Source organism: Catharus ustulatus, chromosome 1 (assembly GCF_009819885.2).
Source record: "Catharus ustulatus isolate bCatUst1 chromosome 1, bCatUst1.pri.v2, whole genome shotgun sequence".
In the NCBI taxonomy this organism is placed as follows: Eukaryota; Metazoa; Chordata; class Aves; order Passeriformes; family Turdidae; genus Catharus; species Catharus ustulatus.
The window spans coordinates 88,806,326-88,950,504 of record NC_046221.1 but is presented as its reverse complement, the minus strand read 5'-3'; the positions used below and the strand labels follow the sequence as shown (position 1 = coordinate 88,950,504).

The window sequence follows — 144,179 nt, the reverse complement described above, 5'->3', positions numbered from 1 at the left end:
TTTTGAAAAAAATGAAGTGAAAAACTGTCTCAAGTATAAAGAAAACGAATGTTTGAGAGTTGGAATTCATCTGTGGGTGGGAAGATTTGTAGGGTGAAATGGCTGTCTGCAAGTGAAATGTGTATGCACGTGAAAGAGCATTTAAACGTACTTTCTCATGATATAGCATGCAATGCCATTGAAGATACTGAGAAAGTAAATCCAGAAGTTCTGCAGTGTCTTCATTCGGTAACTGTATTGCTTTCACTTTTTCTAGTTCTTTTAAAATAAACAGTTCAAGAGCTCCATCTTCGGGTTTAAGGTGCTATTGTAAAAAAAATATTTCTTTTTGCATGAAGTAGTACCTAAACCTCCCACAAGTTATGTAATGTACAACTTCTCATACCTTGTCAGTTTGCACTGCTTAACATTTCTAGATAAGTTTATTCCATTGGATTTTTATAAACTTTGAATACTCTCTTTTTGATATAATTGTTTTCAGGTTTTCTTTCATTATCTTACTTGGTTTTGGTGGATTATGATACATAAATCAATTTGACAGTTCATAAAACATTTATGGACCATGACAGAAAATAATGGCAGATGGAATTTTAAAACAGGCTATTTTTCAGGTAGGCTTTGTTATTTGTTAGAAATTAGTAAGCTTTTATTAAAATGAGAACATATGCTGATTTTTGTCAATGGGGAATCTTTTCATGTTCTTTTGGGAGTAGAATTTTAATGAAACATTAATTTTGTTTCTGCCAGTGCAGCAGAGTTCTAAAAGACTTAAATATTACTGTGAAAAAAAAAATTAATCCATTATATTTTTCAATAAAAAGCCTCTAATTATTCCAGGAAGTCTTTGGGGAAGATACAGTTATTTGAAAAATTTTGCTCCTCAAACAAAGTTGTGAAAGTGGTACACAACAAAAAATATTGTGAAGTAAATTAAACTGCTAATCACAGAAATCCACCACTTATGAGATTGTCTTACCACTCTTCCCAGTATCTTCTCTTCTTCTGTCTCTTGTTTTTTTCTTTCCTTCTGAAGTGTTTTTCTTCCTACTTTCCAAACATCTCCAGTGGCATACTCTGTTGACATTCTAAGAACTACAGACAGTCCTTTTAACTCACCCTGATTGTCTTGTCCTTAGAGAATTTTTCTTGCTTCTGTTTTCCATAATGCTGTAGAGAAGTACAATTGCAATTTTTGTAATAGAAGGGGTGACTTGATGATTACCCATTTTTGCTTAAATTATTGTTTAAATTGAGAGAAATCAGACCCAAGTTGTGATTTCTTCTTGTTCACAGCAAATATCTCTATCTATAACCAGTTCATGTCACTGTTTTTTGTTGCTTTTAGTTTTTGAATACTGAATATAATTTAGCAACAAACTCCCATCTGGTGTCACAAAACTACTTAGCCTGCCTTCATAAAATAATTGTTAATGATGATATGTTCAGTATTTTATTGTTGCCCTTTGTATTTGAGAGTTTTTCATCCATTGTTATTTACTTCCTTTCACAGATTTCTCCAAATGAATTAGAAATCACAATGCCTTAACTCCCTGTTACTCACATTCTATCCAAGCAGAAGGTGGAGACAAAGAACACAAAATGCTGAGATGCTGAAAGCTGTCCTTATCTTCCTGCTGGCTTCAGTTCTGTACCTCAGAATACTCTGTCAGAGAACCTCAGATCTGACTTTATTAGAAGGCCACCTGAATGAAACTTCAGTTTTCTTTTGGAAGCTTTGAACATCTTGCATATCTCTGCAATCTTTATGGATGTTTTTAATTTCTATTCAAAATAAACGCAAGTTATAGCAGAAATAAAATACCTTATATTTCATCTCATGAAGAAATTAAGAAGGTCACAGTCGTGACAAAAACCAAGATCATTGCTTCAGTGATGGTTGATGTATGTATGGATTGACCTGCTGACTGAGGTAACAAGGCACCTGGATTTTATCCATATTTTGGACAGTACTTATTCCCCTTTTCCTCATTATGGGAAGTTTAAAATGTGACAGGTCTTTTTTGAAACATGAATATATTTAAAACTAAATTTAAACTTAAGTGCTATTTAGAATAATGTTGGTTTTTTGATATTAGGCCTTTGGCATTGTTATTTGTTGCCATAATGAATCAAGGTTGTGAAGATATTAAGCAGGTATTAACTGAATACCCATTGAATAAAACAACTATTAAAGAGTGTAGAGTAACCTAAAGTATACTGATTGTTTTTTGTGATAAATTAAGTAGTTGTGCAAATGTCATTGTTCTGTTGTCCAAGTTGAACTCTAAAAGAGTTTTTAAGTGTGGCACCAAAACAAAACAACTTAAAAATAGAGGATATGTTTTATTTCCACTGGTTTTCTTTAAATATAAAGCAACAAATTCAGTGAAAATATTTTTTAAAGAAAAGGCTTTTCTTTATCAAATTCCATGTTACCGAGTGGTTTTAAATTGTTTTAAGTGTTTTGATTAATTATAATTTTGGACTGACTGATATATACTTATCAGGTCATCCCAGAGAATTTTGAATTATTTTTAATGTTTCTATGGATTCTTGCTCATAATTTTATTGAAACCAAGATAATGATTTTCTGCAATTGTTGTAACAATAACAACGTTCTCTGTACTCTTCCACTTTTTCGTAGGACTGTTTTCTTAAAAATATTGCTTTCTTCTACTGTAGATATTCCAACTTCATCTAACTTGTTATATTCACAGAATCTGAAGTTTGAGGTTTGTGTTATATTCTACCAAAAAAAAAAAAAAAAAGGAAGAGTTAAGAATGTATTGCCTTCTAAGATGCATGTATCTAACTTCAGAATACAAAGTTGCCACTTTATTTTCTCATTAAACAAATCAATTACCAGAAAATCTGAGAGTTAAACTTTTCTCTAAAGGTGAAACAATTCTGGGAAATAAAGATTTCTTTTATTATTTTGTAATATTATTTCATGTTCAAGAATGACTGTGGTAATGACTGTATAAAGGTTCATCTTACTAGTGTATTTTTGCTCTCTTCTGATTCTGATACCTGTAAACATGACTACAGTAATTTCACGACCATAAGGCGCACCGGACTACAAGGCGCACCCCCCTGGAGTCGGCAAAATTCGCAACTCTGTAGATCAGATAAGGTGCACCGGACTATAAGGCGCACTTTTTTTTTGCAGCGAGGCTCCACCCCCAGCTCACCCCACGCAGTTGCTGGCCGAGGCCCCGCCTCAACCCGGCAGGGGCAGTGCCGCAAGCCGCCGGGCCCCCCTGGACCCGGCAGCCATGGGTTCCCGGGACTGCCTGGACCCAGGAGCCAGGGTGTCGCGGGCCCCCTAGCCCACATTCACGCGGTAGCCATGGGCCCCCGGGACTGCCTGGACCTGATAGGGGCTGTGCCGCGGGCCCCCTGGCCCGCCTCTACCCGGCAGGGGCGATGCCGTGGGCCTCCGGGCCCACCCCCAGCTGGCTGCCGTGGCACTTCTGGCTTCCCCCACGGCTCACAGCTCACACTTCCGGTTTGGCAAATTTCGCAACTTTGTACATCAGATAAGGTGCACCAGACTATAAGGTGCACTTCCGGGTTCGAGGGAAAATTTTAGTCAAAAGGGTGCACGTTATAGTCTTGAAATTACTGTACTACTTGAATGACTCAGTGAAATTTGAAAGTTAAAATGCAAGATTTAAATGTTTTATCCCAGCTCTGTTTCTAAATAATTTAGTATTAAGAAAGAATATTTTCATTATATCTGAGACAGACCATTGTGAGTATAATAGGCTTGGCTTTAGCGTTCTTTTGAGATGCAGGGCAGTATCTTTATTTTAATGTGTGTTTTTCCTTTTTCCTCACAAAAATTTGGTTAAATACAATCTTCACTTTTTAAATCCTGCAGTTTTAAAATACCTGACATTCATGTTCTTTTTTTGGAACACTATCTAATTGAAGCTAATTATTTTTGTTATGAAGGAAGTATGAACAAATAAGAACAATAGCAAAGAAATATACAGTAATTTCACGACTATAAGGCACACCCTTTTGACTAAAATTTTCCCCCGAACCCGGAAGTCCACCTTATAGTCCGGTGTGCCTTATATAATGTAAAAAGTTGCGGAATTTGCCAACCTGGAAGTGTGAGCCGCAATGTGGGGGGGTGCTGCGGGAGCGCCGAGTCCTGAGGGGGTGCAGGAGCGGGAGGCCGCAGCCAGCAGGAGCTGCGCAGGGAGGGAGGGAGCTGCCACCAGCCCCGGCCCGGGCGTGGGGGGAAGAAGAAGCTGTGTTGCGCCAGTCAGCACCGGGTGGGAGTGCCTGGGCCCGCAGCAGCTGCGGCCACTGGGCAGGGGAAGCCGGGACTCACAGCCGCGCAGTGGTAGCCAGGAGCTGCGAGCTGCGCCAGCTGTTGCCGGAGGTGGGCGGGAGTGCCGGGGTCCGTGGCACGAGGAGGGCACCTGGGGTTGCATTTAAAGGCTATGCCAATCTGTGAAAAATGTTTGCAAATTGAACACCTGCCAGTAATTCGCTACTTTGTTGGACACAGTGCAGCTCCTCGCTGCAGAAAATAAGTGCAAGCCATGAGCTGAGCCGCGAGGGGGGACAGGAGCGGGCAGCCCCCGGCCAGCAGCAACCCCACAGGGAGAGAGGGAGCAGGCAGTGCCGTGTCGCCCTGAGCCGCGGACGGTCCCGAGCTGCGGCTGCCCCAAGCCCCGCCTCACCAGCCGGGGGCAGGCGGGAGTACCGGGCCCTGCGCACAGGGAGGGTGCTTGGGGCTGCATTTAAAGGCTACACCAATCTGTGAAAAATGTTTCCAAATTGTGTACCTGCCAGTAAACTCCACAATCGCGGGATTCTGTTACTAATTTGTTACTTTGTTGGGCGCGGCACGGATCTTCGCGGCAAAAAAAAGTGCGCCTTATAGTCCGGTGCACCTTATGGTCATGGAATTACTGTAATTAAAGAAGAAGACTATTTTGAAAGGAAAAAGAAAAGGTTTCAGATTTCTTTGCAGCCTTCATTTTCTATCAGATGCCCTTCTGTATCCTGTGATACATGCTTGCAAAATCGTCATGGAAATTTACAGTGGTATGATAGAATTTGCCACCTTGGCAGATTACAATGATAATAACACAATAATTTTGCTACTTATGGATACATAGGGTTTTTTCTTATTGCTCTAAGAGAGAGCAAAGTGACTTTGAGGAAATAAAAAAAATGTGAAGAGATGAAGAGGGAAACAGGTGCAACACATAAAATTTAGCCCCATTAAATTACTAATAAACCTGCTGTTTGGTAAACTTTGAGAAAAAGTATTAAAGATTTGCAATGGAAAATGGCTAATCAGATTAGAAAATGCATTAACATGTAGAATTCATATTAATTTGCATGCTTCAAGGTTAAAAACTGAAACCTGTAAATGCTTTTTTCCCCATGATATTGTATTGTATTGTATTGTACAACTGAAAATGTACAGTCTGCATTATACAGTATGGCAAAAAATCTGAGTATTAGCTAGGATGGCTGATTGAACTTAAGAGTATCAAAAGTCTTTTTCAGAAAGCCGTTTCTAATGATTCATTACCTGAATATTCTAGCATGGCACAAAAACCCCCTATCATTGTTTTACATGGAATATGTTGGGCTACTTACAGATAAGGATTTCTTAAATATAAGGGTTGCTTAGAAAACATGACTGGTTCATCAACCATGTCTTTTGAAGTCTGAGCAGGGAACTCAAGTTCTGCTTATTTCCTTCTGTGAATGTCTCAATTACCCTTTGGTGTAATTTCATTTTTAAAAGAAGTGTTATGATTAAATTATAAGCCTGTTTAATCTCTTATTAATTTTACAATTTGACTGTGAACCAGTCATCCCTTTACGAGGCAAATCTTATCCTATTTGCCTTCCTCTTTGTCTATACTAGCATCTATCAGAACTCTGTCCTTGCTCTGATATTTTCCTATTACACAATCTGAAATATCATTTATATCATAGTGGTTCTTCATTCTTAATCCCTTCATGGTAGGGCATCTCTCATTGATGTGATTTTTATCTAATACTGCCCTGTGTCTTGCTCTCAATCTGATGATGGACTTTGCCCTCTGAATTTTTAGCAATCTTTGCCTCAAAGTGTTTTTTTTTCTGTTCGAGGCTATGGGCAATGTCCTTGTGGTTTAAGCTGCTAATCTCTCTTTGAATGTATATATTCTGGTTATCTGAGTGCCCTGAACTGTAACTGATACATTTTGATGCCCAGTCTGTGAAGCATGACAGACAGAGCACCAGGAGTGTTGCCATGTATCTAAGTACTGAGCATAATCTGATTTGGGAGAAGAAAACCACTGATTCACAATTAACAAGAATTGCTGGTTTCACTCCTCTGGCTTCTGTTTACTCAAACTGCAGTTTCATCTGTGTAGAACAGAAACCATGGAGACCTCAGACTTCTTCCAGTTGACAGGGTTAAATCCCTTAGGGCTCACTTGATTGGTATCCCAAGTTGCTATGCCAACCTTGGTTCAGTAGCAAAAACCCCTATGGTAGTAGGGATTCTTGGCTCTGTGGCAACTTCAGGTGTACTGCAATCAGCGGCAGGAGGGCAAAAACCCTTTCAGTAAGAGAAGAAAACTTATGATTCCCTGATTTACCTTTGTATAGAGACGAGTTAGGTTTGGGAAAAAGAATTTTTTAAAAATGTTAATCAAAGGACTTCACCCACCACAGCTTGTTAAATACCACAGAGACACTCCTTATTTTAGAGCTGTGGTACTTTTTTCTTTTTTTCATTCAAATAAAATATAAACAGACAATAAGATGTTTAAAGTTTTTCTAGCTCGTTAAATGTTTGTTGTGTGAAAAGAAGAATTTGATCATTTGGCCTCCTTTAACAATGGATGTAATCCTCTGTACACAGTTAAAAATATCTGGGTTTTTGTGTGACTGCTGAGTCTTCTAATATCTGTCAGAGCAAGTCTCCATTACAGTGGGAAATTAAGATTCATAAACTTTGCTTGATGCATCATTTCATTTTCAGTGTAGTTTGTAGGAAAGTAAAAAAAGGAAATGATGAATTGTGAATCAAGTTTTACAAAAGACTAATAAAATACCTCTTTTTGGGATGCTTTCAAATAAATAAATGCAATTGTTTAAGCATAACATCTGCAGGAAAAGAGTCTTATCTTTCATTGCACTATCTGTCAGAATTAGAAAAACCAGATTCTCTTTCAGACACATTAGCTCTTGACACATACACTCCCTTAGAAGGTGTTATGTGCCCCAAAAGTCTGTCTAGCTACATGAATTCAGACATCATGACTACAGCAAAAGCCACAAAGTGCAATTAGCACTTTCCTTTCTGTATCATTAAAACCCAGTTGTTTTTTGAACAAGCAGCTTTGTTCACAGATTGTTCCAGTCTATATATAGGGTAATGAAAAATTAAATACTGCACAAAATTTAATTTAAAATCACTACAACTTCAAAATTAGCCAGCCATTTTTCTTCAGTTGGCATAGTGGCTCTTTTGTACTGAGATCTGGAAACTGTACTTTTAAGTTTTTGAACAGCTGTTGGGCTGGCTAAGAATAAGAGGTTTTTAAAATATACTTTGAATGGAAGAAAAAACTCTTCAAAATAATTGCTTCTTAAGTTCAGGATCTTAGACTTTAACAGCATTAACCAGAATTTTTGATGTTCTAAGCAGTCAAACAAAACAGAAAAAAAACCAAACAAAAAACCAAACCAAACAAAAAAAACCCAACAAAACAAAACAAAGCAAAAAAAAGATAATGTTTCAATTTTTATTTTCAAATGCAGACATTGGAAAAGGACTGTTCCAATTGGATGAAAATGAACATAGGAGTTAAGATTTACAGGAAAGTAACTGCTTTTCATACACATCACCTAATATGCATAGAAAGAATATATGTGTGGAAAATTGTTTGTCGTTTCACACTGAAAAAAGAGCATCCTAGAGTTTTGTAAAACAAAGCAACTGAGCAACTGAGAAATTAAATACTTGCACTCAGCCTCTCAAGTACAAGTTAAACCCCAGATATTATAAAACCTTCTGTTAGTATATAAAACAGTTCTTCTGTTGGATAGAAAACAAAAGAGAATCAGAAGAAATATAAAACATGTGTCTATCTGTGTATTCATTTTATCCTTATAATTGGTACAGGAGTTATTTCCTGATAAGACTGTCAGAGTCCTCCTACAAAATGGAGTATGTTTCATTCTTAAGAAGCTTTTCAGTTAACTCAAGTTTATTATATATGTACATATATACATAGATATACATATGTTTTGTATGTACATATATAACTATATATGTTACCTTTTATTTTGTAATTAATCACTGACTTTCCTTACTTGAACATCTTTATATATTACTTATTTAAATTTGAGCATACCCGGTAGTTTAATCTGAATTTCTGGTTTCGAATGATAGCTGTTTCTAAATGTCTGACAATTCTGTTTCTGAAAAGCCCCTCAGTATGATACCATTGTCATTTGATTTTGTTCTTATTGTATAATTTCAAAATACAGAAGTTGATCTACTGTAGAACTGGTCTGAATAAGAGGGCAAAAGGATGGGGAATAACTTCAGTTTTTCACACAGAAAGAACTGGAAGAAGAATTGAACTGTTGTTTTTAAATTTAGTAAACAGATGAACACTAGCTTTAAATAAAATTATACAGAGTTAAGGGATTCATAAACCTTTCTTGATACATCATTCACACTTTTTCATTGGGATTTAGAATCCGTAACATACTTTTCACAGAAATAGCTCTGCTTTGCATCCTTCTAATTCCAGAGAGTCCTGGAAAATGGTCTAGCTCCCTCTCTCATCATTAATTTAAAAAGAATTTCAGTTTTAAAATATGCCAATTTCCACTGACTCTAGGGAACCTCTGGATTTGTTTTTAGTTGATGGTGCATATGAAAAGTATTCTGTGTAACAGAGCCACATTCACAGAATCACAGAATAATGTGAGTTGGAAGGGACCCTCAAGGATCACTGAGTCCAGCTCCTGGGTGTGCACAGGACCATCCCCAGGAATCACACCGCGTTCCTGAGAGCACTGTCCAAATGTTTCTTGAGCTTTGTCATGCCTGGTGCTGTGACTATTTCCCTGGGGAGCCTGTGCCAGTGCCTGACCATTCCCCAGGTGAAGAACCTTTTCCTGATATCTACAGCAAATGAGAGGCTACGTGTAATCCCAAAATCCACCAGACAGGTTTACCTAAGAGAACTGCCAGAGGTTCTGTTCTGTTTTGTTTTGTTCTTCTGTCTCTTACAGTAGCATATAAAGGATTGCTAGGGGAAAAATATAACAAAAATGGACCAAAAATGGAATAAAGTTTTCATGGTGTTGACTCTTGCTCTTGGCAGTCTGTAGCTTAGAGACACCCTGAACTGCACCTCTGACATTATAATGTTTAACTCTTTAAAAACAAAAACAAAACCACAAAAAAAACAAACAACAAAAAACAAACTAACAAAACAACCACCCCACCATTCAAGTATGTATAATATTAAAAAACAGCAGGTTTGTCTTGCTTTAAACTTGTTTACTTTTCAATGCGTACCCCTATTTTCTATAGCACAACGAGTCTTGAAAAATTGTTTCCTTAACTCTCTTCCTCATTTGTTTTTCCAACTCACAGCTTCACAGAATCACAGAACAAGCTCAGTTGGAACTGACCCTCAAGGATCATCAAGTCCAACTCCAGGCACTGCACTCCATACCCAGGAGTCACACCATGTTCCTGAGAGCATTGTCCAAATGCTTCTTGAACTCTGTCAGGCTGATGCTGTGACCACTTCCCTGGGGAGCCTGCTCTAGTGGCCAAACACCCTCTGGGTGAGAAACTTTTTCTTAATATCCAGCTTAAACCTCCCCTGATGCAGCTTCAGCCCATTCCCTCAGGTCCTGTCACTGTCACCACAGAGCAGAGATCAGTGCCTGCCTCTCCCCCTCACAGGAAGGTGTAACTGCAGTGAGGTCTCACCTCAGGTTCCTCCAGGCTGAACAGATCAAGTGACCTCAGCTGCTGCTCATTCAGCTTCCCCTCAAGGCTCTTCACCATCTTCCTTGGCATCCTCTGGATGCTCTCTAACAGCTTAATGTCTTTTTTATATTGTGTCACCCAAACCTGCCCCCAACACTGGAGGTGAGGCTGCCCCAGCTCAGAGCAGAGCAGGACAATAACCCTCCCTTGCCCAGCTGTGATGCTGTGCCTGATGCCCCCCAGGACAGGGCTGGCCATCCTGGCTTCCAGGACACTGCTGGCTCAGGGCCAATTTGCCATCAAACATATTGATTAATATATAATGTGATTCACACCACAAATCTGCTCACTTGTCTTACTAAACCTGCTGCAGAGAAGTAACATTAAAAAAATGTTATATTTCAGGGAAGGGTGGATACCTTAGTAATTTAAAAAAATTTGCTTTGAAAATAACTCTCTGTATATGAAACCAAATTCAGCTGAGTAGGCAGGATTCATTCAGATAATCCCATAGAGCAAGGCATTTTTAAATTTGGTTACTATTGCAGAACTGGGGTGAAAAAGCCACATTAACCAACAATAGAACAAGCTCATGATTACACGATCTGAAAGGAGATTCCTTACACTCAGAAATACCATTGAAATTCTGATCTTTTCTGGTTTATGAAGCATTTGCTGTTCCAGGTAGGGTAAAAATTCTGTAAGAAAGTCAGTGTCTCAGTCCATCAGAAGAATACTTTTCCATTGCTGCTGATGTACTTTGAGAAAATATTTCTGATCAGATCCCTTCACTGGATTTCCAAGCTTTGGTTTTTTTGCAGAATTCTTGCCATTTTTGCAGTTCAGTAACATATGTTATATATATAGCAAAACTGTCCTTCATAGACCTTAAAGGTGCTCCAGGTATCAGTCAGCTCACAGTGTTCTTGTTTTTGGCCCACACAGGACAGTTGCACATGTCAAAGACCAGAATTACATGTAGTTCTTAAAACTACGCAGTTTTTTCTGATGATGTTAAACTGTCTATTAGCTGTTGCAGCACACAGGAGAAAAAGACACCTAGTTCATAGACAGGAACCAAACCATCATCCAAAAAATGAAGGACAGTGTGCCATTATTGTAAGAGTCCAGGCAAATATGAAATCCCAAAGCATTCTTGCCAAAGAATTTGCATTTTCTTTTCAGTAGTGCTCCTTCTCACTAACACTTCATTTTTTAAAAAAACACAGTCATATATATATATATTAAAAAACTAATTGAAAGCTTAAATATTTTCTTGTGGAACAAAGTTGTCCTATGTCTTCCTACAAAGTATGTTAAGAGAGGCACTTCATTTGTGTTATTTTTATTCCTCAGTATCTTTCTTAATATCACAAACCAAGTAAGCCAGCAGGTGTCTACAGCAACGTGTTGCTTTGAATAGGGGTGTGACTTTGAAGTGAATTGCTTGATTGTACCCACTTACCACATTTTGTTTGGATCTTTGTCTTGTTTCTTGAGTGCACAAATTGGATTCATTTTGGATGAAACTTACTGGAGAGGTTTGCTTCAAGAAGTGTGTACTCAGCCTGTAAAACCACATTAGGACTGGTCTGAAGTAAAAGCCCTAAGCTGTGTGTAATGCACATATTTCATTGATATTTTTTTTTAAGGAGAAAAATATGCTGCTTTTGCACCACACTAATTGTCTAAGCTTGTATTGTCTACATAAAAGGTCTGAACTATTTAGATTGTTAAAAGTCTTGGGCTTTTTTTGACCTGAAAATGGAAACAAAATATTTTTTCTCAAAATATTTTATCCAAGTGAGAATTTTACCTTGAAATCTATTACAGTTGACTCTAATATAGTCTAATATAGGCTTTTTTCAACAGTAAGAAGGACTGTATATCATTATTATTAAACCCTTTCCTGCTACTGCCTGAAGACTTTTGAGGAAAGGACCCATCAACTGTCATCAAGTGACCCAGAATACATGGAATGACTCTTTGGCTCATGGTGCTCAACCCAGACCTTTAGCAGTGCTTCTTTTTCTGTTTAAAAACATAGTTTAAGAACCATGCTCATGATCTGTCCTTTGAAGCAGAGCCTACTTCCCTTCTGCCCTGAGCTAAGGGGTTGTGTTAAGACTTTGGCTACAGTGACAATGTGTAACTTTCCCTCCAGAAGGATTATTTTACAGTATTAAACATGTTTCTTATTTTGGCGTAGAAATATAATTTTTGAAGGTCCATTGTGCCGTACTTGCTTAAGATAAACTTCCTGTCTTGCTTACTTTGAGGTTTACTGCATGTTAAACATCACCAAGCAGCGAGCTCATGAAACAGTTCTGAAGACCAAAAGGTTGTTAATCACTTTGACTATATAGCATTATAAAAAGAGATTATTTAAGCACTTTGTCCTTTTTTCCAGTAATATTTTTGAGTGGAGTCTGCATTTTTTCCTGTTATTTATAAACTAACATCAGTGAAACCTGATAGAACCCTCATAATAATCTACTTTCTAATATTGAGTTATCAGTCCAGGTAAGTGGGGTGGAATTGCCTTGAAGAAGTTCTGCTTTTTAAAATATATCTTGCTAGTTTTAAATAAATGGATTTATTTAGAATTTAATCTGCAGAGATAAGAACATTCTGTTTCTCTGGGAAAGAATTTTTAATATTAGTCACTACCAGGCAGTTCATTTAATGCCATTTACAGAGCCATAAGTGAAACTCAGTGACTGACTGAGAAACTTACGACACAGTCCTTGGCTAAAAAAGAAAAATAAAACATAAAATGTAACAAATGGGATAGGCAGTAATCCTTAATAACATTAAATGCTATAATTTTAAACAGTTATTCTTTAGGAGATTAATTTTAGCGCAGCCATATGAATTTATTTCACACATGTTAATGCTTTGATTGTTATCTGATTGTGTTTTTAAAGAATATATAATTTAATGATGTAATACTTGTAGCTTATTTTTTTCCTGCTCTGATTACATTTTCTTCTATCAGAAGATAAAAAGTCTTTGGTAAACTGAAAGACCATAAAGGCGACATTATTTTTTAATTTTTAGCTCTTCGTCTTTTAAGGCTATTGTGTTCTTGGGGAGATGTAAGCAAGAGTTCCTATTGCCCTCAGAAGAACTACATCTATTCTTGAATTTACAATGCATATCAATGCTCATATAGAAACACAGCCCAATAACTTTTGTTAACCTCTGAGGAAGTTAAAAATTTGGCCATGTAGCCTTCATTCAGAATAATCATGACTTTTAGCATCTGGCTTGCCTGACAGAACAGGAAAGGAAAAGGTTTCTTTGAAACATTTTTGACAGAAAATTTGCAGTTTACATACATACAAAAAAAATTTCTGAAATATGCAGCAGCATATTTCAGATAGAGGTTCTGATAAACTGTCTTAATTTGGTATTTTTTGTGTTCTCTTTCTCCTTTTAGGTGATTTGGTTTTTGTTCCTTCTTTCTTCCTTGCCACCCCTTCTCATTTTTGTAATTGCACTCGCAACATGTTACCTCTGCCTCATTTCTTTATTCCTATTTTCTATTTAACATTGTGCTCTGTCGATCTTCAGCTTTGGATAAGTAGAGTGGTTATCATGAAGTAACTAGAAACATGTACATGGTACATTGGATTATTTGTAAAAGATACTCAGCTGTGTATTTAGCTTCACAGTAAATGGGAAACAGCCTATCCATTCATAAAAGTAAATTTCTTTTCTATACAGAAACTCTTTCAGCTGCTTCTGCTCACAGAGATGGAATTCCTGTTCATCTGTTAGTTCATCTAGTAGCTCATCTTCTTGATCTCTGGGGAAGAGGATTCAATTTTTATGCCCTTGAAAATATTTTTGTGATACTTTACTAAAAATATGTAGTATAACTGGCCAAAATATATGAGATGAAATATTGTGCCACATACTAAAGCATATTTTGTATTCCTCTTAACTCTAGAGTTCATATTCCTGATTATCTTACTGTAATCTTCTGTTAGTTAAAAAGCTATAAAATAATAAAGAGTGAGACTTACTTATGGATGTAAATAAGAATCTTGAAGTGTAAAAAAATCTCTTCAGTGTTTCCAACTGGCCCAGCATATACTATTTTATCATTTAAAATTCTGCATGGGTGGAAAACAAGTTTTGTTTAGACATTGAGGATTTAAGCTGGAAATTTTATTTTCAAATATGCTGGTACTTTTCTTCTTTTGGTTTTATACTTGTTCCTCATCATCTTCCACCTTTTTTCTTGAAGCTCATTCTGATTCTAAAGATTACCATGAGTTCATAGCCTGGTATCAAACAGCCCCCTGCAATAATTCCCGTAACACTTTTGAGGAAGTATTGCTTCTGATACTAAGGAAAGTAGTTTCTGAACTTTTTGAGTGGCCATTAAAGTCAACTTGCCATCATGAAAAAAAGCAGAGAGGAGGTCTACAGAATTTTACACATTCAGGCAAAAATATTCCTTGTTTTAAAAGCATGATCAGAATTTTTATTTTTACAGTATTTACTGCTTACATGCAGGAAATATTGTAAAGATTTAATAATGAAGTTTCTCGATTGTAAAAGCACTTCCAAGTATTGAATATGACACTCATGTCAATAGCAAAAGGGTAGTTGATGTACTCAAAAGTCTATGTTCGACATTATTTCAAATACCTTTAGAACTTTTTATAGCTGTGGATAGATCAAGATGTTTTTAATTTTGTATCATAAACCATTATAATGTCCCTTGTTGCACAGTAACACAGGAAGGAAAGGGATAAAATGCATTCTTAAACTTCCCCGATAACCTTCATTCAGCCATGTACAGCAGATATATAAATCACTCCATGGATGTGCCTTGGTCTTTATAAATAACTTCCAAATGACAGACTAAGGCTGGATGTCTGATTTTCAAGAACCAAAGTTGAATGAGATTAATCTAAATATTTTTCCTTCTTTAAGTAGCAATAGTTAAAGAGAGATTTTATGATTTTGCATTTCTTTAAAACAAAAGGAGCCTAAAGGAGACTTTGGTAAAACTGAGTTGTCAGAAATATTGAGTTGGTTTGATTTACAGCAAGCAATTAGGTGCCTTGGGAAGTTGTCACCAAATTACAGGATTTTAAGGATTCTTACTGTGATTGTATACTGTAATAATTATAAAACTTTACATCTGATATCCAGGTATTTAGGTGTTTGAATATAAATGAGTTTATATATAAAGGAAAGTCCTTTAGGTGTCTTAGTTACTCCTGCTCTTTTGGAAAAGTTGTTAAAAATACATTTTTGCTTCAAGATGAATTTATTTTTATAAAATATTTTCACTATCTGATTTTCTCTAAAGGCATTAAGTGTAGAAGTCAGAAATCTCAGTGCCATGTCAATTCAAAAGAGAATTTTTTCCTGAGATTTGTCCTTAAACCCTTCATTCTGAACACTGAAGCCAAATGAAAAAAAGATTAATTTGTGCTGAGTTCTGAAGGAGCCCATAAGAGTTCCAATATACAATCAGTTCCTTGAAGTGCTTTGTATTAAAAGAGATATCTAAACCCCAAAGAGGTGCTACTTATAATAGTTGATCTGAACATACATAAGAACATCTGCAGTATTTTCTTGGATTTACCATTTCTAATTGTTTCAGTTCTAAAAAGGACATTGTTTCCCTATGTAATTTGAAAAGATCCCTTTATGAACAAAGTATACCAATTATCCTTTTTTTTTTTTTTTTTTTTTTAATTAAAGTAATGAAATCTTTCATCTGCTGTGTTTCTCTGGAAACTGTATTTGTAGTGGATGGCACTGATGTACCCTAAAAATCCATTTCCCCTCATATGTAATTAGTTAAGGTTATAATTCTAAGGTTATTGAAACTACATAAATGGGACTTGGACAATGAAGAATATTGGAATATTAGTAGTAGAAATTCTTCACTGTGAGATTTTGATGAATGTAAAGTTTGATACCAGCCAGTTGTAAACCGCATGGTTGTAAGTAGCTTCAAGTCTTAGAAAGTACATTTTGATTTCTACATAACATTTGGTGTTTCAGAAAAACTTCCATGACAGAGGTAGATGAAGCTTGTAATATTAAGAGTTAAATTTAAATGCCAACAGTTTATTTCATTCTTAATATGGCAGCTTACTCTAATGCCAGTCTAGAGAGCAGTCCAGCAGCTTAGTTACTAATTCCCAAAGTCTTGGGACATGTTGGTAGTAGTCAGTTAATGAGGAGTGTGGACCCATGCAAATGGATTACTAAAATGTAATTATGCTTATTCTTCAGTCTGTGCTTGAAATATCCCTTTGTTCCTATGTATCAGAGACATTCCAGGAAGAATGTAAAGTGTTGAGTGCAGGAGGCTCAAGAACTGATATGTTTGTGTAGGAGCTGGAGCAGTTAAAGTGTTTAAAAGCATTAGATATTAACCTGATTGATTGTTCTTGAGGGAACACTCGAGTCCATAACTGAAACAGCCAGGAGCTGAAACAGTTATGGTTCCTGTATGACTGTTTCATAAAGCTGAATCTTCATAAAACCACAACAGCAGGGAAATTGAGAGGGAGTAGCTTATTTTTTCAAGCAATTCTGGTAACACAAATCCTGGAAGTGTCCAGAATTATACAGTTTCTTGCCATTAGAATTCGCAAATAAATGACAGTTCCCATGAAAAATTTAAGCATACTGAAAATTAGGCGTAGATATGTGATATTTATTAGAGGGATAAATTTCCTAAATACTTGCATCAAGGCTGAATAGAATCTTAAACAAGAAAATTAAAAAATAAATTATTTCATTGACTTTGTTCTTCTATAATCAGATTATGTTTTGTTATAGTTTCTTTCCTTAGAGAAAAAAATCAGCAGAGTGCTTGTGATGCACCTCAGAGACTATGCAAGGCACTGCAGATGGAAGAATAAAACAGCACCTAATATAATAAGCTACTCTCACAATAAAGAATAACAGCACTAAAAAAAATGAAACTTACGTTGTTTAGTAAATGAAAAAATCGATAGAAAAGGCCTAGTGGATACAGAATTTTATCAGTTACAACTGCTAATATTCTATTGCCATTATGGGTAAGGCAGATCACACTATCAATCTATATTAAGAGTACGAAATGTGGCAAACCAACCAAGAAACTTTGAATATGTGCTGTCTTATAAATCACCAACACACTTCAAAGTGATTTTATTAGTGGTTGGGCAGAATTTTAGCTGCTTGAAGGCATTTGGATGCTGCACTCAAGAACTGGAAGCAAGAGTCCTGCTTACCAAATTAACTGCTAATTCAAAGATTCTTAGAGGGGAAAGGACAAAGGGGAAGGGAAGTATGGGGGAATACCAAGAAAGAAGTATACTTTTGCATACCTATTGTGCTTTGGGATTACCAACAGAGGGGTGAGGGAGTCCAAATTAACATTTTAGTCATTAAGTAGTTTCCACTTCCTCCTCTGAAAAAAGTCTAAATTTGTAGGGAAAACTCGTGACCAAAGTGCATCTTTTTGATACAAAGGGATGAAGTTAAGAGAGCATGAATAAATTTGGTTTTGCCAATTTGTGTGTGTACTGAACCTTGTAAGCACTATAAAGACTTTTTTTTCCTCTTAGCTTTCTCTATATGTAACTAGAGCCTTGATACAAAGAAAGCACTGTGGGATGTGAAGTACTGAAAACTTTTTATGTTATATTTTGTCAGATACCTAATTAGTTTGTTCTGTATTCCATTTTAGCCATTTATAAGTCACATCTTCAAATTTAACTATGACTTTAAACCTTTAATATTGAAATGGAAAATAGTATATAAAAATAGTTCAAAATTAATGATTTTTTTAAAAACAAGCACTGTCTTTGGCTAGGGAGATGGAATAGATGTGATTGAATAGAGTTCCTTTGCATCCTAACATTTCTGTGATTCTATGCTGCAGATTCTACTCTGATTGAAATTAATGTTTTTCCTACCAAGGACCGTATTTGTATAAATATTTTTGAGTAAGGGTAATAGTCTTCCATGATTATATTTGATTGATTAGCCCTTATCATCATCATCATCATCATCATCATCATCATCATCATCATCATCATCATCATCATTATTCTCATTTAATTTTGCTTCAAGAGATTTTTAGCACTTTCTCTTTATTGAACAGAAATAGCTGATAAAGATGAAAAGTATTTCCGAAATGTAAGTGGACATAAACAATAGTATTTATGCAGATGGGAAAGCTGCACGCCTACTGAGGGTGGGCTACAGCTGCCTAATGTAGGCAAAGTTGCCATGGATTAGCTTTGAGAGTTCTATTTGTATAATCATGAACACTTTCAAAGACATTGAACTGATTAAGGTTTATCTAAACTAAACCAAACATATCCAATTATATCACTTGTCCTGTTTCCATTTAGCTACAGCCCAAAGATTCAGTGGTATATCCTTTACATGTTAGTCCTAACTGATACCAGAAGTTTTTGTCTTTTCTTATTCTGACCTCTTTAAATCAAAGATTCTGAAAAATCTGTTCACGTCAATTTAGGCAAAACACTGGTATGGAGATTTTTTCATTGTGGAACTGCCTGAAGTCAGAAGGGAAAGTCCTGATGTATTCCCTGTAATACACCACACTGAAGGTAGTCTGCAAGTGGTGAGTTGATTGTTACTGTCCCAGGAGTATCCAGGGAATACCCATGGAGTGAATGCTCTAATATAGTCATGCTGTTGTCTTAAGGGCCAAACTAATTTATCATATGAAGTACTAAATACTGCAATGCTTTTTGCTCTGGTTAGGCTCAGTACTTTGATATTTAACTTCGTAAGATTATTATGCCAGATTATTTTGGGTCAAGTCTGTCAAGGTAACAAGCACTAGATCAAGTTAGTACTTAGGTAGAACTTTAATAAGACCTTGTTGAGTTAGATTTCAAGCTAGTCCCTAAATTTCTACGGCCTGACTAAAATTAAAACCAATCAGATTGAGTTCAGACCTCAAAGCATCAATGGTGGTTTTTCTGCAATTATGACATAAAATCTGTAATCTGAAAAGGTATGTTTCAAGAGCTCTTTTACAGTGAGACAAACAAGATAATTATTTTTGTTTTTAAATTGATAAAGGGGGTCATGATAATGCAATGCTTTCATCTAATTACGAATGCTCCATTCCAAATCTAAGTATAGTAAGGATAATAGGTACAATAATTACTCTGCATAAATTTGCAAAATAAATCGAAATTTGAAATCAAGTTGAGAAAAGCAGCGTTTTTTAGGATCACTTGTTTTGCATGGGCTGCAGTTTTGTTTTGGGTTTTCCCTCGGAATATTTTACTCGAGACTAAACTAATTTGTATTTCTTTTTCCTTTGAAACACAATTTTTATATTAACTCTGGTGTTTGTTTAACATAAGTAGCAAAAAATAATACTGTTTTCTTAGTTTCCATGCTCCATTGCCTCCTGTTCTAGACAGAAATGTTACACAGCCCTACTCCAGCACCAGCCCAAGGAGCTGATCCCTGTTCAGGGATTGCAACAGACACATCTTTGGCAGAGGCTTTGGCAGGCTTTCACATCTGAAGAACCCAAAAATCTGAAACTTGACTGCTATTAGTTCCCATTGTTGAGGGTGTCCCATAGTTTGAGTTGTCAGCATGCTCAAAAATACACTAGTTTCCCTGGTGGGCCTCTGGGTAAAATTAGGAATTTCCTTTTCCACAATCCAAATCACATTGCTTATCATCCTCTGCTTATCATTGTACCTCAAAGTAAGATATGAGCTTCAGTTATACATGAGAGATGTATCCTCCATAAGCTTTAAAAACCCCAGAAGGCTACACAGACTCCCAAAGAAACAAAATTCAGTACTGCACATCCTCACCGTTGGAAAGCAAACCTGTATCCTACATGTCATGTTTAATTTTAATATCCTTACACAGGGGTCACTAAATTATAACATAGTATTTCATATGAGCTCTTACCAGTACCTTTTACATAATTAGTTCTTCTCTCTTGGTCCAAAGAACCTCTTTTGCAAAAGATGTCACAGCACACACTTCCCCTTTCCATTGTGACTGTGCTCACAGTCCTTTTTAACCAAACAAATATACAGGCCACTCTTATTCTTCTGTTTCTTCATGACGATTTACACATTATCTTTATTCATGTCTTCTCACACTTTTATTGTCAGCATTGTCCATGGGGACTTCTTCTGATAATCTTGTTAGTGGAAATACTTAGCAAGTCTGGTAAAATGCAAGCTCCTGAGTAACCCCTTTAGCAATTTCTCTCTAACTCTCATTTCCCTTTTAGGATCATTCATTCTAAACATTGTCTTCTTTTAGTTAATCGCATTTGTATGTGGTGCCATATCAGGTGCCTTCAGATTGCATGTTCATCTTAATTTAAAAAACACGTCAGATTGTACTGCTTTACACTTACCTGCATGGTTTTCAGCATTTATTCATGAAGTCTTTACATATTATACAAGTCTGATCAGCTGGCTTGTGATTTCTTGGATTATTTTTCCCTTTTCTGAAAAGTTTATAGTACATTTCTTACCAGTCATAGGCTATTACCACAGACTCATGGAAAACCTCATATTATAATCTGTGGGTCAGTTATATTTTGGAATATGCAAACAGATGTCACTCAGACTTTTTAAAGTACATTAAACTTTGAATAGTGCATCTGTTTCTAGTCTCCATGTCTTGATAAGGACATGACAGAACGAAAGATGTTATAGAGTAGGCCCAAGAGCATGGAAAAATTAAAAAAACTATGTTTAGTCTCTGCAGGTTTCATAACCAAGGCTGTTCTATTTTTACTTCTTAATACAGCAAAATAGCTTGATGTTCAGTTACACCTGTTCTCTTTCCTCTATTATTTTTAGAATATCTCTTTCCACGTGGTGTTTCAGTAGTTCTGCTCCTGCACACTGCTGTGCAGTGCTCTGTTGTGCAATGCAACATTTATTTCACACTGCCATCACACAACCTCTGCACTAAGCATAAACCCCTTTCACTTACTGCATCATCTACCAATGTAAATCTTGGTATCAGAACTTGCATTCACCTTCTTCTCCACATGTGAGTCTCATGCTCTTCAGTGTCTCTATTAATATGGCAGGAAACATAGAAGTCTCAACTTCTACTCCTGTTTTCTAGTCTAAATCTCTTTCTGAATTAGTTAAATGTATTATCCTGATTAGTCATTGTGTGCTGTACCTATCTATTGAGAAATCCTTTTGGCAGAAAAACACAGGTGGTAAAACATATCAAAGTTTTGTTCATCCAGTACTGGATACGCCTCAGGCTTTACTGAGCAATTTTGCAGAGGCAAAATAAAAAGACAGAGAGTTAAAGACATAGAGTTAATGATGATTAATAATTCCATTTAGTCTTATGCTTCTGTAAAGCAGTCTTGAATTAACAGAATTGATAAGCACAAACATCTGAGAAATAATTTCACATAATTTTGTATTAATTTTAATGCTTTTCTGCTTTTAAAATCCTGTTTTATGTTAAATAAAGAATGTTATTTCAGAATAAGTTAATTAAATATTTTGACAACGTGTTTGATCCACTATTAAATTTTACTTAACATGAGCAATGGAGTCACTTTCATGTCATCAAAACTTTTAAATATAATTTGTATGCTTTATAAATATATATATATATAGATCATATGCAGCTGAGAGATTAATATAGTACAAAATGTCGTATGTTTCTTAGGCCTTCTCTGGAGAGACAATTTAATATGAGATGCTTACGTTGAAACTTCATGAAATATTTTTATTCTGCAGAGCTTGATTTCTGTGGTATTTTTAGTAGACGAGATACTGAATAGTCATTTCTAATTTAGTTTTCTTCAGCCCTTTCTCATATAGTGATTATTTATATTGCCGAAATATAGTAACTTGAACTTTCAAAAGGCAAAGCATTATTCAAAGAAAATTGAAACACTCCTAAAGTCAGAAGAAAGTGCAAACTACCATTAGCTTATAGGATAGAAGCACAAATTAGCTCATGTCCATTTTGGTTTGTGAGGTGTGATATGGCAAGTATGTAAAATACTCTGTAAATAGTACTTTGTTATGATTTTTATGCTTTCAAAGTAAATATAGAGAAATAGGAGTTTTCCATTAATGAAAAGATTGAAACAATTTAACAGTTAGAGAAAGTTTCCAGTAGCTGGCTAAGTATGCTACTGGTCCTTATTTCAGATTCCTTTGTGCTTTTCATGCTTTCTGATAGACAGCAAGTAGATGACAGTTCTGAGAAATAAAGTTTTTATCCAATTGTAAGAAAAGTCCTCCTTCCTACAATTAAACTGAAAATTCCGAAGGATTTCCTAGAAATGTATCTATAATCTTCAATAAAAAGAGAAGAATTATTCCTCTGGTGCACAAGATGATGGATTTTCCAGACAGAAAGTTTGGAAAATACCTTTAGTTACCTGTAAAGATTTCTCTTTCCAATCAAACCATCTTGGTCTGCCTGTACTAATGTAGAGTAAAAGGAAAGGTTCTGATATCACCTGCAGAAGACTCCTTCTCTCTTACATTTCATAACCTCCAAAACCCCTTCCATCAACAGCAATGGCAAAAAAATGCTTGCTGAGTCGATAACAGCCAGTGGGGATCCAGGGAATCCTGCCAGCCTCAACAAACAAAGATAAACCAAACCAAATACTGAAAATCCTGCCGGAGGTTTGTGCAGCAGTGACTGTGATGTCAACATTGAGACAGGCAGAGCCCAGTAACAAGGGAAACTCTGCAAAAGGGAAGAAGGTCTTAATTGTCTTTGCATACTGAATACTAATGCTGTCAATTAAAGGGCTACCATTGCCAAATTGAGGTATGATTCAGGACAGTTAAAACCAAGTAGCTCAAATCCTGCTTTTTTCTGCCAAGAGAACAGTGCTGTGTTAGTCTCTACAGTGAAGTCATTCTGCAGGTGACTGTGCAGACTTTGTCAAATGGTGTAACATGAGCCAACAGGAGAAAAAGATTTCATTCAGAACACTTGTTCTGCATCATACATTGATTTCTGGTTTGATGTATTATTTTTGCACTACTTCTTAATAATTGCTGGAGCATAAATTCTAACTTTATTTTGTCATGTATTACTTATTCAAAGAGAGATAGAAGTGTATTTAAAATATTACTGTATTTAGGCCATGTTAAAATGCAATTGATGGACCTATCACCCATATGTTAATGGAGTAAAAAGTGAAAAAAAGGTATGGTTTAAGAAATGGATGATGTATAAAATAAATACAATTTTTTCATCATCACCTCAGAATGCTGAAGAAACCTATTTCAAATAAAAATGAGTTCTGAACATTTTGAATGTAAGTATTATTTATTAATGCCACTGAAATTCCACTTTTTTTTTTTGGTCATAGCTATATGCAGTAATGAGATTCACTGTCTTCAGTGTGATGGTGGTTTGACTTATGGGCAACAAAACTAACATCTGAGGGATTTTCACTCTTGCACTAGGTCTTTCGTATGCTAATATAGTAATATGAATATATTAAAAATGTGTACAGTTTGTTTTGTTCTCATAATAGAATACATATGTTTTTAAGAAATACTGATTTATCATCGTCTTGGTAAAATCTTTTAGGTCATACCACTTAGGACTACTTAATTTTTAAGACCTTTAGAGTTTCTGCTAGGTTAATACTATTAGATAAATATTTGACTCACAAAGCCATTGGAATACAAAAGCAGAGCTTGTATTTTGCATACTTAGTCCTTTGCTGATAGATCTCAGTTCTCTCCACATGGGTTGATGTAAGGGGTCTGTAGTGCAGTTTTCAGCTCCCTGCCCATTCAGTCCATGGTGGGGAGGATTAAAGTGAGCAGCTCATAGTGTACGTGAAAGGTCATGAATGCAGCCTCCAATACAAAAACATCCTAAAGTCTTTCTTTCAGGATTAGTTATATTATCACTACTGATCTAGTGGTAACTTCTTCCCAAAGGATGCAATGTATCCACTTGGGTCAGTCATCTGTCCATCTCTAAGGGACTGTGTTGAGCACAACACTTTTGCTCTTACCTGAAGAAAACAAACAGCTACCTGAAGTACCATGATACTTTTCTTGATACTCATCTTCTTTACTTCTGTAAGACTGCTCAGCATTACTAAGCAGTGGACTCAATGCATTCCTTGTCATAATCATTCACCAAGCACCTTTTTAAAGCTGGTATTCACTAGTGGACGTCCGTTGAAAATCCTGTGTGTTTTGTATTTGCAAATTGTTTCGTTTTTAATAAATACAACAGAATTTATAATCTTCTTCCACTTCTTTTCCATCTAGTTCATGTATAACAGTCAGCTAGATGTGAAAGTCATTTGTGCTGGTTTTCGCTGGGGTAGAATTAATGCTTTTCACAGTGGCTGTTATGGGCCTGTGTTTTAGATTTGTGCTGAAGGGTTGATAATAAAGGGATATTTTTGTAATTGATGAGTAGGGCTTACACAGAGCCAAGGACCTTTTCTGCTTCTCACACTGCCACGCTGGTGAGAAAGTTGGGGGTGCCTGGGAGGTCGCAAGGAGACGCAGGCAGGACAGGCGACACCAACTGATCAAAGGGGTCAAAAATCCCAGATTATTGGACATCATGCTCAGTATATAAAGATGAGGGAAAGAAGGAAGAAGTGGCAACATCTGGAATGAGGGTGTTTGCCTTTCCAAGTAACGTTTATGTGTGATGGGGCCGTGCTCTCCTGAAGATGGCTGAACACCTGCCTGTCCATGGGAAGCAGTGAATCAATTCCTTGCTTTGCCTTGCTTGTGCGTGTGGCTTTCGCTTTCCCTATTAAACTGTCTTTATCTCAACCCATGTGTTTTCCAGCTTTTACACTTCTGATTCCCTCCCTGATCCTGCTGGTGGGGCAGTGAGCAAGTGGCTGTACAGACCTTGGTTGCCAGCTGGGGTGAAACCATGGCATCATTTTCACCTCTTTGTCATATCTGGAAAATGAGATTTGCAGGTACTTGTTTTTTCAAGCACAAATATGGACCACAGAGATAAATAGGCATCTTCAGAAAGTGTATTCTGAAAAAAAGGACTAGTAAGAAATACTGTCGTACATCTAAGAAATAAGTTCTCAATATGATGTATTATCTTTAGATACTATACTGCAAGATTCCCAGTAATATCTTGATGTGACAGAGTCAGAGGGTCCAAGTTGATTTGAAGGACACCAAAATTTAAAACAGTACATATGAAAGTAACTACTAAGTCTGTGTTACTTGCCTTTCCGGTCTGAATCAAGCATATATAAAATTTTTTTGTATAAAACATATGCAAGTAAGGCACTCAGAAGAAAATGGAAAGCAAGCATTTTTAGTATTCTACAGTTACATTGTTAACTGCTCAGATATTAGTATAAATGGCATAACTAGCACAATATATAAAATAGCTCTTTTTATGAAATGCCATTTGAAAATAAGTAGCTGGGAAAGAACCTTACAAACCATCTGGCAGTAAAGAAATTGAACTTTTACTGTAACCCTTAAAGGCCATCTATTCCTTATTCTCTTGTGGTAACCAGAATTGAACAAACCACTGGGTTGTTACACTGGGCAGAAGCACTGTATGTCTGTGCTATCTCCACGATTTCTGACTCCCAACAGTACTAAATTAGTTAGTATTAATTTCAGGTAGCAGTGGTTAACGAGAGCATAGTATCCAGTATTGCTTACACAGACTTTGGTTTTGTTAAATGAAACTGTACCAAGTTATACAGCACGTGGACCTTACTGAGGTATGGATAGCAAGCTAATTCTAGAGTTACCCTCTGAAATGGTTGCATATATTTAAGGAAATAGACATCTAGGTGAACAGAACTTTGACATTTTTATAATCTGCCTTCCTTTATATCAGAAATGGGAAGCTCTTGTTGGCAGACGATTTCATCAATTAAAGGCATGTATAGATTTGCATCTATACTTTGAGAGACAACAATAAAACTGATTCATTTTTCACAGGGGTATTATATACACCAGAATACTGAATTTCTTCTCCGAGCACCCATTTATGGATTTTAGCAGAGTACAGGAATAATGGGATTTGATTGTCCTGATAGGTGAAATTCACTTTCTTTCACAAAGTTTTGACAGCCTTTAGGACTTACTGGAAAAAGCAAAGTAAATGATTATAAAGGTTTGTCTTTAATTTTGCCTACTATGAACAAAGGTACTTTACACCAGAATTTGTGAGTGATCACTTTCATTCATTGAATGTAGTACTATTTCCACCTGTGGAAGAAATCCTGATCTCAGCTAACAGTGTTAACCTTGGCTTCTGAAATACTCTCGTTTTATGATGATTTAGCTGAGAAAATATTTTTTTCTTATTACTGATAATTTAATATTCCATATTATTATTTCCACTTCTCTGTAACTACTGAGTGACACACTAGTTTGGAGTTTTCCTGTATTTCTTTCACGGGCATATTAAATAAAGAAATAAATAGATAAATAAATAAATACTAGATTGTGTTTATTTTTTGCCTGCTATGGAAGTTGTTTTATGTGAAATTTCAAGAGACTGCAGATTTTCATTTTCAGTATGGTTGAGCCTAAATTATTTTCAAAGGAAGGAGGATTTGGGGAAGGAGCGGCTGTCATCTCAAAACTGAACAAGTTATGTACTTTCTAAAGTGTACTTGCATTATCCGAAAAGTGATGAAAAATTTGAATTCTTGGATAGTCAGGAAAATAGCCTGTGATATTCAGTTCAGTGCTGTCTCCCCACTTTGAGTTTAGTTTTTAATGTAGCAGAAGTTGAATATTTGCAGAGAGAGAAAACCCATGTTAATACAGGCTGTGAAGAAAACTCATTGCCTGAAAAGGGGAATAAATAGAGCATTTAATTGGATTACATTAGATTCTTAAATACAGTAGTTTCACGAATACAAGCCGCACGGATTATAAGCCGCACCCCCGGTGCCTCGACAATGTTGCTGTCTTTGTCAATAGATAAGCCGCACCCCGAATATTAGCCGCACTTTCGTTCGTCGCGAGAATCCGTGCGCAGCTTTCACAAATTGGCCAATTAGTAACAGGATCGCGGCATAGCGGGCTTTACTGGCTCGGGGCGGGGCCAGGCAGGCTCGGCCCGCTCATGGTTGCCGACGGGGCCGGGTGGCTCAGCTCAGCGCCACGGCTCGGCGGGGCTGGCCGGGTGGTGCTGCCGCCGCCGCCGGGCTCGCTGGCCCCCCTCTCCCGTCAGCACCGCCCCGCTGCCGCGTTTGCTCGCCCAGCTGGCAGGGCTGCCGCCGCCGGGCTCGCCGCCCGCCCCGCTGCCGCTTTCGCGAGCGCCGCTTTCGCGAGCGCCGCTTTCGCGAGCGCCGCTTTCGCTCGCCCCTCCGGCAGGGCTGCCGCCGCCGCCACCAGGCTCGCCGGCCGCCCCCTCCCGTCTGCACCGCCGCCGCGTTTCCTCGCCCTGGCCGGCACTGCAGGCCCCCGCACCGCCGGGCTCCCCCACGCTGCTGGCCCCGATTCTGCTGGGCTTCCCCCGCTGCCAGGCAGCCCCACCCGCCGGCCTTCCTGCTTCTGCCATGCTCCCCTGCACTGCTAGCCCCAGTTCTCCCGGGCTCCCCCGCCATGCTGGCCCAGGCTCTGCCGCCCTCCCTGCCCCGCCCTGCTGGCTCAGGCTCTGCCGCCCGCCCCCCACACTGCTGGCCCCGCCTCTGCCAGGCTTTCCCACCTCTGCCGGGGCCGGCCGGGCTCCAGCTTGGCTTGGGGCTGCCGCGGGCTCTCACTTCCGTGTTGGCAGCTTTTAGAATTTTGTTAATAGATTAGCCGCCCCGGAATATTAGCCGCACTTCCGGGTTTCCACCAAAATTTTGGTCAAATTGGTGCGGCTTGTATTCGTGAAATTACTGTAATGTGTGCCTTTAAAAGCCTCCTATGTATCACAGAGCTATGATAACTTGGGTATTAAAGTTATTGTCAAAAGAAACATCAAATATTTTACAAACATGACATTACAGTTCCCCACATAGAAACACAATAGCTGTTTTCCAAAGTGAGGGAACCTTTCATCATATCTTTTTCTTTCTTGTATGTATGAAAGACTTTAATTCAATGTCATTAGAACTTGTTTTTTAATTTTACACCTCTGGAGATGATCCCATGAAATATCTTGCTGAATACAAGTTCAGGTACAGCAGGCTGCTCAGGGCCATGCCCAGTTGGAATTTGGCCATCCAAAAAGACAGAGACTCCAAAACATCTCTGGACAGCATCCTCCAGTGTACATTCACCTTCACTGTATGATTTTTTTTTCAACTGACAACTAGAATTTCCTGTATTTTAATCTGTTCTCAAATACTTTTCTCATTTACTTTTCACATAATATTCTTTGGAAAACTATACTTTTCTCTTTTGTTGAACATTTATGTTGTAATGCTCAGCTTATCTGTCATATTTCCTGTTTTTCCCCTTTTGCCTTTTGAAGCCCACATAATATTTAAGTGAATATCAGCTCTTCCATTTTTGTGGCTTAAATGAGTAGTATAGAGAGAATCCTACTGCACACTAACTGTGCAATTTTATAATCACCTGAAACCATCTAGAATGTAATCTCTTCAGGTACCTGCTTACACAGGTTGGAAGACAAAATCATGCATAATGCACTTCTACAGAAATGGATTGTCTTGATTTCAACTGGGAAATAAGCAGAAGCAAGTGAAGCAGAAGCAGAAATCTCATATTCATGCCAATGCAGCTACACAAGAACATCTGGAAGAATATTCATTATCCAAGCAACAGACCTGCAAATACAAAATTATTCATGAGGTATCAGTGTGTCTGGAAATACAGCTTTAATAGACACAACCCACCTGCAAAGCTGAAGAACTCCCCACACGCAGGATTTTGCACTCTTTGCACTGAAGCAAAAAGCAGCTGAGTACCTAGGCTTCAGCAGGATAGACAATATTCTCTGGAGTTTAGCTCGCTGGAAATGATGCAGATGGCTTTTCTCTTCTTTTTTAATGTTACATGCAACAGGTATATTGCATAACCAAAGTGTAACATTTAGATTGGTACACGTGGCCACCACAGGAGTTCTAGGGTTGTTTTTTTATTATGTCGAGATTAAATTAGTTTAAAGGCAAATGGTTCCCAAATGCATTCCATAATGGCTAACTTTAAATGTTACTTTCCCTGTTTTCATTATCAGCACCAATAACAAAATTTTAAGCCTGTCTGCCTGAAGTGACATTACACATCAAGCTGCAAATCTCAGCTCCCCAACTCTGCTGCCAAATGCCCATGTGCTGCTGCTTGGCACAGTCACTGGTTGGCGTCTGGCTTCTGGGGTCTTCTGGTGTGTTTGCCTCTGTGCCTGTGCGGGGTGGCTGGTGGAATCACCACATGCTGGGATGGAGTTACTCTCCATAATAGGCAGTAGGGCGCTGTGGTTTAGACTTGTGACCAAAGCAAAGCTGAAACATCTGAATGTTTTAGCTATCGCTGAACAGGGAGTGCACAGTGCCAAGGTCTTTTCTGCTTCTCACTCATCCCCTGCGAATAGAACAGGGTGTGTAAGAGCTTGGGAGGGGCTCACAACCAGCAGGTGACCTGAACTAAGCAACCAAAGAGATGTTCCATTGCATATAGTGCTCTGCTCAGAAGTAAAATGAAGGGGAGTGAGGCTGAGGTATAGTCAGCTATCTTTTGCTTGGGAACTGGCTGTCCACTGGCCTGCCCATGGAAGGTGGTGTGTGATGGTCATTGCCATACTTTTTTTGTTTCATTTTTCTTTTTTCCCTTCTCTTTTTATTGAATTGTTTTCACCTTGACTCATGAGTTCTCTGGTTTTTACTCTTCCTTTCTTTTCACCCATTCCACTTGGGTGGGCAGTTGGGCAGTGAGTGGTGATGTGGTGCTTAGTTCCCTACACAACCCACTGTGTGCCAGCTGGGCAAGACTGGTGAGATCTGCCCAGAAAGAGTTGTTCAGCCCATTTCCCCACCTCAGGATAACCAAAGAGCTCTCATGTGGTAATATTACAGGCCAAAGCTGGATGTGACCAGTGATCCAAGCATAAAGATGGTCAAAAACTCAGTATAACTTCTACATCATTTCATAAAAAGAAAATAATCCAAAAACACCTGCAATTAGCTGCTAAAAAAAAATTATATAACTCAAAACCCCTCACAATGCTGGATGTGAAGATGAACACCCTGGCAAATTTCACATGCAACTGAAAGGACCATCCTACTACTACAGTAAAAATCCCATTAATATGTTGGTACCAGAACTGAAAGACAGAAAAGTATTTTGAAAAAATGTGCAATAGAAAATATTTATAAAAGCTACGCTAGAAACTAGTCCTGTAACTTTGTACTCAGTACTTCAGCAAGGAGAACTGCCTAAAAGAACAGAAATTTGCCCAGGAAATGGTATAAGGTTTAACAAGAACCTTCAATGAAGAAGAAGTAAGTGTGAGTAGTCTGAGGTGAGACTTCCAAAAACTCACTCATTATGGTCATACATTGAAAGAGACAAATAGTGAGTTTCTCACAGTTCACTGAAAACACTTGGGTCTCTTAGAGACACCAAACAGCCTACTTGGAAAGACAATCCCATGCAGAGTTGCAAGTTCACTTTCTCTGCTCAAGTTTCACGGCTGTTTTCTACACAGGTACTTCCACTTGTCCTGAGAAGTCATGCATTGAAGACCACTGGCACTCATGGCACTCTCTCAGAGCTGTGCAGACACTTGATTTCAGTAAGCAGAAGCTCACATAGCCATGAGGCATGGGTCTGACTATTTTAGGAGTTAGTTTTCTGTCATATGACCACTGATTCTTATGAAATGGATTGGTATACTTCATCACAAGTTTTAGACAAAACACACATCCTTTACTCCCAAATAACTCACAGTGATAGAAATATGCTCAAAATAAGGGCATGGGGTGATAACTGGGATCCGCTGAAGTCACTGGCAAAAATCCCTTAGTGTTCAGAAGCAGAAAAAAGTCATACTTCGTATGGATGCAAAGATGGTAACTAGGTTACACCACAGGAAAAAATAGCAAAGAGTAAATGGGAATTTAAGCAATAGTCTTCTGATTTCAGGTGTTTATTCATCAAATCTTACCTCCAGCAAAAACCTAAAAGTAAATCCATATTTCTTGAGCCATTGCCTTAACAGGTATCCAAAGCAGACATACTGCTGGACTTGGTGACAAACTAAACTAAAACTGAAATGAATTTTACCAAGGCTGTTGTGGCTGAAGCAGGGAGATGTAATTCACCTCCCATGCAGTCAGGGTCAGATTATGTGCCAGAAATCCTCAGATGGATTCAAAGATGGAGTTTTAAACTTTTCACTTAAATATAGACAGATTGTAACAGATCCTGTACAAACAAAATGTTGAACTAAGTTCCAACAAGGTGGCAAGAGCAGGGTCTAGGGAATGACGCAGGTCCTAACCAGGCCTCCTCCTCACAATTTGGTAATGTGGAGCCACGTCAGTGAAGGTTTGTTTGGCTGCTGTAGCCCCTCCAAGCTGCACTTTTCCATATCCATTATGCATCACATCAATGATGCTCTGTAGTTATTTACCATCACTACGACCAGCTTGTAATGCCGTATTATGTCACAGAGATATTTGTCCTGCTGATAAATTTTATGTCTGAAATTAATATTAAGAATTGAATTCATCTGGATAAGTTTTTAGAGCAGCAGCTGTGAGAGACCAGTTTTGAATTACTCACTGCTCCAAGTCATGTTGGCTGTGGAGCAGGAGACAGAAGCAAAAGTGAAACTAAGATATGGAGCTGACCCATCTCTACATTACAGTCCATTTATGTTCATAAATGAACACATGTTCTCTGAAAGTCTATTCTTCTCCTCTTTTTTTTGTTCCAAAATTTAGAATGTCAAAGTTTTGTCATGTGCTATCTCTTGCCTGCCCCAATAAACACAAAATAAGCAACAGCAAAAAAAATCCCAAACCCAAAACAAAACCAAAAAGCACACAAGAAAACCCTCATCTAGTGAAAGTGGAACAGAAATGTAATGTTTTAGCACATGTATACAAGAAGAGAGGCAATGATACAATACTTCGATCTGTATTGTCTATATAAAACATTTATTTTTAAGCTCTATAATGGTATTATAGAAATACATAGAATATTTTATAGTGTATTTTAGTGTACTCACTGTGAAAATAACACATTTAAGACAGGTATTCTTATGTCCAAATATATGCACTTCTTTGCCTTGCAGTATTATGTTACTTTGAAAAACAAAATACCAGTATTTTATTCCTTGCTCCTTGCCAGAATCTTCTCATTCAGATTTCCCTGGGTCATCTCAGATGCTGACTGCAGTGGGATATTTTATAAAAACCACGAAAAATCCGTAGATTTGTAGATTTCCTAGATTTGCTTGCATTCATGTCTAGTGCACATGGCTTGCCGTTCAATCCTCCAAGTGCCTTCTTCATAAGTACAGTGACATATAGTGCATTCATCAGTTTTCACCTCCCGGCCTGCTGGAATGACAAGGGTTTCTGCAAAGCAGTTTGGGCCTGAAAGAAGCAGAGAGTTCATTATGTGACACCATCATCACACTGCAACCCAGCCCAGCACAGTCCTAGGCCTGGGCACGGAAAATCTGTTGCAAAGCGAGTAACGCTGGGCACATTAAACAAACATGGGCATTGTGCACAAGGCATAAAAGCAGCAAAGAACGCAAGGACCCTGCTCACCAAAGTGGTTGGATGTTTTGGATATGGACTGTCCCTACTCTCTGTGAAGGAAGTTGCAATAAAACCTTTCTGTGCAACCTGCGAATATGACAGAGACCTGGGCACACCCTGATGGCACAGATGAACACAGACTGAAGCTAGAGAAAATGCCAGCTGTTGATAATTCAACAGTGCTACTGTAAGCTACTAGAGAGTCACTTTCACATTTTATTACTTTTTTCCCACTGGAAGCAAGCATTTTAGTTTCTGTAGTAATCATACTATCACATTAGTTTATCTTCCCTTTCATGAGAAAATAGTCTATTTCCAGCAGAGGGAAATAGCTTCAGCCTCTTCTGGATGAGGACACTTTTCATGTATAGAATAAAATATTCCATTTTATGTAAGTTGGTAAGTCTACAAACACCTCTTTTCATAGTACACTGAAATAACTTCATTTCCAAGGATGAAGCAGGAGAAAAACCCATCGGCACAACATTCAGAAGACCAATCTGGTTCTTTCAAAAAGCAGAACACTATGAGGTCTGTATTATCTATATTTCTGCATTGAAAAAAGAAGTCTATTTCTGCCTTAAAAACCCACATGCACTTGCAGAGCAGCATTAAACCTTCCAACCATGTATCTATTCACTGTCATGCCCCTAGTGGAACTTGTCCCTTCCATTCAATGAGCACACACAGCAGCTGCTCAGGCACAACCTGGCCATCTCAGAGCACTTTGGCGTGACTGTCACCAGGGTAGGATTTGTAGGAGGGGCCAGGATACACTGATCTGATACTGCTGAAGTTCTTGAAGGCTATGGATGCACTAAACACTTGTTGAGTGCCTGCCTGTTTGCCATACAAGTAAATACATCCCAGATGGGCTCAGTCTTCCATTGCTGAGGGTTTGCTCAAAGACCTGCACCAAAGAGCATGACTTCTTCTTCTACAGAAATGCAGCCTACCTCATGGGCTGTGCATTTTAAAGCACAAACCAAATTAGTGCACAGGTCAGTTTTAACAGCTACCTCATTGAAACTGGTTATGTCTTTGCCTGCACACAACAGCCTGAGAATTAGATGCCAATTTGGCCATAAAGAAAGTCTTTCCTCACTGAAGAGTTACCTCTAGAAGAGACCTGTAAGACCTGCAGAAATTTGCTTCCCCAAATTGTACTCCTTCCTAATGCGCTGAGTATTTAAGCCTATACTTTGTTTTCATGGAATCACAGACTGTAGAATCATTAAAGTTGGAAAAGTCCTCTGAGGACACTGAGTCCAACTGTGTTCACCACTAAATCACATCCTCAAGTGCCACATCCACATACCTTTTGAACACTTCCAAGGATAGTGATTTCACCTTTTCCCTGGGCATCTTATTCCAGTTTTAGAACTGACTGTTGATAATGATCTCCAATATGTGTCTTCTTCCACAATTTTGGGTGACTTCCTGCCCATTTGGATGCAGAAAGTGCAGTAAAATATGGCATATCTCATCTCAAATCGCCTGCTTTACTATTCCAATGCTACAGTGATATTTCTGTGTTTTCAGTCCCTCTGTCTGTCCACACAAAATATTTCTGAGCTGGAAACACTGGAAGGAGACTTTTGGGGTGGAAGTAATGCTCCTGGATCCCTACTGCACACTGGGAGGTGCCCTGGGTTTCAACCAAGGTAAAGTAGAGTTAACCATACTGTTCTCAGTGGGACTTTGTTTAAAATATTTGAATGATGATCTTTATAATTCTGTTTCTGTGAAATACAGTATTCTTCTTGCACCTAATAAAGATTCATCCCAAAATGAGTTCACCCGCACATTAGGTAAAGATACCTCAATGTTTTGCATGCTGGACTGTAACAGCCCCATGATTTACAATGCTACATGATATAAAGAGTTAAAATATTAAAAGCAGAATCTGCTTTCCATGGAGAATTTGTATGAAATTTAAACACTATTTAAAAGGCACCATAGGAAAAATGTGATGTCAATGCCCTGTACAGGATTTATTTTATTCTGGAAAAGCAAATGTTATAGGTTATACTTGGTTAGAAAATCCAGTTGGGGAATGAAGTAAAAAGGGTGCAACACACATAATTCACTCGGATTCAGAATGTAAATGCCTCCAGTCACAATTAGCAACACTTTAATGTCATGGGTGATGAGTCCTTTATAAGTAAAAACCAAGTTATTTAATATAAAGATTCAACAAGTTAGATCTCAACTATTAAACTATTTTATATGGAGGAAAGTCATTGCTTTGATAAATCTATGGAAGAGCAATAACCATCTAGCTGAGATAGGGACCTGGAAAAAAAAAAGGCAGAAACAAATGTTGTTTTAGTACCATGGAACTTTTCCTTAGAAAACTGCCCATTTTCTGGGTCTTCATTTGCACCCATCATTACCGTAAGTGCAAATCTTACATGGTACTTAAGCTGACAACATTCAGCTGGCATCCTTGCCCTCACCTTTTTCTCTGCAATACCACACACACAACATTGTGGGTAATGTTACAGAAAAGGTCACTAATGAAAAGGCTGAATTGACTGGATTACTGCAACATCATGCACATAAATGTCAGTGCAATACAGTCTCCAAACAATAATTCCAAAACTCTCCTGTTATTGTTTCTCCAAGCTCTCAGATTTCTAGGGAAAATAACTCTGAGCTTCACCCCAAACTCCCATCCGATTTTGAAGTTACAGTAGTTTCACGAATACAAGCCGCACGGATTATAAGCCGCACCCCCGGTGCCTCGACAATGTTGCTGTCTTTGTCAATAGATAAGCCGCACCCCGAATATTAGCCGCACTTTCGTTCGTCGCGAGAATCCGTGCGCAGCTTTCACAAATTGGCCAATTAGTAACAGGATCGCGGCATAGCGGGCTTTACTGGCTCGGGGCGGGGCCAGGCAGGCTCGGCCCGCTCATGGTTGCCGACGGGGCCGGGTGGCCCAGCTCAGCGCCACGGCTCGGCGGGGCTGGCCGGGTGGTGCTGCCGCCGCCGCCGGGCTCGCTGGCCCCCCTCTCCCGTCAGCACCGCCCCGCTGCCGCGTTCGCTCGCCCGGCTGGCAGGGCTGCCGCCGCCGGGCTCGCCGCCCGCCCCGCTGCCGCGTTCGCTCGCCCGGCTGGCAGGGCTGCCGCCGCCGCCGCCGGGCTCGCCGCTCACCCCGCGCCGCGTTCGCCCCGCGCCGCGCCGCGTTCGCTCGCGCCGTGTTCGCTCGCCCTGCGCAGCGCCTCGCTCGTGCCGCGTTCGCTCGCGCCGCTTTCGCGAGCGCCGCTTTCGCGAGCGCCGCGTTCGCGAGCGCCGCGTTCGCGAGCGCCGCGCCGCTTTCGCGAACGCCGCGTTCGCGAGCGCCGCTTTCGCTCACGCCGCGCCCACCCCGCGCCGCGCCCGCCCCGCGCCGCTTTCGCGAGCGCCGCTTTCGCGAGCGCCGCGTTCGGGAGCGCCACGCCGCTTTCGCGAGCGCCGCTTTTGCGAGCGCCGCTTTCGCGAGCGCCACGTTCGCTCGCCCCGCCGGCAGGGCTGCCGCCGCCGCCACCAGGCTCGCCGGTCATCCCCTCCCGTCTGCACCGCCGCCGCGTTTCCTCGCCCTGACCGGCACTGCAGGCCCCCGCACCGCCGGGCTCCCCCACGCTGCTGGCCCCGATTCTGCTGGGCTTCCCCCGCTGCCAGGCAGCCCCACCCGCCGGCCTTCCTGCTTCTGCCATGCTCCCCTGCACTGCTAGCCCCAGTTCTCCCGGGCTCCCCCGCCCTGCTGGCCCGGGCTCTGCCGCCCCCCCCTGCCCCGCCCTGCTGGCTCAGGCTCTGTCGCCCGCCCCCACACTGCTGGCCCCGCCTCTGCCAGGCTTTCCCACCTCTGCCGGGGCCGGCCGGGCTCCAGCTTGGCTTGGGGCTGCCGCGGGCTCTCACTTCCGTGTTGGCAGCTTTTAGAATTTTGTTAATGTATTAGCCGCCCCGGAATATTGGCCGCACTTGTGGGTTTCCACCAAAATTTTGGTCAAATTGGTGCGGCTTGTATTCGTGAAATTACTGTATATGAGCTTGTCCTGGCTCTTGGTGTGCTGTGGCTCCCTTCCCTCCAAGCAGGAATGCTTGTCCGTTTTCCTCTGAGGAGCAGACACAGAACACAGACTGCCTGCAGTGATGGGGTATACGTGGGATAGCACTGGTGGGACTCTTGGTGAAAGGCTGCTCTGGCTGCCCCTGTGCCTCCAGCAGCCCTTCCCTGGCCCCTGCCTGTCGCACAATCACAGAATATTTATTCTAAATTGGAAGAGACCCACAAGGATCATCAAGTCCAGCTGGAAGGACAGTGGTGGTGAAGCCACTAATGCTTCTCTGTCTGTCTAAAAGGACAGTAGGGAAAGTGAGGAATTGAAGATTTTGAACAGACCATGGTAAGGCCAGGAGGCACGGCAGGTACACAAAAGCTGGTTTTAAAAGCTTAAGAGTGCCTTTTCCTCGGTCTCCCTTTGAAGAGGGAGATCCTCCACATTCAGAGTGGACCAGCTGCCCCAATGACAAGGCACTTGCTGAAACTACTGCTTTACTTAAAACTGAGCAATTTATATTGATTTAGCAAGATTTTCAAAAGATAAGCCATTTTTGAGTTTTTAAGTTTGCGAAATTACAGTAATTTAACGAATACAATCCGCACCGTTTTGACTAAAATTTTGCTCTCAAACCGGAAATGTGGCCAATATTCAGGAGCGGCTAATATGTGAATAATTTTCTGACATTTACAACCCCAGAAGTGCCAGCCAGGGTGCCGAGCCGAGTGTCTGCCAGTAAAACCCAGGATTTCGCGATTGTTACAAATTGGTTAATGTGTTGCGCGGTGGGTGGGGCCAGCTCAGCGCCGGCAGCGTGGGGGGAGGGAGGGAGGCAGGGGAGTTCCCTACTTCAGGCGGGGGCTCTGTGCTGACATCCCCACGGCTCGGGGAGGAGGCGGGGGGTCCGCCCCCGCTCTCCGCCGCTGCCCGCCGCCGCCGCGCCGGGAGCGGGCTCCGCGGGCTCCGCGCTTGCCCACCACTGCTGCCGCCGTGCCGGGAGCGGGCTCCGTGGGCTCCGCGCTCGCCCGCCGCCGCCGCGCTGGGAGTGGGGGCCGGGGCGAGGGACCCCAGAGGCGGTGGCCAGCCCCGAGAGGCCCCGCCGAGTGGCCCCACCGAGCTGGGCCACCCGGCCCCATCAGCAGCCCCGAGCGGGCCCAGCCTGCACAGCCCAAGCCGAGCCAGTAAACCCTGCCCTGCTGCAGTTCCGTTACTATTTGGCAACTTTGTTGCACGCGGGTCCTCGCTGCGAACGACAGAGCGGCTTATATTCAGGTGCGGCTTATTTATGGACAAAAAATGAAATATTTGCCAACACCCAGAGATGCGGCTTGTACTCAGTGTGGCTTGTATTCGTGAAATCACTGTACCCGACTTAGCACATGAAAAGCATTTCCAAGTACAGTAATTTCACGACTATAAGGCGCACCCTTTTGACTAAAATTTTTCCCCGAACTGGGAAGTGCGCCTTATAGTCCGGTGCGCCTTATATGATCTACAAAGTTCGGAAATTTGCAAACCCGGAAGTGAGAGCTGCGAGCTGCAGGGGAAGCCAGCAGGGCCACGGCTGCCAGGTGGAGGCAGGGCTGCGCCCCGGCAGGCAGAGCCCGGCCCCATGGAGGGGAAACGGAGGGGCGGGCGGCAGAGCCTGGCCCCGTGGAGGGGGCATGCAGGGACGGTAGGCATAGCCCGGCCCCATGGAGGGGACACGGAGGGGCGGCAGGCATAGCCCGGCCCCGGGGAGGGGGCACGGAGGGGCGGGTGGCAGAGTCCGGCCCCGTGCAGGTGGGGAGGAGCCCTGGCAGGCAGAGCCCGGCCCCGTGGAGGCAGGGAGGAGCCCCAGAAGGTATGTCCCAGCCTCGTGAAGGTGGGGCTGCGCCCTGGCAGGTATAGCCCGGCCCCGTGGAGGGGACACAGAGGGGCGGCGGGCATGCCCCGGCCCTGCTGGGTACAGGCGGGCCTGGGGGCCCATGGCTGCCAGGTTGAGGCGGGGCCTCGGCCAGCAACCGCGTGGGGGGAGCTGGGGGCGGAGCCTCGCTGCAAAAAAAAAAGTGCGCCTTATAGTCCGGTGCGCCTTATCTGATCTACAAAGTTGCAAATTTTGCTGACTCCCGGGGGGTGTGCCTTATAGTCGTGAAATGACTGTAAATTGGGGCTGTTCCAACCCCACAGCAGCAGCAGGCTTTCTCACTAGATGTTGCTGCTGCAGGAACAGTGAGTTTGTTCTCCTTGGCCTACACAAAGGAGGTTGCCTGCTTTCTGAGCGCCTTCTTGGCTGCATCACTACTCTGCCCAACTTCAGCACCTGGTACTTGCTCAGTGCAGCACTGTCTGGTTTGCTCTGCAGTACAAAACCTCCTGGGCCACATGTGTGCACTTACATACCCCTAAGGCACAGCCAGTGGTGCTGCACTTCTTCACAGCAAATGAAGATCTTGCCATATCACTCTTAAATCTGGCAGAAAATTCATTATGACATATTGTATCAATTCTGAGTGCAGCCTGAAATCTAGCAGGACACTGTTTGTTTTCCTGAAGTACACAACTGGTGCTGTCAGACTCCACTCGAGCCATACCATGCTGGTGTCAGCACAGATTTTTTTCCCAGGGCTAAGGCACAGTTGCTGCCACTGCAGCAATGTCTCAAAGCAGCAAGTTCAGCGCAAATCCTCATTTCTCACACTGAGCACCAGACTGCCAAGCAGCTCTTGGCTTCCCTGCATCTGAAACAGTGAATCCCAGCTTCCAAAAGCAACATTTTTACTGACATCTAAAGAACTAAGAAGGCAGGTCCGGGCGGTTGATTCATTGAGCGATTTTAAAGAGATTCCCATCTCGGAAACACTTAAAAAAGTTTCAAAACATTATTGGGGTAAATGCATCATTTTACCAGTCCTGTGGAAAGTTTCCAATTACTTATACGCTATGCTTCAGTGTTAAAAAAGGCAACAATCTAATTAAAATGCAAATTTTTTTATCTCAGAAAGAAACAGCTGATGCAAATTCTCAGCAGAGAATGCCCAAGCCACTCACCTACAGAAGTACCTGTAACCTTGACAACCTCAGAAGTGCCTCTCTGAAACTACTCCTCCCTCCTTCCACAAAACCACAGCTGTATTTTACAGAGCTGTTCCTGTTTCCTCTTCCTCCTGCCCTTGCTTTTGTATGGGTACATGTTCCAATCAGTTAAAAAATTTGAGAAAGAGCAATTTGGTAAATCATGATTTAATCAACTGTTTTCATCATGTGTTAAACCAAATCACGGACAAGGAAATCTGTTCAACTGCAAGTTAATGTGCTTGCCTGGAGAATAAGTCACAGTGGATTTTGGCCAAATAAAACTACAGTGACAACCTCTGTAATACAACACTTTGATGTGAGACTGCTCTGGGCTCTGGTTTGTACTGAACTTCCTCACAGCTGCCTCTCTAATAGCTCCTTGCAGCAGTCAAGCAGGCCAATTCCAAGGCACCTGACAGCAGTCCCATCTACCCTGACGGTTTTCTGGCATTCATCACTGGCATCATTCATTCTGGCATCATTCATGTGCCATATCAGAGCCCTTTGTAAATTACGCAACCTCAATATTTAACTTACCCCCACAGAGACAGTTCCAATGTGGAAAGAGAGGTCTGGTACTTTGCCCTGGAAATGTTGAGAACCATGATAGTATACAAGAAGGAGCTGTGCTGGGTGAGAACAAAGGTCCACCTGCACCAGCCAGAAGATGCATGGGGAAGAATACAGGGACAGAGTTAAGCACACATATCCAGCTTCCAGCACTGTTTGAATTGGAGATTTGGTAAATGGTTCCTCCTTGCTAATGGACTTAAGGGATGGAATTAAAAGGTTACTTTATGACCAACCTCTCAAATACACTGCTGAACTCAGACAAACAGAATTTGGTCGTAAAGAGGTCCACAGCTATTGTGCACAGGGAGAACAGTTTTCTTTTTCTGTTCACCCACTACCTAAACTTGGTATTTCAAAATCCTCATAGTGGGAGAGGTAGTAACAACCATCCCCACCTCTCACGCTGTTCATGATCTTACTGACCTGTATCATGCTTCCCTACCATCCCATGACCTCACTCCCAGGTTGAGGAGGCCAGTTCTGCACCCTCACTGCCCCTGCTGACTTCCCTAGACCTCCCCCAGTTCTGCTACCTCTTTTTGGGGCTGCAAGGATCAGACCTGTGTACCACACACAAACTGTAGAAACATCACGGACCTGTACAGTAGCACAGTGCTATTCCCTGTTTGGTTTCCTATTTTCCTCCTACTTCCTGACATTCGCCTTTCTCTTGTGACCACTGATGACAAAGTTGAGCTGGCATTTTCATTACACTTACGAAATTTACATCACATAGAAATCTTACAGAAACAAATATATCATTGCACTCAAATAAAATCTGCCACTGCCTATGTTACATAAAAGTTTCGCTGTCCAGAAATGCTACTTGACAGTCTTCCATGTAAGGCAAGAGTGTTTTCGTTCCCCAGTAATTTCAGGAACATGCTGGAGAAAGCGAAGCCTTCCCTCCCATCTCTCAGATCTTTCTTCTTTCAGACATTTTGAGTCCTTCTCTATTGCAGATGCCAGGGAGACAAATGAAACACTGAGCTGGAAAATGTAGCCAACCACCTGCCTGCATTTCAAGCTGTCTATGGCTGCAGATGACCTGTGAAGACACAATACAAAGCCAAGGACGTTTTGGAAGTTACACTGGGGAGCTAGCACAACTGAGGACCAAACCACAGGCCGGTGCTGGCTGTGCCTGCCTCCCAGTGCACAGGGACACCAAGTCCTCTCTCACCTGCTCAGATATTTGAGATGGGTTTTAAAATGTGCTAATGTGGCATGGTGAGACATCAAAATAAGGCTGCTGTGCCACGTAGCACCACAACAGAAAGATATCTGATACTTGGGCATTATCTCCCTCATCCCTCTCAAACCTAATCACTTTCTCCAGAGATGGTATCAGTACCTACTTTGTGTCCTTCCCATCTCTAATCTCTTTTAAGGGGTCTGTAACTCCCTGACTTGATTTTGTTTCCCTCTCACGTGGATGTGTGTGTATATATATAATACATCTATCTCTTGTAAAATGTCAGCTCAGAAGATAAGGCACGAAAAGTAGCTGGCAAAAGGAGTCTGTGACCAGGATTATAGCAGACTCTCATTCTCTCACAAAAATAAGTTCATCACCCCTGCTACTGTCATGATTCTGACTTCTCCCAATCCATCGAAGTCTTGTACTTGCCTCAGTACCTCTGGACACAACTGAACCAAGTCCAAAAGAGTTTTCAATTACAGAAGGATTCAGATAAACCCGATTTTAAAAGCAATTTGAGACCCTGAAAACTCATGTATTATTTCCATATTTTATCAATGCTTTAAGATACTGGCAGCCAAAGAACCATGGTAGATATCCTAACAGACATCCTGTAAATGTGTGTATTTATATTCATAACAAGGAAAAGCAAAATAAAAGCATATCCATTTTGTGATATTTACTAGCTACTATGGGAAGTAACAAAAAAGCAGTGGGTGCAATATGCAACCTTACATGAAAGCATCATTTTTTTCATGCTAGACAGAGCTTTGGTGATTTTAAGAATAATAAAACCCCTCCTTCTGTTAGGGCCATATTTTGTTAGATGCATAGGGACATGACAGATTGGAAGAAACAAAATAAAATTTTGCCAACTAATTTAGAAGGATGTGTGCAGCAGTGTCTGCTGTGAGCGGACAGACAGAAGAGAGCCCAAGGAAGCTCTTCTGTAACTAAGCAGGGTGACCACGTTATCAGTGGCACTGCTGTGACAAAGTGGGTATCAAAGCCCTGGCACTTGCTGTAGCCTATGTGTGCCTGTGTGTGTGTATGTGTTTTAATCCAGAACACAAACAGCTGTAAAACAGCTATAATCTACTAAAGAGTTGGGTTTTAATGTTCTGCTGATGAGACTTGAAAGCTCTGTTTATGACCTTGTTTTACTTTTTCATTTATCATGTGTGACAGCATTATTGATGAACATTTTACTCTAGCTACAGTCCTAGAAATTGCAGTACTGCCAAAAAAGACCCACAGAACATGAAACAATGCCACCACAGCCACTGGACTGATCCTTTTCACCACTGCTTCTTCCCAGCTCTGATTCTCCATCACCTTGCAGTTGGTGGTGATGTCAGCATCCCTGGAATGACAAGGCCAAATACTACCAAAACCACTGACAATAGTAGCACTACCAAAAAGGGCTGCACAGATAGACAGTTTTGCACAGATAGGAAGGGAACAGCCTGCATCATGCCACTGCTGCTGTCTCCTTAGATTTTCAGGTGTATCCAGTGAACAGCATTTCATCTGCTTTTTGTGTACTGAATACAAAGAAGCAAAGGAGCATTGAACACCACAAAATCCAATACCACATGAGCCAAATAGAAAGCCTTGAAGCATAAAAGGGCCCAATTAAACATGTGGCTTGGCTGCCATAAAAATAAACTGCATGAAACAACTTCCTTCTATCAGAGAAAATGCAGAAAGACTCAAATAGGCTACTTAAAATGATTTTCAAAGGTGCTATGACTTGTAAAAGGACATTGTATTCCACCCAGGAACAGCACCAATTAGACATGAGCTGAACATTGTGGGTATCTCACAGAAAATTACATAAACACTTAGAAGACATCAAGCTTGTATTGATTTTAGGCTCAGCTTTCTTGCAGGTCTGTCACAACCCAGATGATTAGGAAATTAAAGACACTGGGCTTGAACGTATGAATAAAAATCATGTCAGATTCTCGAGATAAAAAAGGATCACAGAAATGCTTATGTTGGAAAAGATCTCTAAGATCATTGCGTCCATATGTTAACCTAGCACTGCCAGGTCTACCACTAAACCATGTCCCCAAGTGCCACATCCACATGCCTACTGAATCCTTCCAGGCATGGTGACTCCAGTGTTTCCCTGGGTAGCCTGTTCCAATGCCTCACAACCCTTTCTATAAAGAATTTTATTTTAATATCCAGTGTAAATCTCCCCTAACACAACTTTAGGCCACTTTCTCTCATCCTGTCACTTGTTACTTGGGAGAAGGGACCTACACCTGGCTGCAACCTCCTTTCAGTTTCAGAGAGCAATAAGATCTCCCCTTAGCCTCTTTTCCCCCAGGCTAAACAGCCCCAGCTCCCTCAGTTGGTCTTCACAGGACATGCACTCCCTACATCAGTTCCATTGTCCTGCTCTCGACATGCTCCAGCACATCAGTGTCCTTGTAGTGAGGGACCTAGAACTGGAGACAGGATCCAAGGTGTGGCTCCAGTGCTGAGCCCTGGGAACACCAGTAGTGACCACCTGCTAGCTGGATGCAACTCTATTCACCACCACTCACTGGGTCTGGTTGTTCAGCTGTATTTTTACCAAGTGAACAGTGAACCAAGCCATGGTCCAAGCCATGAGCAGCCAATTTCTCCAAGAGAATACTGCGCGAGAAACAGCAACTCATGGAGGTTGGGACTCCTTATCCTGCTTACCACTGTCCCTGGTTGCTGGAGCTGCAACTCAGCTCAGCCTGCACTCCCCTCAGCTCTCTCTCTGCTTCTCCCTGCACCATCCAGACTGGATTGTGAACCAGCCTGTGCTGAAATCAGCCTGGAATAGAGGAAGGTGGTCTGGTCTGGAACAAAATCTGTGGTGCAGCATTCTGCAGAGATGATTGCAATGGAGTGGAGCCCAGGGAGTGCGTGGGAGTAGCACTGGCTACTTAGAAATTACTTCTGAAGCCCAGAGAGGGCAGTCATGTCTAGGAAAACAAACCGAATAATTGTTATTTTTTCCCTCTGTTACAGAAACTGCAGAAGCATTGCCAGGCACTGCAGGGACTGGCAACAGTGATGGGGTAGTCTGTGGGCTGCAGTGGGGTAAAATGTTTGTCTGCCCCAGCAATTTTAGCATGGGAGCTTAAAAACCCTGCTGCTGAAGTTAACAGGGCTAATCCTTCCCTCTCTTAAGCTGTTTATTCATCCCAGTGACCCTGCTGGGCTTGGCAGGATAACTGGGGGCCTGTTGAAAGACCTGCTCAGCATTAAGACATGTTCTTTGCACTGGGAAACATCAGCTTACCCTTCAGATCAAGCAATGTGAAATGCCTTTGTTGAAAGATCCTCAACAAGTTATCCTAAAAACTGTTATGCAATTTAAAAAATATTCTGGTCTTCCAAAAGCACGTGATACAGGCCTCAGAGATCTGCTGCAAACACTGTAACTAAAAGCACATTATAATTAGCCAAAACACTGCAGCACTGGTGGGCTGTAGTGCCTATCAGTTAGGTTAGTTAGGTCGCTGAGAAGTGGTCAGTAACTTAGGCAAAAATAACATACAATCAAGATTTTGTATGTCCTGAAACATGGGCTAAATGCAGGATACTAATGAAGGACAAGATTTAGAGAACTATTTTGGGAAAATCCCTGAAGATTTCAACTAAATCAAAAGCTAAAGTGGTACCAAAATACAGTATAATTCTGCTTTCGCAATGAAGAAGAATCTAAATCAGAGTATTTTTCCAGTCACTATAAATCATTGGGTATTGAGAAAACAGTATGTGAAGATGGTCAGTGGCTACCTACTACTACAAGGAATTATTCAATCAAACCAGCAAAACATCCTCAGTCAAGCATCATCCATTTTTTCAGCACATTTTAGAATAAACACATTGAATACAGTTAAACCAGAGGTTATCTTTCTTACTGAGAATGATTTATACCAAAATCCTAAGTGCAGCATCATTCAAGACCTGACAGACTGTCACAGCAGAGTGACAACTCTCCCAATTACAGTCTCCCTGTAAGTTTAGGTATTTTATAAAGGCTTGGTTTGGCTTTTTTTGTTGTTATTTTGTGTTTTGTGTCATCACTACTGATCCTTTGAGGTTTTTTGTTTTAGTTATCATCTTAGGGTCTTGCATACACAGATTTCTAGGCACTCTTCACTAGAGTCGATTTGTTCTGGTTGTAGGGGTACAGATGTCCCTAACATGCCCCTCTCTAGGTAATCTGCTGCTGAAGTGATACACACCAATGAGAAAAAGGTGTCATTGCTGAAAGAGGTGCAGTTTGGGATCTCAGACACCTGTGTAACCCTCTCATAGAGACAAGCTGTGAGCAAAGCTGACAGCTGCAGAAAGAGGAAACAGAGGTTAAGACTCTTAAAAGGAATAAAGTTTGTGCAGCAACAGAAGTAAGTGGTCTGTCACGTCTTAACTGCTCAGCTTTTTACTTGGAGACTTTGTGATGTGCTTATTTCATCCATTTTCTTTGAGTTACAAAAGGCAAGTACCCAGCCAAGACCAATACCAGCACAACTGTTATTTAAAACATTTAAAAAACCCCAAACAGTTCCACAAAGGACATTCTTCAATATATACTGAAGACTGACCACATTATTTCTCTCTTCTACCTTTCTCATTTAGAATGTTTCCAATAATTTTCCTCTTAAAACCAGAAAAATAGTATCCCTTCTTACAGGAATAGAAGTGTCAGGGATCTGTGCCAAAGAATGAATTACAACTGTCAGCATGTCATGCATCGTTTTAAAATACAATGAATTCTAACAACGTCCTTTGCTGTGCATTGTTAGCTTCACTGACTGAAATAAAAAGCTGTCCTTGTGAAAAACAGGTGTAATGCATGGGAACCAGAACAAGGAAATGAAGAACCTGTTAAGTCACCAGTCTTAACATATTACTTCTATAGTGTGAAAATCTACAAAATATACAGTTGTAATTGCTAATTGATTTAGTGTAATACTATTATTATGTGAATATACCTCTAAAAAACTGAGTTGTTAAATTTTCCTAAAGAAAAAATTCCTTATCAGCTAGCTTTAAGATGTACCTAGGTTACTCCACAACTGAGAAAAATCACAGTATTTTTATGAGCAAAAGAGAGGTTATGCTTTGCCCTCCATGCTACTCAATCAATAATTCCAGCTTTTTATCTCCTTTAACGATTTTCCCCTGGTGGTTATGAAACACAGCCCTGACACAGCTTGCTTTGGAAAGACTGCATTTTGTACCCGTGGAGAAAGCTGAATTTAAAATCAGAGGAAAATGTCTCTGTGAGAGCATGCTCTTCCTGCCTCTGGTACCTCAAACAAGGCTCTCTGAGCAGCCCTGTTCCCACAGCTGGCCAGGATTCAGTCTGGGAAACGTTTGGCATCAATCCCTGTTCCAGCACACTGCTTCTGGACAGACACAGTTCTGGGGATAGGTACCTAGCTTTGCCCCCTAAAAACAAGGGATCTGGTCCAAACCAGACACCTACGGACTCTGTATATGGAGGGAAAGGAAGAGGCACCTCTGGGGACAAGTTCTCGTACATCCTGCAGACAGCTGCTGCCACAGCTGCTCACTAGTCTGGTCTGCAGGTTGAGCCTTTCACCAGCACACTGGCATGCTCCTCACATTTCTGCCCCATTTCTCACATGGGCTCCTTGTATCACTCTCTGACCTCATCCTGGTCTTGCACAGAATACTGAGTGAGATGCTAAAACAGCGCCATTTGGATGAAAGAAATACTCAGGATAGGAAGGGGTGCATCAAATACTAGCTCTGTTAAATACAAATACAAATTCTGTTGATGAGAAACTGTTGACAAGTCAGAGCTAAAATTTTGAGACTGTTTCTGACAAGACTTCACACACTCCCCTTGGGACCATGTCTAAAACCAGCTTTTAAGAATTACAACCAGTATTATGCAAATCTAAGTATATTAAGTTGCAGCATGAAAATCCATCACTACCTGAAGGTAATTTCCTCTGCTTTCCATTTGCATCACCCTCACACAACTCATGAATCAAAAACTAGCTAACAGGGATGCTTTGGAGTAGGAAGGGTTATTCATAACAAAAGCAAAAGATTAGGAAGCCACTGGTGCTGAAGAAACCAAATTAGTGTGATTTCATGCAGGAAGGAAAAAGGAAGAAAACAGGCAGGGTGAGTGGCAAAATTATTTTAAGGGATCACCTTTTTGTTGAGATGGAAAGACAGATAGTTTGAAGTGAGAGACATGAATCACGAAAGAGATGAGAACCAACTTTTTTAAATGTAAGGACTGCCTGTGAGTTACACAAATCCTTTCATCCAAGAGAAGTGCAGCAGCACAGAAATTGCATGTCACTCACAGGGGCACACATAAAAGGACACACACTACCCAAAAAAATCTTCCACATAACATCGTTCAACTTCTTCACTTTTAGAGTCTTAAGCAGCACTTATTCGTGTGCTGCAAAGCCAAGAGCACCATTTGATAGCGCAGTGCTCTTCTCCCGTGATGCTGTTAGTGCAGGCTCTTTCTTTCCATTACAGAGGTAAGAAATTGGGCAGAGCCCAGCAGAGAGCACAACCCCCTTGGAGCAGACAGACCTTTGGCTTCCTGGACATATGCCAGCTGGGCCAGGGGCTAGTGAAAGAAACACAGAGTGAGATGATCAACTCAGTGTTTCCTTCAACTTTCCCATGACAACTTACGGGGTATCAACGGATTGAGTCTGCATATTCAGCCACCAACACTAACATCACAGAGTGGGCTATTTCGGCTAGGAAAATTCAACAGTTCATCCCAGTCACACAGCAGGATATAGACACCTTCAAAAAACAGGGTTCGTGTAGAGCCCTCTAGTTTTAGCCAATGCAAACTCACAATCTAAGAAGCCAAAAGTCATATAATGGAGATTGCAAAGATGTCTGCTCTTCTAAGGAGAGACAAGATATTCCCAGCGAGGGACTGAACTATTTACAGTAATTTCAAGAATATAAGCCGCACTGATTATAAGCCGTATCTCCGGGTGTCGGCAACATTTCATTCTTTGTCCATACATAAGCCTCACCTGATTATAAGCCGCTCTGTCGTTCGCAGCGAGGACTCGCGTGCAACAAAGTTGCCAAATAGCAACAGAATCGTGGGATGGTGGGGTTTACTGGCTTGGCTTGGGCCCTGAGGGCTTGGCCCGAGCTGCCAACGGGGCCAGGTGGCCCAGCTTGGTGGGGCCACTCAGTGGGGCCGCTTGGGGCTGGCTGCCGCTGCCGCCGGGCTCGCTCGCCCCGGCCCGGCGCTGCTTCACGGTGGCAGGTGGGGACGGATCCCGCCGGCACCCACGGCAGTGGCGGCAGGCGGGACAGGAGCACCCCCGCTCCCGCGGCGGCGGCTGCAGGAGGGGACGGAGCCTGCCTGCTCCTGCAGTGGCGGCGGCAGGTAGGGGCTCCCTGGGCCGCAGGGATGGCAGCACGGAGCCCCGTGCCTTACCCCCGGGCTGTGCTGCCTGAAGGAGGGAGCCCCCACGTCCCCACCCCCGCGCTGCCAGCACGGAGCCCGCCTCTACCCACTGCGCAACACAGTAACCAATTTGTAACAATCACACAGTCCCGGGTTTTACTGGCAGGTGCTGGGCTTGGCACCTCGGCTGCACTTCCGGGGTTGGAAATTTCAGAACATTTTTCACATATTAGCCGCTCCTGAATGTAAGCTGCATTTCCGGGGTGGGAGCAAAATTTCAGTCAAAATGGTGCGGCTTATAATCGTGAAATTACTGTAAATGCCCGACCAACAACTCAAGGCACTAAGCCCAAGAGAAGGCAAGCACTACTAATAGTACTGGAGTTTCTGTTCACAGAAGTTAGCCATCAAACTCCTGCAAAGATGCTCAGGGAAAAGTAAAGCATCGGATCAGGCCTTTCATTAAATTAATAGTCCAGAAAAGTCTGAAAAAAAATCAAATTAGATTCCAGAAATGGCCCCCAAGATGGCCAAGTTGGCACTGGGAAGCAGGGCTGCTTCCTAGAACATCCTTTTCCTTTTTTTCCCCCTAACATTTAAGACCTCCAGAGCAGTTATTGAAGCATGAAAACCAGTCTTTGTATTTACAGTAACAGAATTATTGTAAACCTATTCTCAAATATTTCCACATATTATATGCTTCTTCTTGTAAAATTATCTCCAAAGGCAACTATTATGGAAATAAAAGTTCTGGAGGAAAACAGCTGGTGTTTTTATGTTTATCTGAAAGCTATGTTTGTTTTTTTCCTAGGCAAAACCAAAGCATTATGAAACTGTAAATGATTCCCAAGACATTTTGAACCGATTTTTTTGTAACTCAGATTAGTGCACTAGAAAGAGAGTGATGAAATAATATGAAAGTGGTAAAACTAAAAATTAAATATTACTTTTCTAATGAAGTTATTACTCCAGAATGTCCTGCAACCAACAATTAAACACTTGGTGTACGATTACAGTGATAGCTACTCAATCTGTCTTGGGGGTATTCTTCTACTCTCTGGTGATAAAAATGATCATTGCTCACCTGCTGCATACAAAGCACAAGTGAAAAGAAGGCTTGAGAAGTTTGTGTTAAGTAGAAGTTATTATTTTCAAGAACCTTCCTAGAAGACAAAACTAAATTAAAATTAAAAACTCTTAATAACAGAGTAGATGGGAATGTTGTAAAACAAGTGAGATTCAGAGATGTGGAAAGGAGATGCTTCCTGCAGAAGAACTGGTGTCCCAGTAAAGGGGGGAAATCAGCCCAAGTGGAAGAAACCAGCAAATCTTCTAATTCACTCCCTTTGCAAGGTGAGGCTCATTCCTGTCTTGCTCTAGGGTTTAATTTGCAATTACTCCCTTTGCACTTGATATCATAACCATTAATAGCACAATATGTACTTGCAAAGTCTAAAACCATTACTGGATTAGTAATTAATTTTCTGATTCCTTATTCCAACTCTATATGTAATTTATGCATGTGCAATTGTAATCCATCTATTAACATGCATAAAAATGAATTCTGTAAGGAATCTTTGTGGAACAAAAGCTGTGGATGGGTTTTCAAGAGAGGAGAGCAAATTGGTCAGAACAGAAGGAAAATCAGAAACAAACCTCCAAACCAAAAACCAAAACCAAAATTCTGTAACAGTTTTTAAGGGAAATCTTGATCACAACACTGTGAATAAGATCATGTAAAAGCTTTAAAATAGACTAAATGGGAATGGAAACTTTTATATAGAATATGCATCATTCCAGGCACATTACACCAAGGAATAAAATACATCAAGGAGTCTCTCCTCAAGCATGACTGTCAGTTGATTTCTACTGTATTAGGAACACTGTTCCAGGTAAAAGCATCTAGTAGCAGGGCAAAAATAATAGTTGCAAACATGAGATTCCATGAGGGAATCGTATGCAAACACATCTCTTTTAAACACCTCTTCAAAATGCCAGCAATAAAAACTATGGTTAAACACATCTTCATCTTTGGGTAGTGCTACAAACACCAGAACCTACAAAGAATACTGAAACAAAGTCAAAACCCTAATCATGGTTAAATAATCAGATTGATAAATTTAGATTTCATATTTTAAGCCTTCTTGGCACACTATGTCTTGTTTTTCCTCAGGGCATAAAGTCTTATCAAATAAAACACCTTTATACCTGCAATTATGACATTGATGTTTCAGTTAATTATGGCATATTTATTCTTACTGAATAAAATCATGCTGTCAAGAAATGACTGAATATAGATGCTGACAAGCCAGAAAGGGGAAAACTCTTAAAATAGGATAAAATGGTAGCTATAATGGAAGGCAGGAAGAAAACCTTTGCTTTGGGCACTTCCCCTCCTTAACTTTCACTTCTTTTCCAAGTGGAACTCCTAAAAGCAACACTCAGTCATTTATTTTTTCCCCAGTAACTAACCTGTCGTGGATTCTTCCTGCAGATGACATTGCTTTTAAAAAATCATTTCTAACACAGGTTTCTGGGTAAAAGACAGATTCCACTTGCAGGTTGTTAAAAAGTGAGAAAAAATGTCTAAAGGAGAGGGCTAGCCTGCCTAGCCATATTTGACCATATTTGATTCCCATTATGGACAGAATGCCTATGGCTTTGTTTCTTATTCATTTGCTTAGTGTTTAGAGAAAGATTTTAAGAAAAGCTTCAACCCTCACCACATTTATTTTTTTCCTTTAACATATAGTCCCACCCTGTGCTCAGTTTACACATGTCACCTGTGTGAAAGGATTGTAGAAAAATTGTATGGGGCATTAAAGCATATAGACTTAGGAGAAGAGAGCATCTTGGCCATACTGCAGTAGAGAGTAATGGGGATGATTAAAAAATCGTGGAAAAATAAGAAAGTAAGGAAATGAAAGAATCTGCAAGGTAGCCATGCAGAAATGTGCAAGTCTTTATGTTAAGGAAACAAGGCTCAAGGCACTAAAATGATTTCAAAAGAGGTCATGCAATATAAATAAAACTTAAAAGCACTTTCTCTTCCTCCAGCTATCATGGCATGAGTAGCTCACATCTAAACAAGTTTTCTCAAATGTACCCCACTTCCAAGCCTTTAAGTGCTGCTGCCCCCAGCATCACCCTTAGCACAGTACTTTTCTTAGTACCTAAGTCCCTCAGCTGCCATGTACACACAAGTACAATCTGTAAGTAATCTTCCTACCTTTTAATAAAATTTAAAGTTGATAAAATTATGGTACACAAAGATATCCAAGTTCTCATTCCATTTATCTTTCTGTCTTCACCTTTAGTCTTTCCTTCTGCTCCAGTCAGATTTATCTTGCTTCCTTTCTTGCCCTTAACTCCTCCTGATTTCTGAGACATCTGCTGTGCAGTAGCACCACTTCATGCTGCCAGCTCAAGCACAGACAGCAGACCTGGCCAGAAAGGTGCATGGCATCACATTCTCACACACAGGAACCACAAGTATTCCCAGCTGCACATTCACTTCAGAAATACCACACCCTGGTGAGGGATTTGCTTTCTCGTCATGAATACTACAGCTTTCATTACAGTAGTGCCACGTTGCACAAATTCACCCACGTATCTCCTGAACTCCTGCAGAACAAGGATAAAAAAGCTGGTCCTGACATCTTGGCTGTCCCTAACGTTCTGAGATATATTCAAGGCAGATCAAAAATACTGCAACCACTCTGGTGCTTTTGAACAGCTACTGTAAGTTTGCACCTCTCAGAGGGGCACTTTTTGGACTTTTTTCCCCAGCAGAAATCAAAGAGCCTTATTAAGATCCTAGCAGAAATCTAGAAAAATAATTGCTTCTTGTTTTTCTTTTTATGACAGATTCAGGTTTATGAAAATTTCTATGTTTCTAATACAGGATAGTCATTGGCTTATCTGATAGCACTGGGGTAATACAGACCTTTCATATAATTTCTTTTCAGTCAGTAACATTTTCTTTTAAAGATTTACCCAATATGTGGCATATCGAATACCTTAATAAAGATTAAATTGTTTCTTTTTGTCCTTCCAATATGCTGTTTCACTTCACAGTTGCGGGGGTCCCTTGCTGTATGACTTTTTGCCCTATAGTTATTACATAGATTGAGCTGCTTATTTAGGCACGGAATTCTGCTGACCATTCACATTTTTGCTCATTTTTTTCCTCTGCATTTTGATAGATTTTTCTAAACCATCCAAAACCTAAAGATTCCCTACAGGTTTTAAGAAAAAAAAGTTCCATATGCAACTCCAACCCAAAACTCTGATGTCACATTGCTGGAAACTTTTGTCCTCATACACATGTTCACACACACATGAACTATTTATTCCAAAGTGGTTCAGAGAATTGAGGAGGACTCAAATCTCCTTCCCAAAAAAGAAAGAAACTGAGGAAACAAAGTGAATAATTATGGGCACTTTTAATCTATGCTTTTAGAATACTATAGAAATATTTATTTGGATGTTCCTTCATGCATTTGGAATAATGGTACTTGCAGAAATTACAGCCAAGCAGACTGCAAAGCACCTTTCAGAGCATTAATAGCAGCCTGTGAACTTTCAAGGAGGAGACAAACAGACACCTCTCATCTTCTAATAGATATACTTCAAGATTATTTTGGTATAGATTTATTGCACGTAAGAAATCAAAATATATGATCAGTCAGAGCCCCAAGACCTTGCAGCTAAAGCAGTCTGTGTTTCTGCAGACACTTGATGCAGGAGGGGCAGTGCTGATCCTTCCAAAGAGCAAAGGAGATGTCATAATTAGAATGAATCTACACATTCAGCCAAGTAAGACCCAGAACAAAGAGGGAAGGTATTTCTTTTAAACAACTTGGGAAGAAGGTGAAAACAGAACAAACTGGCTTCCCAAACTCACGCCATGAAAATTTTTTACTTCACAAAAATGTTATATATAGCTATGATGATTCAAAACCTGATCAATTTCAAATAGGAACACACACTTGTGCTTGTTATGATAATTTCTTTATGAAACTTTCATTTGCAAAGGACATACCAAGTCAATAAAATTCTACCAAGGCTTTGTAGAGTAAGAATATATTGGAGTTACAATTAAAAGTGCCACTTTGAAGAAAGACTGCTCTCTTCCTTCCCAATATCTATTCAATAAATAGATTAGTCTTAGATAATACACATGACTTCTGTTGTTGATTCTATATTTGGGTGGCACACATGCAGACACACACACTCAAAATTACTATGAAATTTAGTGTTACCTGTCTGTGCAATATGAAATGAAGCACCTGTGCACATATGCATAAACAGAGAACCACCATGGAAGGCAACTGAAGCAATTGAAGAGCAAGAATAATTGCTTAAATGAAAATTATGTAGAATAATAATACATAATGCTCCAGCAGAGATCCTAATCATGATACAATGTACTACTGTATAATAAAACTTGTTCTGCTATAATTCACATTGAAGCAAGAAAAAACAGATGAGGGAAGGAATATTTTCATCCTCATAATTTTAAACATAAGAAAGTTCTAAAATATTTTTTTCAAGGTCATAAGGAAATTCTCTGGCAAAGCAAAGGTTTGTATGAATATGTTTAGTGGTGTTCACAGCATGTGAAAAATGAGCCAGATCCACGGCTGTTACACACCTGACCACTTCCATGGGGTTTGAAGTATGAGCTTGAATGACTTGTATCAACAGGCCCTTGCTGACAATACAGACCAGTGCTATTTTGCTGTAAAGTTGTTAACTATGATCATGAGTGAGAGTGAGAATTTAAGCATTTTCTTTTTGAAGGCAAGACTAATATTTCAGCATATAGCCAACACTTTTGCAAATTGAAATGAAGCTTTCTGTGTCCAGCCTGAGGGAGATAAACCTACTAGGTGCAGTGACGCCTAACTGGTACAGGGAGTGCAGCACAGACACACAGCCTGGCACAGCGGGAAATGTCCAGTGCAGAGAGACTCTTTTGTACTGTAACTTGGGGAGAACAATTGGATGAGCCTTTGCAATGGAGCAGGGTAAGACACATGGTGGCCAGTTCTGTGATTAAAAACATTTCTGGAACATCTTCTGAAACCGACTCAAACATAAGTCTGCACCAGACCCAGCTTGCAAGCTCTTCAGAGATCCATGTGTGCCAAGAATGTCCTCAAGTTGTTCCCAGTGACCAGTGCTCCCAAAAGGGAAGAGACAGAGCGGGACTCACAGTAGGCAAACAGCAAGAACTAAACCATGGAAACACACAGGGGCCCCAGAGAGCTCCCCCAGAGTAAAGAGGTGGTTGATGACACAGGGACTACACAATAGACCAGCTTCTGCACCCTATCATCTTTCTGCATAGCCCAGAAGAACAGAGCAGGATAAGCACCAAGCCTTCCAAACCATCCCAGTGTTGGGGAAGCTTTTGGACAATTTGGAGCACCCACAGAAATGAGTATTGCTTGCAGGCTAACTAACCTCAGCTCTGTCCTCAGCAGCTGCACAAAGGATTATCAGATAATTCTTCTAACATCTACAGCTGACAATTTTCATCTGAGATTTTTGTCTTACTAGTACATATATTTCAAAATAGTAAACCTCCGAGGCCCTGGTTTTAGTATTAGAATAATTTTCTGCAAATCCTCCAAATATGTACCATTTGATTTTTTAAGAAACTTCCCCAAAAATTACTCCCCCCATCCCATTAAAGCTTTACACTGTCTGCAGAAATTACATTAATTCTATAAAGATAGACAAGAGTTTAGTAGAAAAGCAGTCATCATTCAGAACTCATCATTGGCCATGTTGGATGTGCATTTGTCTCTCAGCTCCTGCTCCCTGATGTTAAAAGGCGCAGATGCCAAATCATTTTAGCTACTGACAATAAAAAAAAAAGGATTTTGAAAATATGTTTGTTTGAAGGATTAAAAGAGAAAGATTATTTTAAGGATTACAAGACAAATAGTAGGAAGTCTGAAACAGTGTCACATACAGTAAGCTGCATGAATCCAGGTACAGGCCAGGGACTTTTAAAACTTGTGGGAAATTTTACCCAGCTAGAGGTGTAATTAAACACAGCTGGAGAGCACACTTAAAAAGTGCCTCAAGGACTGATCATGGATTTATGAGTTTTGTCCATCTTGCTCACAAGATGGAACTTGTCCAAGCACTTTCAGGAAGACACAACCAGGGATCACTCTGCTCCTCAGGCCCAGCTGGTACTCTTTGGTCTCCACAATGTGCCAGCTTGTAACTCCTCGAATTGCTTCTCTGTGCTGATCATGCTCTCAAAACAACAATAGACAGAATGAAGTTCCTTGCAACGGAAAAAAATTGTACTGAGAGCCAGCGTCCTTCAGCGTCATGATGTTCTTTTACTGATAGCTAGGGACTTGGCTAAAAAGGAAGATTTTGTGCCATGAAGTAAAAAGAAAAAAAGGCTGCTTGAAGTATATCACATACTATTCCACAGCTACATTCCCAACAAAGTTTTCCAAACATGGGGCACTACAAGTCACACTATAGCAGACCCAAGTTTCAGCTCATCAAAGGACATAACTTCATGGAATATTCTTAAGTGAGTTGTACAGATCTGTATCCAAAGTGCAACTTCAGGCCCTGACAATACTTTGAATTAAAGTGAGATACTAGTGAATAAGACTGCTGATATCACTTTGGGAATTTACACAGATATACCACGGGTTTTGGGCTGTCAAAGAACGTGTGGAAGACTGCTGTGGGACATGTTGTGCTGAACAATCCCAGATCACAGATGCATGTTGGTCCTATATTTAATATCTGAAAAGATCTGAGATATTGATTGTCATTACTGTTATTATTTCTTCTTATTATTTTGCTTTTTTAATTTCAGTTAATAAACTCTTTTAATCTCAACCTACAGGTTTTACTTTTTTTCCTATTCACCTCCCCATCCCACAGGGGGCAGGGAGGGAAGGAAGTCAGTGAGCAGCTGCATGGTACTTGCTACCAGCTGGGGTTAAACCACAACAGAAGCAAACAGCTGCAGCTTACAGTAAGAGAGGTCAAAAACTATCATCTCATCAACCTTTGAAGGCTCATGAACCTGTGGGTCAAGGAAAATTAGCTCAAGTTATCTAACAACACAAAGAAGCTGCAAAAAAAGTTTCTCCACATCTTTGATGAGTTCTTCTTCCAGCTAACCAAAGACCAAAAAAATCCTTCTCAAAAACCCTCTATACCACAAATTACTTTGCTTATGCTTCATCTGAAATCTAACAGACCCAGTGCAGTCCCCATATTAGTGCACAAAATGCTTAGGTTCTTTGGTGATTTAAAATGTCCAGGCTACCAGAAATTTGGAACATGTAACATAAATTAACCAAAAATTAAATCAAGTTGTTAAAATACTGGTTCAAAATCTTGACAGCACTAACAGATCAAAATGTGTTTTTAGTGTGATAACCAATTAGTGCACTTGCTGGCAAAGAAAAATGGGAAATTACACAGTTGGACAAATATTTATTGGGGAATATACTCCTTTCTGTACATGTGAAAAGTTCCTATTCATGAACAGCGCTTCCACTGCTCTCTTGAAGAAACCAATTCATGTGACATCTCCACATCCCTAAGAGCACAATGACTTACCAACCAACACTGCTGCAAACCCTCCTGCCAAAAGAAAATCTCCTATCTTCTGGCCCAGTAGATAGGAGAACAAAGTAGCAGCTGGAGACAGCTCCTGCAAGGCAAAATCCTCCTGGCAGGACCAACAAAGTATATGGATGGAGCCCAGGGCTTTTGAAATTAATTTCCATCCTTTCTTACCAAGTCAGTCACAGGAATCATTTAGTTCCCCTCTGGTATTTCAATGTTATCCACAGATATTTATATTAAACTTTTTCCTTTATCATTAGTTTAACTAAGGTTGTCTCTAGCATGCATATATATATATATATATATATATATATATATATATATATATATATATGCCCTCTCTATATACACATATAGATGCAAGCCATCAATAAGAATGTATTTATCACTCCTAGGCTACCACCAAGACATGGTCATCAGGGCCAAATCAGAATCTACAAACAGACAAAATCCAAAAGAAAACCCCAAAAATTTATCACCCCAAGCTTTAACAAGCTGAAATTCCTCAGTGCAGCTCAATGACTAAAAAAGATTTGGGGAGACACCTGCTCTATTAAGGAGCGTGGACTGAATTATATTTTCCATGTACTATGGTAGCCTTTCAGTGGCATTTTCTGCTCAGGGGAGCTAAGAGAGAGACCAATTAAAGCAATTACAGAATATGCACCAGGGGACATTTACTAATGGGACTAAGCTGTGATCCTGCCATTAACTTATTGTAAGTAGATGATTTTATACACAACTTACACTCTCTCCTGGTCAATGAGATGCTGTAATTACACCTAAACCTACAACCCCTGCAGGAGTAGGGTATTCCAAAATAAAGACTGCGTCTGTGCACACATACACCTGTGTATACACACATGCATACACACAACTAACTTTATGCTGTGTGTCTTATACAGTATATTATTGCAGAATGTATTGTGCATACAATTATTAGATACTACACCATCTGTATGCATTGCATAAAGTGTAAATGGAAAGACAGTATTCTATATAGTATTATAAATCAGAGAAAAAAACCTGCCTATATTTGGTTAAAATATTAAAATATAGCAGCAAACACAAGCCTGTCAGTGACAATATTCTCTTCCTTTTTAAGAACTGGATTTCCTGTACCATGCTGCTTTAGAAACAACTGATTTTTTTTTTTCTAACACTAAAGCAGCATACACGTCGCAGGGATAAACAGAAGAGGAACACCAGACTCTGTGGGAAGTGTGTTGAGGCCACTGGCTCAGCATGATTTATTTGAAGCTAATAGTGAAGAGAGCTCAGCTCAGCCAGAGTTCACCTGCCCACAGTGCAAGATGAATACTTGATCCTGGGAATAAACAGCTTTGGTACATCTGGCATGAAAACTTAGAGCAAAGAAAAGCACAAAAAGACTGACAAAGTCTTTGTTCTGCAAGATGAAATTTGAAACTATAGGCTTAATTGTGAATCACTATTAGTTTGTTTTTTTAAAACCAAGACTATGCTGTCTATCCAAAAAACACCAAAGCAGAGCCCAGCCTCCCTTACCAAATAAAATAAATGAGTGCACCAGCACAGATTTCTTTCTCCACACAGCTAGCACACTCCTCTCTCATCCACATTCTGATAGGTGCCTCTGTTTTGACAGTGATGTGCTGGAACAAAAAACCAACTTCACACAAGGAAACGGGAGCACAATTCAGATGAACTCATTCTTAGTTCTTTAGCCACTTCCCTTGAATCTTTGCCTCAAGGAGAAACTGCAACTGTTTTAAGAAACTGGTTGAAGAGAGTAACTTAAAGACCTGATAAAGGCTCAAGACTTGGGCTGTTGTGCCAGGAAGCCAAGAGCAGGAGAGGAGTCTGACGAGTCTGATCCCCGCAATGAATACAGCTGGATTCTCCACAAAGCTCAAAAACAGGGATAAACTACTTCAGAGTATTTGTCCATGTAATTATGGACAATTATTACAGAGGTGATATCTGTAATGTCACCTGTTCAGAATCACTGTCATTCCCAAAAGATAATTAGAAGTGTCTGTGTTCATTATCCACTAATTATATTATATCCATTTTAATTGCCTCCTCCACTTTTAAGGAAGTACTTAAAAACTCCAATAATAAAATTAAGGAAAACAAAGAATTGTGTGACAGCATACTGTATAGGAAAACACCAGCTTGTGGATCCTCACCTCTGAAAGACTATTCACTGCTGTTGAAAATACCTTAACCACAATCTCCATGTTGGATTTGAACATAATAATGTCATTCAAGAAAAGAGCAAGTAAAGAAATAATTACTCGCAGGCTTCCAATTTTGATTTATGTTTTGTAATGTAGCAAGAATAGGGTATGATTTAAGGGTGCCTGGCCAATAGAATTTCATATGGCATGCCTATTTCTTACAATAGCTTTTACCAAATTGTAAAACTGAATTAATTTACTCTTAAAATATTGACACGATGTATTTACTACCAAGTCTTAAAAATAATTGGATCATTATCATTAAAGGCTCTTTAACTGACTGCAACTTGAAAGTGCTTGCACTGGTGGAGATATGATGTATAAAATGAGCATGTTTTAATCTTGTTTTTTAATCTCATTTTTAATGCTATGTGATCTAAACAACCAAGACATCAAAGACTAGCATTTTCTAACAGATTTTTGGGTTTTTTTTCAGTTAAATGACATCCAGTTTTCCTTTGCCATTTTACTCTTTGTCTCATGCCTTTCAATTTTCCCATTTACTTAAAATCACATTAAATCTACAGCAAAGAATGGATGTGCAATCCTAAATGCCTGGGTACATGATTCTCACCTTGGCAACCCCCATTTGAGAGCAGCCAGCACCACCTCTCTCAGGGGTCACTTTATTTCCTTTTCAAATACTCATCAGCTTCACAGCACAGGCAAATTAGTCAACATATCCCCTAATTATCAGTAAGCCAAAGATGACTTGAAGAGATAATGAATGACAACTCTGATGCACCAACTCTCTGCTGCTGGTTTTGTCCTGATTTCCACTGCTTAACGGAGTTGTCCTTGACCATGTGAGGACACACCTGACTATGACACTGCCACATACTAATGTATGTCCTTTAAACCACAAGGTGGTTTAGAGATGATTCGCCTCTATCCTGCTCTGTGTGAAAGCAGCTTCTTGGTGCCACAGAGGCTCCCTGGTGAGCACTGCTGGCTGGCTGGGCCTTCTGAGGCACTGCAGCACTCATTTCTTCAGCTCCAGCCAGACGTGCACACTCCCTCTGCAGTCACATCAGATAATCTCTTGGTTTCTCCACTGCCAGGTGTTTGATGCCACATGAGCTGCTGAGGTTAAGGCTTAGCCCTGTTTTGCTTGCTGGGACACCTGGAAGCCAGAGGAGGAGGCAGCTGCAATCCACATGTGAGGAGCTGAGGGGGAAGGGGTTCCTGCCCCTTTGTGGGAAGCTCCTTTCAAGCAGGAACTTGTAAAGTGCAGAAGACTGCTGGCCGAAGACAGGAAAAACAGCGAGGCCTAAATGTCTTGAAAAAGACCAAGAAGTACTGCAGGAATGCAAAATCTTGACTGAAGGAAGAGCGGAGAGATCTCTCCTCAGTCAAAGCTTTCCAAGCTATCCACATCACAGCATGGGAGACACAGGAATGATGGTGGGACAAAGTCCAAGTCATCTGTTGACACAGAGGTCAACAGTTCAGTAGAGAGTTAAACTCACAGGCTGCAGAGGGGAAAAAGAGATCTGAATAGTTCAAAACCTGAATCACTTTCAGCACTGAGAAGTACTGGGTCACAGAGCATTTTCACACACCATGACAGTGTGTGCACAAACTCACCCTCTTCTTTCTCCCATTCTCCTTATGCTTGCATTATTTATTTAAGATGTGAGTTGTTCAGAGGAAGGACCATCTGCTTTCTAACCTCAAAGCTGCTCTTCTGTTATCAAAAAACTTCAAATAACCAAGCTCTGTCTCTACTGTAAAGCATATGTAATATAAATACATGGGTCACTTAATGGTGTTTTTTTCTGTGGTGAAATTCAACTGTTGGTGTTTATTACAGGCAGCAACAAAAGACCTTGTCCAAGATCAGGATCCTGGTGAAGTACTGTTGCCTTGTTTTCTTTGGTTTTTCTTTTTTGTTTATTTGTTTCCTTTTTCTCCAGACATAAGGTTAGAGCATGGTGTATTCTAGTTTCAGTTTGTTAGGACTGCATGACCACAACTGTGCAACACAGCCAAATCAGACTGGGTAACCCAAAAAGCTCAGCTGTTGTATCTAGATGTCTATATCCAGGACAAGGCACTCCTTCCTTGCAGTTTTGCTAAATAAAATCTGTAAAATTATTGCAATGGCAATTTGAATTTTCTCCTGTTCTGCTCAACTGCAAACAGCAGAAGACCATAGGAAACATTTATGAGTGCACACAAATCAACACCTGCACTGTCTATTCTGAAAAAACTATAAATAGGCAGTGACCCAAATGGAACTGAGCTATAGTCCAAACCAGTCAGTCTGAAAGTTGGCAACTAAAATTATACCAACCCAAGAAAACTACCAGAGAAACACAACACCTTCATTCAGATGAAAGTCCTTATCTAAGAATGAATCATATTTTTTTTTCCCAAAGTAACCAGGAAACATGGAAGTATTGATGGCACTAATAAATGCCTGAGTACACATATTCTCAATAAATGGTTTGAACATGGAAGTGGAAAGTTCCTTATTTACTTAGACATGAAAACCTTCTTTGTGGTTTAATAAAAGCAATTACAGAAACTGAAGTCAGGGTTAAACAAACAAGCTTATTAAACTGGAACAAGCATGTTTATGAATAATAATTACTTTAAAAGGTGTCCTGAAAGTTTCTTGCTTCCTTCACTGGCCAGGCTTCAAGAACAATGACTGATTTTTCTATTTTTTTAATACTTTCAAACTTCACGTTGGCACAGGATTATCAGTAACATGTACTGAATTGTTCTGGTCACGAGTAATAATAACAATCAGATTTTTTCCCTCCACACTTTGAGTGCTATCCAAATCCTCTATGTTTTGTGGCTATAAAAGATGACATGTCAGGGCGAGAAAACCACCCTGCACTTAGGATAGGTAATTGATCGTTTAAGTAATGATAGTGTGGGGACTATGACATTAAGAACCGTATTAATGAAAATAACAACATACTCATTAAGAGAAACGTGCATTTAGACTGTATACTGCTTAAAGCAGGGGTTTACCTTTTATTCTCCATTAAAATGTTCCTGGATTTAGGAACTGTAGTGCTATTGCCAGTATAAGCCAATTACAAATGTAGTGAAAGTTTCCCCAAGACTAGAAGCATCTCTAAGCAAGAGACATTCCTGATCATGTGGCGTGAGGAAGGAGATGCTGAGATACATTGCTTGTTCTGGTCAAGAAATCTGTGCTAGAAATCCTTTCTGAGTTATGCAAGTAAACATAAAACCACCCAAAAGCGTTGAGGGAGGCATTTTATCCAAGCAACAAATTCATTACCATTGCCAAAAAAGTCACATGAGCTACAGGTGCCACCAGAGATCAGAAATGCTCATTTCAGAACTTCCTGTTTGAAACAGATGGCATGTCCTTAAAATAAAAGGGGAAGGAAAAGCAAATCATTCCCCAAATCTGATCTTTTTTTCCCAGTCAATGCCAGTTCTACAAGAAGAATTCGGCATCATGGGCTTCCCTCAAACAACACAGCATAGGGATATCACGGACTCATACTGGAAGAGATGCCCTTAGGTCCCCATTCTGAGTTTCTCATGCTCAGGATGCTTGCCCTAGACACTGAAAACCTGTGACACCCTAAAGTACCTAACGCAGAATTTGCATATGGTATTGATCTTAGAACAAAGGGAGACCTTCTCCTCTTCCTACATTCTCTTAAAAAACCCAAAACAATTTCCTTGTGATTTTTGTACTTGCAAAAGATGAAACAGTATCTTACAAACTGCAGCATGGAATACTCTCACCAGCAAGAAAAAGCATCATAAACAACTCAGAAGTGAAATAATTTACTCCTTCCTTCAGTTCCTCTGTTGTTCACAATTAAGTTTTAAGGTCATGAAAAATCTATTATGACTAAAAGCAGTAACTACAGTAATTTCACGACTATAAGGCGCACTCTTTTGACTAAATTTTTTCCCTGAACCCAGAAGTGCGCCTTATAGTCCTGTGCGCCTTATCTGATGGACAAAGTTGCGAAATTTGCCAAACCGGAAGTGCGAGCCGCAATGGGGGGGGATGCTACAGGAGCGCCGAGTCGCGAGGGGGGGTGGGAGCGGGCGGCCACAGCCGGCAGGAGCCAAGAGGGGAGGGAGGGAGCCAGCGCAGGCCCTGGCCCGGGCGGAACAAGAAGCCGGGTGGCGCCACCACGGGCGCTGGGGGAATGAGAAGCCGGGCGGTGCCGGCCCTGGCCCGGGCGAGGGGGAAACGAGAACCTGGGTGGCCCTGGCCCGGGCGCAGAGGGAACGAGAAGTGCGAGCCTGCAACAGCCCCGAGCAGAGCCCGCCTGGCGGTGGCATCGGAGCAGCGGCAGCGAAGCCCCTGCGGCTGCCAAAAGGCGGCGCTGGCCGAGCCGCTGTGGACGCCAAAAAGCGGCGGCGGTGAAGCCCCCGCAGCTGCCGAATCGCGGCATCGGGGAAGCCCCCACGGCCGCCACATCCCGGTGCTAGCCGAGCCCCCGCGGTCACCAAATCGCGGCACCGGCCAAGCCCCTGTGACCACCGAGAAGCGGCGGCGGGGAAGCCACTTGCAGCCACCGAATCGCGGCGCTGCCGGAGCCCCCGCGGCTGCCGAGAAGCGGCAGTGGGGAAGTCCCTGCGGTCACCGAAAAGCGGTGACAAGTGATGCAGCCCCAGAGAAGCGGAGAGAAGCGCTGCCGCCGCGGGGAAGCAACGGGAAGCGCCACCGCCGCCGGCCGCAGGAAAGCCGGCACGCAGTGCGGTCGTGCGGTGGGAGCCGGTTGCCGTGAGCCGTGCCAGCCGGAGCCGGGCGGGAGCGCCGTGACACGCTGCACGGGGAGGGCGCGTGGGGCTGCATTTAAAGGCTACACCGATCTTTGAAAAATGTTTGCAAATTGAGCACCTGCCAGCAATTGGTTACTTTGTTGCACGCCGCGCGGCTCCTTGTTGCAAAAAAAAAAAAGTGCGCCTTATAGTCCGGTGCGCCTTATCTGATTTACAAAGTTGCGAAATGTGCCGGCTCCTGGGGGGGTGTGCCTTATAGTCCGGTGCGCCTCATGGTCGTAATTTTTTTAATTACTGTAATTAAAAAAATCAAAATCACCCACAAAAAACCTTAATCCATTCTCTTGAATACCCCGGTGCCTCCACTGGCTACAGATCTCTACCACCACATTCCCTTTTTTAAAATAAGCATTTAGCTTTGCAAAAGTCCTGATATGTTTCATACATTTAAAAAATCTCCTGCCAAAGCAACAGAACTGTGGTTTGATGAAAGCTACACTGCCAGACATACAAAATCTCAATAATCTCATCAGTATATTGGCTGCTTAGTTCCTATGATGCTGGGAGGAAAGTTTTAAGATGGTGATGGATGAATTCATTGAAGATGATTAAAACAGTGACATAAATCTGGTGCTGGTGCAGGACAGATTCAGGGAAGACAGAGACACATGCACCACACAGTTTGTGTCCATCTGCCTTGCAGGTTTATGGTCAGTCAAGCAGGTGCAGGCTGGGTTTGTGTAGAATATATGGCACCACAGCTCTGCTTTCCATGCTTCCCACACCCTAATTCTTCACTGGACAAACATTTGGACTTGACTCTACGGCTGGATATATTCTTCTCCTCCAAACACAGATAACAAGATACATCAGGCTACAATAAAAGCACTTCTTGCCTACCTCACTATGGGGATACAATGTTTTTCTTAAGTGTGTGTCTCTAATTCATCCTCTCCTATCTTCTTTGATTCCTTCTCCTCTATTTCTTCCTCTTAATTCTTGTCTCTCATTTTTTCCTCATTCCCATATCTTCCATTTCCTTTCCTTAAATCACTTAAGTGATATTTGAACTGAAATGTTGGTAGAATTAAATAACAGCTTAGATGACCAAGAAATATCCACAGCAGACAGGTGCACCAGAACAAATTTATCAGGAAAGGAAAAAATACTACTTTGTTCCACATCTCAGACTTTTTCTGGGCTATAATCCAAACAAATGAATGAATTTTTTAAATTTAAATATTTCACATTTCAATGATGATATCAGAAAAAGTACCCACATTTTCACTGCAACACCAGAACCAGAAGAGAGTATTTTACTCTTTACAAGTCTGCACGTGTACAAGGACATAACAAGGGCTAGCACGTGTTGTTTGAAATTGTTCTAGAGGTGGGGAAGAGAAAAAAAAAAGTAAGCTTTCCCTCCCTTATTACAGATTTTCAAAACTCCTCGTATCAGTATGTTCCTGGGATATAGTAATATTTTGTATCCTTTTATCATTCCTTTGCACATAATCTTTATCACAGTTTGGCACGGCTTTGCTCTGTGCCTCTGCAAATAGGTACAGCTCATACCAGTGGGAAAATGGCCAGTGACAGAATTGAAGCTGCAAACCTCATAGCTACAGACCTATCTCAATCCCACCAGCAGTCTCAAAGTTGACAGAGAAAATACACAGACTGCACACCTATTTCTTGTTAAAGAAAGAAAATTGGATTTTTATCAGTTTCATTGCCACCTTCTAAATAGCACTGTTTTGTCAAGAGCCACTAATGAGATTAGCATAGATAAAGAACATACAGTTTTGACTGAATTAACAGATTTATCCAAAACATTTTCCAGCCAGAATTATATTACATTTTTTTTCAGAGCTGAAATAGGATTACAAAGCATGAAAATGGATGTCTGAAAAAGTATATCAATATTATTGCCTATGATTGAGAAGCTTCATTAATAAAGATGTCTCTAAAGATTTCAGGTTTGTGCGTAGTCTTGGTGAAGGTTTAAATATAGTGATAGCACATGTCAGTAAGGTATATTCCTTTCAGCTGGCATTTTGAATTGATGCCCTAGGAAAGAACAGAGCGCTTTAGCAGTTCACAGGCTAAGACATAACCCAAGAGGAAATACGTAATTTCCTTTTCCATCCATGTCTCATGTGCACATGACCAAGGACATGGTACTTGGCCCACCAAGATTCTTCTCCAACACCAGTTCTGTGTGTTACAGAGGCATTGTGTGGGTGAACTGCACTGGAGATGGTTGGGCTGACTACATACTGTGATTGTGGAGGTCTGCATAAACACTTAAAATGCTAGTTGTAGACCTGAGGCTGGAAGACCTGGAGGTCTTTCTGAAACGCCCACCTAATAGCTCAGTGGTGCAAGAAGAATGGAAGAAACTTCCAAAAAACTGAAGAGAAGTTCTGAACCAACACACAGCTTTTAACTGAGATCAATAAAAGAATGTGGTAAAAAAAAAATCATGGGATGAAAATGCAAATCCCAATAGCAGAGCAGTAGAGTAAGCTCTCCCCGTAAAACTGGAGAGGCAAACTCTTTTCCAGAGTCACATATAAGGCTACCCCGGGCAAGGCAGTTGCCAGCAGACACCTTCCTGTGCAGCCAAGGAGTCAGAGCTGACTAAATAACGTGGTAACCACATTATTTCTTTGTGCACACAAACTGCAGGAAACTTGTGTGCCTCAAGCATACTCACCAGATGGGATAATTAGGCTCAGACAGATCACTGACCTTCCTATTAAAAATAACCCAGAAATAGAGGTTGACTGAAGAAATCTGTGTCACGATACCAAACTCCTAAACAGTCCATGAAAGCCTCTATACTCACTCATGCAGCAGCTTGGTGTTCTTACAGGTGTATTTTGTCAGGGCAAAAATCACTTGGTTTGGGGCATTCTTAAGTAATTATTGAGTTTTCTTTATGGAAAACAGGCAACTGAGATTTCACTGCTGGGAACTACTCAGTTGTCTTTCTATGAAAACGATAAAAGCATATATATATGCATTTATGCTAAGCTCTTCTCTCTATAATTATCACTGAGGCTGGTTTCTCACACTAGAACAATTTTGGAGAAGTCAAGTCTTTCAAACATCACAAAATGCAAATGCCATTTAACCTTCCACAAATGGAAGGCTGGCATCCATTTAAATAACATCATTTTATCTGTAATTAGAAATGTAAACATAATCAAATAATCTGATGCTTGAAAATAAATTCATTAATTTAGAGTTTCAAAGGCCATATGAGACACCATGCTGTCCCTGAAATCAGGGAGGTTTCCGTCCTTTCCCCATCAATTCTATTTCTCCTTCCGTGATGTGTACCACAATGTTTAAACTCATGTTGATGAATAACCATGTTCACACAAGGCTACTCTTATTTTCCAGGCATTGTCATATCATATAATTCTCTTCCATGTCCTAAACCAGAAAGGATTAGACACAGTGCCAGTTATTGCTATGAACAAAGCACCCACCACAAGCCCAAAGACAAGCAATTTTGCAAGTTCACAGGCAGAAGATAACTGCAACTCCTCAAGAGACTCATCACTCCCATGGAGATTAGGCCTGGCTCAGTGAGCTGCAGCAACTGGCAGCATCTTTTCTTGTACACCCATGGCCTGGCATTCTCAGGCAGCCAAAAATTTAATGTACCAAAAGCTTTCTGTGAACACAGCCTACAAACACGTTACATACCCCAGCACAGACAGGCAGCTCCACTTGGCCATGAACTGGATGCCCTGGCACAGATGGATCCATCTTGTTACTTGAGACTTAGAGTTTATTATTTCCACAAGAAAAACTAGGCATCAAGGGCTAGTTAGTCCTAATTTTATTAAAACAGATCTATTCCAAATATCAAAATAGCTAAATATTCTAATTCAACTCAGAGCAATATCTACCTTTTACAAACAGTGATTCTTTAGCTGGAGTATTCAGAAGAGATCGAAGGGACCTACACCAAAGTTAGAGGCAGGGCTTTGGTGAAAAAGTTTTAGGTCTCTGATTCCACACAAGATACATTCATACACATGGACACCATTTCCTATGTATCCAGCTGCTGTCCTACAAAAGACAGTGAATCACAACAGAATCATCACAGTATCTGTACATTTAACTTCTGATCCCAAACCCTGACTGAAAATTATGTTAACAGCTATTCAATTTGAACTCTGCTAAAAAAACTAACCCACGAATTTGAAAAGGAACATAGATTTTTAGTTATAAAGTCGGCAAGTAAGTAGAGAGGGGAAAAGAGAAGATAGTAAATCAAATCATCTTGTTACTTACCTTGAAAGCAGCAGTCACTCCATCAAAACAAGAGATAATAAGAATGTATGAAATTACTTAACTATTCAAGCTCCATATTTTACTTATTTTATGCAAGTCCCACCTGTGTCACAACCATCCACATCTCAAATCAACAGACAACTCACTACATGGTAAGAAGGGATTTGATCTTAAAATACCTTAATGCTGACCTCTAGTGACAACTAATGGGAATTTACCTTTTTATGGGCCTGCCCATCTGGGAATACATTTCTGGGCTTCTCTGTAATTACAGAGCTTGTTCCAATTCACAGCTACCCCCACTGCAAGGAGTACACAGCAAAGGAGAGACCTTGAACTCACATTTATTACAGTCACAGGTGAATTAAGGGCGATTCACCACACTCTGTAGAAATGTTATGATTAAATCCAAACCTCTGTTTTCACTTATTAAAAAGAGGAAAAGGCAACAAAATACAAACATTAGATTTTGAGCCTCATGACTGTAACCAATGCATTACAGTATCAGCTGTGCACAACTAATGACAGATAACTGCCCACATTTTCAGGCAACCAAAATGCCATCCTTTATCTCCGGGACCAAAATAACAAGGCAACCTCTAGTGCTCTATAGCAAAAGCAGTTCTTCTACTTCAGCAATACCCCTGCAGCTTTCTCTGCAAAACAAGGGTGTGATGGGCGCTTGGGGGCAAGCATTTGTCCCACATACCCACTTCAACATAGTCCAGATGGAAGGATACACAGGTTACTGCAAGTCACCAACCACCTTGTCTCATGAAAGCAGAGAGGAAATGACAGTGGCTGCTCCACAATGAAGCCTTGAACACTTCCATTGATGAAGCATCAACAACATCTGCATCATAAAAAATTTCTTCCTTGGATTGAGTTTGAATCTATCTTCTTTTAGTTTAAAACGATTACCCCTTGTCCTACCCCAATTAAAATTTTGCCCCAGTGTCTGCGAGGCAAAGTAAAAGGGTGATGGCCATGGACCACTGTAGGTAACTGTTTTGAGAGTGTGTCCAAAGCAGGAAATGTTTTCATCAAGTATGGTGACTGATGACCCATGTAGCATGTGTTTGTGTATGTATATCTTTGTATACATACACATGTTGAAAGAACATGCTTAGCTAGGAGGTTGGAAATCTGCCAGCTGGATCTCAGAGGGTGAGAACACCCTTTGGAACTGATCCCAGGTTAGGGTAAATAGAAATGGGTTTCATGTTATCTGAATCAATAACATTCCGTTTTGCATTATCCAGATGTTGCAACCCCTGTATATCATTTACATGGACATGACTGGTGTTGGGGGATTTTCACATTCTGTCAACTGTCCACCCCAAATATTTGTCACTGGCAGAGCCCTCAAAACCAGAGTCGAGAAAATGCCTGCCTTCCTGAAAGCTTTCTTAAAGTACTGTAAAAGTTTCCTCCACTTAGCTGGTAACACAGGGATTTTTATGGAAGCGTCTTCTGGTGCACAGCCATGGCCAGGTGACAGCACAGACAGCAGCACAGTCAGGGAGAGAGCCCCAGGGCCCTAAGGAAGCGTGCACCACAACAGAACATGGAGCCAAAGACTAATCAGTCATACCTAGGCACAAACACAAACCCATGTATTTCAAGATAATTGACTTCACTCTTCAGTCATTTTGGCTGGAAAGAATCAGCTGTCACAAGAAACATAACTTCAGAAGACTGAAGATTAAACACTCAGTTGATGTGAAATTAAAAAGTCCTCTCATACTGACAAATACATCACCTTCTCATAATGCAGATTGCACAATCGTTAAAACATCTCTGCAGAATAAGTTGTTGGCAAGAAAATCCAAGGAAGCGTTTATTTTTCAGCACCACAGGAATATAAACGGTACATTTGACCAACACCTTGCTTTCCAGCAAGCCAAGTATCCTTTGGCAGCAAACCTGGATCTTCCCTCCCCCAACATTTGGACTTGATTCTTCCAATGTCTTAGCAGCTTATCTAATCACAGCAAAACACAACAGTCACATGAGAAGGAAAGCATACCTTATTTAAACACACTAAAATCAAACCCCAACTTGCAGATTTAATGTCTAGGCTACAAACTAGGTAAATGAAGCTTCCTCATATATGCTAGCCGCATGTAGGAGTGCCTAAAGATGCACATATATAATTTGACTTAATTACTAAGAGGGTTGGCACAGAAGAGTGGAGGGGAGAGAGAAAGAGGAGGCAGAGGCTTAATAATGGATACAGAATTGCCTCTAAGTTGTCATAATCATCACCTAGCTTGGGCATCAGCACAAAGTGGTATTTGAAACAATCATTTCCTCATGTTAGTGGCTGTCAAAGCTCCATCTAATTCATTCATTAACAAAATATCAGGTTAGCAAGCTGCTGTGGTCAGAAGATAATTAGTTTTCATTGTAAGGTGGCACATTCTGCATCACATTGACATAATAACTCCATAAACTGCTATAATTTAGTTGCTTCTGAGCCTTTTTTCCCCATTAGTTCTTCAGTCGATTGTATTAAACAAGCAAAAACTATAAATACAGAGAGTCCTTTGACCAATCTCAGAAGTCTTAGACAGCCTGGATAGCTATTACACAAGCAGTTCATGGGCGACTTGCTTTCAGGTCACTTAAAGAAATATTGCTAGAATGGCTGAGAGCAGACCATGCCAAAAAGGCGTCCTCATTAGGTCTCATCTCCATCATCTACCAGTACTGAGTAAGGTGCTATTGTGGCCCAGCACACACCACCAGGATTGTGCAATGGCTGTGCAGGAAAAGGACTGCTGCTGTTTTCACACCTCTTCATTAGGTCTGTCTTCTTGCCGGCACAAGAAAGTACACATCCAGGAGGGCTTTGGCTGGGCTAAAGTCACGATAGCCCAGTCCTTTTTCTGCAAAGTAATTCAAAAAGAAGTAGCTCAAAAAGGAAATTTTAAGATGTGGAGAGTAGGAAACAAGGTATTTCTGCTCACATGAAAATGAGCAGGTTTCTGGGAAGCACTACAGCATGCTACCCCAGCCAGTTTTATGCTAGCTAGATTAAGGTACTTTACTTCTTGTATCAAAGACATGATCTTTATTCTAATCCTAGGAAACCAGATAACAGCACTATCTCCTACAATGAGTTCACAGGTTAATTATGTGTTCTTTAAAGACCTCATGCATGATGTCTTTTGATTTTCTTGCTCCTCCCTTGACTTGTGAGCACAGGGAAGATTTTCACTGGTACCATCCCTCTCCCCTGGTACCACAGTTTATCATATGATTTTTAATTCATGTGCTGTCACTACTGGAAGCCTCTTCTCTCAGGGGAATATTCAGGGGAATTTGTTGCTGCTCTTCTCTGTACTTCTGCAACCTCTTCTCGCTGACTGCTCAGGCAAACATGGAAGACAACACAAACAAGGTGGGAGGAACCAGTCTTCAAATTCTAGTGTACTTCTAATAAATGCAAGCCTTTCTTAAAGAAGCCTGACAGATGTTTACATATCATATTTCACATTCATATGTAAATAAAACCAGTTGGCAGAAATCTTAACAAAAGGTCATCAAAATACCCAAGCAATTTCTTTTAGTACTTAACATATGGTTTTGCTGAATTTCATTTACCATTGTGCTTCCTTGCTGTTTGGCTTCAGGAGATATTATTAATGGTCACTACTCCTTGCTCTTCTGTCTTTAACAGGACTCACTATTTGCGTACCTCCCCCGAAATTGTCCAGCTTAACCAGTGATTTCCCTTTTGAATTCAAAATGTTCGAGAAGCTCTGACATTGTATTAGCAGAAAGGAATGGGAACTATTTTGGAGCATAACAAGTTACTTTTTCTGAAAAAGGAACTAACATCTCACTTCAGTGAAACTAACTCTGACAAAGGAGATAACACTGCAAGTATTTGAAACACAGGAGGCCCAAAAGCAATTGTTGGGATATGGATCTTCTTTATTCAGTGCTATTCACCAAAAGTATTTTGAATCCTGTTACAATGCATTGCTTGTTCTTTTCTTCTTGCCACTGTTCTATCTGATCAATTCCACTTGAAAAAAAACCAAAAAACCCACGCTGGGTGAGCACATAGTGAAGATACAGTTACCTTTCCGTGGCTAATAAAGAGTGTGTGACTTACTGCTCAAAAGTACTTAAAAAAAAAAAGTGGTCAGTAACCAGTGTGCTATAGCTAGAAGAAATGATGCAGAAGAAAAAACACTCATCATCTACAAGACTGTAAGGTAAGTAGAATTTATGAATGCAGTTTTTTAATGGGCCCCTATCCAAGGGCTAGCAGCACAGAAATAACCAAACAGAGCTGAAGACTCAGCAAAAGAACAGGGCATTTAGAAGTGATGTTTACCAGTAGGAAGTCATTCCTCTAATGAAAATTTAACAAGCACTAGTGTAGTCAGAAAAAAAAAAAAATAAAAAAAATACAGTTTCCCTAAATGAAAATAGCAATCAAAGTTTTTGATTGCCTATCAGCTTTGAAATGCTAATCATTATGGTAACTGTGTTGGTGAAGGTAAGGAATTACTTAAAGGGTGTTATTTTCTTTTTTCAGGTTTTTTTTTTTAATCACTGCTGCTCTACAGCTGCTCATGCTCAAGGAAACAAAACTGTATGGATAATTGCCCCTATGAAAGCAATCCAAAAGGTTCACAAAGTAAAAGCTCCTTCCACCTTAAAGATCAAGGTTTTAAATTAGGAAAATACTTAAGTCTCCAGCTGATAAAGATGTTTGACCTGCTGGGTGAAGGTAATCGCCAGGGGCTTAATTCAGGACTCTCTCAGCACACAACACAGAGGGGATCCCCAGTGCAGTAGTTTGAAACAGTAAGATGCTACTCAGAGTATCAAGAAAAACAAGCACTGCAATTTAAAAAAAATATTAATAAAAAAATAAAAAAGAGAAGCTTTTAGCCTTTCCCCTAAGAACACATCATTCCTTCTCCTTCAGAACCCTTTTCCAAACACTGGCAGAGGTGTCCCAGTCAGCTCCTGGTTGAGCTCATGTCAGGAAAGAAAACAGGTTTTCCCGTTGTTGATCAGATTTTGACTTTATCTACAAATACATTACAGCAGGACCAGAAGAAAACTTCTGTGACTGCTGTCATGCTCATGGTAAGGCCTTCAGCAAACTCAAAAGAAAGAAGTGTTATGTTAAGGCAAACCTGGCATTAGCAATCCTGCACTGCTTGGAAAGGCCATCATGATTACAAAGCTCAACCACAGAAAAGCAAAGTAGTAAGGGAACGAAATGTAATGAAATCGGCTAATTCCCTGTTTCAATTAACCAGTAAGTCACTAGGATCAATTCACATCTTCCTTAATGCCTAAATCACATCTTCCTATGAAAAAATAAGCAGAGAAAATTACACTGCACTTAGAAATATAGGAGATTTTGATTATATCATTAATCATTAGAGGGCAAGTGTTCTTGTATGAGACAGATATGCCAACATACCACAGCATTTTAATATAAGCCTCCATTTCCCCTCAAAGCCAAGCAAGCTCTTGGATGCCTCATTAAACATAATGAAATAGTAATAAAAAATGCAAAATGCACAAGGTGTGTATCTTTCTTCATTGCTCCTTTTGATCACACCACAAAATACTAATCAGCCATGTAGACCTATTACTGTAGCACCTAGCTAGTAAACAGCTTCTATTTACAAACAGGATTATCTGCAAAGAACACAACTAAGAGCTCACATGGATAGCACAGTAGCTCAGCTGACACTGGGCAATGAATTAACCTATGGGAACTCAATCTGGACCAAGACAGGGTTTCAGAATCTAAGAGCTCACAATTTAATCAAATAGTGTGCTGTTCTATTCATAAGGCATATCAATCCAAGGATGTAGCATACAGCAAGATGCACACAAGTATTTCAGATCTTGGAAGCCTATATACCCCCTAAATGTTTGCCACAATTTCAGCTAATGACACATACAAAATTAAAATAAGATGTCCAATAGCAGAATGGGAGAGCAAAATTAGCACGGGGAATATTTTCTCTAATGAAAAGCACATAAAGAAATACTGGTTGTAGAAGACAAGGCAAATCCCTTAATGTTTGTTTTCTCTGAACAGAGAAGAACTAATGCTGGGGACAGTGTATGGAGCAGGGGGAGCCCACAATGTGAGATCTGGGATCTATTTTTCTCTTTTTACATCTTACCTATCTCTACATCTGTGGAAACAAAACTGCTGTATAAACTCAGAAAATTCTTATATGAAGAACTTAAAAAACAAACAAGCAAATAAAACCCCAAAGCAATGATGGCTTCATTTTGGGAAGCATGGTTCTGCTAGGAACAAAGCAAATGCCCAAATGTGGCTCTATGTAACAGAGAAATTGTCAGGAAAGACAAATCAAGCAATAGCACACTGTTTACTCCAACACTCTGATGGGTACTGGCAGGAAGGCACTTTCCTGTCTGAACCCTAACCAGAGCTACAGAGAACTGCAGAACTACACAGGGTAGCAGATAAGTGAAACTGCTGTGACAAGCACGGTAAGGTACATCAGATATGTGAAAGTTGCTAGAAAATTTTCTGCTCTCATCCCAGGATTTCAGTGTCTGTTCTTTTTCTGCTCCTGAGGCTGACACAAAACACACTTTTAAAAGCCAGGTAGCCATGACTCATGGAAATTCTGATCACCATGAGGAACTGGCAGCTTTTTTCCCACACTCACCTGGAACCATTACCACTAAACAACAGTGCGGGGCACATCATCATTGGCTTTTGCTTCAACTTACAGTAAAATGACAATCCCTGCAAACAGTTGCCACAAAAGTGGACTGATAGAGGAAAATTTAGTTTTGATATATGACTTAAGCCTGCAATATCAAGTAAGAGGCAAAAATCTGAATGCTTTTCAGGCTCACTGTAGCAGCCTGTAAAGAAAAAATATTGCAAAGTGAGTTCTGAAAACTTTATAGGATACACTGCATTTATAGTTTAATAGGCTCTTCTACATCCTTCTATTTATGCATAAAGTACCACATTAAATACCAAGGTTAGCATAATTTCTGATTGTCCTCATGTCTTAGCAAAATGGTGGGACATTATGTACTCAGGGGCAGTTACAGTTGAGAGCATGTTGGCCTCTGGAAGGAAAAAAATGCAGACAATATTTATTTGCAAGAAACACATACACACTATATAAACTGATTTATCCTTGTAACTGATTTAGGCTGAATATAACTGGGTACTTTTGCCATATCTTCAGACATATGCTTTTCATGCTCTGATGGGTTTCTATACTCAGGAGAATATCTATACTCTGGAAGTCAATATAATTTGTGTGCTAAACAAACACCCTTGGAAGAAAGAGCAGCACCTACCACTACTTAGCCAGCTGAACACGAGTGATGCCAACAGTGGATCATATCCACGCACATGAAAGTGAGCTGGAAACAACAAGGCCTGTATGGTTTTGGCATAAGGTTTTGCTCAGCCCATTTTGCAGTGCTGATTTAAACAGCACATTTAAACAACTTTGAATCTAAAAAATTGCACAAGAATAAAAAAAAGGAAGTACACACGGCCTATGCAGCCACCAGCTTTCCCACAGCAGAGAGAAAGTGAGCAGAGAGATGAAACAAGTTTAAAGGAATTCCTTGAATTAAGACAATACAGACCAAACTTTCTCTCAGCTTCATCAACAGCAGAAACCAAGAATAAAAAGTACTGCAACTAGTTCACCAACTTCACCTGCCAGATTTGGAAGCCATTTTAAACACCCACTGCAGACTAAAAGAAACAAGACTGTTGTTTTCAATACATGGCTGCCAAAAATATCTGCTACAGTTTTCCCAGCTACCTGCATAATCTCTAGGCAATTTTAATCAGATACAGCTGTTTGTGCAACTTAAATGGTGTTTTTCTCCCTGAAACATTAATTCCCCCTAGAACATTAATATTTCATGGTGGTCATATATTATAAATAATTTTGTGAAATACAGCCTAATAAAGTGGAAAGTCCATACAGAAGTTTTTGCTAAGCGACTCATGCACACAGAAGCATGTAGCAAATGTTACCCTACATACACAAGCATTCAAATGCCACAAGTAAACACATTAGAAGGGAACAAATCACATTGGTGCATACTGTGTGGATGGAACTGGGATTAGTTTGAAATGATTTCTTGTTCATTAGGTTATTACTTTTTAATGTGCGTTCCATTTTTTAAAAAATAAATTAAATACTGTTTCAATCTTATCAACTAGAATTTACAATCATGCTTTACATCTAGAAGAGATTATGCTTTACATCTAGAAGAGATCACCATGACCACCTTATTTGATCACCTCCTTATAATGTAGACTAAAAAAACCAGCCTCAGGCTTTAAAATTTCTGGATCTCCTTTGCTATACATAAATTAGTTGCCAAAGCATGACTGAAAAAGGTATTTAGAATTACAATAGAAAGAGGAAGAGAGGACAATTAAAGGCACTACTTAAATTTTACAGCAGTTACATTCCTGATGTTTGCAATAGTCCTGCACCTCTACTTGGCACCAGCATGACTTTCTTCATTGCTGAGATTAAGGCATTTATGGTCAAGGTCACACCATATTTTATTTAAACACACTGCAGAAGGACATTAAATTTTACAGGTCAGATTCACCATGGTACTTGAGCAAAGCTGGGGCTGCAGGGCAGAGCAAACAGACAGCTCATGTGAGAGCTGCCAAGGTGCAACTTCCCTTCATGGGCCCAGAATAAACATCCTCATCTTTCTTACGGCCAGCCAGGTCTCACAGCCGAATGTAGCCTCTCTCCACCTGGATCTTAGAGGGGTGACAGGGGCAACAGTACTGCATCAACCAGAACCATTGAGTCCTGAGGTGAGACAAAGTCCTGTTTTATGAACAGTAGCAAAAGAGGACAGCAGCTCTGCCAGCCCTTACCAGGCTTTTGCTCCCTTGAGAGCTCCTTTGCCCAGATGGAGGTCCCCATTTGCCATTCAGAAGCACTTGAAAGTCATCTTGGGCCTAAACACTGTTATTGTGTGGAAAGGTACTAAAGCAAGTTTCAGTGACTCAACCTCACAAGGATACAAACCCATCACCACACGCCCTTCCTGGCCACAGCACATTACATCTGCACCTCACTAGCACCAATCATTTAAACCAAATGATGCATATATTTCAGCGATAACCATGAACACAAATATCGAGTAAGGTCCTGACCCATTCCACCTGAAATGACTGCAATCAGTAAAATCTTCATACTGCACAGTCAGAAAGAATAGCCATCTCCTGCAAATGCCACAGCCCTGAGAACACATTTGATCCTTCAGGAATCAGTGTTTTTATTTTTGACTGTACAGCAATGAGCCTTTGCTGAAAGGAGAAGCTCAGTTCTCCCTGCTGTAGACAGAGAAACAACACTGACACACAGACGAACAGAAAAAAGGCAACAGGTTTTGTTTCATTTTATCTGGGGTAATCTTTCAGCCATATAATGAAATAAAAATCTCTTGAGGACCTTAGATCAAAATGTTTTTTGGTCTAGCAACCACAACTCTCCTCAGGCTCCAAGTGGGTTATGGGTTTAATCTCATCTTCCTGCAAGCACACTGGCAGGAGTGGGGCCACCCTTGACTCCATCGGCTGCTGCATGGCTGCGGGCTTAGGAGAAGCAGAATTCAGATGTTTATGCCTATCAGGGCACTAATGCTGGGAATAGAAGTGGAACACACAACCAAGGTAATTTAATCTAGAGGAAAGTAATTCACTACCAGTGTTACCCCCTGCCTCCTTCCACAGCCCCAAATGCATCAGTGACCAGACTTTTCCCAATGAAGGAGCAACTGTATGCCCATTATCTTTACCCTTAATTCTGCACAAACTGTAGAAATGTCTGTACCTCTAAGGATATTGATATTGCCCTAAACAGGGATGCCTTCCACAGAAGTAACCACAATGCTAATACTGTATAGCAGGATGGAGATCTGAACTGGGCACCTGTTACTTAATGCAACTTTCCGAAGTAAAATCTAACTTCCTGAATTTTTTTCTTGTGGCTGGTGCTGATGGTTATCAAAAGAATGAAACTTAACATGTCAATCCACATGAGAAGGAAGCTTCTCCTCCATCCCTTTCTGTCCTTTCCTGTTTCATTTCAGGACATTTATATAAGATAAACACAAAACAGCTTCCTCCATTGCAGTAACTTGTGACATAAAAAGCAGGAAAATTCCCCTAATCCCAAGATTGCTCAATGAGTTGTTTATCTTTTGTCTCTTCTATATACTACTTGTCAGAGTAAAAGTTCTCTTACAGCACTCCCTGACCCTGCCCAAAAAGCAGAAAATAATATCTTCAGTTATGGACGTATCCAGGCTTCTTTTTGAAAGTCAGGATGTGATATAGAAGATTATTAAATACTACACATATTTTCTAATTCCACAAGTCTTCCATTCACCACTGCTTACATCCAAAGCAAGTCTGTACCTACACATGTGCACAGTCGTGAGCCCAACGTGCAGTTACACATCCACCCCTCCTCGTAAGGGTTGCCAGCAAACGAGAATAGAGAAGTCAACTACATACCTGCCTTCCTACAAGAGGTAAGGCACAGGGTCTCATATCTGTCAAGACATTTAATTCATTAATTTCTAATAATCACAGGCTTTCACTAGATCTCCTCCATACTTTTACTTGGGCGTTTGTATACATTCTTACCAGTGACAGAAGTAGTCGCTCAGCTCTCACTGTTGGGTCACTGCCAGTAAACTTCCACCAGGTAAGCTGGGAAGGTGTTATATGTTAAGAAGTGGCAGGAAAGGGAGGGAAATCGGTTTGTGTGCATTTTCAACACATAAATGCTAGTGAACATAGAGAACCCAAACTTCACCTCCCACCTCTTCTGGGTCTACTGCAGATCATGATGGCAGTTACTTCATTTGGATGCTTTCCACGGCTCCATCTTACCCACCACTCAGGTTAAATGGCTGAGCTCCCTGTACATCACCCAAAGCTCTTTTGTGTCACTAGGATGATGTCATTGATGTCACTGCTGTAACAATCAACTCTGAAGCAAACACAATGATTGTTTCTCCAACTCACATTCACAGCACATTTGTTCAAGCAGGCTTGAAAATAAGAGGATGAGGCAGGTTAGGTTTTCCTGCTCAGCAGGTTTTTGCTCCAATCTAATTAAAAACATTCAGCAATTCACTGAAGTTCCTAGAAAACTGCACATGTAACACACTTTAAAATAAGCTCTAAAAGCAAACAGTCCCCTTTTTTTTAAATGAACTCCCCAGATGGAGAGGCTTCCTCAGAAGTTTATTCGTAATCTTATATTGAAACTGCTGAACCAGAAAAGTTGAGCTGCTTCTGAGCTATCTTGGTCTTGTTGTTGTTGCTAATGGTTTTCTTCTTCATCTAAAAGCTAACAAGGAAAGCCACTGCTGATTCTCTGACATGCAGAGAAGTGACAGGACAGCTCACTAGAAAGAGGTAGCTGTGGTCACCTTGGTCTGAAACTGGGTCAGAGATGCCAGCTCATGGTTACATGGGCAAAATATGCAAGTAATATTGGGGATTCAGAGGCAGAGGACAAGATCATCCTTTTTTTGCTGGTAAAATTCAGTAAATATAGCTTTAACAGCTCTGAAAAGGCAGCTTCCTCACAACAAAAGGTATGTTTCAAGTTTTGGTAATTTTTCTTCATTTCTGGGAAAATCGTCAGGCAATCTGTGTGAACAGCCAAGCCAAGCCCTGCACCTTAATCCAAAAGAGAGCCATCAACAGGAGATTGCCACTACTGTGCATTATGTTGCTGCTTGTGGGAGAATGTGCACTGATGGAAGATCAACCCAGCTCCAAATGCTGTTAAGATCACTGGACAAATTCAGTGGGAAAGACTACAGAGAAACTCTTCTGCTTGTAACTCCATCCCTGGTACTGAAAATGGACCTTTTGCCAGCTAAAGTCACTTTGACCTGGGGAGCTGCAACAGAGCATGTCACAAACAATGTCAGTGATGCTCTTGCCATTGAACAAGTGCTACAGGATCCTTTGGAGTAGCTCGATGTGACATTACCAGCTTCCAAACTCAGACTTTCTCAGAAACTGTCCCTAAATGCCTCAAAAAATGCCTGTCCTCATCTCCGAAACAAGAGTGCCCTTAAGCTGTACAGCCAAGAATAAATTCCTTCAGGGTTCTAACAACCAATTAAGGGATGTGAAGCAATTACTTTTATATCCATACAAATGAAACTCCTCCAATGCAATTAACAATCCCTTATCATCTACTGTTGAATTTGCAGAAACCATATGCTGTTCACTCTCTCCTCCCCCAACTTTCCCACAATTTTAAGCAGGTTGTTTCAGCTAATGTAATGAAACCTACCTATTCAAGAGAAATAATAGATGTGTGCACATTATCTGAGTATTTTTAAACGTCTTTTTTAATTTTAAATGCAGTTTCATTTGAGATTTTGCAGCTTTCATTTCTATTAATAAATTATCATTTCTCCTTTATAAACGATGAGCTAGTATGTCATGTAATTTCTTTCCTCTAAATAGACTAAGACTTTGATCTAATGCAAGCCCTTGCTGGGAGTAGAGAGACTTTCTGTCTAATTTAGTTACAAAAAATATTCAATTAAACTCGGGAGTTTAATTCATTTAGTTATGAAAATTAGATGAGCTCAATAAGGTACATTTGAGTTGCCTTAAGGAAAAAAAAAAAAGAGAAAAAAAAAGAATATCTGAAAGAGAAACAAATATGAATGGAGAACAAAAGTAGATTTTCCTGCTCACGTTGAAAGCTGGATAATATGAAGAATCCAAGTTCCATTTTGTGTGCCTTTATAAAATGTATCCTATATAAAACATAACCACAATGACTTATATATCCAAGGGATACATGAACAACTGATATTAACATCCTAATTGTCTCTCAGGTAACAAAAATCCCTGTAGGTCATAACTGAGTCCATCCCAGTTAAGGGAGATCTGATCCCTCACAACAGGTTTACACCATCCACACACAACTCTTCTCCATCTCCATTTGAGGAAGAAGAAAAATATCAGAATTATTTTTCAAAAGCAGAACAGAGCAACATGGATCTCTCCTCCTAGTTTTGCAGCCCTCACTCACCATTTTTGCAGATGGGGCAGCATTGGTCAGGCTCATACACGGGATCCACACACTCGGTCTGGGGACAGGCTGAGACTGTGCACAGCACTTCGCCGTTGGCTTCACAGCGACACCTCTCACATGGAGAAACCTGAAACACAAATCCAGTCACCCTTTAATCCTTCTCCTCATGCACTCCTGGAGGGTACAGTGCCCACCTCCTCATCTGCAATGCTCTTTCCTTCACATCTTTTTCCTCCCCACTCTAGAACAAATGGATTCTGTGGTCATTGCAGAGAGCAAGACTGGGTTCCTGCAAAATTACAGAACCACAGCAGGAAAAGAAAACCAAAACAAAACAGGTTCTTCTCTGAACCTACAGTAAATTCACGAATACAAGCCGCACTGAGTATAAGCCACATCTCTGGGTGTTGGCAAATACTTTGTTCTTTGTCCATAAATAAGCCGCACCTGAGTATAAGCTGCTCTGTCGTTCGCAGCGAGGACTCGCGTGCAACAAAGTTGCCAAATAGTAACAGAACCGCGGCAGGGCGGGGTTTACTGGCTCGGCTCGGGCTGTGCAGGCTCGGCCCGCTAGGGGCTGCTGACGGGGCCAGGTAGCCCAGCCCGGCGCTGCCGCTCGGTGGGGCCGCTGGGGGCCAGACGCCGCTGCCACTGGGCTCGGTCACCACGGCCCGGTGCTGCCCCGTGGTGGCAGGCAGGGACGGAGCCCCACCCGCTCCCGCAGCGGTGGCGGCGGGCGGGGACGGAGCAACCCGCCTCCTCCCCGAGCCGCAGCAATGGCGGCGCGTGGCCCCTGCAGCCTCCCCGAGCCGCGGCTGTGGCAGCGTGGGGCCCCCTGTCTCTCCCCTGGGCTGCGGCAGAGGAGGGAAGGAGAGAGCTCTCCCTCCTCTCTCGCCGCCCCCCATGCTGCCTGCAGGGATCCAGGCTCCACCCGTGGCGCAACAGGGTAACAATTTGTAACAATCGCGAAATGCCGGCTTTGCAGCTGCTTGGCTCGGCACCCTGGCTGGTACTTCTGAGGCTGTAAATGTCAGAAAATTATTCACATATTAGCTGCTCCTGAGTATTAGCCGCATTTCCGGTTTGGGAGAAAAATCTTAGTCAAAATGGTGCAGTTTGTATTCGTGAAATTACTGTACATACCAAATGGGAAAGTCAGAGGGATGCTGAAAACGAGAACAGTGAAGACTTCTAATACAAATATTATTTACATTGTATTATGTATTTATTTATATTGTAATACATTATTTATTAACTGTGTCTCTGCTTCCAGCTGTGGCACACCTCATTTGTTATGCTGGCAATACTTCCATCACAACACCTTTGTCTCCTTAGTGATGAAGCAGGGCAAAAAGAGGAAGGCCAAGCAACAGGTTCCTGTCCTATTCCATATCTGATCCCCAGTGGTAGGATGCACTGTGAGCAGCAAACCCTCTCCTATCCATCTCTGCACCGCAGCTGCACAGCAGCCCTCTAGAATCTCTTCTGCTTGTGCCACATGGAAGAGCCCAGATACACAATATCTTTAGATTTTGTCCATGCTTTTCACATAATCAGAAGCTGGACTTACAAATTCTATTTGTTAGATTTACTTTTATGGAGAGACTGAGGAGATATTAAGGACTGGTAGGCATAGAGTACTTTAAGTTAGTTGACATAAGAGCAATCTACAAATCATATATATTAGGGTATGGGCTAATTAAATTACCTTACCGAATTTCTAACAAACTTCCAGAAAATTAGGTTGATAATCTAGTTTAGTTCTATTAGAGGTTCAAAAAGTAATTTACAGAAAAAAAAAATATTTTAAGAAGAAAAGTTTTGCTAAATGAAGTTAGAAATTTCTTTTAATGGAAATCCTTGCTGTAATTTTTTCAGGTTTGAAAGTATTTTAGTAGTAGGAAGTTACATTTTATTGAAAATTATATTTTTCAAAGAGAAGTCAGGAAAAACCCCATCCTTTTGAATTTGGGTATTTCCCAAAAGTTAATTGTTTTTGGACAATTCTTCTAACACCTGTAATTTTCTGGAAGGAGGTTGAAATTCAAAGAAAGGGGTGAAGAATAATACAGGTAATCCTTTATACCTAGTGAAATGTTACTGGGTTTGAAGAACTCTTACATAATAGGAATATCATGAGATAGTCATTTGAAAGACCTACTTCAAAGAAATTAATTCCCAACAAAAGAGGGGCAAGACTCTGTTTAGTAAAAAATGGACTTTGAAATGTCTGCATTTGCCACATGTACAATTCCACCTGTCCTCCTCAGCATACCTGACCAGGAGTATCACACTTGCATTGCTGACATCCTCATATCACACAAGATAGAGGGAAGCAAGGATGTGAAGAGCAATAAATGCTATACTGTAAATCTCACTGCTGCACTCCATAAAATCACATGGGTCCCCATGCTCAGAACACGGGATGAAAATGCAGCTGAACGTTATTATTAGTGATCCTCTAAACGTATAATCTGAGCAGATTACTGATCTGCTTAAGGAGGAGGTTGTTCTTTTTATGGACCCTTTTTCATTCCAGATTCCAGCTGATGCAGACAATCCCCCATTGCTCTTCTCCAGTAAGAGCAGGAAAAAAAAGCTAAAAAAGAAAATAATTATTCGCTATGAAGAATCACCCAGATGTCTAACTTGCAGATCATCTGCTTCTTCTCCTTGTTTTTAGGCAGCCTATCACATTTTTTCCTCAAATCCATTCTCTGCTTGCTTGCCTCTCACATCCTTCTCACTTCCAAAGTTCAAACATGCTGATGCCTGCAAAGCATCATCTCCAACTAAATGCTCATTCATGCTTTGCTACTTCCCTTCCCACCTTCCAAGGCTGTTATTTGCTTATGCACTCACATATCTTTCATGCCCTCCCCTCTGCTTAGAAAGCCTAAATAGGGTCTCCTGCTGTGTCGCTTTCTGCTTTTATTACTATTATTTATTTCAGGTTTCCTTTGCAAGTTATTCACTTTGTGTTTTCCCTTTCTTTACACTCTACCAAGGGTAACGCCATGACATATGTTTATGAATTCCCACACGGAGGCTGACAGCCTCGTGCAGAAGACCTTTATTACAGCCTTTGGGACAACTTTTTCCTTAATTGTTTTTAAACTGTCACGTTCATTTCCAGACCTGGAGTGTCAGCACATGAGGAGGTTTCTGATCCAGTGGTCAGTCTTGAAAGGCTCAGGTATTTCACCAGAACCACATGTGAAGTTTTGAGTGTCAGCAAACCTGAGTTCCTAAATCAATAATAAGAATCTGTCCTTCTAGAGTTATAGCTGGAAAAAATACTTACGACATGATAAAAACCATGGTTTTAAGGAGGATAGATTTTTTTAAAAATTATTTTTCATATAAAAATATTATATATAAAAGATATAATTCTACTCAAAAAAGATACCAGCACTCAGTTCCAAGGGTCAGGATCAACAAGGCAAACCTACAGCTTTCAATCAAATTTAATACTTTTTGCCATGACTTGGAAAAGATGCAAATTTGCCAACCATCAAAGTTGAATGAGATCAGTAGCTACCACACCAGACATTCCTCAACCCAGGACGCTGCTCAGTAGCTGTGTCATTCAATATTAGAAGTGGTACAAAAACTAGAGTAGCTGATGTCAATCAGGAAAAAAATTAAACATATTCTAATTATATAGGTTTACTAGATTTCCAAATTTGACAAAGGCTGAAATTCTCAGAAAAATAAGTCATTTTGCTATTGATTGAGAAACAAAACTGATCTAATTCTTATCTAGTAATGATGATTCATGACACACATTTGTCCTATTCAGCACATACATTTGAAGGCTACATCTTTCCTGAATAGAGTGCACTTTTAATGTGATACTGCAGTAATGAAGACACTTCTAGTGTAATAGATAATAGGACTTCAGGGGAATACTTGTAGTACACCCTTGGTAAGTACTGTCATTGTACAACCCACCAACCTGAGTAATAGCAGCAGCAACAAGGAAGGTCTCCATGAGCTTAATTCTACAAAGCTCTTTCCAGGTATGCAAGTAAACCACAGCAGCTGCTGAAATGTTATCAGTGTCAGCCACTGTTTGTTTATCTTTGGGCTAAACAATAGCATATTGCTTTTCACTGGTCATCAGGATACAGCAGGAACAGTAGAAAACCCCCATTTTCTGCACCTTAATGGTAGTTCATAATTATCACTAGAGAGAGACACAGTAAGACAGTGCCTGTATGCAACAGCAGCTAAATAAATCTGAATGAAAAGACACATTTGGTCCTTCATTTCCCCTCTCCACTCACGCAGTGCAAGTGCATTCCCTGCAGTGCAGTTCCTAGTGGCAGTCGACGCAAGGAGCATCCACTTGTTCCTGAGGGGAATGACCAGCCCAGCAGCACTCATGCTCAGCACTTCTGACATAACCAGGCCAGAATGGAAATAATACCACTTATCAATCCCTCTGACGACTAATGATACCACGTCTCCATGGTCTACAGATGAAGCTGTTAACTATAGAGCAGCAGCAGCTCTGCCTATGAAAAAACTGCAGGAAGGCAACAAGAGGCAACAGAAACCTTGTGTATTCACCAGGCAGCCATAAAACCACTAGAAAATAGACTAGAGATGGCAAAAGCCCTAGTTCTTTAGGTTTGTTTAAAGGGAAGTTTATGAGCAGAGGTATAGGAGTTGCAGGCACTGTGAAAGAACACATGCACTATGTAAACCGCTAAGAAGAAAGCTGGAGCTTAGTAAGGGTAGCAGGGCTATCCAACAGCTTAATGTAAATTATCATAATTAAGAAGTGACAAGTCATTTGTAGTCCAAAGAAATTTGAGCTTTCCCCTACCACATGTCCAACTTTAATCACAAATCAAAAAGGTACCAAAAAAACCCCAAAACCAACCAAATATCTGGATTAATAGCAGATATATGATCTACACTTGGTTCCTTAAACCTTGAAAATACCTAAATTAAGAAAAAAAATCAGTCATAATCCCAAATTTATTTTCTTTTGTGATGGAATTTTTACTAATATTTTCTTGCCAGTGACACAACTAAGGAGACCATGAATGGGGGTTATACTGACAATAATAAACATACCAGTCAAGTTTTTATTCCTCTGTGCCTTCAAAATACCACAGATCTTTCAGAACTCATTTGGGTTTGTTGACTTCCAGATTTCCAAGTAATTTAGCCACAAAAAAATAGAATTTGTGGTAGCAAGGAAATTCTAAAAGACACAAAGCAACAGCTTTCAAAATTATAGATCTTTTCCAAAACACTGCACTTCTGAAGATAATTCCTGGTTCTTGTAAGACTGCACATCAGCCTTCATTTTCAAATTTTACTTGGAAGATTTGGACCACATGCTTTAGAAATCTCCAGTTTCAACACAGAATTTTAACACCCATTGCATTTCACCAAATAAAGATTTTGCTACCAGCTCCACTAATACAGATGTTGTGATCACACTGCTATTTTGCCTCCCAACACCCACAAGTTACCAGAGTAACTTGTAACAAGTAACCAGAGTGCCGATTGAAACAGCTTTATGAGACCTCATTCCTTCCCTACAGCTAAACTGTTTTGTGCTGACATCCATGTCCATTTTGAAAACACAAAAGTGTGTGCACACATGACACACAAGCAAAGCCAGAAGGACAGACTGTAAATCAAAGAAGAAACACATTAAACCTCAAATTCCTTGGCACATTCAGCTTTTGGCTCCAGTCAGGGCAATTCTTTGCCATGCCAAGCCATATAGTAATTTTATATAAGCAGACTTACAAACTTGCATGCATAATTACACAAATATACATAACTGTTTGTGTGAAAAAGTCACTTAAATGTTAGGAGGTCACCTTTTTCTTCCTTCAGTGATGTCTGGTACTCTGTGCCACAAATAGGTGCAGACACAGAGAAAAAATCACATCACTATCCATTTATAACTCCTTCCCTGACCTTAATCAGGAGATAGCATATTAGTAACCTCTCTAAAACCATCAACTTTAAGTTCATGAAATTACCTCTGAAACTGTGCAGTTGCTTGCATTTGCAATTGCTTCAACTGAGCAGCAGCAACCTGACTATGTCGGTACCGTGTGCTGCCAGACAACTCCACTGATTGCAGCGGCCTGGGCAAACAGCTGCATTTACAGCTTGTGCTCACAATATTGGAACCAACACTGAAGTTCAACTTAAAAACAAGGTTCTCACATAGGAAAATAATCAGGCTGCAGTTCCACTGCCTGATTGTGTCAATAACTTTCCTTGTTTTTCCTGAGCAGACATCCCTTCCCACTTGTGTTTCCAAAGCTGGGTAAAACAGGAGGAAGATATGAAGACAAGGCCTAAAAATTGAATGGAGTTAAAAAACAAAGCTGAAACCCAAAATCTTTTCACAACATTTCTGTAAATGCCACTGTTCAACACTCCATTTTCACCAAGGCTGTCATCAGCCATATTCAAATGTACCAGGAAACATTAAGGTTCTACTCTCACTACACATTTAACACAGTATTTTAGCCTTGCTTTGCAGCCATTAATACAATACCACCACAGAGAAACGCTAAGAAATGAAACTCTGAAGAAGAGCGTGCATGAAAAGCAGGAAGAAGCCTTTAAAACGCTGACCTATGGAAAAAGTGTCCAGAAGCTTCATCTTTTGGTCACTCCTCAAGAATGAAGCTTGCTGGGAAAGAAAGGATCTCACACACCATCTCTGAAAAGGTCACAGCAACTAGCTGATGTTACGGTAGCTGCTCCCTCTTAAGTACAAAACTGAAGTTGAATGCAACCCTAGAGGGTGACATGGAAAAAGAGAGGATGATACAATGTTTTCTGCCACACCTTGCAATTCACCAGCGCTCTGAAAATTACTGCCTAAGAAGAGCCAATGACAATGCTCTTACTTACTATGGATAAAGTAGTTCTGCTCTGTTATTTATTTTCTCTTAAATTGAAGAATATGGAAAGACATTACGAAACAAAGTTAAGTTTTCAGGAACATGTAAATACCAGAGAGCAAGGCTGGCAACTTACTTTCAGGCTTCAAACATACATTTTCTCATTCTCCATCCTGAGAGGGGCTCAGCTTCCAGAACCTTGATTTATATTTCATACTCCCCTCAATACATTCAGCATGAAACTCTCCTGTGTACTCAGAAATGAGTTTTGGAACAGCCCTGTATCTAACAGTCATTCACAAGAAAACTGACAAGCCATTCTTACAGCCTGCTCACCGGTCTCAACCACAGTAAAATACTAAATGGAAAAAGACAAGGTAAACAACCAGAAAACTGGCCCCAACTCCAGAACTTTTGAGTGCACTGTAACATCTTGCATTTTCAATGACAAATGACCTTGCACAGCAATGCTAATAATACCCTAGTCTAAAAGGACCTCCCTGAACATGAAGTTTTTCAAGTATTTTCTTTAGGTATCACCGCAATCTAGACTGCAAATCACACTATTACTAAAAAAAGGCCTGTAGTCATTCACAGAAAACAAACATTATGCAACCTTGGCAGCACTACTTAAACAGTTAAAAAGGAAAAAGAAATTACTATTAAAAAAAGAAGGAATCATCATGGACTGATTACTAGGCATAGAAGCCAGCCCTCAAAACCCTGCTTGATCCCTGAAAGGCAGAAGTTTAACAGTTAATAGTTAAATAAGGAAACAAATGTATTGCTGAAAATTTTCACAAAATCCATAACACCACTGAGTAGCATCCTTCCAAGTAGCATTTTTTTACTGTAAATACCAAAGGAATTAATAAAGATCAGCACCCTCATTTAAAAATGTTAGAGTACCATAGAGCAAGAAAGGCCATGTGTAAGGGGAATATTTTACAGGACTGCAGAAGTAGTATTAACACAAAAATGAAAAGAGGAGGGGGAGACCCAGAACACCCTCTGAGAAAGCAGTTAAAGATCACAATATCTCTTTAAACAAGAGAACAACCCACAAAATGACTTTTGGCTTCATTCCTTACCATGAACTCCTCTAGGGTCTGGTAGGTTTTCCCTCGGAACTCGCAGTAGTTCTTCCTCTCCTTGCACTGCGGGCAGCACTGCGTGGTGTCCACATGGATGCAGCGAGGGTGGAGCCTGGGGCACTCGGGCTGGATACATAGCGGGCCCTCCTCAGTGCAGAGGCAGGGGCAGGCGGAGGGGCCCGGCGCAAACTTCTCCCCGATGGCATAGACGAAGCCGCTCTCGTCCACGCAGCCTTTCCCCCGGTAGTCCGGATAGGCGTACTCCTCTGGGGGCTCGGGAGTGACGCTCGCAACAGATGCTGGGAGAGACGAATCTTCTGCCACCTGAGGTTCCTCGGGAGCAGCATCCCTTTGCTCTTGTACTTGAATGCTCCCAGATTTACTGCTTGTCCCCTGGCTGTTCCAAGCCTGCTTTTGCTTAGTCCAAGACTCCTTGTTCGAGTAGTTCCTGTTTCCTTTGCTCTTCCAGTCCCTGCTACCCTCCTCCCTCCCGCTCCTGCCGATCTCATTCATTTTCCCTGGACCTGTCTGGCTGTCCCTTGCAGACGTGTGATCCCTCTTTTCCTGGCTCGCCTTTATCTCCTGTTTGTCTTGAGCCTTGGCCAGTTTTTGTACGGGTACGGTGGAGCTACAGAGGGCAACCATGAGGCAGCAGGTAACGAGGAGAGAACTAGAGAGAGCTCCAATTGCCATTGCAGTAGAGCTGGGCATCACCTACTGCATCCCACAGGGGACACTGCATTCACATCGGAGCGAAGCGCTTCATAAAGCCAGAGTCCCTAGGAAAAGAAGGATTAGGAACACTTCAGCTTCTGCACTTCTTCCCCCCCGCACCCCGCCTCGCCTCCACCGATGCAACATCTCAAACAATATGCAACCTGCCTCGGTAGTTTATGCAAAAGGCAAACAGCCTGCTGCTGCATCCCTCCTCCTCCTCCCCCGCTCTGCCAAGTCTTATAAATAGCAGGGCTCTGGACACGGACCGGGCATCTTCGGCTCCAAGAGAGCACCACGCAGAACTCCGGGGAGTCAGCGTCTGCAAAGGCAGGTGCAGGCAGAACTCAGAGCGCTCGGGGGGTTATTTTTAACTTTCAAATGACAACACGTGAAGAGGACGGACGCCCGATGAATTAGATGGAGCTCCCCAAAATCCAGGAGGGTCCGGAACAGAAATTACCCGGTTGAGTGCTATTCACTGGCTGCACACACGATGATTTTCATTAACCTCTTATTCAGTATGAAGTAGGCTGGTTTGGGTTTTGTTTAAATACCTACCAGCGAGCACGTTTCTGTAACAGACAACTAAAACCAAGCACACTAAAGCGAGCAGACACAAACTACCTCCCTTTCAATCTGCCCAAACCAGCACACACCACCTCTTCCTGGCCCGTGTTCGAAAGACAAGGCAGAGCCGCTCCGAGTTTCCGCAGCCGAGTCTCATTTAACCCACATCCTCCAGGAGTTCGGCTCCGCTCCCGGCTCCTCTCCCTGAAACACTGCACGCCAAATGGCAAAAAATACCAAAAAACAACCCAAACCAAAATACGTACACTACTCCGGCCACGACAAGCAGTGCCTCTGCAGCCTCCCGGCACGACCCCACCTCCGCGGTACCGCTCCCCAAAGCCATTTAAAAGCCTCTCTCTCTAGCCGCCCGCCTCCCCAGCCCTCGGCGGTGGCACCGCGGGGCACCGCGCTCCGCCCGCCCGGTAGCGCTGCCCGGCCCGGCCCGGCCGCCGCGGGGGAGCCGAGGCTCCGCGCCGCCCGCCCAAACTTTCCGGAGGGCCGGGCAGCGCCGCCCGACCCCCGCTCGGAGGAGCGGGGAGGGAGCCGGGCTAGCCCCTTCGCCAGCTGGGCCGGCTCCCCCGTGGCCCGGCGCGACGCCTCCGTGCCTCCCTCCATCCCTCTCTCCGTACCTGCGCTGGCGCCGCGCTCAGCCCCGGCGGCGGCTCGGGGCGGCGAGCCTCGCCCCGCGCCCGGCTCCCATGGCGGGGCCGCGGGCGGGCGGCCGGCGGCGGCTTGTTGCTGCCCGCTCGCCTCCGCAGACCTGCCGAGCCCGCAGCGCGGCGCGGCGGCCACAGCCGGTGCGGCCACAGCCGGTGCGGCCCCGCCGCCCCGGGGACGGGCTCCGCCGCGGGCCCCGCTGCTGTCACATGGCGGCCGGGCGCCCCCGTCCCCGGGGGCGGCGGGGCAGGACGGGGCGCTCCCTGCCTCGCTCCCTGCCTGTCTCCGCGCCGCGGGTGCGGGCCGGGCGCAGGGCGCGGCGCGGGGAGGGGACTCGGTGCCCGCCGGGGGGCGGCAGTGCCGCGGCCCTGCCCGCCCCTGCCACCGCCCGAGGGTGTGCGGGGCGGGGGCAGCCCGCTCCTGCCGCAGGGCCCGCCGCGGCCGGCTCCGGGCACGGCGAGCGGCTGTCGGGGAGCGAATGCGGGGCAGGGCGGGCGCGTTGGGGGCGGCCCCGCACGCCGGCGGCTGAAACTTTTGGCGGTGTTAGGGGCGTGGGTTCGGGACGTGAGCTGCGAGCTGCGCGCTGCAGTCCGGTGCGGTGATGGGCGCTCTCCCCGCGCACACCTGCGGACCCGCCCCGGGCAGGGCGGCTGAGCTGCCTTCAGTCCCGTCTGTGGCTGCCCGCGCCGCAGCATCACGCAGCACTGTGCGTTAGCGCTCCCCTGCCAGCCTGCTCTAGCAGCACACTGGTACGTGGTTTACTACTTGAAATACTTATGCTTTTGAATGGCAGATGGACAGTTTTGAAGTTAAATATAGTTGCATTTTTCTCCTTCATACTTTTTTGAATGGTCTGTTATGAAAGGACTGCTGAAGGAGTGTTGAGACAGAAATGCACAAGATAAGCTAGAGGTACTTTTGTTCAGGATCTAAGCAAGGGCTTGGAGCCCAAAAGCTTATTTATTTGTGTAGTTATTTATTTGTGTAGTTATTTATTTTTAAGCTGCATTAGATGACATACCAGTATAATCTTCTTTTCTGAATTCTGCTTTACAGATGTTCCAGAACAGTCCCAGCTGCACTAACCCTCTGCTGCAGTAGCACTTTAACATCTGCTGTGCCCTACTCATGGCTAGAGCTGGATTTCCCAATATATTTGACCCTGTATGTGAAATTTTTAGGCTAGGTATAATTTTCGGGTTTGTTTTGGTTTCTTTTTTTTCCATTGAAATGGTAGCACTGCAATATCAGTACTCAAGAGAGCAATGAAAATCTGCTGCACACTAATGTTTCATTGTTAAGTACCTTCATGAGCGCATGTTATTTGTGGCAACCCAGATACTTAAATTCCTCCCCAGGAGGATGCAGGTGTTAAACTCCTTTGGCTGCTGGGTTGTTGTTATTAAAAAGTATTGACTCTTGTCTAATTTTTAAAATTATTTCTCTTGACACCGCCTCATATCTTCCAGTCAGATATTCACCAGCTAAATAATGCTTTAATTCTCTAAAACTCCAAAATAGAAGACTTAAGTTTTGAACGATATGAAGAAGTCAAGTTTTTCCATAGGTTGCACTAATAAAATGAAATTCCATATTGCTAGGGGGTTTCTAGACAAATTCCTGAGGAGTTAAGACAAGAGTTTTCTCCTCATCTGACTAATAATAATGAACTACTTCCTTTCAAATTACCATCTCATTATCTCTGAGTAAAGAATTTTATCTTTGCCATATCTAAGCCTTAAACATTGTAAGCCTTATATAGTTTAAACCCTGACTTGGGGTGAGCAGCCAGTACACCCCATTGCTAATTGTAGAACAACAACTTGCATGACAGACTTACCTTTGAGTTCAAAAGCCTGTGAGCATTGCTGTTCAGCAGCAGCAGCTGCTTGTGGCTAGAGCAAGACAGAAGAAAATAAGAGCCTTGGGAAGGCACTGCTGTGTCTGTGATAAAGAGCAGAGAGAAGCCAGTTTATGGTTCTGACATTTTCATATGTTCCCAGGTGAAACTTTGGAACAAAATCTGAGATCTTCAGCATCCAGGGCTCTCTTTGTAGGAGAGCTGCTTCTCCCACCCCTGGTTATATAGCACACGGATCATCAGCTGGAGCTGATGGTTCAAGACACTGCTCTGTAGCAGAAGGGCAAAGCCTCAGAGCACGTTTGTAACAACAAACTGCAGGTCATCCTAGCCTACCAGGCAAAGAAGTAAATACCTTCATTTACTTTTCTAAAGGATTTTTCGTTGGACGTCAGGCTCTGTTTATTCAGATTTGTAGGTATATTAAGTGATGAATTGTAACTGACATTAAGACCCTTGCAGAACTGACACCTGACCACTTCATTAATGTCAAAGAATCAAATTGCAATATGTTATAGTACAAATGGTTAAACAGCAGAGAGGAAATGTTTGGTGTTTTCTTCAGTGAAGTGAAGTCTGAACTAGGAGAGAGAATAAAGAAAATCTGTCATCTGAAGGCAGCTTCTAACTATTTTTAATGAGAAATGGTATACTTATTCTGTAGCATGTAAGATCCTGGAGACTGAACTCCTGTTTATTCACAGAACAAACTCATCATAAAAATACAGCTCCAAGTTTCCCTACTCTGCTCCCCCCTAGTCAACAGTAGCAAAGACAACTCTGTATGTGGATGAGGATCAAGTTCTGCATTCCATTCAAGACTTTCCTTTCCACTGGGTCTTTTCTGCATGATGAGAGCTTTGTGTTAGTTAAATAAGAGCTGTCACATCCACAAAACAGTTCTTGCTGTTTTAACTTAGTTTTACTAAAAATTAGCCTAATTTTATAGAATGCAGTTGAATGGAAAATGAAAGGGAACTCAGTAGTTGAAATAAAAGGAATAACTTAAGCTGACCATCTCTATTAGACCAGACAAGACAGTGAAAGGAGACATCCATGCTGAGGATAGCTGGCTATTAGTCAAAATACTTCATTAAACATTTACTCCTGTAGGTTAGGGAGACTGAAATTTTGATGAATATTTTTAAAAGCAACCTTTGTATGAACAACAAGAATTGAAATGTAGGATCTTTTGCCCAGTTAAAATTGGTTCTCTGACTGGGTAATTATAACATAAATTCCAAACCTCGCAGCTAGGCAGACATGATCTAGGCAGACATCTGAGAGTACTGAAGACAACCACTTTTAGCCTAATATCTTGGATATGTACATACCCCAGTGTAGACATGCAGCCATGCACTCCAGGGCATCACCTGAAACATCCAGTCCCTTCACGTGTTCTCATGCCGGGACTGTTTTATTGAAGGAAGTGTCCTCTGCCTCCAGTGAGGAGACAGGGAGAGAAAAGAGGAGGAAGCTCCATGGCACCCTGAAAAGCTGGGCAGGGCAGAGGGGGGGGCAGAAGAGGAGCCCCAGTGCAAGTGGGGAGTGGGTGTGGATGTTGGAAACCCCCACCCAGAACAGCGAGGTTAGCTTTGGTGACAGATACCTGCAGAGCCCAGGGGGAGGACAGGGCATGCTTGGAGGGAGCAGTGCTGCAGCAGCTCTGAAACTCTGGAAGGTGAGAGGGGAGGAGATATCCCCAAAGCACGACTCCTCTGGGAAAAGGGATGGTTGTGCCTTTTTATTTTGCTTTGTTTCATTATTCCTCCTGAAAGGAAGAGGGTTGTTATATGAAAGGTATTTTTTTTATTGTGGTGCTAAAGTGGCAGTTGTTCAGGCAGGTTGAAATCACAGCCTTCAAAAGGTGGCAATTTGTGCAATAGCATTAGTCCAGGTCATATAAAATAAGGCCTTCAAATAGCAGTCAGTCTGAAGACAGAAAGAGAGACAAAGCTGAAGTACATATTACTCTAACAAATCATGTGCATTTGAAAGGCTCAATTATAAATAAGCAGTTTAAACAACTCTTAAAAAATAAATAAAGAAGAGCAAGCTTCCATAACTATTTTAAAAGTAGGTTAACTTTCATCTTTTTATTTCTTGTTTTCTTTATGCCACTTGTCAAAGGATACTCAAGACACATTCCCTTCATTCTTTTTTCACTTTTCTGATGCCTCTTTAGTTCTGAAGTTATTAATTTTTTAGTTATTGAAGAAGTACAACACAGTATTGCACAAGTTTTACTTACAATTGTCTTCATTAATTGTTTTTTAACTTATTTAGTTTTTCACAAATATTGATATGTTATAATATTATTTTTTCTGCTTTGTGTTCATGAAAACTTAAAATCCCCCTCTGTCATTTAGAGTTTAGGATCTTCAATACTCCTACACTTATGTAAATCACAGTTTGTATGCTGGGAAATAAATAATAATGAATTTTTTTGTTTAAGTTTTGCTTATTACCTGTAAATAAATTTTAAAAAATAATTCTGTAGACTACAGGGAGATTTGAACTTTAGAAGTCATAGATTTAGAAAGCATCTTTTAAACAAGATGTTTGCTGCTATTGGTTTATGTTCTAGGAACTCCCCTTTATCTTATGATTTGTCTCATTATTAAGCAAAATATAAATCTAATGCTGTGCTGGTTTTGACTGGGGTGGAGTTAATTTGCTTCACGGTAGGTGTTTTTGATTTGTACTGAAAACAGTGTTGATAATTGAGTGAGGTAACTGAGCAGTGCTTGCGCAGAGCCAAGACCTTTTTTGGTTCTGACCCCACCCCACCAGCAAGGAGGCAGAGGTTCACAGAAATCTGGGAGGGGGCACAGCCAGATCAGCTGATCCCAGCTGACCCCGTACCATACTGTATGGCATCATGGCTGGGGTGTAAAGCTGGGGGAGGAATAATGAGGAGTGGTGAGGAGTAAGTCTGGAGTGATGGTGTTTGTCTTCCCAAGTCACCATTACGTGTGATGGAGCTATGGGGATGGCTGAACACCTGCCTGCCCATGGGAAGGGGTGAATGAATTCCTTGTTTTACTTTGCTTATGTGTGCTGCTTTTGCTTTGCCTATTAAACTGTCTTTATCTCGACCCATGAATTTTATCACTTTTTAAATTCTCCTTACCATCCCACCAGTGAGTGAAGAAGTGACTGAGTGGGGCTGAGATTACATCTGGAGTTAAACCACGACAAACAGAAATAAAACACTTAATTTAATGTAAAATATCCTAATTAAAGGTATCTATAATGAAGCTTATTTCAAAATGTTGGAAAGAAGAGTTGTTTAAACAAACTCTGAAAATCTCTCTTTGAAAGTATACATTTCTTTGCCCTGCAAGCTCTGCAGAGGTTTTGATGCACAAAATAACATATGTAAATACAAAGTCTTTTGTATTAACAAGTCTTAATACTTTACCTTGTTCTTCTATTTTGCAAAGCCAAAGGATACACTACCAATGGTTTCAGCTTTTACATTGTCATTGTTTTGGAAAAGTGAAAAATATGTTTCTTAGGCTTGTGTTTAGGTCTCTACACAGAGAATCTAAAATCCAGTTAAAATTACAGATCATTATTACTTTTCCCTTTATTATTTATGATTAAATTCTTCTTTTATTTATTTGCAATGTTTAAGTTTCTCTAGGTACATTTTGGTCATGTGAAGTTCTTCAATAAAGGCAACATCAACTATCACAAGGTTTATAAAAAGTTTGGTTCCTATCTTGTTCCATATTTTAAGTTGCTGGAACTCATCCTTCCATTGCTCTTTAGTTTATTGGAGAAAACACAACCCTCTAAAATCAAAAATCCAGCTTTGCTCTCTCTCCAGTACTCTCAGGATTTCTTGATTTTTATTGTATTAAACATTGAACTAAACTTAATGAACAAATGGAATTGAAAAAAAAAGAAACAACTTATGTACCTTACAGGAAGATAGGGAAAAACAAATCTTTTGTTGACAAAAATAATTGAGCACTGTAACTCAAACCAATATTTATTTCCATTTTTTTGGAACTTCAGTAACATCAGTTTTACTGTTTAGTATTTGTTTTCTGTTTAAGTATTTGAAAAACAACATAGGTGCTTTCTGAAATATGTATGTATATGAAATAAAAATGTGTTTAAACATATTGTTCTTATTCACTCTGCTAATATTGTTAGTGTAAGGTAAACCCATTTATTATATGGTTGATAGTTATAAACTCTTGTGTCCCACCAAGACAAATCCTTAAAAAGTAATGAAATTATTTCCTATATAAAGAACTGGAAAGATAAAGAATTTACAGTATCTGGGCAAAAGTCTCCCTTCTCCCCATAGTTTATAGGATTAGAGTATGACCTCCAGGCACTTGATATTGTAGTATTGGAAAAAAAAAAAATCAAAGTCTTAACAGTCTGCAGACTCAGAGAACCATCATGGAGCTTAAGCAATATTCTTCAAAACTTACTGAGCATAACTCTCTAGTTACAAAGGCCTCAGTGATATACTTTCCAGAAGACATCTTCACACTTTTCCTATTCTTTGCCCTCTTTTGTTTTTTCATTATTACTATCTAGTTTGTAAAAATTGCAGCTTTTGCAATGACACTTCATGCATAATGCATACACATCTGATCCTACTGCCCTCCTTACTTTTTCAATCTGCTGTCTAAGCTCAGCCAAAGGAGATTTGACGAAGGAATTGCTTTCTCAAAGTTTCATAAAAAGAGGTGAATTGATAGCAAAGAGCAACATTACAGTGATTGTCCCCAAAGATGTGCCTAGTTATACCCACCAGTGACTTCACAGGATATGGTACCCATGGAAATGCCCAGGCCACATTAGGCACATGGAGTTTGCACCTTGGATGCTGGAGTTAACAGATTAAAAGTTATCGATCTATAAGAAAATTCTGCTAATTATTGTGTTCAAATGCTTTTGCTTTCCTATAATTATCCTTCCCTATGTTACTACCGAAGTCCCCGTGTCCCTTAGCAAGTACCTGTGATATGGCACCAGGTAAGCAATAGATTATTTTGTTGCTCTTCTTAAATTAAAGGCCCAATGAGGCCTTTAAATGAAATCATACACATTTGATAATGTCATCATTTTAAAAACTGGGTAAATTATGATTTATAGCATATTGACAGTTTCATGAATTCCACATTCCCAGATGTTCTGTGCTTAGATCTGATTAGTGGAGATGATAACATTCAGGACCTTCTGAAATCGCAGGGGCTGGTGATACAGTTTTCTCTCCAATAATAAAAGTTACATGGCTCAAAAATAATAGTTTAGGCTTCAGGCTGACAGATCAGAGCAAAAAAAGTCGGAGTAGACAATCTTTGGGCTAGAACTTGAATTAGGAAACAGAAATACAGGGGGTTTATTAATTGCTGTGTTTGTACTAAGGACTGGGACACTCCAGGCACAAAATGGGTGTCCATATCCAGGCACTGCACAAATACTTAACAAATTGGTTTGGATCCCTAGAACTGTACATCCTTCAGTGACCAAGAAAGAAGGAAAAGGTGGAAAAGAATGACCTGAACTCATACATCATGTGTGAGCTGAGAAGTTTATGTAAAACTCCTGCTCCTCTCTCATATTCTCTTTCCATTTCACCTTTACCAGTCCATGTCGCCTCTCTTCCCTGGTAGAATATTGACTGCACTGCTGCATAGCTGGTGTGCTACATCCATACATATGTACAAAAATTTAGTACATTTGTGTAAAATTCTTGTTAACCGCCAGGCCTTGACGTACTGATGTCCTTAGGTCAAGTGTAGCAAGCAGGGTACTCTTGCACCACGGTACAAAGTTTAATATGAAATAAATGGAGGTTTCTGTAATTGCAGTGAAGAATGCGAACTTGTCATGCTGGTTGAGTTTACTATTTGTTGGAAGAAGATGACAGGAAACAACACAATGTCCCTTGCTGTTCACAGTAACTCTTGAGAGTTGCTACAGACAGGACTTGCTAAGGACTGACTTTTCAGATCAGGTCCGTACCAAATCAGTGAATAAACCAACAGCCTAGATGCTCACAAAAACTCCCCTGTGACACTACTGTCAGTGAATCAGGGACCAAAACCCAGATAGAGCCACAAGTTTCTTCCTTCCCCCACTGAGGATATTTAACCCTATAGTCTTACCTTCCCTAACCACCAGACTACTGGCAAATAATTACTCAATACTGCTCTGCTTTAAATAGTTTACTGGAGAAAGACTGACCAAGGCTTAGTCATCTCCACTGTCAAGACAACCAACTTCAGCAGGAAAAGGTGAGCAAACCTCTTTTAATGCCCATCTGCAGCTCTGCTCAGAGTTTAGAAACAGATTGGATTCAATATGTGGTCCTAGAGATCTTTTCCAAACTCAGTAATTCTGTGATTCTATGTGTTTTCTTCTAATAATTCTAACCCTAATCACAAAATATTCTGTAAGCATGACCCAAATAAATTTTCATATGAACAGGCCTTGTGCTCTAATTTGTCAGTCCCTACTTTGGCATTGCCATAACCTGAAGTTGTTCTTCAGATTGGTTTCAGAGCAGAAGCCATAGGCCAAGAACTGACAAAAAAATCTGGCTGAAATAACAAAAAGAGAAGTTGAATCTTGCTCTAGGGGTGAAATGGTTGTTGGAGAAATATATTGAATCAGCCACGAATTGGTTTGCCTGAATCAACAATTCCTAACCTAGTAAACCTTACAGTGTTAAACTCTTGCCTTTAAAGGTTTTCAAAATGCATCCTTCCTTCCCCTATTATTAAAATTAATGCGGATTTAACACAATTACTTATTGCTAAAGCAGATGGAGGCTGCTGACCCAATGCAGTAATTCCATACAAAGTTATACCTCAGCTTCTACCTGAGAGCAGCAGCAATAACAGAAGAAGAGAAGGAAGGTCAATGCATCTGGTACCTTCAAAACTCAGGAAGGATTTGGCTAGCTAGGACTTTTGACAGGCCAAGCAAATAGCTGCAAAAATAGGGAGCCTGATGGTCAAAGGTCCTCAGCCCACTGGGCACTGGCCAGCTCTGAAGAATCATGGAATCATAGAATGGCCTAGGTTGGAAAGGACCTTAAAGATCATCTTGTTTCAACACCCCGCTCTGAGCAGGGACATCTGTCCCAGAGAGAAGGAAACAATCAAATATCACAGTTTTCTTTTATTTCACTTTAGGCTAAAAATAATTATGCCATTCCTATCTTTGAAAACAGTCTCAAAGCTCCATGTAAAAATACTTCCAAAGCATTTGTGTTTAATAGTAGCTTAACTGACATCATATGCTAATTTTGCAGGTAGTCAAGGTGTATAACTTGACAGAAAAAACACTCAGGAGATAAATAGTGGAAAAAAATATGTCCATACCCTCTTGAGAAATCAGAAGTAATCTGGCAATTAGTTTTACAGGAGAAACTAATGAATGTCCAGGACTACTGAAAATCTAGTCCTTAGCATGCCCTATAAGTACTGCCTTGTTTTTTCAACTCAGTTTCTAACTACAGTTGAGCCCCCATCATCATTATCCTCAAAATAGCTATCTGCTGAGAAAGTAATCTAGGTGTTGACATTGAAATGAACTTTGTTTTGCTAGCTGTTTGATTTCTGAAACTTAGGTTCCTTTTGCTTCATGTAATCTTTTACCTTTCTTTTCTTAAAAGAGCCCACTTAAATTCCTTTTCCCTAATATATTCAAGAACAGGTGTTTATGTGCACATATACAATTTTCTTTTACTATTGGAATGAATTCTGTATATTTAATTCAAAAAAGAAAATTTTGTTTCCCACCAGCAACTGCTACATAACGATCATTCGAGAAACTAGGATAAATAACATAGGAACCTAGGTTATTCCTGAGTGCTAAAGCTGGCATATTATTTGTATTATGCCTGACAGTCCATTGGAGTTTTCATTTTCCTCCTGTATCTTTTGGAATCAATCGTTTCCAATTGTGAGGGTGTTTTGTTTTGGGGCTTATTTGGTTAGTTGGTTGGGTTTGGTTTTTTTTTTTGTTTTTTTTAAATTAAGGAGAGTAACAATCAATATGAGTGGAGGCCACAAAAGCAGATGCCCTTGCCATTACTCCATCAAAATGTAGCTTGGGCCTTTGGAGAGATCCTTGCATAGCAGCTTGCAGCCACCCCAAGCAGTCATATTTCTCTCTGTAAATTAAATTTCTTTAAAAAGTCTCATTTTATCCTGAGGCTGAAATTCTGTTCCAGTAAATTCTGATCTACAGAGACATCTACTTCCCATTGAAGTTGATGAGAGCTGCAGGTGACCAGTGCCTCTATAGCTCAGACCCTTAGGCTGGATTTCTCCCAGAGTACGAATATGTTATTAATAAGAGCTAGCTATCTTTGGCTGAAAGCCTGGTGAAAAACACTTTTGTGCTTTAAACAGAAGTGAGATGGTTGATTATGGCACAAACTCTCAACTCTCCTCGAAAGTTTTTGCCTTAGTTTATTTTAAAACATTTTTTTTTCAAGCCAAGCCTTAAGAAAGAAGTAAATACAAGAGCAGGCTCCCAGACCTTTTCTACTTTTTTGATTAAACAGAACAGAATGAGATGGATGGGGAAAAAAGCAACCTTCTTCTATTTCCAATGCTTTATTTTCTTTTTTTTAACTTGGGATTAATTTTTCTTTAGAAAGATAGAGGTTATAACTGATTTTGGAAAAGGAAAATATCAAGCACACCTGAGGTTTTAAACAAACAGTTCCTGCTGTTAAACAAATCCATGGTGATTTGTAGATGGAAGAAAAATCCCTGAAGCAGAGGCAAAAAATCCAGTAGTAGTTCACTGGATCTGTGTCTAGGCTTTTGCTTTGGTACTAATGGGATTTCTTTGATATGTTGACTCAGGCTTTTGATAGAGGCAAGATTTAGTACAAAAATGTTCACAGCTTCCTTTGCTGCTTTAGTTCATATGTTTGGTTTCCAAGTTTGGTGTTTACATTGCTTTTTAGAGTCTACATTGCACACATTGCATCTGTAATTTAATTTCTCTAGGGGTTTTTTGTGCTGCAGTGCTCAGATTATTCAAGAGAAAGTTACGCTGTTTTGATAGATACCTGACAGAGATTAATTTGCTAGGAAGTCAGGTTCGAATTACAGAATAACTTGTTACCCTTATTCTCAGCAGCTCAAGATTGCTGAACTCACCACAAGATAAAGGAAAACATGTGGATAGGTGTTACTCTGTTCACTTGCTAGCTGGCATCTGGACAATCAGGGCTCTTAAATTCTTAGAAATGTTTTGTTATTTGTTTGTTGATCTATGGCATCCCTCAACCCTTCTTCTTCTTAAACAGATGTTTCAGTAGGTTATTGGGGAAGAAACCTCTTTCATATTATCCATGAGGTTCTTACCTAGGGGGGAGAAATTGAGTGTTGTGCTGGTGTGGGGAACCCTCAGTCCCAAGGGTTAATTGTCACAATTGCTGGAAAGGGCTGTCAAAGCCAAACAGTCAATTATATCAACCCTGCAGGAACCTGATGACAAGGCTCAGGTCAAATCTCTCAGCACAGATACATTCCATATTTTGTCAGTTGCACTAATACTGAGCTGGGGTGGGAAACAAGCAGGAATACAGGCAAAGCTGGAGCATCACATCTTGGATTTTTTTGTACTCAGAATAGAACTAGAATAAATAAATAATTGCAATAATTTCACGAGTATAAGGCGCACCAGAGTATAAGGCGCACTTCCGGATATCAGCAAATTTCCGAACTTTGTCCATATATAAGGTGCATTGGACTATAAGGAGCACTTTTTTTTTTGCAGCGAGGATCCGTGCGCAACAAAGTAACGAATTAGTAAAGGAATCGCACGATCGTAGGGTTTACTGGCAGGTGCTCAATTTGCAAACATTTTTCACAGATTGGCGTACCCTTTAAACGCAGCCCCAGGCACCCTCCTCGTGCCGCGGGCCCTGGCACTCCTGCCCACCCCTGGCACTGGCTGGCACGGCTTGGCTTGCAGTTTGGCTTGTGGCACGCCTCGCGGCTTGGCCCCCGTGCCTGGTGCGCATCACGGCTCGGCTCGCGGCTCACACTTCCAAGTTGGCAAATTTCCGAACTTTGTCCATATGTAAGGTGCGCTGGGGTATAAGACACACTTCCGGGTTTGGACCAAAATTTTTGTCAAAAGGGTGCACCTTATACGTGTGATATTACTGTAATTATTTCACCTCTAGTCATCTAAATGGATTTTGGAAAATAGACCTGAAAATGTCATCCCAGAAGTGTATATTTTAAATGTTAAAACTAAACCAAATCCCACAAGCCCCAGAAAAACCGAAAGCAAAATCCTCTGCCTTCCTATGATCTTTTCCTTCCCCACACAATAGAGCCTCACTGGAAAATAAAAGATGTCTCAACTCAGCCTGTAGAATTGCTCTGGCAATGCAGCAAGCGGTGGCCTGAAAGAAAGGCAGGGAAGTGAGAAGACAGCAGAGAACCAGAGGACAGGTTTGACTGGAAGGGTTGGATTGGAACATCATCTGCAAACACTCTGTTTACAAAATCCTTTGATTTTTGACAGGTAAATTCAGATAAAAGTATGGTTAGAAAGTTTAATGAACTAGCCCAATCTTCTGGTGTACTGTCTCTATTTAAAATTTTCTTTGAGACCATCACACCATGAAAGGCAGAGTATGGAAGGATGTGTTCAGGAGGCAGAATACATCTGAGAAAAATTTCTGTGGTGTTTCTGGATCACTGATGTATAAAAAGTAAAGTGATTTTCAATTCTTTTTAAGAAGTTGGACTTGGATTTTGATCAAATTAAATAATTTATATTAAATTTTGTTTGATGGTGAAGAGCTATATAGCATTGCAGGTTTTCATTCTCAGAAGCCACACGACAGTAACACTCTCAGTGCTGCATTTTCATATTGTCCAGACCCACATCTATGATTTATAGAGATCAACATTCTCTCTCCCTAACAAGAATTATTTACTTAAGTGTGGAGAGAGAAATTAATGAATCAAAGTTCACCCAATGGGACTGACTCACTTGCAACTTATATGGACAGTAAAGGATAAACATGATGATTTCCTGCATCCTGTGCAATTGCCACAACCCCTGAGTGAAAGTTATTTTAATACCACCCAAATACCTTCTGATGAAAATCCCAGTGAAGCAGCTACAATTCCATGGCTATATTCAGTGTGACTCAATCAATCAGAACCGTTTGACAAAAACATCTCATTAAAAAGTCTTCATCCGGCAGAGTGCAGAACTATTGCAAGGCTTTCAATTGTGGTAGAAAAGAATTTCCTCAGTTTCTTGCTCAAAATAGACTTTTTCTCCTTCACTGAGTGTTATTCTCTGAGTGTCTGGACATAGCTGCAATACTGATTTTATTCAACTGCTTCACCAGACTTACTCCTGTGTGTGTATAAAGAAGAATAAACAAAACTTCCCATCTTCCCCGTTTTATGCCACACACTCTTCTCCTGCACAGTGTCCCAAATGTAGGTATGACCCTACATTTGGGGAGATTGCATGTATGTTCTTGGTACTGAGCATAACAGGGTAAGCCCCCAGTATATTCTATTCCTTGATTCCTCTCGCTGGAAAATAATATATTATAGTTTTGCGGTGGAAATAGAAGCCTAGGCATCTTTTTGAAATGAACTACATCAGAAGACCTTGGAGGAAATGAAGCCATAACAGAGAAGCTAATTTAATTTTTTGTGTCTGCTCACTGTGAAAGAATCTTTTTTAGACGGGCACATCAGATGTTGTATCTCAAACAAATCTTTGTTTCAGAACAAAGTTAATATAAAGTACAGGGACCATTTCTCAGGATTCAGCCAAGAGTTTTAGCCTGATACTGAACTTTACCAGCAATGTGCACTTTCCCATGTCAGCCTTCATATCAGAACATTGTAATGTTAACTCTAAGGGTTTCATGGAGTCCCAGAGATATCACTTTCCAGAAAAGCCTGACATGATGTGAAAATCTGTAGAAGAAAATCTGAACAATGTACTGGTTAAACCAATACTGAAGAATAAAAATAGTAGCCATATAAGAAAAATAATACACCATGGGAGAGTCAAGCCGGATATTTATGCCCCACAAATTTCTTGGCATTGTTTGAGGAAACTGAGAGGGTGAAGATGAATATGATCCAGCTAGTGACACTAATCTGGAGGGTCGAAAGCTTTAAAGGTCTTTTCCAAAAGACTTTGACTGACATGGGTAAAAAGAAAGGCATTCTCATGAACTAATAATGGACTAAAGCATAAGAAAAAAAAAAAAGCATGAATAAAGCATTAGTTTTCAAAATTAAATGAAATCGATATTTATGCTGGGGTATCTTCACGCTAGTGTATTCAAAAGTGATCTAGAAAGTGAGTGAATACAAAGAAAATGGTGTGAAAGGTAAAAAGAGAAGCCAATTGAAAACCATTGCAGATGATTTCTTGTAATAAAAAAAGATTACCAATAAAAAAGAGAGTAAATTCTGTTTTAGAAAAGGAAAGTAATGAGGAGAAAATAATCCCAGAAAGTCCCTAATGATGAGCTGTAAAGCAGCTGCTACCACTCAGGAAAGAGATTTTGGAGTTGTAATCGATAGATCTAAGGCAGTATCAGGTTGATGCTAGTCAAGCAGGCACTAGGATGTTAGGCATCCAGTTCAAAAGTATAGAGGACTGCCATATATGCAGTTTTGATTCTCATCATCTCCTAATGAATATGGTTGACTGAGGAAAGGAACAGAAAAATGTGACAAGCAGGAACCATCTGCTCAACCAACAAGGAGACACTGTACGTGCTAAGACTCCTCAACTTATAAAAGGCACAACTCTATGAAAACATGATAGTCAGGAGAGACACAGAGAATTTGAATATAGAATGATGATTCAATTTTGTCATAATATCAGAACTAGAAGGAAGCAAATGTACACATATTTTGACCATACTTTCTATACTGAACAGTGGAAGTGATTGTCAATAGATCTTGCACATGGAAATGGGTTCAGGGAGCAAACTCATTCAAACAGATGCACAATTATAAAGTGTGCTGGCTCTACTCTCCCCTTGTTGCTAATTGGTGTCCCCTTTCAGAGGGAAAATACCCAACTTTGGAGTTTTAATCTAGAACACAACTGCTGGTTTTGCAAGTTTTTAATGCACTGTCCAGGAGTTGTGCATCCTCATCTCCTTCAGAAGACCAGTGAGGTGGTCCAGGAGTTATTCTACATGTTCTGAACATTTTTCCCCAAAAGTATCTATTTCCTCTGATGTTAATCTTATGTTCGGAGTGGTGGGAGACGTTTGGTTTCAGTTCAATTTCTGTCAAAATGCAGTACTTCACCTCTAATTTTCTTCAATGTATGGTCTTGTCATGTTTCCCATGATAAATTATTTTAGGATTGTCTCAGACAGGCTTACAGTGTTCAGCCATGTAGTAATGTCTATCATAGTAATGTCTATCATTTTGCTGGGAGAAAAGGTTGAAAATTGAAAGATATGTCATGGAGGAGAGAATAGTTTCATTCAAAGTGACCTTGCAGCTGGCAGTGCTAAAGATGTCAGTATGGGAAATTTCCATTTATTATGCCTAGTGTTGCCTGGTTTTAGAGGAAAATTCCTGTGGAGAGATAACACACAACAGAGTCTCAGATATGCCCAAAGCCTTTTGTTCCAGTGAGGCAGGCAGTGAACCCAGCCTCTGTAGGATGAACTGAGCCAAACAGAGCCCCTGTCCCTGTGTCTGTGCCACCCAGTGCTATTAGTGAGGTTACCAGATAAATCCACCCTTTGCGTTTCTGCCATGGTTTGGTTTTGAAAGCTAGACTAGTGCTTCCAACCAACTTTGGCCTAGCTAAATCTGAAGAGAGATTATGATAGATCTCCAAGAAGAAGAAGAATGACATGTCTTTTAGGACTGGTTTCCCTAAATATAAGAGAGGAAAAAAAACCAAAATGAAGTGGAGCTAAAGAATCCAGTTAAAACATTAAAGAGTCAGGAGCCTTTGGTAATACAGAATCATTGCATATTAAAATTCCATACCTGGATGCAATCAATATATTAGATATGTTACATAAGGTATAATTGACCACTCAACCAGGACAGTGATAAGGACTGCATAGTGCTGAAAACAATTACATATAGTGTAAGTATAGAATATTCAATAGTGGTAGAATTCACTTAGTAGTAATTATTTGGATATATTTTAAAAGAAAAAGTGGTGGAGAGCCTTACATTTTTGACATTAAAATGGCATTATGTTAGACTGTTTGTTGGAACAATAAGAATTTACAGAGGCAAAATTTAATCCCAAGCAACAAAGAACCTGGTGAATATGTATCTGACCATGATCCACCCTGTTACCATTGTTAAAAAACCAAAATATCCTTTACAAAACATTTAGGTTCAAAAAAAGGTATTACATAAAAAACTATAAAAGCTATAGGGTAAAATACTTTTTGCTGTCAGAACTGTTTAGGGACCCCTTTTTGATGGGCCAGACTAAGTCAAGATTATATCTCAAGAAAAAATTACTAGAAGGACAAAAAAGATGGCATACTCTTAATAGCAAAGTAAACAAGGTTAGTAGATAATGTCTGAAAATATGTTCAAATGGAGGGAATATGAAACTGATGGTATAAAGATAGAACTTCAATAAAATCTAAACTAAATTCTATGCAATACAGAATGTTTTATAGGGATATATTAACACAATATATTTATATATTATACATACACAGAGGTGTTACAAAATATGAAAATACAAAACCATCATGTTAAAAGTAAACCTAGAGCAGGGCAGACCAAAAAAAGAGATTTTTGAGGAACACTTGAGAAAATAATTCAAATCTCCAAAGATGTTTTTCAAAACATTAGAAAAAAGAAAACTATTAAAATATCAAACAGAAAATTACAGTAATTTCATGACTATTAGGCACACTGGATTATAAGACGTACTTCCGGGTGTCGGCAAATTTCTGAACTTTTGCCGATATATAAGGCACACCGGACTATAAAGTGCACTTTTTTTTTGCAGTGAGGATCCGCTGCCAGTTTCCCCCGCCTGGTTGCTGGCAGAAGCCCCACCTCCACCCTGCAGTCACGGCGCCATGGGCCCGCCTGCACCCGGCAGACGTGGCCCTGCCGGCTCCCCTTGTGGATTGCGGCTCACACTTCCAGGTTGTCAAGTTCCCGAACTTTGCCCATATATAAGGCACACTGGACTATAAGGCGCACTTCCGGGTTCACGCCAAAATTTTGGTCAAAAGGGTGCGCCTTATAGTCGTGAAATTACTATAGATACAATGGCAGTAGTGAAGGGGCAAATGACATTAGGTACAGTAATTTCACGAATACAAGCCGCAGCAATTTGACAAAAATTTTGGTGGAAACCTGGAAGTGCGGCTAATAGTCGGGTGCGGCTAATATGTTAATAATTTTCTGACATTTACAACCCCAGACGTGCCAACCAGAGTGCCGAGCCAAGCACCTGCCAGTAAAAGCCGGCATTTCGCGATTGTTACAGTGTTACCGTGTTGCCCTGGCTCCCTGCAGGCAGCATGGGGGGCGGGGAGAGAAGTGGGAGAGCTCTCTTCTTCCCTCCTCTGCCGCAGCCCAGGGGAGGGGGGGGGGGGGGGGGTGCCGCCATTGCCGCAGCCCGGGGAGGGGGGGGGAAGTGCGCGCCGCCATTGCCGGGTCTCGGGGAGCCGACGGGAGCCCCGCACAGCCATTGCTGTGGCCCGGGGAGCCGACGGGGCGGGGGTGCCGCCATTGCCGCGGCTCCAGGAGCCGGCGGGAGCCCCGCGCAGCCATTGCCGCAGCCCGGGATGGGGGGGAAGTGCGCGCCACCATTGCCGCGGCCCGAGGAGGAGGCGGGGTGCTTTGTCTGCGCCCGCCGCTGGCGCCACGGGCGCGGGGAAGCTCCGTCCCCGCCCGCCGCCGCTGCCGTAGGAGCGGGGGAAGCTCCGTCCCTGCCTGCCACCGCGGGGCAGCGCCGACCCGAGGTGACCGAGGTGGCAGCAGCGGCCGGCCCCGAGCGGCAGCACCGGGCTGGGCCACCTGGCCCCGTCAGCGGCCCCTAGTGGGCCGAGCCTGCACAGCCTTAGCTCAGCCAGTAAACCCCGCCCTCCCGCGGTTCTGTTACTAATTGCACGCGGGTTCTCGCTGCGAACGACAGAGCGGCTTATATTCGGGTGCGGCTTATTTATGGACAAAAACCAAAATATTTGCCAACACCCAGAGATGTGGCTTATACTCAGTGCGGCTTGTATTCGTGAATTTACTGTATATTTCTGTGCCAGAATCCTTCTTTACAGGATGCTTATTTATGAAACTATGGCCAAACTGAAGCATCAGCAAAGCAGCCTTTGAAACAAATATTTAAAATTCTTATCAGAATTAATTCAGAAAAGAGTTCTAAGATTTCTGACGGAATTCCATGAATTCTGAAAGAGTTTAAATGCTAAATTGCTAGAAGTATTGTATTCAGTATAACACTTATGTTGGTCCTGCTGTCAAAGAAATAGAAGATATTTTAGAATGCCAGTTACATATTTTTTAAAAGGCATCCAAAAGTACTTACGGATCAGCAATTTTGATATTTCTGACACTTAAATTATGTGAGGTGCTAACGTATATATGGATGTATAAACAGATATGTTCTAATGAGGCATAAATCATGCCACACAAATTTCTTAAAATTCTAAAAAAAAAAATAAAAGTCCATGGAAATATTGTAGAAAATAATCTATAGTGAAGTAGACTAAATTGCAGTTTTCTATAACAGCTTAGATAAAGTTTTTTACCAGAAGGTGCTAAAAAATAAAGTGTGGAGTAGGAGAAAGATCTGCTTGTGTATAGGAAATTAGCTAAAAGGCAGGGAACAACATAGACAGACAGGAATGGAAGCATTCCCTAGGGCCATCTAATTTCTCTTTTTCACCATAATATGAGAGATCTGAGAGTGAGGAGAAGTGAAAAAAGGAGTGACAAAATTTCATATAATGTGACAAGCAACATTTAAACAAAGGGCAAACAACTGATGGGTTGAACTTGGGGTATATTATCACTTAGGAAAGCCTCCTGAGGCACTGGTAGGCATTCAAAATCTACTCTACAAAGCTCACTGGCAGTCAAAAACAGAAGATAAAAATTAGGAACTATTAGGAGGAAAGAAAAAACAGAGACCATCATTATGACAATGTAAATTCACACATCAGATATCGTTATGTACTAAAAGTACCTATAAAGATAAAAATAAAGGCAAAAAATTTTTAGAGTTATTTAGTGATTTATATATCAGACAAAATTAAGGCCACAACAGTTTAACAGAGAAATTACTTTTGGGCACAGGGAGCAAGAGGAAACAGAAATCTGTTGGATAGCCTGGACAAATCAGAGAGCTGGGCAATCAGCGACCGTATTTAATATGGGTAAGTGTGGATTCTGCAGCTGGCATGGGACAACCCTGGATGAATGTATAGACTGGGGAATGAGATGCTGGAAAGCAGTGCCATGGAAAGGGCCCTGGGGTTCTGGTCCATGTCAAGTTGACCCTGAGCCAGCAGTGCCCTGGCAGCCAGGAGAGCCAACCCTGTCCTGGGGGGCATCAGGCACAGCATCACAACTGGGCAAGGGAGGGGATTGTCCTGCTCTGCTCTGCTCTGAGCTGGGGCAGCCTCACCTCCAGTGCTGGGGGCAGGTTTGGATGCCACAACATAAAAAAGACATTAAGCTGTTAGAGAGCATCCAGAGGATGCCAACGAAGATGGTGAAGAGCCTTGAGGGGAAGCTGAATGAGCAGCAGTTGAGGTCACTTGGTCTGTTCAGCCTGGAGGAATCTGAGGTGAGACCTCACTGCAGTTACACCTTCCTGTGAGGGGAAGAGGAGGGGCAGGCACTGATCTCTGCTCTGTGCTGACCAGTCACAGGACCTAAGGGAATGGGCTGGAGTTGTGTCAGGGGAGGTTTAGGTTGGATGTTAGAAAAGGTTTTTCACCCAGAGGGTGTTTAGGCTCTGGAACAGGCTCCCCAGGAAAGTGGTCACAGCACCAAGGTTGACAGAGCTCAAGAAGTGTTTGGACAACACTCTCAGGCACATGATGTGATTATTAAGCTGTCCTGTGCAGGGCCACGAGTTGGACTTCAATGATTTTTGTCGATCCTTTCTGCTCAGCTTATTCTGTCATTCTGTGATTCTGTGAACTGAGAAACTAAATGAGGATGGACTTAGGGGAGCAGTTTTTAAGCATTCATTGTGCTATAGAAAGTAGGGGTACCCAATGAAAAGTTAAGTTTAAAACAAATCAAACCATCTATTTTTAAATATTTCACATGCTTGAAAGTAATGCAGGAGACTATTAAATAGGATGGTTGGTCCTGATGCAGCCTCTGGTTCAGGGTGTCTCTAAACTACAGACTGCCAAGAGCAAGAGTCAACGCCATGAAAACTTTATTCAATTTTTGGCCTGTTTCTACATTTTTCCCCTAGCAATCCTTTATATCTTACTGTAAGAGAAAGAAAAACAAAACTAAAAATTGACTTCTGGCAGTTCTCTTAGGTAAACCTATCTTGTGGATTTTGGGATTACATGTAGACTATCATTTGCTGCACGTTTATTTTAAAATTTTATTTATTAACACATTTTCTTCAGTTTTCATAGATTCAATGCAGCTGGATGCCAGTTTAATTTAAAATAAAACAAACAACAGAACTTCTGCTTCCTTTTCCTAACTTTGAACATCTTGATTTTACTCATGTTTTTATTACAAAATGATAGCTCTAGACCATTGTTCTCTAAAGGGACAGTGGCAACGTGTATTAAATAGTTTTAATTCTCTCTAACTATTCCCCATAGCCCAAAACATTTTCTGAGATCCTAGGAAACACCATTTCTTTCCTCATTGATTTTTTCTTTACTATAAAACAAAGCATTGATTTTCTTCCTTCTGTCTTGTGTTTCTAATGGTACGTAAATTAACAGGGTTCATTTGTATGCCACCTTACCAGGACTCCTTGTCAGACCAGCATCACCAATAATAGGATGTAGGACCCTCCACTTAATCAGCAACCTGATAAATGCTGCACCAGCTGACAAGAACAATGATTGGATTTGGTCTTCCTCTGTGCCCTTGAGCATGACACTTAATCTAGCCTGCCTTTTAATTCTATGTGTACAGCATGGGGAAACTGTTTATTTATGCCATACATGTTTGAAGATGATTCAGACCCATTAGTGAATGTTACATGGGCCCAAACACTTCTCACAGAGGCTGAACACACAATCCCATTATTTGGATCAGAAGAATGAACATATCACATTTTCAGTGGCACAACCTCTCTCATTGCTGCAGTAATCAATACATTCTTGAAGCTGTACTATTCATCCTCTCTTGCTGAAAAGTCTTCTACTTTACAGGTGCTATTCAGCATCACTAAATAAAATTTGATTTTACAGAATAAGCAGGATTCTTAAACTCAAAAAGAATTTGTTACCACTTACTTTGATTCTTATGAATTTCTTGCAGCTTCCTTGCTGTGAACAGCTGCTAAATAGACCAACATTACTATTATGCCTTTTTAGATATACTCATGGTTTATTATATACTCGTGGCCTCTTGGCTTAACATTTCTGTGACTCCCTAATACAAAGTTATGCTGAACCAGCATTTATTCATTTGCTCCATTATCTTTACCTGGAGCATGTTGAGGTTTTTTGAAGAGCTTTTTGTTTGTTTTGGTTTGGCTTTTTTCCCCCCTCTTCCTTAGTTTACAGTGATGCTGATGTATCCAGATGCAAAGCAAGCCAAAAGAGCACAAATGTGAGGGGTTTTGCAACAGTTGTAAAGACTACCCATGGCTCAGGCATTTGGCAACAAAATAAGGACGTTTTATATCTCAGGACAGTGTTCCTCAAACAAGTCAGAACTGAGAGGTGGAAGAAACATTTGCAATAAAAAAAAGTTCTATTCCTGTCAATACTCGCCCTGCCAAAAGAAAACATCTGCAGAGCTGGATTTGCCCCCAGCCAGCGCTTGGACTCTGAATGAAGACCTAGTGTTGTAGTATTCATTCATTCAGCACAACTCAAAGCCCCATGGGAAGTGCATGAAGAAATGAAATCTGTTGACCGTGGCATTGGAGATCTCCCCTTTTAAATGCCTAGTTTCTTTGCTGAGGGAAGACAGGTGTAGAACTACACGGTCTAGTTATAACAGCACTTGGAAATACATTGGCAAACAAGACTTTGTCAAGCACCACTGGCCTGAAAATGTTCCTAAGCAAAATGCCAGGACCAGATTTTACAGACAAGTCTCCAGTAAATAACTTACTTAAAATTATCTCTTCTTAAAAGTTAAATGTTTCTAGAGCTTCATTTTCCTTATGCTTATGTTGTGCAATACTGCTACAGCTGATATTCCCAACTGTAGGGGTGAGAAGAGAATCCCATCCATATGGATGATATATGAAGAAAATTAAAGGCTCTATGTGATAGAAGAAAGCTTGTTATTATTTTTCTGTCATTAAATTATGTATCAATTAAAAAATAAAATGTTTAAGTGAGTGTAACAAAGTGAACCGCATGGAATAAATCAATGTTAGAAGTAAACTGATCCATAAAGGTAAATTTGCAACACAATGAATTTTGTACGTCCAGGTAATAGCTTGTTTCAAAGACATCTTTGCCAGTAAAATTGAGCATCAGGAGAAAGGAGTACCGCACAGTAGAAAAATACAGTGTAAGTGAATCATACATATTTGCCAGCATTTGCTGATTCTCAGAATGTCTTCTGAGCCTGAAATGTGTTCTTAAAGAAATGACAAGAAGTCTTCAAAGCTGCACTCTGATTGACAGGCAGCACATTATCTTTTTTCCCAAGCAAGAAACAAAACGTATAGAGTGCATTAGCCACAAATACTTATTAAAGAGCTAATGAAAACAAGTGGGCCTAAAAGTGAATGAACCTCACTTACATAGAAGTGTGATTTTCAGCAGTACCTGACAAAGGAGGTGGGCAGCATGGGTTGAAATTCTTCTTGGGATGAGAGCAATTCCATTGAAAAACTATTTATTTAATTGCTTATGCTTGATACTGAACAGGGAAATTTTTCAAGAGTTGATTCAAACAGATTAAAATGCTCTATTGATAAACTGTTGTGAAAGAGGTTGGAGATTTCTCTCACAGTAATTAAAATTAAATAAACCACCAGTCACATAAACCATCACTGATATTAACTGGCATCTCTAATTAGATTGCTAGTAAAGCTGGTAGGAGCACAAATAGTACTAAAAGCTGAACAATGTTCACATTTTGTGTACCTCAGCTTCATCCAGCCAGCAGAACGGCGGGGAGCCATGTAGGTATGTTGATCTGTTATGCAGTTTAAAGGGATTTTTCTGTATTAGTCTGAAATGTTGTACCACAACTAAATTCCTAGCAATATTTAATTAAAGGGAAGCCATATATGACGGCTTTGTTAGTGGGCCATGAAGCACCTCTTACAAGTGACTCTGACAGCTGTGGGAAAGCCTTAGGTTTCCAAATGTTTGTAGCTACATAGAAAGCATCTGTGTTGATGAAAATCTCTCAGCTACAAATAGTGAAACTGTTTGAAAACATACCACCTTTTGCCTGCAATGAGCAAAGAAACAGATCTTTACCTGTTCACAGCAGCAAATCAAACACATCTCAGGATAGCAGTGTACAACCTAGATAGATAGCTGGAGGTGTAATATTAAAATGACAGGGAAAAAAAAAAGCAGATGAGTAAAGAAAAGTATATTCCACAGGTCAGTAAGCTTACCTAAGGATGTCTCAGTCCTGGGAGTGGAGACTGTTCAGGCTAAATAATCTCTTCTGATCTCTCCCCAGCAAGAAGAGTTTTCCCCCATTCATACTATGGATAAACAACAAACAATCACAACCTCAGTCTGGTTAAAATTGAAAGCAGTCAATTCATTTGAAATGAATGAAGTCCACTTGCAACAAACTTCCTGGGCTAAAGTGAAAGAATGATGTAACAGAGAGAAAGGATCAGATTAATATGGTAGAATATTGTAATAAAAGCAAGGAAGCCAGCAGCTGGGAAGCCAGGCTGTGAAAAAGGGAAATATCAACACTTTCTCATCTGAAGAAAAAAAAAAAAAAAAAGAAAGAAAAGAAAAAAAAAAAAAAAGAAAGAAAAAAAAAAAGTTATATAACACACTGCAGCGGCTTTGATTTTTTCCTCTTCCTGGCCAGAAAATCCCTATGGGGAGGAAAATCATAGTGAGCTTCATCCTACTGTCCACAGGTAGGCAGAACATCAGGGCTCTGAAACTGAGATCAGGTCATTAAAATAGGGCATGAATACTTGTTCGTTTCTCTCTGCCTTGGAGGCTGCACAACTCAGAGAGCACTGGGAACGTTTAAACTCCAGTCATCTCCCTGGGGTTATCCCATGTAAAGCATATTCACTCTAAAACTCTGTAATCTTTGATACCTGTCTCTCAGGTCCTACAATTATCCTTTCCAAATTTAAGTTTGCATGAAATACTCAGAGAACAACCCCATGACTGCTGTCTGCTAGGCATGGTCAGAATTCTTCCCTTGTTGCTATTGGCAGGAACATTTGAACATCTTCATACCTTTTTCTCACTTTGATTTTGTGTAAAGGGGTCAAAGCAAAGCTGCAGACTAGCATGGGAGCTCTAACAGAATGGTGTCTCCTTGAATTAGGTAGAGTGCATGTATTTGCATTAATGTTCAGTATAAAAGGCACATGTCTTGCTATGTGAATGTGTTTGCAAAATCAAATAACTTCCATCTGACTGACAAACTCTATCCCAAAGAAAGTGCTCTGAATAATCCATTACATAAAAGGAAACAAAAGTGCAGCATATAAAAAGTGATGTATTTAAAGCTTGTTCATTTAAGAGACATTGGAACAAGAGCAGACATCTAATACTCTAGCTTTATACCCAGTCAAAGGCATTTGTGCTTTACTGGCAGTAAACAATTTCAGGATGCTTTTGAAATGTCATTGATCTTGGTTTGTACTGCTCAGAACTGCAGCTGTCTTTTACTGCCTAGCTGGTGCTGAGTGCTTGACTTCATTCACTTACATTTTCATTTCAGGTGCCCACCCTGTGAGTTCACTGGGTAGAAACTGTGAAGATAACATGCATGGAACATCAAGTTACAGCCATTCACCAGCAAGTCTTGAAGCAGACTAACAAAATACTATTTTCCTCCAATATTCAGACTAAAAATTTGCTTAATAATGGGATGTTATCCTTTACCGAGGTTTAGTTTAACGACAATGGATTTTACAATATAATTGTGTCCTGCTTCTGATAGCCTTAGAAGTCTCTGGGGAAATACTTGTTTTCCTGATGTTTCCTGTGATGGGTGCTCAGTCAGGAAGTTCAGAAGAAAAGAAGAAATTAAATAATTACCGAAGTTAGCCCAATAAGACAATAATTTTATTATTTCTTATTTGCAGGCTTCTGCTCTCCTAATAAATCATGCAACAGCAAGGCTAGGGATTTCTAATTGGTGGCCTGATCTGTGCCTATCACGGCAAACAGTAAAGCTGCCCTTCATTCACTTTTTCAGTGCACAGAGACACTAAATAATACCCTTTTCTTTACTTGCTAAAATTTCCAGCTATCAAGTAGAAAATCCCTAGAGTTTCAATAACTTATCTATATTTCTTGCATTCTTGTCTGAAAACATCACAATTTCAGCCACTGGTTGGAAAAAAGTGGAAGAGAAAGTATTTCCTTTTGGTAAAAGGGAAAAAAAAAAAGCCTCTTTTTGAGCAGCATCACAGGCAAACCATGGCTTGAAGCCCAACCCTCATAAAGGTGGACATTTTCATTTTTGCAGAAGACCAATTTTTGACTTGAGAATTAGGATTTTGTGAGAATTGCTTGCTAATGGTGCACAAGAGATCAATACAGCCCCTTCTGCAGCATGTTTAGAAAGCATATGGCATCCAAAAAGATGATGACTGTTTAGTACCCAAATCGAAGTGCTGTCTTCCCCAAGGAAATATTCAACTTCTTCAGCTTTCTTTGAAGGTACCCTTCCTGTGCTAGACACATATGTGTGACTTGCCTGTGTTTTGTGCTGCTCCTCTCCTCATTACAGCTGACACAGCCCAAGACTCAGAGGTGGATGTTCCAAAGCCATATGCTCATTTCCTGAAAACTCAGCAAAAGGCAAGGACTTGGGGATTGTGTGTGTGAACCAAAACATTGTTGTTCTTCTCCCCAAAAAACCCCAAACAGCCCAGCACTTCAGACCATATGCAGCATATGAGTTGGCACCAAAGTTGTGTTTGGCAAGATTTCTATGGATGCTACTTAAAATAAAACCAGAATAAAAGCACAACCTCAGCAGGCAAAGTTTTGCACACAGCCTGGTTGCACAATCTGCCATAGAGGAACATATTCCCTGAATAAATTTTTATATACTTATTCACTTTCAAATCATCTTCCTTTTTTGAAATAGATATTAACCCTGTGTAATCTTGTTCTCTATAGAGAAGTGAATCTTGATTTCTTTTACATCAAAGCCCTCCAGATTTGCCACACAAATCCTGCAGAAAGGGGGCAAAGGAGGCCTAGCTTTGTGGAAATAATTGCTCTCCTGATGTCTAGCCAAAGGTTTGTTAAATGGAAGCATGGGCAAATTATTTTCCTCATCACCAGGGCTCAGAAGTCTCTAAGGGAGAAGTGATTTTTACCTTTTCTTTCTGTGCTGGGCAGAGGGCAGACAGGAAGCTGTTCTTCCTTTATCAGCACTGCTCCATGGTGTAGTTCACATAGCTTTTGGTATGGACTGCATCTCCCTCTCCTGTGCTTGCAGGACAGCCTGGCTGCAGTGTGTGGCAGGAACATAAATCTCTCCTCTGCTGCCATCACAGCAAGGTTATCAGATTGGCTCTTCCAGGAATCTCAGTTTGTCTTTATATTTTTAGTCTATCTGTGGTAGGCTACAAAACCAAGCAGACTGGCCAGCATCTCCTTGATATGAGGAGTGGGAGGGTGCCAAGGATATCCTTGTGTGGCTTAGGGACTAGGTCTAGAGGAGCAGAAAAGAGCACTGCTTAGCTCCTGGCTCCCAGCACAGCAAAGAGTGTGCATGAGGAAATCAGAAGACATCCATTTCTGTACATGAAAGAATGCCTGTGTTCAGTAAACAAAAAGCACTGTGAAAAGCAGAGTCTTGACTTTTTGATATAAAGAAAGGAAAAATAATAATTAATCTTTAAAATTGTATGTGTATATGTATGTTTCTAATGCATGTATTAATAATATTAATGTATGTAGAAATCTCTATTATATGTGCAGATTTGTATGGAAATATTAAAAATCTGCATACATAAATATTATGAATACATGCATTAGAAACATATATATATACACATACACACACAGTTTTAAAGATTAATTATTAAGATGTTTAATTTCTTTAGAAAAATTAAACATTCTTTCTCTAATGAGTACTTTTGTGAAGTAGAAAGTTTTAAATAATGCAAATGAATAAATATGTCCCAATTCCAAACAAACACAATCATTGGAAATCATTCTATTTAAAACTAGCCACCTTGTGGCTGCGTTAGGTATGTAGATTGGCATCCATGTAATCTTTTTTAAGAAAAAAATTGACTGTGATTGTACCTGTACTCCATCATCTATTGCAAGAACAGTGAGATAGATGACATTCTAAGTGGTGAAAGAAAGCACAGTACAGTTACGTTTATCCCTTGATAAAATGTATATCAGCAAATGTCTTTCAGGACTTCTCAGTCATTATTTCACTAAAATCCAGAAGTTTGTTCAAATTTCCTAGAGACAACTGAGCTCCTCTGGGTCTTCAGCATGTGCTCTCAGACTTTGCAAGAAATTAGAATAAAGGATGTTTGTCTCAGCAGCTGCAAGCTCAGAGCACACGTGTATTTCATGACTCTGTTCAGCAGTGTTCAATGCATGAATCATAGAATCACAGAATCATTAAGGTTGAAAAAGACCTCTAAGATCACTGAGTCCAGCTAATAACACAGCACCACTGTGTTTACCACTGAACCCTGTGCCCAAGTTTCACATCCACAAGCGTTTGGACACTATTCCACTGCACAACCACCCTTCTGGGGGACAAATTTTTCCTTTTAATCTAAACCTCTCCTGGTATAACTCGAGGGTATGTCCTATACCTTTAGCACAGTATTTCTCTAGCTGTCCCTGCTTTACGTCTCCCCTTCCACAGATCCTCACAGCTGCTCTAGTGATCCCCAGGCAATAAGGAATCTTAGCTCTACATCCAAGGGAGAAAGTTTCCCCCCATGGGGCTTTCTACCTAGGAAACACAGCTACCTGATATTTCTAGTAATGGCTTCACATCAGACATCCCACAGCATAGAATGTCTCACTGCAAAGGTGTGTACCATGGGACTAAAGGAGGTCTAAGTTGAGACTTTAAAATACTGATCATGTAGCTGGTCCTGCCTGGCGACATCAGGGCAGCAATTTTGCATGTGTTCAAAAACTAAAGAAGAAAAGGACATGTATAGATGCTTGGTCCATAACTGTCTCTGGGGCGATCTAGTGAGGAACAGAGTGCTATCTGTTATATTTATCTTGTTTCTTCATTTTGTGATTGAAGTTTTATGAACAAATGGTTGATTCTGGGTAGCAATTGTGTGTAATAAAAAAGAGACCAGTGTTAATTGAGGCCACTGATCTGCTAGATCACCTGGAAGAACCTGCTTGGAGCTCATCATACTGCCATACCTACAGCAGTAATCAGTAGTCATTAGGTAGTCTCTAATGACTATTGACGGAATACAAAGAGGAGACAAATACAAGCACAATAAGCTATTAATTTTCAAGGGCTGTGGTATTATCAAGACCTTTAAGTGAATGACAAAAAATAGGTCTAACTGGTAACTCCAAATATATCACACTTTATTTATTTAGAGGCTGTGGTGCTTTATATATGCACACTCAAAGGGAAACTCAACACTACAGAGCAAAGCCAAGGTGATGAGTTGCTGCAGGATGCAGTGCCTAAGGCTAACAGGCCTGGGTAGTTCTGAAATTTATGCACAAGCCTCAGCTCTTGGGCTGTGCAGCTTGGATGGTCTGAGCTGCCAGAACTCTTGCTCTACCATCCCAGGGCTGCACATCCTTACTCATGCAACTCCACCTTGTCCCTTCTCTTTCTACTCCTCCTGAGCTGGAAGTGAGCTGCACCACTCTGCACCAATACTGTAGCAGAGGACACCTTCACTTGGGCCTAGCCTGCAAGGAATGAGGGAAGGAAGGAGATTTTATCCTGATGATGCTGTGAAATGGGGAAGCAAGCCAAGGTTTAAAGCAACAGCTGTCATGGCTGACCTGCCAGCCCGGAGCATCCATCTGTGACTGACCAGCTGCCACATACCCTGAGAACATGAACACAAAAACATGCTTCCCTACTTCTGCTATACTGGATCTTTCTCCATTGTGTCTGTTTTGTCAAATGTGAGAAAATTATCTCTGTTCTCACAGCACTCAACTTGAAAAGTCAATAACACAGCCTTTTTTCCCAGCTTTATTTTAAAGACTAGGAGACTGTCTGGCAGCCTCTTTGGGCCACAGGGCCTTGTATAAGCTTCAGTAGTTGGTCTTGCATTACTACTCAGCTCCAGCTTCAGAATGAATTGTGACTTGATTTTGGTTTTGCCTTTCTTGTGTGTTGTGCTTTAAATAGTTCCAAAAGGAAATGTGTGTTTTGTAGCATCTTCTGGCAGAAAAAGTACAGTAATTTCACGAATACAAGCCGCACTGTTTTGACCAAAATTTTGCTCTCACACCGTGAAAGCGGCTAATATTCAGGTGCGGCCAATATGTGAATAATTTTCTGACATTTTCAACCCTGAGAGTGCAAACCAAGTCAGTGCAAACTGCAAAGTCGAGCTCCTACCAGTAAAAGCCTGCATTTACGCGGTTGTTACAAATTGATACTCTGTTGCACGGCGGGTGGAGCTGCTCTGTGCAGGCAGCACAGGGGGTGGGGAAGGCGGGGCAGCTCTCTCCTACTTGGCCCCGCGGCTCGGGGGAAGGCGGGCAGCTCTCTCCGCTTGGCCCCACGGCTCGGGATGCTCCCGTCCCCATGTGCCGCCGCCGCTGGAGCAGGCAGGCTCCATCCCCCTCTCCCATGGCCGCCGCAGGTGCCGGCGGGCTCTGTGCCCCCCCTGCCACCATGGGGCAGCGCCGGGCCAGGGTGACCAAGCCCAGCAGTGGCGGTGGCCGGCCCCGAGCATCCCCGCTGAGCGGCAGCGCCGAGCGGGGCCACGCAGCCCTGTCAGCAGCCCTGAGCCCTCATGGCCCGAGCCGAGCCAGTAAACCCCGCCCTGCCACCGTTCTGTTACTAATTGGCAACTTTGTTGCACGCGGGTCCTCGCTGCGAATGACAGAGCGGCTTATACTCGGGTGCGGCTTATTTATGGACAAAAAACAAAATGTTTGCCAACACCCGGCCATGCGGCTTATACTCAGTGCGGCTTGTATTCGTGAATTTACTGTAAATTGAAAAATTTATATTCAAAGGCTGAACCTTGTTAATTAAAAAAACCAGGATTTCACAATTTTAGCTCTCTACATCTTGCTTTCTCCTTGGAATTAATTTGCGATTAGTTTCTACAGTATCAAGGAACTGTCTGTTAAGGAAGATGAAGTTTCAACTTTCAGAAACACAGGAACTAGTTATATGAAAAATGAACAACACCACTTACCAGAAGCACTTTAGCAGCCATTAACACCTTCTTCTCCCTTTGCATTTGGATTTCAGTAGGTAAACATCTGCTTGCCATATCATTTCCCTTTTGCCTTGTCTGATGATGTCTGCTATCATGTCTCCACCAGGAGGTAATTCCTGCACAGCTACTCAGGAAAGGAGACTTGCTCTCCAGAGCTCATTACATTAGAATAGAGCAGGTGCAAAATCATAGTACGTTCTGTGTGTGTGTGGGAAAGGTATGAAATCAAGCACATAAAGAGAGGTCCACAGAGAGTTGCTGATGAAAGGCAGAGGAGAAAGCTTTGCATTCTTACCTTCAACTAATGAGTGCACTCACTTGGCCTCTATGTGTTCTCCAGGACCACAATAGTCTTCCCTCCAGATCTCAGGTGCCTTCAGGCCAAACTGTCTCTAGTCCCTAGGCTAGTCCAGAACTCATCGTTTCTTCGTTCTTTAGTAGCCAGTTAGGGAAGACAGTCCCTGAATATTGGGACAAAAAGACAATGGTGTTGCATGGTATTGCATGTTACCACACAGCAGCATCAGATTTGTGTGATTTCTTGCTTAGGGATAGAAGAACAAGGCTGGACTGCAGGAAGTACAGTAGTTTCACGAATACAAGCCGCACGGATTATAAGCCGCACTTCCGGTGCCTCGACAATGTTGCTGTCTTTGTCAATAGATAAGCCGCACCCCGAATATTAGCCGCACTTTCGTTCGTCGCGAGAATCCGTGCGCAGCTTTCACAAATTGGCCAATTAGTAACAGGATCGCGGCATAGCAGGCTTTACTGGCTCGGGGCGGGGCCAGGAAGGCTCGGCCCGCTCATGGTTGCCGACGGGGCCGGGTGGCCCAGCTCAGCGCCATGGCTTGGCGGGGCTGGCCGGGTGGTGCTGCCGCCGCCACCGGGCTCGCTGGCCCCCCTCTCCCGTCAGCACCGCCCCACTGCCGCGTTCGCTATCCCGGCCGGCGGGCTGCCGCCGCCGCCGCCAGGCTCACCGCCCGCCCCGCGCCGCGTTTCGCTCACCCTGCCGGCGGGCTGCCGCCGCCACCGCCGGGCTCGCCGGCCGCGCCACGCCGCGTTCGCTAGCCCTGCCGGCAGGCTGCCGCCGCCGCCGCCCGGCTCGCCGGCCGCGCCGCGCCGCGTTCGCTAGCCCTGCCGGCGGGCTGCCGCCGCTGCCGCCCAGCTCGCCGGCCGCGCCGCGTTCGCTAGCCCTGCCAGCGGGCTGCCGCCGCCGCCGCCCGGCTCGCCGGCCGCCCCCTCCCGTCTGCACCGCTGCCGCATTTCCTCGCCCTGGCCGGCACTGCAGGCCCCCGCACCGCCGGGCTCCCCCACGCTGCTGGCCCCGATTCTGCTGGGCTTCCCCCGCTGCCAGGCAGCCCCACCCGCCGGCCTTCCTGCTTCTGCCATGCTCCCCTGCACTGCTAGCCCCAGTTCTCCCGGGCTCCCCCGCCCTGCTGGCTCAGGCTCTGCCGCCCGCCCCCCACACTGCTGGCCCCGCCTCTGCCAGGCTTTCCCACCTCTGCCGGGGCCGGCCGGGCTCCAGTTTGGCTTGGGGCTGCCGCGGGCTCTCACTTCCGTGTTGGCAGCTTTTAGAATTTTGTTAATGTATTAGCCGCCCCGGAATATTGGCCGCACTTCCGGGTTTCCACCAAAATTTTGGTCAAATTGGTGCGGCTTGTATTCGTGAAATTACTGTACTGCTGGGAGTGTATTTCCTGCCAAAAATGGGATCCTTGTTTTGCACATCTTGTATATATTGAACTGTCATGGTAGGAACTGTAGGTAGAGACCTCAGGCAAATGAAAGTTTTTATTGTTTTTTTAAGCGCAGCATTTTCTTTTCCAGTACCAGAGAATGCCTTTGGAGAGTCAGTTTTTGGAGAGTGGAGTTTTAGGTTAATATTTTGAGTACTTAAAGAAGTTGTGTTGTTGCTCTTTTCTTGTTGGCTAACATCACAGAGCAGCTAGCCCTACACAGAGGGATTTGCTGAAGCTTAATAGCACATCACTTTATTTGATGCCTTTTCTTTCCTTCACTTTTTTTTTTTTAATAAACCAAGATAGCTTCTAAAATGTAAAGGACTGATATTAATGTAAGTTATAGGGATTAATGCAACTACAGTTCATGAAAACTCCTTTGAATTTTTTTGTTGGTGGGTGCTTGTGTGCTCCTATGGAAAAAAACAACTAATCAAAAGAAAGTGGAAGGGATTTGCTAGATGCCCTGCTTCTCTCCAAATGGTGCCAGCCCCTCTCCTGCTACCAGTCTGGGGGGGCCACGCTCACAAGCTGGGGCCATGGCACACAGAGAGGGTGGCAGTCTGCAGATGCTGGCAGACACGAGCATCATTCCCCACCCTCAGAGGTGCTACCCTGTACAGTCTCGTCCTCATTGGTCCTCCACTGAGCTCCTTCACCATCAAACAATGCTAGATGTTTAAGAAGTTAAAGGCCTGCACGTTCAAAAGAGTTCTTCTTGCCTGGCTAGCAGAGACCAGAGAGCAGATTTGCAAGAAATGTAGCCCTCTTGTAGTAATGCTGCTGCAGCCTTTATGCTTTGCAATAATGGTTAAATGTGAATAGAGATCCAGAAACTCAGGATCCATATCTGAAACTTTTATTTCATTCTAATTACAGAATTTTTTTACCCCAATATTTTCATACTGCCTGTAGCAGATAAAATAGCTATAAAATGACAACATATGCTGTGGTATGTTTGTCAGATAGGAGACCAAACCCATCCTAATCTGGTTTTAAGATCTGGTTTAAAGAACTGTTTTTTTCGATCTTTTGAACTAGGTTTGCCCAAAAAGAGCATTTTCCATATTGACATCAACAGCTCTACTAAGAGTAATTCACCTGTCACTTATGCTACACCAATTTTGGTCCAAGCAGATTTGGTTGATCCTGACTATTTTTTATTATAGAAGGATTCATTAGTTATTTGATAATAATCTGTACAACTGGGGGAAAAGTTACAGTGTATTAATTCCATTATTAATGAAGTTATTGACACAAGATTTAGGTGAATTTCTTAGTCATTACTTATGTTGCATATCTTTTCCTGTTCATTGCAAACAAGGTATTTCTAGAGGAGAGGGATGACTCAGAAAGATCCTGTTTCTGGTTTATCTTAACTTTCATTCTTTCATAATTCCATGTGTTCTCTCTGATAAACCTTAAACAATACAGTTTGCTCTTTGTAGCACAGAGTCACCAGAGAGTCTAATCAGGCTATTTTTCAAACTCCAATGTTTCTGCATTGGAAAAGAGAGTGAATTAAAATAAGAAATAAAAATAAAAATAATTATTTTTATAAAGCCTTAATGGGAAGCTAAGAAAATGCAAAACAAATGAGAGCTGTTAGAAATGAATTATTAAACCTCTAAAACTGAAAAATTGGTCAGGATGCAGGGGACATGCTTTCAAATAGCTGCTTATTTCATTTTCCCTGTGACTGTTCATATTAAAACAGTAATAGAAATGACACTAGAGGTTGATTAATAAGACATCTGAGAGGGTGAAAGCTCACATTCAAGTTCCTATTTTTGAAGTATGAATTGCTTTTTCTTTTTGTTCCACACCTTAAATTAAAACAAAAACATATCCTATAAATTTGAACTATTATTTGAAATTAACTGAAAATATTGAAATAAGTAGCCTATATCTGTATCTTTCTTAAACCATGTGTGTGAGCATTAGCATAGTATATTGTACATTTTTAACATTTGTATCAGTATTTAGGCCCAATATCAGTGCTGCTCCACCAATGTAGGATGGCCATAAACAATTTGTTTTGTCTTGCAGTTTTGATACAAACTCAGTAATTTTAAAGTTCTGGGAAAACTGAGGATAAGAGACACTGCATTATATTTACAGTAATTGCCTTGCAAATGTTTACTGAAAGTCTGAGAATTCAGTATATTGTCAAGGTAGAAGACATGATGAAAAATATGGCCATAATAATCTAGATAATAAAATAAATGTGTTCTGACAGGAGGAATGGCCCATGGCACTATATTTGTTAGAAATACCAGCTAAAGGAATAGCCAGCTAAAGCCATTTGCATACCCTCTGAATACAAGTGATCCAATTGTTGTAAAGTGGTAATAGAAATGTGCCTGGAAGTGTGCTTAGCATTTTTTATAGGATTTAATCAAGGTATAAGCATTTAACAGAGAAGGTTTCTTCATAAATACTGCATAATACTCTCATACAAATATTATGATGTTTTCTCAGATATCATATTCTACATATATTATCTTCATGGCCTTCAGTAGCTACTGTTATTGCAAAACATACTGTTTTCCTCTGTGGGAATGCACTAACAGGATTTCCTTCTTCTTGCCTGAGAGTTACAATTGTAGCATTGGTAATTTCCAGAAACTGTGAATACACTTTATGCACTAAAATTAGATGTGTGTTTATGCAAGTACTTGGCGTGTACAAATACCTAAGATATACTATTTTATCACTGGATAAAAACAGTCTTCACTCAATGTTACTGTCTGAGGACCCTGCCAAACTGAATGTATATGCATTTCTATAATTTTCTTTTGATAGAAATTCAGACCTGTATTCTTTTGGCAACAATTTCTAAAAGCATGTAACTTTCAGAAGTAGTTCATAACTGTAGAATAATATGAGAACTCTAAGGAAGACCCGGACATGTATTAAAATGAGATGAACATGTTCCAGCATATATACTATTTATTAGGCAGCTGTATAGCAAAGGCTTTAATTGATCTGTTCAGAAAAACATTTATAGAATGTGAGAGTGAGCTGGGACACTTTCTCTCTGGCTCAGGTACAAGGCTTCATTTAAATTTTATTTAATGCAGAGGCATTCTCTTGTAGCTTCATAAATATCCTGTATTAAACATATTCTTTCCCTCCTTTGTTAATTATTACAGTTTTGAGGCTGTCTTCTGTGGCTGAAATTTTTTGCTTTAGAGTTCATGGTTCCCATATTCCCTTGTGCTGGGATTATGCTGTTTCACTGTGCAGCCGTGATGAGCAGAACTATTAATAGCTCGCTCCCTCGTGCTGCACTTACTGGGAACTTGTGAACAGCCAGAAGAAATGCAGCGGCGCAGCGCTACGTGTCCTTCTGCTGTGGCCCTTTATCTTCCCTCTGTACTCAGCTTCCTTGATTCCACAGAGTGCAAAGCACATTTATTCTGCTCTTCCACACACCTGGTGGACCCTCACAAGAAGAGGCGTGGCACTTAGGAGAGCACCTGTGGGAATTCAAAGCTCTGGTCCCACATTCAGTTGCTATGCCTAGTGGTATCAAAACGCTTTGTTTATGAAAGCATTATTTACTTTTTCTTGCCTGCAACCAGGGCTGCTTGCAAGCACGTTCAGAACTGGCAGCAAGTCCTCAGAAGCTGCTAAAGATGCAGGACCTTCTTCTCCACAGTGCTCATGCACCCTACAAACCCAGAGCTGCTGCTGCATTACTCAGGTAAGGCATAGAAGCAGGATGGGGAATAATAAGATGGCAGCCTCACTCCAGTGCTTCTCAGCAGCAATCACAACCAGTCTCCTACCCTCATGCTGTCAGGAGACACAGAAAGCTCGTCTGCTCTGGAGTTACACCAAACCTGATTGTCCTGAGCAGCCTTGGCCAGCTGCCACAGGAACCACCCAACCTTGGGCATCCCACCCAACCCACTCTCTTCCTGCTCAGGTGATGGTTGAATCTGTTCTGCAGCTAGAACCCCATGTTGCCTATCTGCCTAAAAACACCTGGGCTGGATCTGCTGCTGACCCAGGTCCCTCTGGGTCTTCCTTCTTTGTGTCAGTTCTGATTTTGCAGGCCAATGTACACACACAGAGAAACTTGCTGAAATCCACTTTTCTTTTAGGTGTCTTGTTCAAGGAATTAGAATGTAGTTAAGCTGTTGCTAATTAACCTACTGGGAGTATCAGAATTCAGTTAACTGTCCATTCCTCTCAAGACCATTTTGCTGCAGAGCTGAAATTCAACTATAGGTCACCTGATAGGTGATTTTTGAAGATGAGTACTGAGGGGTAGGTGTCCTTTAGCTTACTTTCAGTAGGAGGAATACCACCCTTCTGCAGTCTTCTTGCATCACATGTAGCTGGATAACAGGGAAATGGATTAATCAATTTGCCTCTAAAAGTGGGGAAAAATAATGGAAAAAGGTGCTAAAGGCTGTATAATCCTGGAGGTGGGACAGCAGGAGCAGAATATGGAGAGTGCCCTCCCTTAATGGGGTATAACAGGCCTAAATTGGAGTGGGAAATCCTCAGGTTTTCTCAATATGGTGCATTGAAAGGAATAACTTTGCAAGACTATTTTCACAAGCATCTGAAGAACAAAGCCCTCTTTAAAAAAGAAGAGAGAAAAAAAAAACCATGATGGCATAAAGACTGAGGAACACGGATGTAGTGAGAAGAGTTTCAGCCCTTTTAACTCCTTCCCATGGTTATCTGTCAGCTCTGATTCCCTTGTTCTTCATATGTCCTCACCACCCATTTTACTATTTATTTATTTATTTGGTTGGTTTGTGTGCAGAGAGGTAGGGAGCATTTTGAAACTCAGGAAACACTTAGCTGAGGAATCCCAGGGAACAACACACCAGACCTTCTGTTTTCCAGGAAAGTGTGCAATGCTTTGAAGAAGCCAGGTGTGCATAGCAGCCTCATTGACATGCCTTTTTTTTTCTCCTTTTTTTTTTCCATAGACAAGCCAGGCAGGTTCCCCTTTCAATAGCTGACTTTGAAGCTGTGGCTTTTTGTGCTTCATTCTCTAAGGGATGCAGCAAGATCACCTGAGCAGTGACTTCTGATGAGAAAGTAGGAAATGTGAGTTTTTGTAGTAGCCATCTCAGTCAGAGTAAGAACTTGGCAAATTTTTTCATCTGTCTCAAATCAAAGCATCATTTCCCACACACATTGAGAGCTGAAACACAAGTTTTTGGTCCTTTCTTAAGTGAACCTGAGCATGCAGTCTGCTGCTGCTTTAGCAGGGATAACAGTGCTAGAAAAGATAGTTTACAGACCATCTTTTGATGAATTCAAAGTCCTGCACCATCCACCAGGACATGGGCAGAAATTGTTAATGCCAGCTCTCAATGCGGGCAGTAAATGATTCCTTGTTTTTGACTCACAAATGTGAGGAAAGAGGTACTAGTGAATCTAACCAAACCAGACACCTTTTATAACTTATTTTGAATTAATACCTTTCTATCCTTCCTCTCCTCCTCAAGTTAGGTCCTTACTGCAGTTCGTTTACTATTTTCAGTGTATAATAAATGTGATTAGCTTCAGAAAAAGAGCTGATGCTACTCAATAAAAGAAGACCATTCTTCACTTTGGGGAGAGAAAGCAAGTTTGTGTGTGGGACTGCGGTGGAATATTCAGGGGTGGTTTCGAGATTGTTAATAGTTTTTTCCTTTTCTTATTCAAAGCTTTTCTTTTCACAGGGGTAATATTCAATTAGGAAACTCCTATGGAGCAGAGGGGGAAACCAGCAGGCAAGGAGTCAAAATCTCTGCAATCAGCACTGATAAAGGGCTGCTATTTTGACAAATGGGATAAAAATAAAAAGCATAAAAGGCTGCAGCAGGAGGCCTGAAATGGACGCTGAGCACTCTCCTTGCTCAGTGAGGATGTGTTTACCATGGTAAGTCACGCATGATTGTTGGAGGTGATATTCTTTGATTTGTTACTGCCTTTTATCTTATTAGCAGTTACTGTAGTTTGAAACGTGCTAAGCAGAGCAATGCTCCATGTGTGTAATGCTTTCAAGAGTTTGACTGCAGCATTTTGAAACATTTCACAGGCCTTCTGTGTTAGAAGAGTGACAAATGGCTCAGTGGTTTGTGTTTCAGGGGCTGCTCAGGTCTAAAGGAGCATAAAAACCAGGTACAGGAGATGTAGGCTCAGTTCAGCACGTATTGACCGATGTTTCATGGGCCACGTCTTTATTTGTTTGATGCCTCAGGGATCTGCAGAGAATCATATCTGACATTTGGCTCTCTGCTCTTTACCACATTTCAGAGCCTCTAGCATGGCCAACAGGTTGCCCAAAGCAGTTTGCTGTGGCTAATTGAAGCACAGTGACTGGCAAAGCACATCTCTGGAATGTTGCAAGTCTAGCACAATCACTTTGCAGCACTGGCCCTACAACATGCAAACCTAGCACCATTTGCCACAGAAGAGGAATTGTACATGCCCTAGGAGCTTTTATAAGGCAGCCCAAACTAACACTGCATACACATTAAGTAGTGGAGAAAAGCCAGGAGGGTGGATGTAGTAAGCTACATCTGAGACACTCACTGCTATTAGCATGCTGAAATAATTAATTAATTATTTTTGCAGCCAAAAAGCTGGACAATTAGATAAAATGCAGATGCATCCTTATCCACATTCCTAGGAAAGCTATATACTTCTAATGGTTAGGACATCAGAGTGTCCTATAGCTTCATTTCTTGCTTCGCTTCTCCTGTGCTGCAATGTCTGATAAACCTGTCCAGCTCTCACTGTTGAGGCTTTTTATCTGTAAAGCTGGATTATAATACTTACTACCATCCCCTGAAGCACATGATGGATGCATACACCTCAGGATGGAGACAATGATGAATTGTCTTTGTGAGCCAATTTAGAACTGAAACAGTTTTCCGTGGACTTACTATGTCCAGTAATATCACATACAATCAAAGACTGTCCTAATCTACCGAATCCAATATTTTGGAAAACTGGATTTTTCCACTCAACGTGAATGCCTTTTAAAACTTCTCACATACATTTTAATCCTAAAGAAATGGTAGCATGTTGATACTAGTCTACTTAGCAGACTGATATAATATTCATCACAAAGTGACCAAAACCAATCATACAGATAAAATCTACTGGGGAGACAAAAGCCCTGAAAAACAGTAAGAGATTAGTAGCTCTGCTATACATGGAGTATGATGATGACAAAAGCCAACTAATTACTGCAGTTATGCCTTAATAATTTATAAAGTCAGCCAATTCCCCAAAAGATCTATAGATCTCTTTTGACTCCTCAAGGGAAGAATAAATGTATCACAAATAAGAGTCTAGGTTTTCCACAAAGGGGTTCGAGTGCATGGTTAATGCTGATCTCCCATCCTTTGAGAGAGTAAAATTTACTGAAAATTTACAAGGCTGTTCCAAAGAACATCCTGAATTTTGGGCTATGCCTCTGGTCTCCAAAAAGACTGACCATTGAAAACAGAATCTTTTGTGTCCCAGAATAGTTTTCTCCAACCTATTCATAAGCTGTAGACAAAAATGATAATACCCCAATATTGTACTCATAGAAATATGGCCTAAAATTTTCAGAACTGTTTAGTGTTTAAATATCCAGGTTTCAAAGTTTAACCTTTCAGGAGGTCCTAACCCATTGCTCCTGAAAAACTTCTGTCTTTATCTGATATCTCCAGTCCTTCATATAAAATTATAAGATTATTACTAACGTCTTCTTTTTTTTTTTTCTTTTTTTTTTTTTTTAGCTAAAGGAAATCACAACCTAATTTGAAGGGTAATATAAAGATAAGCCAGTCTATGAAGTCTCAAGGTTTAATATGGGTGCACAATTTCATTTCATACTAATCAGTCATCTTTGCTATCTTGGAAAGCAGGTAAGAGAGTTCACTGCGCAGTTACCCACTTCAGCTTTTAGGAGAATATTGAAACAATTAAAATCATATACTAGTGAAATATGTGTGCAGGCATTCAGGTGAATGCAGTTTGGGAAATGAAAGTGTTGTGAAACCTAAAGAGACAAAGGCATTAGTTTTCAACAGTGTTTATCACAGAGTTGCTTCCAGGCTCTACCTGGTGCCAGGTTAGGCTTTTTGTGTCTCATGCCACTTGTGGGCAGTAGGCTGATACCTGTATGTACATGTGATGCTCCAAAGAGACATCAGGAATGCAAAGAATGAGCATTTAGATAATCTTCTGTGTGCAGGTAAGGCTACCTTGCAGCAGTGTGTGGTTTGTCGTGATACTTCCCTGCTCTTCCCCATCACTGCACTTCAGTGTGATAAGGAAAGGCCTCTCTGGCCAGTTTACAGTTCTCTTCACCCTAGAGAGATCACAGGTATATGTTGGAAAAGACCTTCAAGATCTCTGAGTCCGACTGTTAATCCAGCATTTCCAAGTCCACCTCTAAATCATGTACCTCACAGCTACACCTGCATGTCTGACACCACCTCTTCCCTGGGCAGCCTGTTCCCATTTTTAGACAACCCCTTCAGTGAAGAAATTATTCCTAATGTCCAATCTAAACCTCATCATTACATCCTATTCCCCACTGGAAGGGGGATTTATTAGGTCTGGATGAAACCACTTTCCTCAAAGCCCACGCTGAAGTTTTCACTGAATTTATTGAAAAAGCCCACCACTTTGGAGCCAAATCATTGTGGAACATATCAGTTTCAAATTGCCCTTTTCCAGCTAAAATTTCCCCTAGGAGATGGTGTAGTGGTTTAAGAATTTTGCTTCTTAATTTAGCATTCCCACTGAAACTTCTGCTAACCACACGCCACTTTCTTGCTCCCTGCCTCCTCCTGCCCCACTCCTGCAGTGAGCTAGGGAGGAGAGCTGGGGGCACAAAAGATGAAGATCATGGGTTGATATCAGAACAATTTACTGGTAACAGCAATGAGATCAGAAAAGGAACGGTGACAGAGGGTACAAGAAAAGAATTATGATTGCTCACCATGGGATCCCCTGACAACAGATAACACCCAACCACAGCCACACTACCCTGACAGCTCCCTCTGGTTTGGGACCAGCACCATGCAAGCAACCCCTTCTTCCCAGGTGAGTCTTTTCCCTCCCCTCTTCCCACTCCTTTCCCCACCTCCCCTCCCAGCAGTGATGTGAAGCTGTACACAACAACCTCTGGGTCCCTATCAGGGTGCCACTGTCAGGCCAGCTACTGAAAAAAATTAACTCTGCCCTAGCCAGAACCTCTCATGGTAACCTACTTTTCCTTTCTAACAGCAGGGAGTAAGAATTCAATTTCTTCTTTTAATTGTCACAGCTAAGAAGTTACAAGAAAGTATACCTTTTGATCCTTTATTCTAAGAATACTGTAAATACATGAGAGAAAATAAGACTGAGAATTATAGGTCCAGTTTCATACAATGTCTAAGAGTATGTACATTATTGATAGGTCAAAGAATTCAAGTTGCAAAAAAAAAAAACAACCAAAAATTCCATGATGGTTATGAGGTAGAATACAAACGAATATGTGTGATGGGTGGCAAAATATAGACATGAAGGCAGACAGCCTGAAATTTCAAAATTCTTAGCAAATGCAGCAATACATCCTATTAGTAACAGAACTCACTAAGAGGAAGACTTCAGGTTATGGAAAGCACCCTCAAGTGAAACGAGCATCCACAGATTTCCCTTTTTTTCAGCTCTGCTACAGCTCTGCTTTGATAATTTATTCCCACCCAGTCTCCAGCACATTGTGCCCAGTCATCCATACAAACATAAAGCAAACAAAAACCTGTAATAAATTAATCACGCCATTTCTCCCATCTCCAAGGAAGAAGAAAGGGGACTAGCTGTTATCTCTATTTCAAAACACTTGGGTGACAGCCACATAAGTGTTTTAAGGTAAATAAGTAAAGAGCAGCTTCATTAAAGGAATGAAACTCTATTGAAATTCATGGGCGCAGTCAGAACTTTGACTGCACGCTAGGAAGAGTTTTATTCAAAGTTTACTATCAGGAGCTTTTGCTGCAGCTACCACAGGTATGCTTACACCTTACTTCTCTTCTTCACATTTAGCTACTAAGCACCACTAATTGCACTGATGTACCACCAGTAAAACAAAGAGAGTAAGTTGCTGGTCTCTAAGGATGCCACACAATCCCATAACCTGAAAATCCTCCTGAAGAAGCAGAAAATGCAATCAACACAAGCACAAAATAAACTCATTTATGTTTTTGTATTTATTATTCCACAAAAAAACCCAACAAAAAACCACAAACCCAAAAAAACCACAAAAAACAAAAAACAACCAAAAAAACCCCAAAAGTAAAAAAAACCCCTAATAACCCAAAAAGAACCCCAAAAAACAACCAGTGAGAATGGGAGATGTAAAAGACTCCAAATAATATTTGCCTCAAACTTTCAACTGAGCAAATTTTTCCTTGTGGTACTAATGAGTGGACAAGTATGGTCAGGGCTGTGTCTTCACCTGGTTCTCAGGCATGCAAAAGCTGTCTGTTTTATGACTGCAGCCTGCTTAGCCCCTGCAGAGGGAGCAGGAACACCTCATTATCAGAGATGGGAGATTTGCAAGCAGGAATCTTGGATGAGATGCACCTAATTAGACAAGACTCTTTCCCCTCTGTCATCATCAAGGATTTTTACCATTGGCAATGTGTTCTGAATGAAAAGGGCCTAATGTGTATTTTATTGTAGTATATTCTGTAGGAAATGCATATGAAAGCCATTGCTGGCAGCCAGTCCTGCCTGTGCAGACATTGCATAATCAAGGCCAGAAGCCCTAGGGGCCTGACAGTCAGCGGCTTTAAAAAAATCCTGCTGTTTCACTGCACTTTAGAGAAAATTTTTGTAACTTTTGCTTTGATTACTTTCGTAAGGAAAATCCTCTGTCATTTTTCCATTGTTCCTGATCTTGCTGGTTTTTTTTTTTTTTTTCCACTGAACAGGGTTTAGAAAGTAGACATTCATTTTAAATAATTCAATTACTGCTACTGCTATACAGTTTGCCTTAAACTCCATTTCTATGCCCAGAGCTATGCTCAGGGCAAGAGAAGACTTCTAATTATTTGGACAGTTTTGCTCTTTAATTATAGAAGATCTTTGACTAGAATGACATTTTCAAGAAATGAGGAGAGGCTTGTTAAAGAAAGATAACAAAAGAACCCACAAAACCCAAAAGGCTGAAATCTTTATGTATTCCTTGTTTTGATATAATGCTCCTCATTATGATAGTGTTGAAGCAGGTTTAAAGCCTGGGGTGTTGGAGGGAGAATAGATAACACGGTGTGTTGGAGTGTGAGAAGTGCTGCTACTGTCAACACTGATTTTTCTATTCTCTGAACTCAGTGTTAGGATATCCTAAGAACTGTTCTCAGTTTGTTTAACATCCTTGCAGGTTTGGCTAAATCCTTAAAAAAATAGAATGATAGAGATCTGGGGAAATGTGATGATGACTAACACATTTTATGTGTCAGCCCTACTCTCTTATTTCTTGTGTAAGGGGCTTTCATTTCCCGGGAAGATTTCCTGCTGACTTACACTGCCCAGCTGGCTAAGTAGCATTTGGGAGTCCTTCCCTTCTTCTTCCTCTTCACTCTCTTCAGTTTAACTGAAGAGTGGTCTGCCACTGTCTACACTGCTCCACCTTTCCAGTGTCCTGCCTGCCATAACTCCTTCATATTTTGTCCATTCCAGCTCTTCCTCAGTTTGTTTCACAGGATGACATCATCGTGCCTAAAAAAATGGTTCATTCATTTTTGAATAAAGATGCAGGAATTACTGCCAACCTAAACTCAGCACTTCCAGCATCACAACATCTTCCTACTTCTTGAACTGAAGATAGCACTGGAGAGGGAATCTCATCCTATGAAACAATTAATTATCTCATCAACTTCAGTATGAGTCAGCTCAACTGGAAAAACTCACTCCAAATTGCACTAACTCCCCAAAAGTTAGCTGTGGGCTGCTGGGAATGTGGCAGCAGCTCCTGGCACTTGGAATGGTTTTCAGACAGAAGCAGCATCATGCGGACACACACAGGTGTTATGTGGAAGCTTCCAAGCCATAGCAGCTTTGGCACTGACCCTGACGCTACTTTTCATGACATTGTGGGCACAAGTTGTCAGATAAGGACCGAGGTTCATGGAGCACATGTCTCTGAAAAGATAATACATGATGATATCTGACATGAAAGAATTATCAAACTCAGTCACCACAAAAATATGAGTATATTCTGCCACAAAACGTGTTCACATAAGGAAAAAGATATTCCACTCACTGAATTAAGTAGACTGCAATTGAATATTGCCAGATTCTATCAGTTGTAAAGTGTTTGACATTCTCCAAGTACTTGTGCATGCTGAACTGAAGCCTGCCTCACAACACAGTGCCATCTCTAAAGACAATATTAAAGCAGCTACACAGTTTTGGACTTGCTACCTCCAAAAGTTCAATAATTTCTTACTGTGTAGCATTTTGCCCAAGTTTTTGAGAAGCAGGTCTGTTAGTGAGTCCAGCAGCTCATTTCATTCAGTCCAGCTGCTATGAGCATCGTGCTGCTGCACCCACTTCTGAGATGGTCCTGGGAGGGATGTGTCTGCCTGCAGGCTCTGGGGAGGATGATGCTAACTTCATCTGCTGCCTAGGACATGCAATCACCCCATGCTCTCTGTCCTTTGGGGTTTTGCTTGCAATCTCTTTTTGGCTGATATCTCTCAAGTTATAATCTCCACTCCTAAATCAAAGACTTTCACTTGTTCAGAGTCTCTGTAACTTCCCTTCCCCCACAGATATATCCTTTACTCATCTAGAAACATTTCCTCCCAAATCTTGCACACTTACCTTCCTAATCACTTGTTGACTTTGTTGTCTATATCCAGGGACTATGCTGATCCCCAAATACATCACTTTGCTGACATTAAGCATAGCTGGAATTTTCCCCAAACACATGTCATGAATCCTTTACTGCTATTTTTGCCACAGCATATGCTATCAGCTGATTATATTAAACATAGGCAACCACCAAACAAGTGGAGTAGAGGCAGCAGTTCTCCAGAGGCTGCCTTCTGAGCCTTCAGCTGAGTGCTAAATTTGAAGAGTAAATAATAATTAACTGAAAGCAATTAATGTAATAAAAATTATGCAAAGGGTACAATTTCTTATCTGCATAAGCATCCTGCAATTGGTCTGGCACTCCCCTCCTCATGATGGATACATAGTCCCGAGATCAAATAATCTATATTTTCTTCTGGTATGAAACTTCAATTTTAAAGGAAAAGTTTAAAAAAATTTCTTCTGCAATTTTAAAAAATTAACACAAATTATTACCTTTAGCTAGAACCAAGAAAAACAGACCTCATACATAAAACTATAAATGTAGCCAAACAAACTGTCTTCTCACACCAAACTTAGCTCAGGAATTTAGTTCTTAACTTACTAGGAAGTCACATCTTTCCACAGGTTTTTCTGCTGAGATGCTGATGCTTTTAAATCTAAGATAATCTTCTAAACTAAGAAAAATAGTAAGGAATGGGGTGAGGCAATTCAGCATTAAAGAGGCTTTATTAATATTTCTCTTCTACATCCTCCCTCTCATCATCAGGTGGAGAATGGATAGTAAAAGATGTGTGCAAGGGAAGAAGAGAAGGAAGAGGATGGTTTCTTTGCTCCTCCAGCCAAATCAGTACTTGCTAGTACAGCTCCTTGGGGATTACAACTGGATGAACTTCTCTGTTGCTTATTTTAGAGTCAGCTTGTGCCAAACTGCTGTGCTGCTTTCCCATTTTGCTGTTCTCCATAAAATCCTCATATTTTCCTTTCTCAGAGAATTGCTTTTGAAAAATCATGACTCAGCCAAAATGCTTTAGAAAATTAAAAATTAAGGACTTTGGAGTATTTTGACTAAGCCAAACAGGTCATTATGGAGCTCCCTGCCCCAGCATGGCAGACCCCCTGCTTCCCCTCTTCTCTTCCCTCTGCCTCTCATTTTAGTGTCATTATCAGACTCGCAAAATTACATGGGTTTTCTATTAATAGAGACATTAAATAATGCTGGCCTCAATATTTGTCCTTGAGGAGTGTCACTTGCTACAGGGCACCAGCTGAATTGAGCCTCATGGTTCATCCAATTTTCCATCCACCTTATTGTCCACTTATCCAGACAAGAATTCATCAGCTGTAGGGACCCTATGGAAGACCATGGCTTTCCTAAATTCAAGGTATACAATATCTAGGTAACTTTTTATATTGCTCCTGGGCAGTCTGCCCTGTCTTCCCACCTTCTATGTACTTTCATTTTGCATAAGAGTTCAGCAAAGTGTTCCCTATTTCCAACCATACAACTTCTTGTTGAGAAAGGATGAGTTAACCCCATCTTGAAGAGATTAAATTAGTTTCATAAAGCATAGCAGAAACACTCATACATTTCTCATGGGATTAAAGTTCCATTTACAGGACTGCAAGGAAGCCAATGCCTCTTGAACTACTGGAAGAGTAAATGGTCTGTGAGACTTGAATTTCATCATTTGGCATGGTTGTTTTGTTGAAGAAAGACTGTTGACTGATTCTGTGTATCATATGAGTTTATGTGTCATATCTAAGTATGGATGTCAAGCTACTTTCAGGGAGTACGAGTTCCTTTTAAAATATCCTTTCAGTTTTCTCTGCTTTGCTTCAGCCTTCTGGAATCAGCCTCACTTGGTTGGTGCATGGTAGATCTGCTAACTAGACCTTCACCCAGCTTATGGAAACCCAAAGCAAGAAGGAGAAGATATAGTGCCCCAGAAGCCTCACTGTGTGAGAGCAGAAGGCAACAGGTGGAAGAATGAGTCTCCTGCTTAAAACCGAGACACAGCAAGTTTTACTCTGGAGTTCAAGACTACTGCTGCAACGCTGGGTATGGACTTTTATCTCATACATACTCCTGGCAAAGAGAAAACCTCAAGAACTGGAGCCACTGCTATAGCAGTAGACCACAGCTATTTGGAGAGAGTTGATATACAAATGGATGGGATGATATAAGGTTTAAAAAAACAACCTGAAAATGGACTGTAAGAAATGGAAACCAAGATCTATCTGTTTATTGAGAAAACTCATGTAAGATCTGCAATTATTTCTCTAGTAGAGTTCAGCAGACCACAGAACACCAAAACAAAAGCACTTTGTTGACTGCTTCAGATGTGACAAAATGTGGGAGAGAGCTTTCATTGGGAAGCTAATGAACTTGGACTGTGAAACACCCACAGGAATGAAAGGTGGAAGAGACCAACTCACTTCTTATAGCTTTTATGTGATACTCCTTGTTGACAAGCATGAAGTATCTGAACCTGCAACTGCATGTCAAGGTAAGTCACAAGAATGTGAAGTTTTTCTACTGTCTTTTAAAAGCAGACAATGTATGGAGGTGGGGCTTTCTTATGGATAAATCACTCATTTTTACAGAGTAAGAGGAAGGCTCACGAGATCCTGAGGAACCTGTGAGTTTACAGAGGTTAATGAGATTAAATCATGTTGCTGTTCAGATCCTATTTTGATTTCCTTTTGACTTTCCCAGTGCTCTCTGGTTCTACAAAGGCCAGCCTCTCTTTGAGAGTATAGTAAAACTATAAATAAGGTCAAGTGCAGAGAAGTGCAATATATATTTTTTTAATGCCCTAAAATACATATGGGATTGATTTCTGTTTCATCTCAAATATTTTAGCAGTGGTAATGTAAAGCGCAAAATCATTCAATCATACAGAGAGACTTAAGAAAGGTCATGACTTGCAGCAAAAAAAATAACCAACTGTAATCATAACTGTAGGATTAGAATTGCACCCACCAGTTAAAGACTCCACATTAACCATTTTCAAAAAGTAAAATTAAAAGTCTTATTAAAAAACCTTTTAATTTAATTACTGAGGATCAAGTGGTTGTTACATGTTCTCCTGGTCAATTTTATCCACTAATATGATTCCTTCTCAAGTGGGATGGGATAGAGTATTACCACTACTTGTAAAAAGTTTGCAAGAATTCAGGACTGAGGGTTTTTATGTTTGTCTTGCTGGAAGGGTTCTTAACCTGCCAGTAGCTTTGTTTTACTTGTTTTACTCTGGCAACAATTTTTTCTCATAGACCAGGTGTTTCAGGCTAATTTGGTTTACTTTTGTTTTTCTTTCTCAGTTACAGCCATCATTATATATAGGTAGCAGTAACAAGCAGCTACTCTATGCAGAATGAGATATTTACAATTCTGCAGTGGAATTCCCTTGCTCAGTTTACATCCATTCCAGGTGATTATTTCATAATGCATGGATCCTTGGGATTCTTGGTTAACAGCAACATCTGCTATAGAGGCGTTTTAAAAGCCTTGTTTTTCTGAATATAAAATATCTCTCTCAACCATGTAGAGGGAGGAGGAATTTTTTTATTTTTGAAAAGGAAAATTTTAATTACACTCATATATTCTGTCTGTAATCCTGAAGCAAAGGACCCAATTCAGATTCCTGAATGTTTGTACAGAGGCTCTATTAAATTCCTTAGAGAACATTTGCATGAGAGTATGGTTTTCCATTAAATTAATATTGATCATGTTCACAGTCTGGAATTAAGTGGATAATTCTTTCCCATGCTTGTACAACTCCCATCTATACAGAAAAATTTGATAACTGTATTCAAAGAATGAAAGCAAATAATACATGTAACCGGTATGAGATCAAATCAAGGTTCAGCTATGGACACTTCATTCCATTTCCCAATACGTAGTGTTTCAAGTGAGGAAGGTGTGTGGAACTGGATTCTGCTCTGAGCTCTTGTCTTAATAGCATCATCACAGAAATACCAATGACCATCTTGTAATTACTGCATTTCTAAGGGTTCAGTTTATATGGTAGATACAAGAACTCTCTATTTAGGTTCATTCATGCTCTAAGGACTACATTTCAGCAGATCACTTCTACTGGACTCAAGGTGTCTTCATACTGACACAAAAATAAAGTGTACATATAGATAACTATATACGCTTTTGTGAGAACCATTGATTAAAACTGGTTGATAAATTAGGATTTACTGGTTTATTTTGGTCCAGCCTCACACCTTTCAAGTATAAATAATTCTGTGTGTATTTACTGTGCTATTTGCCCTGCTTTTCAGTGTGGGTGTATTAAAAAGAAGAAAGATGTGCAGTGCAATAGAGACAGTATAGCATGCTAACTTTTGAAACCAAACCCATAGATATCACATTCACCATTTCTACAAGATAAATGGAAAAATCATTTACTGTCCTTGGTTTTATGCTATGATTTCATTGACTATGAGAAAGTTAAATGTACATATGTACATGTAAATATGACTATGTACATATGTATTTAAAAAAATCAGGAACATTAAAAATGGTTAAATGTGCAGTAAATAAAGAATTAAAATTATGAAAATACACTTAAGATGTTACCGCTGCAGTTTTGCAGAAACAATAATGAAAATAATTATTAGACTCTATTGTCTTAGAGGCATTTTCCAATCTAAAAGATTCTATGAAAAGCTCTCCCACAGCTAACAAAAGCAACTCTCAGAATGCTGGAAAAGAACTGCATTTTTATTCTAGAGCCATCAGCGGACCCTGCAATACCAGTAAGAGTGAGCTGAGAGACCATGGCATAGAGGATAACTATGCACTTTTCACCCTCTATGACCATACACAAAATTCAGCATAAAAAATTAATGCTGACAGCACCTCCACTGTAAACACAGACAGAAATATGTTCTTCCTGCAAGATTAAAAATAATAATAATAAAAAAATGAAAAATCTCTGGTTACAAAACTGGCCACATAAACCTTGTTATGTTGCCATCGGTTACTGTCATAAGGTAATGGGTCTTATTACACATAAGATTAAATACTGACCACAGCATGTAGCACATGCAATCTATAATGAGGCTTTTTTATGTTATCTGGGTTTTGGAAATAGCTATTGGATCTTGTGTGTGTATTTCCATCCATTCATCATAGACCATAAATCACTCAAACACAGTATTATAACTGGAAAAATTTAACTCACCAGGGATTTTCATGTGTAGTGAACAGACAGGTTTTTTGTTCTTATATAGCACCAAAGTAGAAGAGAAAACAAGTACAGTAATTTCACGACTATAAGGCACACCCTTTTGACTAAAATTTTGGCCTGAACGTGGAAGTGCGCCTTATAGTCCGATGCACCTTATATATGGACAAAGTTCGGAAATTTGCCAACCCAGAAGTGTGAGCTGCGAACTGTGGGAGGAGCCAGCAGGACCACAGCAGCCGGGTGGGGAAAGGGCCACAACCAGCAACTGCGGGGGGGAGCAGGCGGCGGATCGTCGCTGCCAAAAAAGGTGTGCCTTATAGTCCAATGCGCCTTATATATGGGCAAAAGTTTGGAAATTTGCCGACACCTGGAAGTGTGCCTTATAATCCGGTGCACTTTATAGTCATGAAATTACTGTACCTTTTAATGTATGGAATGAATACATGGAGTTTTATACTACTGTAGAGTGCTTTCAATATGTTTTTTCTAAAGTGATGGGACCAAAACAACTCAAAAACTGGGAAGAGGAATGGGATTATGATTTAGAAAATATTCAAACCCCCCAAATGCTTTTCAAAGGAAGAATGCTTGCAATTTATAAAGAATTTAGAACTAAAATTGAGTTATACTCTTTTTGAGAAGAATAAACACAGTGGGTAGAGACAGTGTTATCTCAAAAAAGATTTCCAAATACATAAGAACATACATTCTTCATTTTTTCTCTTGAAGATTCACAGTAATGTTAGCTGTACTTCTGCAGACCCTCCCTTAAATGGGACTGTTAAATATTATGTTTAGTTTATCATGAAACAAAACTGACATGGTCAGAAATCATTAAAATTAATGAAATTACATAAAGCACTGCTTGTTAGGTCACAAGCAAAATCAGCCTACGGGCTTGGGAAATAAAGTGCGCTACATCAAGATTTCCATTTTATTTTAAGAAGAAAAATTGCTTCTTGACTAAGTGCTGTTTGTTTTCATGTTTATGTGGATCAGAACAAAGAAGCTTAGTCACATCTGTGAGGCAGTGGAACCAGTGCATAATACAGCACAGACTGTGGAAACAGTGGGTTAAATGCTGTCTTTTGGAGGATCAAGTTTAAGTCTGCAGAGACTATTGCCTAAAGGAGCAGTCACAGCCATTGTGTCTCCTGCAGTCTTCTCTGTGTTCCCATGTGCCAGGGCTGGCATTCATGTAGCCGCACTTCTTCAGGAATCACCATCCTCTGCAATCTTCTTCAGGAACCACATTCACCCTGAATGACTTCCCCTGCTTAGCTCTCAACTTACACCATTTTTATCAGTTTTTTCTCTGAAGCGACATCAACATTATCTGCAGCATAAAGGCAAGAGTATAAATGACCTTTTCAGCAGCAGCACAAACATATGCCAGGTTAAACTGACTGTGGAATTTAAGTAAATTCTTCTGACATTTTCAAATTACAGTAAATTCACAAATACAAGCCGCACTGAGTATAAGCCGCGTCTCTGGGTGTTGGCAAATATTTCGGTTTTTGTCCATAAATAAGCCGCACCCGAATATAAGCCGCTCTGTCGTTCGCAGCGAGGACCCGCGTGCAATTAGTAACAGAACCGCGGGAGGGCGGGGTTTACTGGCTGAGCTAAGGCTGTGCAGGCTCGGCCCGCTAGGGGCTGCTGACGGGGCCAGGTGGCCCAGCCCGGTGCTGCCGCTCGGGGCCGGCCGCCGCTGCCCCTGGGCTCGGTCACCCCGGGTCGGCGCTGCCCCGCGGTGGCAGGCAGGGACGGAGCTTCCCCCGCTCCTACGGCA

The 144,179-nt window shown here is 41.0% G+C and overlaps 1 protein-coding gene across 3 annotated transcripts; it reads right to left on the bottom strand.

Moving 5' to 3' along the window:
* Positions 1-32,075: 32,075 nt before the first annotated feature.
* VWC2 (von Willebrand factor C domain containing 2) lies at positions 32,076-92,016 on the bottom strand. 3 transcript variants are annotated; one of them, XM_033077690.2, is made up of 4 exons: positions 91,958-92,016; positions 90,039-90,820; positions 82,052-82,181; positions 32,076-32,537 (listed from the first exon to the last, which is right to left on the bottom strand). In XM_033077690.2, exons 2-4 carry the CDS (start codon positions 90,750-90,752, stop codon positions 32,386-32,388), a joined length of 996 nt encoding a protein of 331 aa, XP_032933581.1. In that variant the 5' UTR covers positions 90,753-90,820; positions 91,958-92,016; the 3' UTR covers positions 32,076-32,385. The 3 variants fall into 3 exon arrangements, with proteins under 3 accessions (XP_032933581.1, XP_032933599.1, XP_032933591.1); XM_033077708.2 differs by lacking the exon at positions 91,958-92,016 and adding an exon at positions 91,592-91,678; XM_033077700.2 differs by lacking the exon at positions 91,958-92,016 and adding an exon at positions 90,924-90,945.
* Positions 92,017-144,179: the final 52,163 nt, after the last annotated feature.

Bases quoted from the DNA above. Each gene is read 5' to 3' on its own strand.
- VWC2 (XM_033077690.2), bottom strand. From the start codon at position 90,752: ATGCCCAGCTCTACTGCAATGGCAATTGGAGCTCTCTCTAGTTCTCTC. The intron at 82,182-90,038 runs GTAAGGAATGAA...TTTGTGTTTCAG, and splicing joins AGACCCTAGAGGAGTTCATG to GTTTCTCCATGTGAGAGGTG. The intron at 32,538-82,051 runs GTGAGTGAGGGC...TGCTTCTTTCAG, and splicing joins CTGCCCCATCTGCAAAAATG to GCCCAAACTGCTTTGCAGAA.